The following is a 121,896-nucleotide window of genomic DNA, read 5'->3' on the forward strand; positions in this document are numbered from 1 at the left end:
GAGGGAAAAATACTGGTGTAAATCACGGTGGGTGACATGAAGGTCTGGGCTTTCTGCTATTGAAATTTATTTTTGCACTCTCGCGTTGCTTGGACAACAGATATATCAGTTCATGTATTGTTGCTTGATCTGTTTTACTCAAAAAAGTATTTTTGTATGCTGTATGGTGGGGGGGGTCACATTTTATTCTTTTTTCATGTGACTATCCTATTGTTGCAGCACCATTCGTTGAATTTTTTTTGGAGAGGGGAGGGAAAGTGACAGGTCAGGAATTGAACCTGTGTCTCCCACATGGCAGCCTAGAATTCTACCATTAACTACACTTTCAGCCCCAATCTGTTTGACTTTATGACTTGATGGCTACAAAATACAATCCACCTCATAATGGGTAGTTCTTAGTATTTGGTGTCCTGTGGGCAGGCATTCCATGTCCACAAGGGCCAAGTAATACATCAAGAGCTATTTCTCAAAAGGATATAATATTTAGCAACAGATGACATGGCCATGCTCCAGAATTTAGGGGTCTACATTGTGATTCTCCCACTGGGACCTACTATACTATAAACTCCAATTTTATACCACTGATACCCCCAATAATATAAGATCTACTGGATCTTATGGCCAAAGCCAGCAGGGCTGCTTGCATTGCAGCCTGGACTTACTGCAGAGCCCTTTTTGCTCTGGGCACCACTCAAAACTGGCAGCTTTCCATGACACTGGTATTAGGACTAAAGCAAAATTCCTAGGTTTGGAATGTGTTGCTTTCAGATTGCAAAGGCCTTTAAGGCATTGTGCTTCTTTCTTTGTGGTAGGAGATCCAGAAAGTTGCCTTTTACTTTATATGCTTACTTTGGCACACCTCTGATCACTGGACCTCTAAAACTTTATTGATGTGGGAGATCCCTGAATCTTCATAGGATTTATTTATCACCCTCTGAAGTGCATGTATCTTACTTAGGTCTCAGCATGCTGACTCCATCATTTTTTTTGGCCTGATCAGCATGATGTTGTCAATGTAATGGATCAAAATGATACTCTTGGGGAAGTAGAGATGGTCCAGCTCTCATTTTTGGACTATATTAAGACAAAGGGTGAGAAAGTTAATATAGCTCTGGGATAAACATGTAGTACTGTTGTCTATCCACTTGGCTTTCCCCAACTTCTATACATGTCAAATCTTGGTTATGCATTTGAGGACAAGGAAAATGAGCACTAAATGGGTCGCTGGGCCCTGCAGACCCACTGTGGGTCAATTATGAGCTCATGCAGCATCTATTACTTATCCATCAGTTTACTTTCTGTTTTCCCCAACTAGAAAATAAGCTCTTGGTCAGTAATGACTTTATTTTAAGCCCTGCGATATCCCCAGCACAGAGAATAGTGCCTAGCACACCGTAGGTTCTCAATTTTTGACTAAATTTATTGCTCTATTATTTTAATTTGCATTACTTTAATTATGAGTAAGATTGTATTTTTGTTCTGTAAACTGTTTTTTCCTTACCATCACCATTATCATTAAAAATATAACAATAATACTAACTGTTGCTTACTATATTCAACTGGTCTAAGTAATTGCCATCTCAGCACAGGCAGCAGGGTTGGTCCAATCCATAAAATTTGCTTGTCTAAGGGTAAACTTGGCAGTCATCTGGATTACTTAGAATATCATGAAGGTATTCTAAACTCTTGTGTTCCTATAGTATTTTGTTCTCAGTAATAATGAGGCACTTATACTGCATAATAATCGCCTTTTACTTGTCTGATATTTTTCCTAGACTAGATTCCTTAAAAGGAGGAACTATGCCCTTTCATCACTTATATAGCCAGACCTTAGTACAGTGCCTGACAAAGAGTGGGAAATTAATACATTACTTAAATAATGTTCACGATAAATGAACCAAGTCAGCCTGACAGGGCTAGGTAGCAACTCATATGTTTAATTTAGAAAAACAGATTCCCTCTGAGCTCACTCTAAATAATGCCTAGATGCAAGCACCAACATGGAAAATAATTCAGTCATCTATTGGGTCTTGGCCAGAACTGGACTCAACTCTGGGAATTTTGAAGAGAACTTTTTCTGGACTTTCACCCCAGGGTATTCACTGCTCTGTGGGATATGCAATGAAATACCTATTTCTTTAGAAATAAACGTTGCCTCAAAATAGAAAAAAGGTAAAAAGATTATACTCTGTTAAGAGACTTAAAAGTTATTGCACCCTGAAAAAATAGAATCTTCTTACATATGTCATATATGTACATGTATGTATATACTATATATAATGTGTACATTTGTGTACACACATACATATATAAATAATAGTTACTAAAGTCTAGTTTAATATCTGCAGTAGGAAAGACAAACTAGAAAATAGACAAAAAGAAGTTAATAGCTTGGAAATTTGTCTCTATTTCTATGATGGAAGATAATCATTGGTAGTTTAAGTAGATCTACTTTAATTAAATTAATTAAAATTTATTCAACAAACATTAACCAATATTTATTGAACACATTAAGTTCCAGGCACTATTCTAGGCACTCAAGATTTATTAACTAAAAAAAAAAAGGAAAAACAGAGAGTGGGGGAATTGAAAACTTCTCCCTGTGTGGGAACTTGCAATAAACATAATAAAATCTTGCATGTGTTAGAAGGTGATAAGTGCTATGAGAAAAAAATTGAACAAGATAAGATGGTTCAGGAGTAACTGTGTGGGGGTGGGGGTGGGGTCAAAAGGGAAACTGAGAGGTACGGGAGAGGGTAGAAGCTTGTGGGATTAAACCAGGTGGTCAGAATAAGCCCTATTGAGAAGGTAATATGTAAACAAAAACGAGTAAGGGGGAGATGTTAGTAAAGTGGATACCTTTGAAATCAACATATCAAATATTGTCTATGGGTCCTTTCAATGAAATACACATATTTTAATTTAACTAAGAATTCCAATGGTTATATTAAAAATGAATATCTAAATTAAAGCAAGCATAATTAATTAAAAAATCAAAGTATTAAACAGAACTATAATTAATGAAATTTACTAATCATTCTTTTCTGTTTAAGTCAGAAGAAGTGCATGTTTAGCTGCAGCATATGCTGTGTAAATATAATTAAGAGAGCTAAAAGGGGGGGGAAAGGGTAACAGAACAAATTATTAGCACTGCCAATATGCCAAAGAAATGCACCTATTTCATGTAGCAACCTGAGCAATAAAAGTCTCCTACTGTATAGTAAAGACTGATATCTCAATCAAAGGAATGCAATAATATTAAAATCATTATTGGGGAGATTTGTGTTTGGCCAGACCCATGTTAACTTTTTTCATGGATTATTGCACAAAATTATTTTAAATAATACCCCTTTCATGAATAAGAAAAATAAGTCTTGGAGAGATTATGTAATCTACCTGAGCTCACACAGTTAACAAGTGGCCAAGTTAGACGACTAGACCAGATTTGGCTTTCAGAACCCTTTATGCTACACTCTTCTTCCATTGCATTTTATTATTTACATTCATGTTCTGATGGCATATAAAATGTAGGTAAGTTAAATCTTCAGAATGGGGATAGGAAAAATGTATATAAGATTTGAAAATGATATTGCATTCTTAGATCCTCCCAGAACTTAAGGATGGCTCACTCACGGACAGTTATGGCTGTAATTCATATTCAAGCCTTGTAATACTGTAGCCTTTGGAAACCAAAGCTTTGGAACTACATCTTAAACAAGAACACACCAACCACATTCTTTCTAGGATTTGGGATTTTAAATTCACTTATTAATGCTCTAAGATAGCCCTATGATGCCTCAATTCTACTTTCTTTTTTTTTGAGGATCCATTTTAGAAAGCCAGAAAGAAAATGCTAACCACATAACTGGCCTATTTCCAAGTTATAGAAGTAATTCCTACTCAAGATAAAGTGTTGTATAAGCAAAAGATGAATAGAACCCTGAGGAAGGCATAACAGGGTAAGGCAAAGATCCCTGGATAGAGGGTAGAATAACTGAGTTCCTGCACCAGTTCTAGCACATACTCATTCTGTGTCCTTAGACCAGTCACTTCACTTCTATGAGCCTCGATTTTCTCATGTATATGATGCCCAGAGCTGTAAGCTTAAAGAATGCCAGTGAGTGTGCTTCCTCCAAGAGCTAAAGATTGTCCCAAATAACCGGTTTGCATATGTGTTTCCAGAACCTGAGGGCAACCAGAAAGTTTGATTCAGGAAGCTTGGGATGGGACACTCCAATGCTGAAGAGGCTATAAATACTCAAGAAGTAAGTTATCATGAATGTAATAGGGATAGGCTAATAGTGCTCCATCGACACCAAAGAGTCCTCTTAGAACCAGAGGACTGGTACTATGGGAATGAGTTGGTTCTCCTAGCTTCCCTCTATGTTTCACACCAGAGCCCCACCACAACCCAGGTTAAAAGAAGCAAAGGCCATAGCACTAAGGTGGCCAGAACATCAGGTGGGGAAGAAAGTAATGTGGAGGGGAAAAAGGCAAGGAGATAGTATTAGCTCTAAGCTCAGCATGGTGAGCACAATATTTAGGAAAAGATAGCCCCTCTCTCTCAGAAGGAGAGAGACTCAGAAGCCCATTCACATCTCTGAAAACTTCCCAACATAGTTGGGGGAGAGAATATTGACTATGTTAAGAGCAATTTGGAGTAGCATGGACTTCAGATTTATAGTCTTTTATAACCAGGAAGAAGGTCAGTAACAAGCATGCTACAGAAGAAGCAGGATGACAGTGGCCTGTGTCAATTTAGTGCCTGGCCTTTGAACCCAGCTGACCCACTGTCCTGGACATGTCAATAAATTTGCCTGTCACTCCTCACATTCCTGCTATATTTTCCTTAAAAGGGCCAGTCCCTCCCTTCCTACCAATTGCCGGAACTGATTAGGTTTCTGTCTCTGGTAATCGAAAGCAACTTGACCAGAAAACACGCTACCATGTGCCTTGCCCTGCTGGCTCATAAAATAGACCAGAAACAAGAGCAGCGTTCTTCCCAGTTTCCACGCGTTCTGGTTCTGTATCAAATCTTAAACAGCTGCTATGGTGCAGAGGTACCAGACTCTTCTGTATTTCTAGACTTCAGCTTCCACAAATTAAGGGACATCTCACTCTCTTGGTTTTGGAATCCCCCGTTACACTGGTGAAACAACTCCTGGCCCTGTAGAATTCACTAAGGGAACCAGGCAGCCCCACACTTGACACAGAGGGATTCAGATGGCCAGCAGCAGGTCTAAGGAAAAATCACTACATCTTGGGGAGCAGGCAGCAGTAGCAAGCAGGAGATGTACAATGAAAGCAACTTGGCAGCTCCTAATAAGTTGATGACATACATCTGGGTGAAAGCACCCCATAGAGAGAAGATCATGGCATTTTCAGCAATGTTCTATGGTTTGTTTCTTGGAGTTTCTTCAGATCTGAATGACAGCTGCTATTCTCCACATTCCTTCCAGGGCATGTCCCTGAAAAGGGTTGCTGTAAAAGCAGTGAGGCAAGGCGATGGTTTTGAGACTGAGTTGTTCATGTTTAAACATTAGGCTCTGACTTCTCAGGAGAAAACTAAAGTTGGAGGGGTTAAATTGTCCTGTATACATAGCTTCTGGAGCAGAGCCAGAACCAGAGCCAGGAAAGAAGCAGAGCCCAGGAATGCCAGGTCAGCCCTGCCAAGGCAGCTTATGGATACAGCTCACAGGGAAGTCAGACCAAGCCAGCAAGGCCATGCCGGGAGGAGACTGCCAAGAGGAGAAGTGGGGTATCATACGGGGTACCATATGGTGGAACAGAAGACAGAGGGCAGGTCAACCAAGGTCTGAAGCCAGACATGGAACCTGTACAAATGGGAGGCAGGGAGGACCAAATGGAAGTTGGGCAGGAACAGACTGGGTCTGGGGAGTGGAATAGGGTTTATTAGGATGCAACTGGCAAATTTAGTATACTCTCTTAATATCCTGAAGCAAGGCCTTGAAGGGTTAACTTCTCACTGGATTTGCAGCACATGGGCCAAAGCATCATGGGAACAGAGAAGAAGCCTGGAGACAAAGTGAGAGGAAGTGGCCAAAGTCAGGGGCAAAGCCATGGCAGAAATGGCAACCAAAGAGAGGGTGTGGCAATAAGAAACCAAACCCAAATAAAGACATAGGAAATATATCCTCATTTCGTAGATATTAAGTCAAGGGGACAAAACACAGGACGGTAGGATGAGTATTAGCCTCAGTGGCCTCTGGCAGAGACCAGCAGCAGGGGAGAGTGCAGAATTGTCATATATAAAGTTACATCTTCCAGGGAAGTCTCTCTAATAGGAGGTGAAAATGAACAAAGGATGGCACACCCCAGAAAATGATCCAGGAAAATCAGGTACCAGCTTGATGGTGGAATACCGGACAGGTTTCGTTAGGGTAAACGCAAGAGACCATGAGAAGCAAGTAGAAGGGAACTAAAGAAGGGCATCAGTGGCATTCAGGAAGAACCTCTGCCCAATGACACTGCAAACTAGGGTCTTAGGTTTCAGCCTTTGAATCAAAGACTATTTCTGGATCTCCACTGACAAGCAGGCCAAGGGCTATTGATGTTCTTCTTGGTCCAGAGATGGAAGGGGTAGGCTCTGGATGGCTGGGTTCAGTTATGAACAGAAGAAATGTGGTGAGCATCAATACAGAACTTGACAAAGAAGGACTCAAGAGCCTATAAGAACTACTGAGGCTCAATAGGGCTTATGCTAAATCATGGAGGAAAGAAATCAAGAGCTACTACGAGAAGACCATTCTTACATGCTGCTGTCAGGATTAGGAGATAAATTCTTTTTGGGAGACCAATTTGCAATATGTAGGAAAAACCATAAAAATATTCCTAGGTTTTGATTCAGAACTTCTACTTCAAGGAATCTAATCTAAGGAAATTGATGCAAACCCAGTTTTAAGTACAAGGAAGCCCACCATAGTGTTATTTTACCCAAAGGAAAATGGAAATAATACAAACATTTAATGGTAGAAAACTGAGCTGTCTAAAGCAAGGAACTTTCAGAAAATGACCTATTATGTGGCCACATGAAATTATCCTTTTGAAGAATACTAAATGGCATGGGGAAAAATGCTTGTGTTGTAAAATGATAAGTGGAAAAAGGAAAATAAATAAACAAATAAATAAAAAGTGGTATATATAGAAAAAGTTCTATTTTATGAAAGAATTTATATATATCCATTCAGGGGAAAAGAAAAAGAGTGATAAAAAGGTATTAATACCCACCAACTGGGATTGTGAGATTACAGATTGTTACATTTTTCATCAATTTTCTAAAATAAGCCTGGAATATTATAACAGAAAACATAAACATATCTTGTAAAACTGAAGGGGAATTCAGGAGGATGGTGTGTTGAACACATTAAACTGCCTCCTAAGTAATGCTTTATATTTGTACCTCAAAATTACACATGTGTAAATGGTCTAGATGACCTCTAATATCTTTAGAGCATTGCCATTTCTGATTGCCAAATAAACCAGACACAGACCCTAAATACTTTACTTTCAAATTACTGAAATATTCTAAAATTCCAATTTCTTTAATTCTGTTGAGATGTAACTATACTTGGCCTGTGCACAGAACACAGTAAAGCCAAATACAACCCAATTTTGTTGTATTAGAATACTTAATTATGGAGGCATTAAGTGATATTAATGTCATAACCCATGTACTTTGATTTATAAGGCATGCCAGAGTTTATGTAGTAAGTGAATTGGGAATGGGGAAGCAGAAAGCTGGGGATAAGAAGGAAAAGCTAAACTGTAGAATATAACAGTCCCAGTGTTATAGTCCAATAGTGGAGTGGATACTCTGGAGCACCCTGTGAGGGTATACAAGAAGTCTAATCTATGAAATTCAGCAGTGGCAGATGGTGGTTTCATAGACTGGTTTTTATGTCTCAAGAAAAGAAGCACATTTACCATTTAATGGGGTGAGGAGAGTAGGAAGGTGGTGTTGCAGGGATACATGAGAATGTAAGGAAACCAGGGAATGCTCTTAACAGCTGTACAACTATGCCTTACAGAAACCAGAATATCACTTAAGACCCAAAAGCTGCTTTAGAATTCACTACAGTTTGGGTTATCCTATGGCCCCTTAGCACCGACATCAGCTTCCTTACTGTCATGGTCAAGTTCATGTGTCAACTTGGCCAAGTGGTGGTACCTGTTTGTCTGGTTGGGCAAGTGCTGGCCTGTCTGTTGCAATCAGGATATTTCGTAGAATTGAATCATGATCACGTCAGCTCCATCCACAGCTGATTTCATTTGTAATCAGCCAAGGGGAATGTCTTATGCAATGAGTGATGCTTAATCTAATCACTGCATGCCTTTTAGGGAGGATTCAGAAGAGACAGGCTCTCTTCCTGCTTCAGCTGGCAAGCCTCTCCTGTGGAGTTCGACCAGACCCTCCACTGGAATCGTCGGCTCCACAGACTGCCCTGCGGATTTTGGATTCTGCATTCCTGCAGTCACATGAGACACTTTTATGAATTTTATATTTGTGAGTGTTCCCTCTCACAAGTTACATCTTCCAGGGAAGTCTCTCTAATAGGAGGTGAAAATGAACAAAGGATAGCACACCCCAGAAAATGATCCAGGAAAATCAGGTACTAGCTTGATAGTGGAATACCAGACAGGTTTCATTAGGGTAAACTCAAGAGACCAAGAAAAGCAAGTAGAAGGGAACTAAAGAAGGGCATCAGTGGCATTCAGGAAGAACCTCTGCCCAATGACACCGAGAACTAGGGTCTTAGGTTTCAGCCTTTGAATCAAAGACTATTTCTGGATCTCTGACTCTGTTTCTCTAGAGAACTCTAACTAATACACTTACTCTAATGCTGTGCCACTTTATGATGATGCAGCTTTTCTTGCTGTTTGTTTCCACTGCTGGCCAACTTTCTGTATTCTTCTTTCTACCTTATGACTTCTACTCACTTATAATGTCTGCCATCTCCTGGTTTCTGCTTTCTGTGAGTCTTTTTCTGGTGTCTTTCCAACTTCTACCCCTACTACCAACAGCAGGGGCTCTCCAAAGCCCTCCCATTTAAACTCTCCAAGACTGAAGGTCTTATTGGTGCTATTGGTTGCCCTTTGTGTTAGAGCTACCTTCCTTCATTTCATTTTGTTAGGTAGAGCCTCCTTGTCAGATTATTTCATAGAACACTGGCATGCCTATACATGGGAGGCCCTTGGATCAGAGACCCAAATTTGGTTGAATCAACCGAGGCCAGCATGTAAAATTTTATGGTGAGTTGTCTTCAGAAGGTTTTGTGGATATTCCTGAGATTGAGCATATGAGAGATTTTTCTCTGATGCACAATCCATCCAATTTGACGCAGAGCCCCAGTCAGAGGTTAGAGTAGGCAGGGATCTGCTCTTAGGAAAATGAAAACTGGTGACATTCTCAAATCATAGCTCTAGGAGGAAAACTGTGCCAGAAGCCAGTCATAAGGCAAAGATTGGGAAAAGGTTATTCCATAACATGCACTCTAATGTCACCTGACTCACCCCAGAGACTGCATGACAGATGGTGGTCGACAGGGTAGATGGGCTTCCTGACTTACGCAGGTCTTGGTCAGGATGGGTTCAGAACTGATTCATCCTGAATGAACAACTGGATGCCTCTTCCTGTGTAGATATTCTGCAGAAGCTTTTGCATTATATAGGGAGGAAGGTTTTCCTCTCTGATGAGTTTATTCTTTAGCTAATAGTAGGTCAGGAAATTCTTTCTGAACTTCTGACTTGGGAACTCTGAATTTAAACATCTGACACAGATTCCTCCATTCCATTCTGAAAGGCCATTATAATGTTTACTCTTTTTTCTTTAACATGCTAACATTAATTTTGGTCAAATTAATAATGGAAAGAAAGTCTTATGTCTTTCTTATTCTCCATCAAAGTATACTTGTTACTTGTGTCTCTAAAATGGATATAGGTTACAGAGATGGCTGGGATTATAAAATCCTGAATCTTTGACCAGCTGCCTATCACCACCACAGAATCCCAAGGGGTCTGAGCAGAAGGGACACCCAGTAAATGTCCACTGCTATGAATTCTTGGAGTTCACTCTAAACTCCCATGGGGCCACCCCATTCCTAGAGATTTGGGAGGAATCACTGGGCCTCTGATCTAGTGAATGAAAGCCTTGAATGAAAGCAAGAGAATATCTTCTTATGGACTCAGTCATGACTTTATAATTTTCCATAGTAACAAAAGATCGAAAGAAAGTCAATCAAATGAAAAACTACACCAAAGGTAAGAGAAAGTTGATCTTTTTACTGTGGAAGCAGCAGAGCACAGGGGATAGGGCATAGGCTTTGGAATCAAATCTGACATGAATTCAGATCTTTGCTTGCCCCTTACTTACTTGTTCAAACTAATTAGCCTTTTTGACCTCAAGTTCTTTATTGGAAAAATGGAAATAGGGACTTCCGGGCCAAGATGGTGGCTTAGCACTGTGCGCATTTTAGTTCGTCCTCCAGAACAATTAGTAAATAACCAGAAACAATACAGAACAGCTCCTGGGGCCACGTCAGTGACCAGACACACAGTGTACCTGACTCTGGACCAGCTGAACCAGCTGCGAGCCCTCCCAGAACCGTGAGTTCTCCAAGCTGCGGTGGCTGGCTCCCCCCGCCCCCAACGGCTGCTTCCCAGAGGGGAAAGGAAAGAGACTTTACCAGCAGCAGGGACTGAGCCCAACCAAATGCCAATTGTGGAATTAATTAACAAATTCTGACTACTAAAAATAGGCCCTCAGCTCTGGTGAACCTGTTCAAAGCGGTGATTGCTCATTTTTGCCCAGCGCCAAGGGGTTGGGCTGATGGAAAAAGAAGGAAACAGAGGTTTCTGTGGCTGTGTTTCTACAAAGGTACAAAGGCTTGACTGCGTTCGGATATGGCAGCAGGGCTCCTCAGGCTGCAACTGCCCCAGGCATAGGCAGAAACAAACTCATTTTGAGGGCTTGTCTGGAACCTGTGCCTTCCCCAGGGGAGGGGTGAAGCCCAACTCAGGTGGAATCCCTCTCTCAAGGAATTCAGACACCATGGCTTGGTAATTTGAAGCCATTCAAACCAGCATACAACCTCTCCTCTGTCTCCACCACGCCCCCAGCCAAAGTTAAAGGTACAGCATCATCTTATTCTGGTGGGAACTGCAGGCAGACAAGCACCACATACTGGGTAGGGTAAGAAAAACAGAGCCCAGAGACTTCACAGGAAAGTCTGTCTTCACAGGAAAGACCTGCTGGGTCTCACCCTCAGGGAAAACCAACACAGGTGACTCTTTCCTCCTGATAGGAGGCAAGTTTGGGCTGGGAAAATCCAGCTGGGGTCTATAATACCTACATAGACCCTCCTCAGGGTGGGGGGAAAAGGTGCCATACAAGCAGGGCAAGAAACAAGAAAACAAGAACTGAAAAATTCTCCTCTGTTAAACAAAACCTAAGCTAGAGGTCCAAAAAAAGCTGAACTGAGTGTCAAAGAACAGATAGACAATAAATTCATCCAGCAAGAAAACCCTAGGTAAAAGAAGTGAAAGCAATCTCCAAAATAAATAATTAAGGTAATTAAATACCTAGACGCCAGCAAAAATAACAGATCACACTAGGAAAATTGAAGATATGGCCCAGTCAAAGGAACAAACCAGCAATTCAAATGAGATACAGGAGCTGAAACATTTAATTCAGAATATACGAACAGACATGGAAAACCTCATCAAAAACCAAATCAATGAGTTGAGGGAGGATATAAAGAAGGCAAGGAATGAACAAAAAGAAGAAATCAAAAGTCTGAAGAAACAAATCACAGAACTTATGGGAATGAAAGGCACAGTAGAAGAGATGAAAAAAACAATGGAAACCTACAATGGTAGATTTCGAGAGGCCGAACATAGGATTGGTGAACTGGAGGATGAAACATCTGAAATCTGACAAGAAAAAGAAAATGTAGGCAAAAAAATGTGCAGGGACTCAGGGAATTGAAGGACAATATGAAGCACATGAATATACGTGTTGTGGGTACCCCAGAAGGAGAAGAGAAGGGAAAAGGAGGAGAAAAACTAATGGAGGAAATTATCACTGAAAATTTCCCAACTCTTATGAAGGACTTAAAATTATAGATCCAAGAAGTGCAGCATACCCCAAAGAGAATAGATCCAAATAGACATACTCCAAGACATTTACTAATCAGAATGGCAGATGTCAAAGAGAAAGAGAGAATCTTGAAAGCAGCAAGAGAAAAGCAATCCATCACATACAAGGGAAGCCCAATAAGACTATGCATAGATTTCTCAACAGAAACCATGGAGGCAAGAAGACAGTGGGATGATACATTTAAATTATTAAAAGAGAAAAACTGCCAACCAAGAATTCTATATCCAGCAAAACTGTCCTTCAAAAATGAGGGAGAAATTAAAACATTTTCAGAAAAAAATCACTGAGAGAATTCGTGACCAAGAGACCAGCTCTGCAAGAAATACTAAAGGGATTACTAGAGACAGATACAAAGGCAGAAGAGAGAGGTGTGGAGAAGAGTGTAAAAAGGAAGACCATGAGTAAAGGTAAAAGAAGGAAAATTAGAAGGACATAAAAGAGCCGAAATGCAAAATGGTAGAGGAGGATACTGCCTGGGCAGTAATAACACTGATGTTGATAGATTAAGCTTCCCAATCAGGAGACATGGACTGGCAGAATGGATTAGGGAACAGGACCCATCTATATGCTGTCTCTACTCAAAGGACATGAGGGCAAGGACACAAATGGACATTTGCACACCAGTGTTTATACCTGCATTATTTACAATTACCAAGAGATGAAAACAGCCAAAATGTCCATCAACAGACGAGTGGCTAAACAAACTGTGGTATATACATATGATGGAATATTATGCAGCTGTAAGACAGAATAAAGTTATGAAGTATGTAACAACATGGATGGACCTTAAGGACATTATGCTAAGTGAGATTAGCCAGAAACAAAAGGACAAATACTGTATGGTCTCACTGATATGAACCGACATTAGTGAATAAACTTGGAGAATTTTGTTGGTTATGGAGACCATCAGGAGATAGAAATAGGGTAAGATATTGGGTAATTGGAGCTGAAGGGATACAGATTGTGCAACAGGACTGAATGTAAAAACTAAGAAATGGACAGCACAATACGCCTAACTGTGATACAATTATGTTAAAACACTGAATGAAGCTGAATGTGAGAATGATAGAGGGAGGAGGACTGAGGGCGCAAATGAAATCAGAAAGAAAGATAGACGATAAAGATTGAGATGGTATAATCTAGGATTGCCTAGAGTGTATAATGACAGTGACTAAATGTATAAATTTTAAAAATGTTTTTTCATGAGTGAGAAAGAATAAAGGAATGTCATTACTGCAGGCTGTTGAAAATAGATGGTAAATAATATTTTAAAATTTCAACTTATGCGTGAGACTAAAGCAAAAAATGTTTATTTGGTACAAAATTTATATTTTGACTAGTGCATTTCCTAATATAACTTATGTAGATAGCTTGGATAGGATATGAGATTTTGTTGGTTTGTCCAGAGTGATGCCCCGATGAGTCCCAGAGTGATTTGATCAGTGAGCAGAAAAGTATTTGCAAAGTCCCCTTTGGGGAATGGTGAGAAAGGGGGAAAATTCAACTTCCCCAAATTGAATTCTTAATATTCTCACAAGCAGTGCAGACAACCAAAGCTTTAGGCTGAGTCCCCAATCTTGAGGTTTGTTCATATGAAACTTAAGCCACAAAGGATAGACCAAGTCTACTTAAAATAAGGCCTAAGAGTCACCCCCAAGAGAACCTCTTGTGTTGCTCAGATGTGGCCTCTCTCTCCAGCCAACACAGCAAGCAAACTCACCACCCTCCCCCTGTCTACGTGGGACATGACTCCCAGGGGTGTGGACCTTCCTGGCAACATGGGACAGAAATCCGAGAATGAGCTGAGACCCAGCATCAAGGAATTGAGAAAATCCTCTCAACCAAAAGGGGGAAGAGTGAAATGAGACAAAGTGTCAATGGCTGAGAGATTCCAAACAGAGTCGAGAGGTTATCCTGGAGGTTATTCTTATGCATTAAGTTGATATCACCTTGTTATCCAAGATGAAATGGAAAATCTGGAGGGAACTGCCTGAAAATGTAGAGCTGTGTTCCAGTAGCCATGTTTCTTGATGATGGTGTAGCTTTCACAGTGTGAGTGTGTGATTGTGAAAACTTTGTGTCTTATGCTCCTTTTATCTACCTTGTCAACAGATGAGTAAAACATATGGAATAAAAATATATATTAGGGGGAACAAATGTTAAAATAAATTTAGTTTGAAATGCTAGTGATCAATGAAAGGGAGGAGTGAGGAATATGGTCTATATGTTTTTTTTTCTGCTTTTGTTTTATTTTTCTGTTGTCTTTTTATTTCTTTTTCTGAATTGATGCAAATGTTCTAAGAAATGATCATGATGATGAATATGCAACTATGCGATGATATTGTGAATTACTGATTATATATGTAGAATGGAATGATCACATATTAAGAATGTTTGTCTTTCTTTCCTGTAATTCTTTTTTAAATTAATAAAAAAAAATTTAATAAATGGAAATAGTAATTCCTCATAGGACCATTATGAAGAATAAATGAGATAATCCATTAAATGTACTTAGTACCAGGTAACGTGCTGACTATAAACGTTATTAAGGCCTAGAACAACTAGCCTAAGATGCCATGCTAGGCCTTTTATTGCCTATACCTCTCCCTGATTTACACTGGAATTTGCTAAAGCAGAGAGCCCTTCCATGTGGAAGGCAACCTGAGACCCTGTCTTACCAGCTACATGAAAGACAAGTCCTCCAAAAAGGCAAACGAAAGAGCACTCCAAATAGCCAGGGTTTAAAACCCAGGCTATTGGGAGTACACAGGTAGCTCAGTGGTAGAGTTCTCACTTGCCATGCTGGAGACCTGAGCTCAATTCTCAGTCCATGCACCACACTTGCCCCACCGAAGAAAAAAAAAAAAAAAAGACAACCCAGGCCAAACCCTGCCCCAATGAATCCTCCTTGGCCTAGACAAAATTTTTTAAAATGTGGATGTTTGCACACATTAAAAAATCCAAAGACATTCTATAAAATGCAAATTTCCAGTTTGAGAAAAGGCTAAGCTTGGATTCTTCTATGACTAGAGTGTCCATGTAATAGCACACTTTTGAGATTGAAGGGAGACTCTAATGATAATTACACTGAACAACATGCATTAACTGAGACTACCCAGGGCAAATTGGGATGTTTGGTCAGTAACTCTACCCATGATCTCAGTGGGCTAAAGTGAAGTAGTAGCAGATTTCTTCCGTTGGGGTCTGGCTCTCTGTTTGCCCCAACTTCTAATGTTTTGAGTTTTCAAAATCTGTTTTAACACTTCCTTATAGCACATCTAATAATTAACTCTCTATCATTTGATTTGGGCTTCTATCATCTTCTTCTTTCTCTAAGAAGGAAGGGGAGTGGGTTAGTCATGAAATCATTGTATCTACTAGGCTTCATTCAGAGGCTCTGATACAATTTCCCTTGGGAGAGCATCATCTGTGCAATGTAGTCAACATTCAGTTGTCATCCAACACTTTATTAACTAACATTTCTCTGCTTCCTTCGGACATACGTCACTGGGCTATGTCATTATGTCGTGATGGTCATCTAGAGACACTGCAAGATTCTTGAAGTGCCTTCCGAATTATAAATGGATTGGTTTGAGAGGAGCACAAAACTTTCTTAATTTTCAAGGTGTCCCCTTCTAACACATGGATTATTTTTTAAAATTTTGCTTTTAAGTCTAGCATAAAGAATCCATCAGGTATATCCCCATAGAAACAATGTTGTTGCCTCCCCACCACCCCCACAACCACATACACATACACACCCAAAATAAAAATTTCAAAACCCAGAAAATATCTGAAGTTTAATGCTGTTAAACCTATTCCTGGGTATTAATAAGTTGGAGCTCTGTATTTATATAAGAGAAAGTACCTTCTAAGTACTCCCTTTATTTTAGGAATTTTGAACCACGGGAGTGATGGGACAAGTAATCTATGAGAGAGTTCTGGGTTTAATCATGTAGTATTTGTAGGACAGGCATAATCTGTATAATATAATTCAAAGCTCTTTATTAGCTAGAATATTTGATGAATACAGAAAATGCCATTCCTTGATCAAAGTGGATTATTTGAAACTTTTAGCATGGAATAGAACTAACTATCTAGATCTGGTAGATGTAATTGACAGAGTCCTGATTGAGGAGGCAGGTGACCTTGCTTTGAGTTCAATCTCTACTGTTCACTTGTGTGACTTTAGGTAAATTTAGTTCACACTCCTCAAAATACAGTTTTCTTATATGCTGAACAGGGAAAGCAACCATTCATATTTCACAGACTTGTTTTGAAGATTAATTGAGGTAATGTATGTACTAAAGCTTGGTACACTGTGAAATGCTGCAGAACCAAGAGAATAAAAAAGAAAATTAATGTTTATTGAGCTCTTATTATGAACCAAGCACTGTGAGAGAATTGCTATTAGTAACTAGACACCAGTAGCAATTGCAGTGGCAGCAATAGAAACCTTAAAACTGCCACACTAAAAGCTCCTCTGTTGGACCAAATAAAAAGAACAGGGACTCCCTTCTACTCTAAGCAACGACTAACCAGTCTCCTCCCTCTGAAAATACACCCAGAACACAGTCTTGTAAACATCCTGCCTTCTGATTTTAATGACAATGATATTGCAGTGGATATGAAGCTGCATCCTGGCCCACACCCTAGAGTAGGAGTCTATTATTGACTCACTGTGACTTGTGAATATTAGGAAGAAAGAAATGTTCCACTACCAGAGTTGGACAATGGTAACACGCAGCCACGGTCTTAATTTTTCTATGGTGGGGGGTGGGGGGCAGCGGGGGAGGGAGTCTTAGGTCTAAATGTAACTCATGAATAGTGTTATTATTATTATTTTTTTTTGAGTCCTCGAATTTAAATGGTGTTGCCTTGTCACAAAGATCAGTGGCCTACTTTGTTCTCAAGTAATTTTCCGCAAGCTGTGATCTCTGTCTCCTTTATCTTTTTTCTCCTCCTCACAGTCCCACCCTGACCCCACTACCAAACCCACTTAGCCCCTTCAGTTTTCATAACATTTCAGACATTGATTCGTGACTACAACATTGCTATTGGCATCCACAGTTCCATTTCACTGACTTTTTGGTGTCACAAAAAGCTTGTATAAATTAAAATACCAGTTCTCTGTTAAATATCTTCAAAGGCTCCTTCTTGGATCCTTTTTGGAATCCGCTGTCCCTGACTCACCCCTATGCTTCCCTTGCTGTTTTGGAGTCTCTAACCAATTCAAAGGTCTATGTCAAGGCCTCTTGTCTCCTGTTCTATTCATTTCCTTAATTCTGGTTTCTTTGTAGGCTTGTTTTAGCTTTTAGTCACTTTTCCTGAATAGGGCTTTTTTTTGGTAAAAAACAAAACAAAAAAACCTCTTGGTTCTTATTCATTACACAAAAAGAAGAAAGAAGTCATTGAAAGTTTGCTGTCAGTTGGCTTGTCCTCATCCATTGCAAACCAAGCAGTATTGTCATAAGAGGGATCTAAAGCGTGTTACCTTGCAGCCCAAGTCTGGCTAACTCCTAAGTCAAGCAAACTTACTGTTCTGATGCCTTGTTTGACATTCTACCTATTGTCCACTCCAACTACACTAAGCTGATGGTTTCAGAGATATTACATAAGAAGTGTTTCATCAATTTTGCTGGCACGTTGGACATATGACTATATCTGTGACCTCATGTTTTAGTATCGTGTAGCTCTCAGACAAAATTTGATGACATTGATGAGCATCCTAAACTTTGTCATCAAGCATTTTAAGGTAAAGGATGTCAAACATCAGTGACAATTAATCTTCAAAGCAAAAGTATTTGTAAACAATTCTAGTACCAGTAGTGTAGCATTATTAACTCAGTACTGTTTATCCCCTCTGTGTTTTCTCTAGTTTAAGCCCTACCTTGTCAGCTATTAAGATAATTTCAGAAAAGAATCTTTAGAATCTAGGTATATAAATGGTTGGATAATAATAGTTCGTCTTATGCAATGAAACATAATACCTCTTGAATGAATTTAAAAGAGACTTTACTGAAACAGGTTGGTAAAACTAAATATTTTTCAACTTTTACAAGCAGTTAGTTCCCAATCCTCTGACAAGCATGCCACAGGCAGCTACCCCTCTGTAGTCAGAAAGATAAGCACTCATTAAAGTCACTAGTGGTACATTGTTTCTCAGAGGTTTCAGCAATATTTGTTCAGTGAGTAGATAAAGAAAGAGATTAGTAATGTTTCCACTGGGCTCTACTTCCTAAAGCCAGCCAGCCAGCCTTCCACTTAGGAAAAAGGCAGTAATATGCAAATGTGCTCCAGAATGAATGTCTTAGGAATACTTTCTACTTCAAGAGCAAACCAAGCTCTTCATTGGGTTCCATGCTAACCCATCCATTTTTTAAGGCCATTCTTCTTTTGTAACAACAATTCAGACCACCAAAATAATAGGAGTCAATTCTGAAGACCAAATTTCAGATTTAAACATATTAGCATATCTTAAATATTTATTCCATAAACCAAGAATGATTTAAGTAGGTCTACTCTACGAATTGCATACACTCACAGAGATTTTTAAATCTTAATGTAGAAAGAGTCCTGGCTCAAGTCCAGTCTAGTTAGGCCAGGGACTGTGTGATCTCTAGAAAGTTGGGCTGGACTTTTAAAATAAAAGAAAATGAGATAGATGAATTCTAACATCCCTTCTGACTGAAAAATTATTAAATCTCATGGGGAAAAAAAGGTCTCATCTTACCATTTCATTGGGTTATTGTGAGGATCAAATAACATTCCAAAACCTAACGTCATCCACAGAACAGAACACATATGTTTACAGCTACAGGTGTAGCCGTATTTGCTTTCTTATCTTGTCGGCATTTGGAATAGATGAAAGCAAATAGCAGAAAATATTTACCTCTTCACTTTAAAGAAGGAAGGAAGTAATTTAAGCTTCTGTAATTATTTATGGTTCTTTCAGATAAAGATTTGGTGAAGCACTTAGACTTGGCATGAATTATAGCACATTAGTTACAAGCGGCTAATGTGAAATCTTGGTCAAACAAAAGGATATGGTTCTCTTATCTAATTAAAACTTTCAAATGTTAACAAACAAATCTTTTCAAAAGGTAAATGGTAAATACAGTGTTTGGGTATATGTACTATTATTTTCTTTAACAAAAGAATTATTGATTACTTCTAATTACTTTTCCAATGATTGGGTAAAAGTAGTAAACAAAACAGGCAGAGCCCATTCCATCATGGTGCTTACATTCTAGTGGGGGGGGGGGAATAGAAACTATACAAATAAACAAATAACTCTATACCATATCAGTAAAGGGATAAGTACTATGGAAAAAAATTAAAGCCAGGAAGGAAGATGGAAGCATCAAAGAGGGGGAGTGATCAGGGGTGGTCAGGGGGTGCCTCAATGGTACGGACCATTTGAGGAGAGACAGAAGGAAGCAAGGGAGCAGGTCCTGTAGATAAATGGGAGGAGCCCTTTACAGGCAGAGGAAGCTGCATGGGCAAAGGTCCTGAGGCAAGAGAGTTTATGGGGTATCTGGAGAACAGCAAGAAGGCGAGAGTGGCACCAGTAGAATAAAGGGGGTGATCCCGTCCCCTCACCCCACTACATTTTTCTGAGAAAAGAATGATCAAACATCTTAATTTTAACGCCAATTTTCATAAGGTCCAGCAGAAAGCTGTTTATTAAGCTTCTTTAATTCTGTACCTCAGTTTTTTCATGTGTAAAATGGAGACAATAGTCCCTCCCAGGGTTGTTGTGAAGACTAAATGACTTGCTAAATATAAAGAATTGTTGAAACAGTGTCTAACACAGAGTAAACCATGAAGGTTAGTTATTATTATGATCAACATCATCATTATCATTTCTTTATTCATATCAGTATCAATAATTTCATTTCTTAACGTGAATAGTATTTTTTTACACACACCACTAAAAAAGAGTTTCCGTATACATGTTGTGAAGGCATTAAGTAGGTTCGTGGTATGTGGTGGCTCAAGCATAGAGGTTTATGTTGTCAAATGTTTTACAGAAAGGTTAAAATATCAAAATTGTGGAATTTGAAATGTGATAACTTAGTCTAGATATAAAACTCAAATGATATACCCATACACTCCTTTATGACTTTTCCACTTCAGTTTTTCTTTTTTTTTTTTTTTTCAGACAGTCTTGCTCAGTTTCCTCTCCTCACGACAACCCAGAATTCTTGGATGTTGACAATGTCTTTCACATTCATTTCCAGCATGTGGTCTGAATTGATTCCTTGTTTCTCAATTACAACCATCGTGGAATCAAGATTAATAACCTGCTTGGTGAGTTTTGTGCACCTCGGAATCTGCAGCCTTTTATTCACTGTGGCCCACCAGGCTCCCCAGTGTTCTTTCTGAATGCTCCAGCCATAGGCCAAGGACAGCAGCAGTGACAGGGTGTGAGCCTGCCTTTCGGCCACCCGTGCCGGCTTCCGTCATGGCTTCCCCTCCCCCAGGCTGAAAGTGGATTTAAAGTTTGCTAACATATCCCCAGAACAATGCCTGACACAGTGGAGGTATTCAATAAATGTTTATGGAATGAATTAAAATAGGATAAGCCTAGGTGGACCACGTTGCCTGCCATTGAAGAGCGGCTAAGAGGAGAAAGTACCTGTCTACTGTGCACTCCTGTGGGCTGAACTTCCACCCCACTGCTAGAGGAAGCTATACCTTCATTTTCAGCCCCTTTACATCATGGCACATGACAGCTGGGACAGATTTTGCTCTAATCGGGTAGTTTTGAAGCCACTGCACTTAGTTCCAATAGTTAAGACCAAGCTGAGCAAAACTTAAGCTTTAAAAAAAAGCACCCTGGAAGGATTTTTATTCCTGGACCCACTGGTCATTCCTTCAACATTCCTCGAGAAAATACTTCGTAAGGACCCATCTGTACTAGATAATGCAGAATTTTGCAAACTAATTAGTTTGAAATAAAATAAACACTACCCAATAAACATGGCATGAGAACCACCAGTGCCACAAGGATAATATCCCATGTACCATATAATATCACATGGGATTATTGATTTTCAGTGCAGAGAACAGAGGCTTCAGAGCAGAGGTGATATTCTCCATCATGGAAGGAATGACGAACATTTCATCAGGCATATTGGTTATGTGCTATTAATATATACTATAATTACAAAATAGCAATGCAATACTATCTGCCATATGTTTCATTATTATTCCAACAACCAGCTATGTCTCCGAGTTTTTATCTGTTTTTCTGCGATTCCTCTTCATTTCCCCACCACAGTGTTCATGAGCCACTTTTACTGGTAAAAAACTAAACAAAGATAAAAATAGAAAGAAGACAAAATAATAAAAATAAGTTGGCTTATACTGATGGTTGAGGGATGTACTAGAACACTGTTACAGGATTTGGTGGTGGTGTTGCCCATTCTTCCTTTGCTTCTTTGCCAAACACATTAGCCACCTTCCCAGACAGTAGATTTTTTATTTCCATTCTTTCTCAGCTAATTATTTATTTTATTGTGAAAATGAACTATCATCTTTCTCTAAGAATGTTTTCAAATATTACTTTTTTTCCCCCTACAAATGAAGAGCAGTGGAGAATATGGCAGATATTTATTTTGAAAAAGATTTAAGGGGAGGATAAGATTGAGAAACTTTTCAAAATAGTCTGACCCATTTATCCCAATACTTATGGAGTGCCTGCTGTGTATCAGCATAGACTACGGGAAAGCTATTCTTGGTAGATCTGTTATGTACAGCTAATATGTATTCTAACTATTCTAAAGTGAAGCTGTGTTTCTTTTCGTATATGATGTATTACTGATCCAACATCCAGATAAGTGTTTTAATTTTTTCCCCTTCACTGTGTGATGAAGCCACATAACTCCAGGAGCACTTAATGGTAAGAAGCAAGCAGCGTGAATGGAAGGTTAGGGGGACATGCGTTCGAGCACTTAGTGAGCAGCTCCTGTGTGCCAGATACTGTCCATGATAGTTGATGTTTGAGTATTTCAGTTTTCTGAAAATGACGGTCCGAGACAAAACAAGCGAGAGCAGTTTTAAAGCTACACACAAAATGTATTTTTGTGTCGACAGGGAGAAAGGGAGAAGGGAAGAAGGCTTATAAGGCAAGTTGAAAACCAGATTCCTGGCTGGAAGGAATTCCTACTAGAGGAATGTTCACTTAAACAGGGTTGAGGACCTGATCCCTGCTGGAGGGTGCAAAAGGTGACTTGTTACTAAGGTTCGCTCCACCTGCCCTGCTGCAGGCCGCACAGGCGGCTAACATCTTGGATGTTGGGGGGCAATGTGCAGGATGGGGCACAGCTGACAGCCAGCGCAGCGCCGGGCTAACTAGAGCTGGAGAGCGGGCAGCCACCGCCTCCTGTGGGTGCTCCGAGCCCCGCCTCCCCGGAAGCGCGAGCCAATGGACTGGACCGTAGGGGGCGGGGCTCGAGTGGGCGGGGGGCGGAGCGAGGCCTGGGGGGCGGGGCGGGCTGCAGTTGGCGCGGTCATGGCGGTTGCTGCTGCGACGTCGGCTGCGGCTTGGCGGGTTGTCCCTGGGTCTTCGGGGATGGGGTCGGCGAGCTTTAGCCTTCAGAGGCGACGACGACCGTAAGCGTTCGGCGGGCAGTGGCGCCCGGGACACGGATGGAGCGCCGCGGTGAGTGTGGACCTGAGGCTGCGGCTCGAGCAGGGGTCGCCTTCGGCGGCGGCTGGCGAGTTGCGGTCCAGGGTCGGGGCGCCCCCCGCGGTGGCCCGGAGCCTACAAGCTGTGCTGGGGCTGGAGCCGGATGGCCGGGGCCAGGCACTGAGAAAATTCTGGTCTTTGGGCGGGGTCCGACCCCAGGTGAGGGGTGAGCGCGGAGAGGCTGGAGCGGAGGAGCGGGCGTGTGCGTATGCCGCCGACACACGGGACACACGGGACACCGGGTGCACGGCCAGAGTCGGGGCGACGCCACCCCGGCGGCGAAGAGGCTGCCGGGTCAGACTTTCCTTCTTTGCCAGGTCCTCCCAGGGCGTCCCGCAGCCGCTCTGCCTTTTTTGGCCTCCCGACGCCCCCGCCCCCATCTGGCATTCAAGGGCTCCTTTACAACCTCTTTCCCCCTTTCTCTCCCAGTGCTCCCCTCTCTTACACCCCATCCCGATCTCTCTCCTCTTCTTGCTGTCCCTTCTCCAGCCCCATCCACCTCTTTCCAGCTGTGACCCTAAGGCGAATTGTGTGCCTTGAAAAATAGGAACTGACAGGCGAGGCACTGCAGCTACTGCAAGAAGACATGCCCCTCTAAGTTTGTTTTCCTCGATGTCCCAGGACCCTATTAACAAAACCCTATGTTCGCAGCGAAGGCCTTGCTTTAGGCAGAACAAAGTAGCTAAGGACTCTGCCTTTTGTCTTTGAGCCCTTAAGTCCAGAGTCTATCTAGCTTTAGAGACCAAGAGCAGGATTCCTTTACCACCCCTTCCATACTGGGTTTCTTGAATCCTTGACATCCTCTGTCTTCTAAAGGTAGATCTTCGAGGTTTAGGGAATGTTTTTGAAAGTTCCAAGACTCCAGAATAGCCAAGGAGCCTTCTATTCCACATTTACCTTTTCCTTTCCTTCCCTCTTCTTCTTTGGGAATTAGCTTCTAGCTTCACCTCCTTATTAGCTCTTTTTTTTTTTTTCTTTTGTGTGTGTGGGAGGGAAGGTAGTTCCTTCTGTAAGAAAATTAACTCAAAATTAGATATGAAAGTGAATGTTTAGAATGAGCAAATAAATTACAAGAAATTATGGGAGTCTTAGACTTTTTAAGTTCCTTTGTTTTGAAATTTCCTTAGGCAGTTTGCCAGAAATGCATTCTTAGAAATGCATCCTGAATGTAGAAACTGTGCAAGTGACGAATCCTGAAGTTTAAACTTCTTTAACTGTATCAGATATTTGGTTTCAGGGTGCTAAGAAAGTTTGGTTCTGGTCTCTTGGTTCTGAGAGAGTTTGAGTGAATTTGAAGAAAGTAATATAGATCCAGGTAGTCACCAAATTGACACTGTCCAACTAATCTATGGTATTTGGTCATTCCTGTCTCCCCTCACCTCCCTAGAAGAGAAGATCCAACTTAATTGTCAGCACCTTCACTTCGCCATCTGATGCAAAAGGTCACCACCTCACGCAGAAGTCTGCTGTAAAACTCTTGACCTAGGAATGCGGGCTTCCGCAGCCACTGCTGTTGGTGCCAGGGGTTAGTGCCACTGAAAAGCTCATGCGGGGAAGGCACCCTGGAAGGGTTTTCATTCCTGTGCCCAGTGGTGGTTCATTCAGTATTTGTTCAGAAAAGTTAGTGTGATCCCACTGTTTGCTAGAAAAGTTTCTGTAAAACCTTTCAGTTCACTGGGATAGACAATATCTAATAAATGGGGCCCAAGGGATAGTAATAACATGAGCTCTCCAGAAGTATATTGGCTATCTTATGGGAAAGTAGAGGCATGATATTTTTTCACTGGAGAGGGCAGGAAGGCTTTCTTGGAGAAAGTGTTGTGTGTGTGCTTGAAGGAAAGAGAGTGACTTTAATAATCAGAAAACTTGGGCCCTCTGGGCAGAATTACTGGTTATGTCTAATACATACCAGTATGTTACTGCTCCAGCTTCAGTGTTTTTGTTTTGAAGCTTTGAAGGCTGTTTTTGTTGTAAATGGTCCATTTCATCTCCTGTGTGATGATCCTAGATATGATGAGGATTTTTTTGAGGAGAGTTTACACTTTCTTCTTTGACTTTATTATTACCCTGATAAACGAGCCACTTGTTTCAGAGAGCAGGCATTTGATGATACTGCCTCCCTAGATAAGAATTTTTTTTCCTTTAAAAAATGTTCCAGTATATGTCTTTGAAAAAGTTTTCAGATACTGTAATCCCCCTTTGTAAGGAAGGGAATGGAAAAGGTGAGAGATATTTAATGTATTTTGAAAAGTATTAGGGAAAGAGGTTGAGTTGAATTAGAGACTCTTCAAACATAAACTTCTATAATTTTACTTATAATTTACTTATTTAATAATCATTGAGCACCAGAATGATGTCAGATTTGTGCATAATGTGCTGCATTTGTGTGTAGCCAGTTGGCTTTCAAATGATTCTGTTTTTTGAAAATGGTATTTAGAGGAATATAAGATTTGATTAACACTGAAACACGTATGACATGTATGCTATGCTAGGAAGAAATGGGGAGTAAAGGGTGGGGAAAATGATAAGTCTGATGGGGAGAATCTTGAGATCAACTATAGTAAATTGGAGGGGGGTATGTTCTTTAAACAAACAGCTTTTTATTTTGGAAAATTTCAAAATCTGTAAAAGTAGACAGGGTAGTATAAAGAACCCCCATTTACCCAATCTCAGTTTCAAAAATTATCAACTCATGACCAATCTTGTCTTTTCTATACCCCCACTCATTTTGTTGTCCATGTTATATTTAATCAAATCCTGGGTATTATATAACTTCCTTCACAAATGTTTCAGGGTGTATTTCCAAAAAGATAAGATTACTTTTTTAAATATGATGCTATTACCATTATCAAATATCCAGTCAGTGTTCAATCACATTTATTTATTGGTCATACTGTTTTGTTTTGTTTTACAGTTCGTTTGAATCAGGATCCAGATAAGGGCCACACAATGAAATTGATATGATAAACACATACCCACGTAGTTTATGGAGATATAATTCAAATATAATAAAATGCATTGCTTTCAAGCATGTGATTTGAATGAGTTTTCAGAAACATTTATACCCGTGTAATCACCACCACAATCAAGATATAAAACCGTTCCATCACTCCAAAAAGTGACCTCATGCTCATTTGCAATCCTTCTCTCAGTTCCCCAACACACACACACACACACAAACACACACTACCACCAACATCACTACCACCCTTTTCCTAAGCAATAGCTGACATGCCTTTTGTCACTAAAGATTGGATTCATCTTTTCTAGAATTTCATGTAAATAGGATTGCATAGTATGTTTTCTTTGTTCGTTTAGCGTAATTCATTTAGCTTAATTCATTTAGCATAATGCTTTTGGGATTCATTCATGATTTTGCTATGTCATGGAGACTTGTTAAGCAGTGTTCCATTCTACCACTATTTGTTTACCCATTTATCTATTGGACATTTGAGTTGCTTCTTGTTTTGGGCCATCATGAAAAAGTTCTGTGAATATATGTGTACAAGTTTTTAGGTGAACATGTGTTTTCATTTCTTTGGGGTACATAAAACAGAATTGCGGGGTTGTATTTGCTGTAAATGTATGTTTGTGTAAGAAACTGCCAGGATATTTTCCAAATATTTTCTGGACCTTGTGTAGCAGCAGTATATGAGAATTACAGTTGCTGTATTTCCTCAGCAATTTAGTATTTCTGAAAAGCTAAATTTTAAAATTCTAGTGGGTATTTAGTAGTATCGCATTGTAGTTTAAATTTGCATTTCCCTGATCTTAATGGTGTTGAGCACTCTTTCATGTGCTTATTGCCTGGTTGTGTATGTTCTTTTTTTTTTTTTTTTTTTTATTAATTAAAAAAATTAACTAACACAACAATAGAAATCAATCCATTCTACATATGCAATCAGTAATTCTTAATATCATCACATAGGTGTATGATCATCATTTCTCAGTACATATGCATCGATTTAGAGAAAGAAATAGCACTACAACAGAAAAAGAAATAAAGTGATAACACAGAGAGAAAACACAAATAAAAATAAAAAGTACAAAAATATATAAGAGAAAAAAAACAAACAAAAAAAAACTATAGATCAGATGCAGCTTCGTTCAGCTGTGTATGTTCTTTTGTCAAGTGTCTGTTCATATCTTTTACTCATTATTTAATTGAGTTGATTGTTTTCTTATTATTGAGTTGTAAGAATTCTTGATATAATTTGGGTACAAGTCCTTTGTCAGATATTTTCTCCTAATTTATGGCTTGCATTTCATTTTTTTTTTTTTTTTTTTAAGAAAGAAAGACAGAGAAGGAAGGAAGGATGGAAGAAAGGGAAACATCTTTAAACATTTTCGTTTTTTTTTTTTTTATTATATTTTGTTTGTTTGTTTGTTTTTTACATGGGCTGGGGCCGGGAATCGAACCGGGGTCCTCCGGCATGGCAGGCAAGCACTCCTGCCCGCTGAGCCACCGCGGCCCGCCCGCATTTCATTTTTTAAGTGTCTTTCAAAGAGCAGGAGTTTGAAATTTTGCTGAAGTCCAATTTACCAGATTTTTTTTTATGGTTCCTGCTTTTTTGTGTCCTGAGAAATTGTTCTCTCGATTTTCTTTTAGAAAATATGCTTTTTTAGAACAAAGATCCTGAAAATTTTTCTTAAAGGAGCAGGTAGTAAGTATTTAGTTAGCAGACCATACCATCTCAACTACTTTAACTCTACTGTTATAGCTCAAAAGCAGCTGTAGACAGTGCCTAAATGATCGGTCATGGCTGTGTTCCAAAAACAAACAAACAAACAAAAAAACAACTCTATTTACCCAAACAGGCAGCTGACTTGTCTTATTCTTGAATCTAAAACATTGATAATTTTAGTTTGTATGTTTAGGTCTGTGATACAAGTTGAGTTAATCTGGAGTTACGCTGTGAACTAAAAAAGCAAGGTTAATTTTTTTCCCACATGGATATCAAGTTCTTTCAGCACCATTTATTGAAAAGACGACCTTTTCCTCCACTGAATTATTCTGGCACTTATGTTGAAAGTCAGTTAACCTTATATATTCAGAACCTATTTCTGAACTCCATTCTATTCTGTTGATCTGTATATATCTCTTTATACCAATATCATACTGTCTTGACTATTTTAGCCTTATAGTTAGCCTTGAAGTCAGGCAGTTTAAGTCTTCTATTTGATTCTTTACATAATAGTTTTGTCTATTCTAGACCTTCTACAATTTCATATTACATTTTAGACTCAGTCTGTGAGCTTCTACAAAAAAACCTGTGAGAATTTTGGGGGAGATTGCCTGAAGCTGTAGTTCAGTTTGGAAAAAATTGATGTCTTAGCATTGAGTCTTCCAGTCCATGAACATGGTATGCCTGTCCGGTTATACAGTTCTTTAATTTCTTGCAGTAGTGTTCTTTAGTTTTCAGTTTATGATTTTACACACATTTTGTTAAATTTATCCCTAAGAATTTCTCATTTTTTGATGCTAATATAAATGGTATTGATTTTTTTTTTTTTTTTTTTTTTAAAGGAAAGACAGAGAGAAGGAAGGAAGGATAGAAGGAAGGAAGAGAGGAAGAAAGGGAAACATCTTTTAAACATTTTCTTGTTTTATTGTATTTTGTTTCTCCGTTTTTCGTTACATGGGCTGGGGCCGGGAATCGAACCGAGGTCCTCCGGCATAGCAGGCAAGCACTTTGCCCGCTGAGCCACCGCGGCCCGCCCTGATTTTTTAAATGTCATTTTCCTATTGTTGACTGCTAGCATGTAGAAGTAAAATTGAATATAGTGTATTGATCTTGTGTTATGTGACCTTCCTGTATTCATTTACTAATTTTGGTAACTTATTTATAGGTTTCTTAAGATTTTTCTAGGTATGCATATGTGTTGTCCCTAATAAAGTTTTACTTCTGTTTTTTACAATCTGGATGTCTTTTATTTTTTTGTTTTATCTTCTTACACCAGCTAAGACCTCCAATAATGCTGTTAAGTAGAAATGGTGATATTGGGCGTTCTTGCCTCTTCCTGATCTTAAGGGAAAAAAAAACATTGTCTTTCAACATTAACTGTGATGTTCACAGTAGATTTTTTTATAGATGTCTTTTATCAGATTGAATTCAATCTAGATAAATGTTTCTAGATTGTTTCTAGATTGCTAACTGTTTTAATCTGAATGGACATGGAATTTTGTCAGAGGCTGTTTCTGTGTCTATTGAGATCACATTTCTCCACTGAATGTTAACTTATATTGTTGGAACAAATCCCACTTGGTCATGATGTACTATCCTTATATATTGTTGGATTTTAATTCTAATACTTAATTCTTAAGAAATTTGTTCTGTAGTTTTCTTGTAATGTCTTTGTCTGATTTTGATATTAGGATCATTCTAGCTTCATAAAATTGAGTTGGGAAGTGTTCCTGCCTCCTGTGTTTTCGGAGACTTTTTCTAGGAATGGTATTATTTTATCTGGTTTGATAGATTTTACCAGAGGAGCTATGTATTTAGATTTGCTCTTTGTTTTCTAGCTTCTTAGAATGGAAGATTAAATGATCGATTTTAATGGACCCTTCTCTTTTTTAATAAAGTATCCAAAGCTGTATATTTCTCTATAAGCATGGCTTTAAGTTTGTAACCCACACACTTTGATATGTTCTGTTTTCATTTTCATTCAGTTCAAAATATTTTCAAATGTCCTTTTTGGTTTCACTTAACACATGGGTTATTTAAAAGTATGTTTTATAATTTCCATATATTGGGAATTTCCAGATATCTTTCTGTTACTGATTTCTAATTTAATTTTGTTTTGGTCAGAGAGCATACTCTGTATAATTTTACTCCTCTTAGATTTATTGGAACATGTTTTATGGTTCCACAAATAGTCTTAGTGACTGTTCTGTGTGCATTTCAAAAGAATGTGTATCCTGCTGTTGTTGGGTGGAGCTCTCTGTGTCAGTCAGGTCAAGTTGGTTGAGAGTGTTGTTCAGTGTGTCCTTACTGATTTTCTCTGTCCTTACTGATTACCTGTCATTCGTCCTGTCAATTAGTGAGAGAAAATTGTTGAAATCTCAACTATCATTGGGGATTTGTCTGTTTTTCCTTTCAGTTTGTATATATATAAAAATATATATTTTTAACGTGGGTAGGCACTGGGAACCAAACCTGAGTCTCCGGCATGGCAGGCGAGAACTCTGCCTGCTGAACCACCGTGCCCTGCTTCAGATATTTTTAAGCTGTATTTTTAGGTGCATGTACTTTTAGGGTTGTTGTATCTTTTTGATTAATTAACGCAGTTGCCATTATAAAATACTCTCTTTCCTTGGTAAAAAATTCCTTGTCTGATTTCATGGAGCCACTTCAGCTTTCTTATGATTAGTATTTGCATGGTGTACCTTTTTCTCTCCTTTTGCTTATGTCTTCTGTGTCTATCTGTGTCTTTATGTTTCAAGTTTGTTTATTATAGGCAGCATATATTTGGTTCTCACTTTTTTTTATGCAGTCTTACAATGTCTGTCTTTTCATTGGGGTGCTTAGAGTATTTGTATTAAATGTAATTATTGATATGATGTTAACGAACAATTTTTTAATTTTTTTTTTGTTTGTTTTGTTTGTCGCATCTGTTAATTGTCTTTTTTTCTTTTTGCCTTGCCTTCTTTGCAATTAATTGTTTGAAATTTCATTTATGTCCACTATTGGTTTGTTAACTATAATTCTGAAGATTTTAATATGCATCTGTAATTCATCATGGTCAACTTTCAAATAATATTATGGTGTGTCACAAATAATATAAGAACCTTACTGTTCTTCTTCCATCACTTTGTGTTATTGTCATACATTTTACGTTTATATATCTTATAAATGACACAATATATTGTTACTTTTGCTTTTTAAACATTATTTTTGTTTTAAAGAAATTTCTAAATTGAGACTTAAAGCTTCATCGGGGCAAACGTTTCTTTAGAGCTAGTTTAGATATACTAATAAGGCAAAGCCTTTCTGGGACCTCTTTTTGGGTGTTCAGGAGGTTTTTCCTCTTTGGCTGGTGGGAACTCATGGGTTTCACAGCCCTCTGGGAATTTTGGAAATTGTCAGCTGTGGCTCCGTGAAAGCTCTTTGCCCATACTTGTGATGTTTCACCCTATATTTGTGCAGCTTAGTATTCCACAACAGAAATAAGGAATTGCCTATGCAAATTTCTTGAGATCTTCTCTTCCTTCTTCTCTTGTTTTATGTTCCACAAATTCCAGCTGTCCTCCTCTCCCTCATCCGTGATGCCTGTCTTCTAAACCTGGCTAGAGTTAATGCTCTGGACAGCTTCCCCCTTCCTGTACCAAAGTCCAGAAAGTGCCTCTAGGCAGAAAATTAGGGCAGTGGTAGAGCTCAGCTTTATTTGTTTGTTATCCCATCTAGCAGGAATGACAGTCTAATGCTGTCTGTAGTCTAATGTTTGAAAACATTTTGTACATTTTGCTCAGTTTTATAGTGTTTACAGTAGAAGAGCAGTCCAATACCATTTGTTCTTGCACTTGGTATTTGTTTTGAGGATTTCTTATCTAGAAATTTTTGACCTTTATTCTTGAAATTTTGTTGTTTGTTGTATAAAATATCCCACAGTCTAGTTTTAGCTAGATCATTTAACATTCCTCTGACCTCTATATTGTTTACAAAGTGGTAATTGCATCCGGGACAGGATTTTTTCGACCTTGGCATTATTGGCCATTTTTGGCCTCATAGTTCTTCACTGGTGTGGGGGGACGGGGTGGGCTCTCCTGTGCGTATCTGGTATTAACCAGCATCCCTGGTGTCTACTCCACTAGATGTCAGTAGAAGCCCCTCCATGGTTGCAATGAAAAATGTCTCCAGACATTGTCAAATGCCCTTGAAAGGGCAAAATCACCTTGGTGAAGAACCCTGATCTATAGGCATGATCAACTTTAGTTTTCATTTTTTTTTTTGACAAGACAGCTTCATAAGTGGTGGCGTGTTCTTCAGTTTCAAGCAAATAGCATTTAGTTGTCTTTTTTGTGATGTTACCAGCCACTGATGCTCAGTGACTAGATTCATCATTTCCATTAGAGGTTGCAAAGTAGTGATTTTCTCATTCCATTATGCTTTCTTCATTTACACACTGCAGTTCTTCTGTAGAGAGGAACTGCCTGAGAGGCGAACTCCAAGAGGCCTCTATTGCCTGCCTGCTGTTTGATGGTGCAAATACACTGTGATTTTGAAGGGCTTGTTGTGTTATGTATAAGTTTCATGCAAGAAATCTTACAGCAGAACAGAAGAGGAGTTTTTGTTCCCATATTTACTTCCTTAATTCCTCCATGGTGGAAGTGTCCTCACCTTCTCACAGGCTTGACCTTCTGGAACAAACAAAAACTGATGTCCACTTCCTTTACTTTGGGTCAATATGTAGGTTTTTCTTCTTTCTGACTCCTTCTGGGTCAAAGCCTCCTCCTCAGGTTAGGAACTGCTTTAGCAACCTTGAATGATAGTGTTTGGGCTTTGGGCCTCCCCTTTCTGTTTCCATTTTTTTCTTCTTCCTATTTGTGTATTTTTTTTATATCTCAGAGGATGGTTTGAGAGTGGAGTTGAAGAATATGGGGTAGGCATGGTTGGCAGATATTTCACTCTCTCCAAGAGGCCTGAAATACAACTGTGGCTGAGTGTAAGAGCCCCGTCCGCTCTGCTCTCCCATGGGGTTGTGCTCCCCCTTGGAGATCCACTTGCACCCTCTGCACCTCCTCCCACCCCCCACCTTGGGGGACTGGGCAGCTGGGACAGCTTTGACTCTATTTATGTGGTTTCTGCAGCCACAGCTTTGCATCCTAGGGGTTAGTGCTAAGTGAGCAAGGAAAATTAATGTACCCTGGAAGTATTTTCAGTCCTGTGCTACTTGTCAATCCTCGCTGCAGTTTTTTAAAAAACTTTTTGTATTGCATAATATAACATATTCAAAGCAAAAATAGAAAAAAGGAATAGTTTTCAAAGCAGTCTTCAACAAGTAGTTACAGGACAGATCCCAGAGTTTGTCATGGGCTACCGTATGATCCTCTCAGATTTTTCCTTCTACCTGCACCAGAATATAGGAGGCTAGAAAGAATAAATATGTTTTTATCGTCACAACTGACTTTTTTTTCCTTTTTTTGTGAAAAATAACATATATACAAAAAAGCAATAAATTTTAAAGCACAGCACCACAATTAGTTGTGGAACAGATTTCAGAGTTTGGCATGGGTTACAATTCCACAATTTTAGGTTTTTAACTGCTCTAGATGCTCTAAGATACTGGAGACTAAAAGATATATCAGTTTAATGATTCAGCAGTCATATTCATCTCTGTACAACACCATCATCACCTTTTATCTTTTTGTCCCTCTCTTTAGAGGTATTTGGGCTATGACCATTCTAACTTTTTCATGTTGGAAGGGTCTGTCAGTAATATGGGGTAGGGAGATCCAGCGATCTGATGTTCTGGAGAGGCTGGGCCCTCTGGGTTTCAGGACTCATTTGTCCCAGGGACCCATCTGGAGGTTGTAGGTTTCTAGAAGGTTACTCTAGTGTATGGAACCTTTGTAGAATCTTATATATTGCCCTGGTGTTCTTTAGGATTGTCAGGAATGGTTTTGGTTGGGGTTTGGCAGGTTATGAAAGGTAGCAATATCTAACTGAAACTTACATAAGACCAACCTCCAGAGTAGCCTCTCGCCTCAATTTGAACTCTCTGCCACTGATACTTTATTAGTTACATTTCTTTTTCCCCTTTTGGTCAGAATGGAATTGTTGATCCCACGGTACCAGGACTGGACTCATCCCTGGGGATCTTCTCCCACACTGCCAGGGGAACTTTCACCCCTGGTTATCATGTCCCACATAGAGGGAAGGGGAATGCTTTCACTTGCAGAGTTGGCCTTAGAGAGAGTGAGGCCACATCTGAGCAACAAAAGAGGTCCTCCAGAAGTAACTCTTAGGCATACCTATAGTATGTGAAGCTTATGTAGGTAGCTTCTCTGCTACCTACATAAGCTTCACAAAAGCAAGCCTCAAGACCAAGAGCTTGACCTATTTATTTGGGTGTTCCTAAAGTTTGACACAGTATCAGAGGATTCTCTGATGGTAAAGTTTAATAGTTCCATATTTTTACTCCCATCCTTCACGGGACTTTGCCAATACTTTTTGGTCATTTGCTTAATGTATTCTAGGATGTTTCCATGCACTACATTAAGCTATACAGGATTAAAGGTACTGTTTCTTATTCTGGGCTCATGTTTTGGTTGTTCAAAAGAGCTATATAGATAGGCTGAGTTAGATTATGTGCTACAGAAAATTTAGGTCCCAGACAAAATTAACCTTTTTTCCTTTGGCCTCAAATAGTATGTGTGGTTCTAAAATAAAGACAATGTGTTCATTACCTCTATGTTCTGAATTACTTTAACCCTGACCTGATTACCTTCGTTCTTATCTCTAAATACAAGATTATATATATGTATAAAACAGCCTCTCAAAATCCAGAAATAATAGTTACCACTCGGAATAAATGTGTCCGCTATAAGAGCTTACAATCAAGGCCCCTGTTTTCTTATAAGGATTTTCTAAATGAAACCATACAATAATTGTTCTTTAATTTCTGGCTTATTTTGGTTGGTTTATTCACATCATTGCATACCTCACAACTTCATTCTTTTGGAAGCGGCACAATATTCATTGATCATATGTATGACCATCATTCGCCAATCTATTTCTCCATCAGTACATGCTTCAACCACCTGCATTCATTAGGCATCATATATAATGCCTTAAGTCCACAGTCCATCAACACTCTCAATTTTAGATAATTTCATTGTTCCCAAGAGAAAGATAACCAATAAACACACCCTCACCAAAAAGGAAATCTAAACCTCCTCTTGACTCTTGTCCCTCCCCCATTCTTTACCTCTACTGTTGCTGTGATAATGCTGATGTTTTCCTGGTAAACATAGCCCATAGCATGCAATAGCAGTTTTCCCCCATATCCTGGATTTAAACACTCTTTGTACACGAATCATACCTTTGAAATAGTTCTTACAAGAACTAATTTATATTTCCGGTGTTAATCAGTGGGACACTTAGGTCTATTTAACCCTTTCAATCTTGTTTACCTTTAATATGATAGTATTACTTATAGACCTACTAGAGACTTGCTTCTATTCTATTACCTTACATTTGAGGGGTTCAACCTTATTAGCTAACTGTTCACCCATCTCTAGCTTCTATGTATCTCTAAGTCCCCTATATTCTGTATTATAAGCCTCCAATTTTTACCTTTACCGTCATCATAAAAGTGGAGTTATACAGTATCTGTCCTTTTGCACCTGGCTTATTTCACTAAGCATTATGTCCTCAAGGCTCATCTGTCTTATAACATGCTTCAGGTTATCTTTTATCTTACTGTTGCATAATATTCCATCATATGTATATACCACATTTTATTAATCTACTTGTCTGTTGATGGGCATTTGGTTTGTTTCCATCTTTTGATGGTTGTGAATAATGCTGCTATGAACATTGGTATGCAAATGTCTGTATGTGTCATTGCTTTCTGCTCTTCTGGGTATATGCCAAGTTGTGCTATTGCTGGTTCATAGGGCAATTTGATATTTAGTTTTCTAAGGAACCGCGAAACAGTCTTCCATAGTGGCTGCACCATTATACATTCCCACCAGCAGTGCATAAGTGTCCCAATTTCTCCACATTCTTTCCAACATTTATAGTTATCTATGTGTTTAATGCCAGCCATTCTTATAGGTGTGAGGTGGTATCTCATTGTAATCTTGATCGACAGTTCTCTTATAGCCAATGAAAATGAACATCTCTTCATGTGCTTTTGAGCCTTGTATTTGCTCTTCACACAAATGGCCTATTCATATCTGTAGCCCTTTTTATAATGGGGTTGTTCTTTTGTTATTGAGTTGTATGATTTCTTTATGTATACAGTATATCAAACCTTTGTACGATATGTGATTTCCAAATATTTTCTCCCATTGAGTTGGCCACCTCTTCACCTTTTTAAGAAAGTCTTTTGAGGTGCAGAAGCATTTGATTTTGAGGAGTTCCCATTTATCTATTTTTTTCTTTTGTTGTTTGTGCTTTGGGTATAAATTTAGGAAGCTGTCTCCTATTACTAGGTCTTGAAGATACTTCCCTACATTTTCGTTTAGAAGCTTTATGGTGCTAGTTCTTATATTTAGGTGCTTGATCCATTTTGAGTAAATTTTTATATGGTGTAAGATAAGGGTCCTCTTTCATTCTTTTGGCTATTGATATCCAGTTGTCCCATGCCATTTATTGAAAAGACTGTTTTGTCCCCTTTCATTGGATTTTGGGGTCTTTGTCAAAAATCAGTTGACCATAGATTTGGTGGTCTATTTCTGCACTCTCAGTTCAATTCCATGGGTCAATATTTTTTGCCAGTACCATGCTGTTTCGACCACTGTGGCATTATAATAAGTTTCAAAGTCAGGGAGTGTTAATCCTCCCATTTAGTTCTTCTTTTTTAGGATGCTTTTAGGTATTCAGGGTCTCTTTCCCTTCCAGATGAATTTGGTAACTAGCTTTTCCAAGTCTTCAAAGTAGGTTGTTGGAATTTTGATTGATACTACATTGAATCTGTAGATCAATTTGGGTAGAATTGACATCTTAACTATGTTTAACCTTCCTATCCATAAGCAGGGAATGTCTTTCCACCTATTTATATCTTCTTTGATTTCTTTTAGAAATGTTATGTAGTTTTCTGTGTACAAGTCCTTTAGGTCCCTTGTTAAGTTTGTTCCTAAGTGCTTGATTGTTTTAGTTGCTATTTTGAATGGAATTTTTTCCTTAACTGACTCCTCAGTTAGGTCATTTCTTGTGTATAGAAACATTAATGATTTTTGCCCATTAATTATATATCCTGTCACCTTGCTGAATTTGTTTATTAGCTCAAGTAACTAACTTTGTTGTAGAGTTCTCAGAATTTTCTGTGTATTGTATCATGTCATCTGCAAATAATGAAATTTTTACTTCTCCCTTTCCAGTATGGTTGCCTTTTATTTCTTTGACCTGCCTGATTGCTCTAGCTAGAACTTCTAGCACAATATTGAATAATAGTGGTGACAGTGGGCATCCTTGTCTCATTCCTTATCTTAGGGGGAATATTTCAGTTTCTCTCCATTGAATATTGTGCTCACTGTTCGTTTTTCCTATATGCCCTTTATCATATTGAGGAAGTTACCTTTGATCCCTGTCTTTTGAAATGTTTTTATCAGAAAAAGATGTAGAGTTTTATCAGATGCTTTTCCAGCATCAGTCGAGATGATCGTGTGATTTTTCCATTTCAATTTGGTATTGTGCTGTATTCCATTAATTGATTTTCCTGTGTTGAACCATCCTTGCATTCCTGGTATAAACCCTGCTTGGTTGTGGTGTATAATTCTTTTAATCTGTTGTTGGATTCAATTTGCTAATATTTTGTTGAGAATTTTTGTATCTATATTCATTAGGGAGATTGGCCCGTAGGTTTCTTTTCTTATAGTATCTTAACCTGGTTTTGGTATTAAAATGATATTAGCTTCATAAAATGAGTTATGTAGTGTTCTTTTTTCCTCAGTTTTTTGGAAAGATTTGAGCAGGATTGGTGTCAGTTCTTTTTGTAATGTTTGATAAAATTCCCCTTTGAAGCCGTCTGGCCCTGGGCTTTTCTTTGTAGTAATATATTTTTTTCCCTTTTTCTTTTTTGTTTTTATGAAAACCATGCACAAAATTTAACAAGCTAGGAAAAGGCAAATTGCAGAGACTAAGAGGTAGTTTACAGTTTGATTTTTAATCTTTTATTTGGTCCTTTGCTCTAAAAATGCATATATATCTAAGATCAACTTTTATTTACTAGTAAAATGTTGAATGTACTAAATATGCTACTAGCTTACAGTTGTTTTTTTTTTCTAATGAGAATCCACTTGCACCTAGATTTTATCATGATCATACATGGCATCTAATATATAATGTTTTTACAGGTGGCTACAGTCAGTGTTTTCATTGCGTATTATCTATCTCAGGATATTTTAAAAAGTGACAGATATGAAATTTTCCCCTTTATTTATTAGACAGTCAGATTTATCCTTGGAATTTAATCTCTGATGAGGACTAAATTAGAATAGGTTGTACCATATTTGTTACATTAAATCATTTTCAAATACATATTCTCTGATAAACTTTTGTTTAAGGCTTCCACATGCTAACTTACTCTCAAGTGGTCTTCTTCAATATGAATCTTATAATGATTAGTAAGGGATGATCTCTGGCTAAAGAGTTTCCCGCATGCATTACATTTATAGGGTTACTCTCCCATATGAATTTTTTGATGTGCAATAAGTGAGAAGCTTTCTCTAAAAGTTTTTGCACGCGCATTACACTTAAGGGTTTCTCTCCTGTATGAATTCTCTTATGTTGAATAAGTATTGCCCTTTGGCCAAAAAATATCCCATATTCCAGGCATTGATATGGTTTCTCTCCAGTATGAATTTTCTGTTGATCACTATGGGATGAATTACACCCGAATGTTTTCCCACACTTATTGCATTTATAGGGTCTTTCTCCAGTATACATTCTCTGATGTTGAATAAGAGCTGAACTTTTCAAGAAAAAGAAATACAAGGCATCAAAATTGGAAAGGAAGAAGTAAAACTATCACTGTTTGCAGACGATATGATACTATACATCAAAAACCCCGAAAAATCCACAACAAAACTACTAGAGCTAATAAATGAGTACAGCAAAGTAGCAGGTTACAAGATCAACATTCAAAAATCTGTAGCTTTTCTATACACTAGTAATGAACAAGCTGAGGGGGAAATCAAGAAACGAATCCCATTTACAATCGCAACTAAAGGAATAAAATACCTAGGAATAAATTTAACCAAAGAGACAAAAAACCTATATAAAGAAAACTACAAAAAACTGCTAAAAGAAATCACAGAAGACCTAAATAGATGGAAGGGCATACCGTGTTCATGGATTAGAAGACTAAATATAATTAAGATGTCAATCCTACCTAAACTGATCTACAGATTCAATGCAATACCAATCAAAATCCCAACAACTTATTTTTCAGAATTAGAAAAACCAATAAGCAAATTTATCTGGAAGGGCAGTGTGCCCCGAATTGCTAAAAACATCTTGAGGAAAAAAAACGAAGCTGGAGGTCTCGCGCTGCCTGACTTTAAGGCATATTATGAAGCCACAGTGGTCAAAACAGCATGGTATTGGCATAAAGATAGATATATCGACCAATGGAATCGAATAGAGTGCTCAGATATAGACCCTCTCGTCTATGGACATTTGATCTTTGATAAGGCAGTCAAGCCAACTCACCTGGGACAGAACAGTCTCTTCAATAAATGGTGCCTAGAGAACTGAATATCCATATGTAAAAGAATGAAAGAAGACCCGCATCTCACACCTTATACAAAAGTTAACTCAAAATGGATCAAAGATCTAAACATTAGGTCTAAGACCATAAAACAGTTAGAGGAAAATGTAGGGAGATATCTTATGAATCTTACAACTGGAGGTGGTTTTATGGACCTTAAACCTAAAGCAAGAGCACTGAATAAATAAATAAATAAATGGGAGCTCCTCAAAATTAAACACTTTTGTGCATCAAAGAACTTCATCAAGAAAGTAGAAAGACAGCCTACACAATGGAAGATAATATTTGGAAATGACATAGCAGATAAAGGTCTAGTGTCCAGAATATATAAAGAGATTGTTCAACTCAACAACAAAAAGACAGCCAACCCAATTACAAAATGGGAAAAAGACTTGAACAGACACCTACCAGAAGAGGAAATACGGATGGCCAAGAGGCACATGAAGAGATGCTCAGTGTCCCTGGCCATTAGAGAAATGCAAATCAAAACCACAATGAGATATCATCTCACACCCACCAGAATGGCCATTATCAACAAAACAGAAAATGACAAGTGCTGGAGAGGATGCGGAGAAAGAGGCACACTTATCCACTGTTGGTGGGAATGTCAAATGGTGCAACCACTGTGGAAGGCAGTTTGGCGGTTCCTCAAAAAGCTGAATATAGAATTGCCATACGACCCAGCAATACCATTGCTAGGTATCTACTCAAAGGACTTAAGGGCAAAGACACAAACGGACATTTGCACACCAATGTTTATAGCAGCGTTATTTACAATTGCAAAGAGATGGAAACAGCCAAAATCTCCATCAACAGAAGAGTGGCTAAACAAACTGTGGTATATACATACGATGGAATATTATGCAGCTTTAAGACAAGATAAACTTATGAAGCATGTAATAACATGGATGGACCTAGAGAATATTATGGTGAGTGAGTCCAGCCAAAAACTAAAGGACAAATACTGTATGGTCCCACTGATGTGAACGGACATTCGAGAATAAACTTGGAATATGTTATTGGTAACAGAGTCCAGCAGGAGTTAGAAACAGGGTAAGATAATGGGTAATTGGAGTGGAAGGGATACAGACTGTGCAACAGGACTAGATACAAAAACTCAAAAATGGACAGCACAATAATACCTAATTGTAAAGTAATCATGTTAAAACACTGAATGAAGCTGCATCTGAGCTATAGGGTTTTTTTTTGTTTTTGTTTTTTACTATTATTACTACTTTTATTTCTTTTCTCTATATTAACATTTTATATCTTTTTCTGTTGTGTTGCTAGTTCCTCTAAACCGATGCAAATGTACTAAGAAACGATGATCATGCATCTATGTGATGATGTTAAGAATTACTGAGTGCATATGTAGAACGGTATGATTTCTAAATGTTGTGTTAATTTCTTTTTCTTTCTTTCTTTCTTTCCATTAATAATATAAAAAAAAAAAGAGAACTTTTTCTGAAGTCTTTTTCACACACTTTGTATTTACATGCTTTCTCTCATGGATAGGAAGTGTTGAGTGGGAACTTAAGGCTTTACTAAATTCGTTACAATTATACACTTTCTTACCAGTATGTATGTATTGTTCAATGTCTATTTAGTCGTGAAATAGAAGTGAAACCTTTTCCACATTCATTACATCTACAGGGCTTTTCTCCAGAGTGAATTCTTTCATGTTGAATGAGAGATGTTCTCTGACTGAAGGCTCTCCCACTTTCACTACATTTAAAAGGTTTCTCTCCAGTGTGAATTCTCTGATGATAATGAAGGCATGAGTTAGACTTAAAGGTGTTGTCACATTTATTACATAAATAAGACTACTTTCTAAGATGAATTCTCTGACATCCAGGAAGGGATGTACAACTAGATGGCTTCTAACCAGGTTATAGGAATTTTCTCAAACATGGATCTTTTATTTATTTATTTATTTTTTATGATCTTTCCATTCTACATATATAATCAATAATTCACAATATCATCACATAGTTGCATATTCATCATCATGATCATTTCTTAGAACATTTGCATCAATTCAGAAAAAGAAATAAAAAGACAACAGAAAAATAAAATGAAAACAAAAAACAAATTATACATACCATACCCCTTACCCCTCCCTTTCATTGATCACTAACATTTCACACTAAATTTATTTTAACATTTGTTCCCCCATTATTTATTTTTATTCCATATGTTCTACTCGTCTGTTGACAAGGTAGATAAAAGGAGCATCAGACACAAGGTTTTCACAATCACACAGTCACAATGTGAAAGCTATATCATTATATAATCATCTTCAAGAAACATGGCTAATTGGAACACAGCTCTACATTTTCAGGCAGCTCCCTCCAGCCTCTCCATTACATCTTTACAAACAAGGTGTTATCTACTTAATGCATAAGAATAACCTCCAGGGTAACTTCTCAACTCTGTTTGGAATCTCTCAGCCACTGACACTTTGTCTCATTTCACTCTTTCCCCCTTTTGATCAAGAAGGTTTTGATGCTGAGTCTCAGCTCATTCTAGGATTTTTCTCAATCCCTTGATGCTGAGTCTCAGCTTATTCTAGGATTTCTGTCCCACATTGCCAGGAAGGTCCACACCCGGGAGTCATGTCCCACATAGAAAGGGGAAGTCTTTCTCTTTCAGGATCTCGAATATATCATACCACTGCCTTCTTGCCTCCAGGGTGCTAGTTGATTAGTCTGAACTCAGTCTCCTGTGGTTTCCCTTGTATGTAGTAGGTTGTTTTTCTCTTGCCACTTTCAGAATTTTCTGCTTCTGTTCAACATTTGACACACTGATTAGTATGTGTCTTGCGGAAGGCCTGTTTGGATTTATTCTCTTTGGAGTTCATTGAGCTTCTTTGATTTGCTTATTTATGCCCTTTGTAAGGGTTAGTTACATCCTCAACTAAAACACCAGAGACACAGACATTGAACCAACTAATCAAAGATGTTCATACAATTCTACTAAATAAAATAAATGGGATGGCTAATGACATAAAGGAGATCAAGAAGACACTAGAATAGCATAAGGAGGAATTTGAAAGAATAAATAGAAAATAGCAGGTATCACGGAGATTAAAGATTCTATAGATCAAATAAAAAACATACTAGAGACATGCAACAGCAGATTTGAAAAGGCAGAAGAAAGAATAAGTGAACTAGAGTATAGGACAACTGATCTTAACACTTAAAACAGCAAATGACAACAAAGATGGAAAATTTTAAAGTGGATCTCAGGGAAATAATGGACAAAACAAAGTGCACCATTATAAGAATCATTGGTGTCCCAGAGGGAGAAGACCAAAGGGCTAGGAAGATGAGTTGAGGATGTAACTAACCCTTACAAAGGCACCTCTCTTCTCTATCAGTGGATATTTTTTCTCTTTCACCATCTCACTCATTGGCTCCATCATGGTGGCTTTTTCCTTCTGTATAAGTGGATAGCCTATCCCTTTTTCTTTTATTCCTGGTTCTCATTTTCCCTTTCTGCTTTCATGGTCTCTGCCTTCCTGAGTTTTTGTTTTTCTCCCTATATCTCTGCGCCCATTTTCATTCCACAACTCTTCTGAACACTCATCTGTGTCTGTTTCTGCCTTTTCCTATGTGTGCGAACTTTTCTCTCAGCCCTCACCACTGCCCACAGCCACCCTCCCCGCGGCCCACATTCTTTCTGGGCTTTGGGCGCTGAGATAAATGCTGGTTCCAGTAAATAGTAAGATGTGGACGCTTATGTGCTTTCAGTACCCTGCTGCTCTCTTTAATTGTTCCATTTTTTCTCAGACTTTTTTCCCCCACACTAAGTGGATTGGAGAGTGCAGTTGAAGAAAGTTAAGAGAGGCCTAAGTGGAAAATATTGCCCGCTCCAGAGGGCCAAGTACTTGGCTGGTTTTGAGGTAGTTCATTCTTCAGAAAAGGCGTTGAACCAGGCTTGTGTTAGGCTTTAGGTGTCTGGGGTCTTTTTTAAAAAAGGGGTTTGGAGAGAGAGGAAGAAGGTGGTTGAAAGAAATAATTTATAGGAAATGCAGATTGTTCATCTGAGAAACGCCATCAGTCAGCTCTAACCACCAGGTCACCCGTTACTTAGGTTCGCTCCACCTGCCCTGCTGCAGGCCTCACAGGCGGCAACATGTCTTGCCGTGTTGGGGGACAACGTGCAGCCTGGGGCGCAGCTGACAGCCAAGGCTGCCCCAAGCTAAGCCCAGTTTCAGAGTGGGCAGCCGTCCCCTCCTGTAGGTGGGCTCTGAGCCCCGCCCCCTGGAGGAGCGCGGACCAATAGGCTGGGCGCCAGGGGGCGGGGCGCTGTCCGGGAGGCGGGGCGGGCCGCGGCTGCCCTGGTCGTGGCGGTGGCTGCAGGGGCGGCGGCGGCGGCTGGTCTGGGCGTCCGCGGCCCGTGGGGGTGGGGTCGGCGAGTTCTCGCCCTTGGTGGCGGCGGCGGCTGCCCGGGACCGGAATGGAGCGCCGCGGTGAGTGTGGCGCGGGGCTGCGGCGGCGGCTGCGGGCTGCCCTCAGTGGCCGCCGGGGAGTTGCGGTCCCGCGTCCGCGCCGCCCGAGGGGAGGAAGCTGTGGGCTGTGCTGGGGCGGGAACCCGAAAACCGGGGCCGGACGGAGGAAAGTTACGGGTCTCGGGAGGGGTCCGACCCTGGTGAGGAGAGAGGCTGGAGTCGAGGGACGAGGGACGGGAGCAGAAGCTGCAGGTCTTAGGAAAAGCCAACACTTAGCTCTTAGCACTGACCAGGCACCTTTCCACGAGCTTTACGTGTATTAATGAACTTTGGTTCTCACGGTAGGTCCATGATCGTCTTCCCCATTTTTTCACAAGGGAAATAAGAACCTGCCCAAGCAGAGCGACCAGCAATTTGTAGGGTCGGCAGAGAAATTCGGGCAGTTTTGCTCCCGAATCCGCGTTCCTGACTGGGGTGTGCGGCTTTGCTTCTGACCAGCCTCTCCCACCTGCGCTGACTGCGCTTCTCACCCCCACAGGGCTCGCGGTCTGCAGGGACGTTCGGGTTTCCTTGGTGCTTTCTTTTCGCCTGCGTTTTTGGGTCGACAAAGGGTGTTTCGTTCTGAGGTCTCCTCAGTCTCAATAGTTTGTCCCAGATCTGTTAGGTATGTGTTTGGGGTTTGACAGTTTTTATTTTCTCTTTTTGATGAGTGAGTTCGGTCTGAGACGTTTCTAGTGACTGAGGAGACGGAAACTCCATATTGGAGGTTGGAATTGGCGTCAGTACCTTATTGAAGGGCAGGACTGTTACCTGCTAAAGGTGTGAGCTGGGCGCCCCTTCCTCTCCCTTTGTCCCGGTGACTCTGACCCATCGCTGTTGTCGGCTGCGGTCCTGTTGTGGTTGCTTCATTCTCTTCTCTGCATTTAAATCCTGGAATAGGGAACGTGCTGTTTGGCATTGGGTGATTTGGGCTGTCACGGGAGAGCCCTGCCTGCCAGGAATGCTAGACATTCTGGAGACGTGGGAGGCTGTGCAGCGTCTTCGGTTTTAAGTGTGCTGTGTTCAAACTGCACAGGAATGAAGTGTATGTGTATTGCGTGCCTTCTTTAGATATTACACTTATTTTGCATGTTCTTGATAAAAGTATTTCTGATGTCTCCCTATTCTATTATTATTATTTTTTTTAGTGCTTTAAAGAATATGGTCAAAGACTTCCAGAACTCTTCTGATTTTTTTTTAGCATCAAGTAGATTCTTATTAATCAGAAATTGTGCTGAAATAGCAGATTTCTGAAATATCAGACAGTTTTTCCTAGGTCTAAATAATGAGATGGAAATTGAGAAATATAGATATTTGAAGGCAGTTTACATTTTGGTTAGACAGCTCAATACCTAAATGAAAATCTAGGGGAGATGTGTGTGTGGGGTGTGTGTGTGTGTGTGTGACTGGAGGAGGAATGCATTTGATTGAGATACACAGTGTACCTGTGTCCTGGAGGAAAGTCATGTTTCAGCATACTGGGAAGTTAGTGTTCACGTTTTTAATGCACATTCTACTTAGAAGTTGGAATATACTGAAAAGTGGTTTTGCTCAGTAAGTTTCTGTTTGATACAGAGTTTGAGAAATGGATGATACATGTTTTTAACGTTGAAGGTGCGAGTTGTACAAAAATTAGGGTTTCACAAATAATTTGCTCAAGGATCTGTTTGCTAAGTTCAGATTTTACTTTTATTTCAAGACTTTTAGTAGGTTTCCATGAGGTAAAGTACGTTTCTGGAATTGTTTCTGGTCCTGTATTTCTTGCTCACAACCTACAAATAGCAATAAAGTCACATCTTGTTCCTTAATGATGCTAAATACAATTGCCCACAATAAAGAACTTCTAGTAATAATGGCTAACAGTTACCGAGTCTTCATGATACACAGCCATTGGGATAAGCATTTTTCATGCATTGTTACCTAATTTAATTAAATTGCCAGTTTAGATTTGCCAATAGCTGCATTTTATGTTAACAACAGCTAAAGAATATCCGCCTTAGCACATAGGACAGTAAGTAGTGTATATGATCTTGGAAAGAGTATATATTATCCAAATTTTCTCATTATTGTAGTTCAGTTTTATGAAAACTTGTATTAAGTTTATGCTACTTTAAAATATTTATTTTTGATAAAACTACATACAAACAAAATATTCTTAACATATAAACATTCCATACATGGTATACAGTCAGCACTCACAATATCATCACATAGTTGTGCATTCATCACCATGATCATTTTTAACAACATTTGCATCACACTAGAACTCAAAATAGAAAGATAAAAGAAAAAAACTCTTACATACCATACCCCTTACCCCTCTCTCTCATTGACCACTAGTATTTCCATGTACCCAATTTATTTTAACTTTTGTCACCCCTATTATTTATTTTTTATCCATATTTGTTACTTAGCTGTCCATACCCTAACTGCAAGAAGTATCAGACTCAAGGTTTTCACAATCACACTGTCACATTGTAAAAGCTATATTGTTATCCAGTCGTCTTCAAGAACCAAGGTTACTACTGGACACAGCTCAACAGTTTCAGGTACTTCCCTCTAGCCACTCCAATACACCAGAAACTAAAAAGGGTATATCTATATTATGTGTAAGAATAACCTCCAGGAAAACCTGTCTATTTGAAATCTCTCAGCCACTGAAATCTAATTTTGTCTCAATTCACTCTTCCCTCTTTTGGTCAAAAGGCTTTCTCAGTCCCTTGATGCTGGGTCCCAGCTCATCCCAGGATTTCTGTCCACATTGCCAGGGAGAGTTACACCCCTGGGAGTCATGTCCCACATGGGGCGGGGAGGGGGGGGTTAGGCAGTCTCCTTTGCCCTGTCAGCTTAGAAGAAGAGGCCCCATCTGAGCAACAAAAGAGGTCCTCTGGGAGTGACTCTTAGGCTTAGTATATCCTTTGCAGGAATAAGTTTCATAGGGGCATACCCCAAGATCGAGGGCTTGGCCTATTGATTTGGCTGTCTCCACTGCTTGTAAGAACATCAGGAATTCCCCAGATGGGGAAGTTGAATATTTCCTCCTTTCTCCCCAGTGCCTCAAGGGTACCTTGCAAATACTTTCTTTGTTCACTGCCCAGATTACTCTGCGATAAGTCGGGGCGTCGTACTAACCTGGATAAACCAACAGAATCTCATGCCCTATTCAAGATTACATGTACTTATGGTATTCAGTGAAATTGACCATACAAGTTGAGGAAGAGATTTTTGAGCTGAGATTTGAGTAACTAAATTGAGGGTTAGGAGTATTACAGGCAAAGGGAAATACATATAAACATGGCCCATGAGCTGAAAAATTGATGTTTTTTTCAAGCTGTATGGTCATGATCCATTATGGATATGAAACCAATTGGGTGTGTTGCAATCAGCATTTAAAAAAATATCAAATGGGATAGAATAGAAAACACATGAATATATCACATGGATCCTTAGAATCTGTGTTGAGAGCCAGGAATTATGAATCCAAAATGATACTGCAATGAACGTCAGCATTACCCCATTCAGCAACTGTTAAGAAAGCTGAAAAAGTGATTAGACTTCATCCAGAGATATGAATGAAGCTGCTCTGGATAGGGCTAAGGTAAGTCAGAATACTGGGTAAAGAATGATATGGCCCATATTTTCAGACTTCAACCCTTGTGCAAGTCAAATGGGAGAGAGGTTTATTTAGTGCAAAATTTACATTCAGAGTAGGACATTATCTATTTTAACTTGTATGGTCAGTTTATTTGAACACCATAATTACATGGAATCTTGAATAGAGTGTGAAATCTTGTTGGTTTGTACAGGGCTTGTGTGATGCCCCAATATTTCCCAGAGTAATTTGGGCAGAGAATAAAGAAGTATTTGCAAAGTCCTCTTGGGGGGATGGGGAAAAAGGAGGAAATATTAAACTTACCCATCTGGGGAATTCCTGATATTCTCACAAGCACTGGAGACTACTAATTCAATAGGTTGAGCCCTCAATCGTGAATCTAACCCATATGAAGCATATTCCTGCAAAGAAGCTAAGCTTAATCGTAATTATGCATAAGAGTCACCCCCAGGTAACGTCTTTTATTGCTCAAATGTGGCCTCTCTAAGCCAACTCTGCAGGTAAACTTACTGCCCTATCCAATACATGGGACCTGACTCCCAGGGGTCTAAGTCTCCCTGGCAACGTGGAACCTGAATCCTGGGGATGAGCCAGGACTTGGCATCAGGGTTGAGAGGTTTTCCTGGAGGTTAATCTTATGCATTACGTAGATATTCCTTTTTAGTTTATTGTGTATTTGAGTGGCCAGAAGAAAGTACCTGAAGCTGTTGAACTGTATTCAGTAGCCTTGATTCTTGAAAACAGTTGTATAAATATATAATGTTTACAGTGTGATTGTGAAAATCTTGTGTCTGATGCTCCTTTTATCCAAGGTATGGATAGATGAGTAAAAAAAAATAAGGATAAAAATTAAATAATCGGGGAATAAAGGGTAAAAAACTGAGTAGATTGAAATAATCGTGGTCAAAGAGAAAGAGGGGTAAGGGATATGGCATGTATGAGTTTCTTCTTTTCTTTTTCTTCTTTTTCTGGAGTGATGCAAATGTTCTAAAAGTGATCACGGTGATAAATACACAACTATGTGATGATATTGTGAACCATTAATTGTGTAATATGGTTGAAATATATGTGTGTGAAGAGTTCTCAATAAAAATATTTTTTTAAAAAAGATAATACTGCAGAGGGAGTTATAAGGAGCCATATCTCATGTTGAGCTTTATAGTTAGTGCATTACAGCTTCTTATTTGTCTTATGGAAGGGTTTTGAGCAGAGAAGTGGCATGACTACATTTGAAATGGGACAGGAATGGCTATGGGGGGGATCTTAGGAAGTTATTACAGTGGCTAGCTCAGAAAAGGAATGATGGTAGTTCACAGTAGCATAGTGATAGTGGAGAAAAAAGTGGATGGATCAGATAACTAGAAATAAAAACTAAGAATCTATGGAACGGGATGAGGTAGATAAAGAGTATATGATGTAATAATATATCTTACATGTGACTGGAAAAGAATATTGAATAAAATTTTTACTGTAAATTTCACGAGTCCTTACTTATTCTTATCATTTTTAAAAGTATCCAGATATCCAATGCAAAATATTTGAAAAACATTTTAATGATAATTCTTGAGCTAATTTAATTCCCTCAGCCATTTCATTTTTTATTTCAGGAGATAACAGACAAAATTAGGACTCAAATCTGGAAAGATAAAATGTGAGAATGAAAAAGAAACTAACTCTGTTTTCAGAGATGAGATCCTTTAATTTTGTGCTCCTTTTTAATCCTCATACAAGCCTGTAGTAAACTGTGCAGAAAATACATCTAGAAAATATTAAAGCCAGGATTCAAATCCGGATCTTTGTCCAAAAGATTGTCTTTTTTTAGAATACCATTCTGAAATTACCCAAAATATGCCCTGATAATCAAATATTTATGTGTTCACCAGATGAGTTTATCATGTGAGTGGACATCCTTAAAACATGTTTTAAACAAAGAAATACTCTTGATGAGACTTGATAACCCAAGATATGGAGTGTGATCATGTATATGTGTGTTTATGTACAATTAGAGAGAACTAAATTTAATTGCTCTTTTACATGCTGGACACTTATATGCCACTGTCTTAATTGAATCCTTATAGTAACCTCATGAGAATAGGTGTCAGGATGTTATTTCCATTTTGTAATGAGCATGCCAGAGTGAACAGATGATTAACAGCTTTGCAGGTCATTCAGTAAATAATAAATGATGAGGAAGGATTTTGAAAAAAAAGGTCTTTATTTTTACAAAGCCCATATTTCATGTTTATTTTTGAAGGTAATATGATGGAGGGAGATACATGCCCTTCCATTAAGTGACATTTTCAGGGCAACTTTAAAATTAAAACACGCATGTACACACACACACACACTAAGAGTAAGAGGAAGTGATTAAGAAAGAGCATGGGTTATGGAGTCAAGGCAGATCTTGGTTTATCATTTGTCAGCTGAGAGCTTGGACAAGTTACTTGACTTCTAAACCCCAGGTTTCTCACTTGTGAAAAGAAGAAATAGAAGTTTGGATATCATAGATTTATCTTGATTACTGGCACTGAATAATAAATGGGAAGATGCTATTAGTGGCTTTATTTTTTTTTAATAAAAGTATTTTAAAGAAAATACTAAAGTGGGCTATGGACTACTGATTCAAAATGTAATGTAATGTTTCCCGTGGTTGATGTAATATTTGTGCTTCTCATTTTTTTTTTCCATTTCTCCCCCTTTTCAGGATTTCAGTTTTTCTGACTTACTGAAGGATGATTAAGCATACACAGAAAAGGACAAAGAAAAAACGTGTTTTGGCATCAAGCCAGCAGTTTACTGATGTCATCACTTCTGAAATGGGGCTCAAAACCATAAGTTCCAACTCCATTTTTGACCCGGATTACATCAGGGAGTTGGTGAATGATATCAGGAAGTTCTCCCACATGTTATTGTATTTGAAAGAAGCTATTCTGTCAGGTTTGTCAACAATTTTCTCTTAACATTTTTACAGGATAGTTAAAAATGCCAACTGGGCAGGCCACGGTGGCTCAGCAGGTGGAGTTCTTGCCTGCCAAGCCAGAGACCCAGGTTCGATTCCCGGTGCCTGCCCATGTAAAAAATATATAAATAAAAAATAAATGCCAACCTAGCTGCAAATATGTGTGTATACAGGGGTAAGAACAGAATTTTCTGCTTTAATTGATCATATGGCTATCTTTTTTTGGCCAAATGTCTGATGTTTACATTGTAAACTTTTTTTTTTTGTATGGGCAGGCACAGGGAATCGAACCTGCGTCTCCAGCATGGCAGGTGAGAACTCTGCCTGCTGAACCACCATGGCCCACCCTACATTGTCAACTATTTTATAATCATATGTGGAACAATAAATGATAGTAACTTTGTAAGTGTTATTTACAATATGAAATTGTAAGTGTTGCAGTATGAAAAATGAAGAGCAATCTTTGGTTCCTAGCATTTGGTCCCATTTAACATAGGAAACTTTGAATTCATTGGAATTTTTTCCCCTGGGTAACATTCATTAAGTGGCACGAATTACACACCAGCTGTAAGGTAACTAACGTGAAACCACGGAAGAACTGCACCTGCCGCAGCGGCATGGACTTGGGCCTTTCTGACTGAGCACATTTAAAAAAACCTAAATGTCCACCCCAGTCACTGGCATGTTAACCTTCTTGTTAATGGTAGCACGGTGCATGGATTGGCCGTTAGTAAGCAGACTAATGTTTATACTTCACATTGTTGGTACTTTTACCTAGATTCAGTGTTGCATATTCTTGTTAAAATTTATGACTGTGAGTGAACATTTTTCTCTCAAAAATCAAACTGAAAGAGGTTCTGCAACCTCTTTGTGAATTAAGGGCTAATCACAAAATTTATTCTTTCTAGTTAGAAATTGTTGTGGAACAAAAGACTTGATTCTCCTGAAGCAAAGGACTATATATACATCTGTGCTTCCTGATTTTAGTACCTGTCTTCTGATTTTTAGGGTCCTTTTACATCCAAATTTGATGGTAATGATATTTGATAGTTAAAAATAAAGCTGCTATTCCTTTTTGAAAAGTTGAAGTTCATTTCCATATTCATAAAGTATGTCTAGATATAGAAAATGAAGATTACCAGTGTTTTCTTATTTATGTGAGATCTCTGGGACTTTATAGAAATTTATAAGATTTTAGTAAGTATATTTCTATGTATATAAGTTAATTATTTGTTTCTGGCATATGTTTTGAAAAATGGAAACCAAAAACACATCTTGTACTTATACTAAATGCTGCTTTTAAGAGTTTATTTCTAATCTAACTATAACTTTCAGGTTAAAAATACATGAATTGTAGCCTCTATTTGTAAAACAGAAATCACATGTCTTTTGAAACTATATAGATATTACTAATAAGTTGTTCCCATTCTCATTCATTTTAATAGCTTGATTTTGAAGTCTAATTATGGATGATTAAATGGTAATAAAGTTATCTTGCTAGTGTGGAAAGATATCCTAAATACGTTAAATATGATGCTGATAATATATTTCTTACTAAAGTAACACACCTGCCTTTTATTTAAAGAAGCATAGCTTTGTAATAAAGTTTTATTCTTAACTGGGTTAATTTTTAAAAATTATATTTTAATTTATGTACAGTAAAATTTATTCTTTATTTTCTTTAGAAGATTTCAAATGTTTAAAATCCTCATCTCTCATATTTATCCTTAGTGTCACATATTTAAAATGATGGTAATTTAAAACCAGTTGATCTACTTCTTATCTCCAAAATTTTTTACAAGAGTTTTAATTTGTGAGTAAACAATTCAGAGTATAAGAATTGGTTTGAAAACTGCCCCTAAATGAGAATGAAAAATAGTGTTAAAGGAAGTAGCAGGAGACTATCCCTTGAGATAAAATAATGTGTATGGAAATATGTCACTGAAATTTAATTTTTAAAGTCTATAAGGGCATTATCCTTTTGATAAGAAAGCTAGTACTTCAAAACTTTAATACTAGATTCTGTTGCTAGTAATCAGAAAGCTCTTACGCTTAATTTGCAATTTATGTCTGGTTAATTAATGATAAAGGGTAAAACCATTTGTTGGATAAACCAGTTACCATTGAAAAATAGTATTCAATGGCCAGAGAATTTTCATTTACTTAACTTTAGATTGATTTTAATGCATGGTTCTTCAGTCAGAGCTAAAAGGATATATGCATGCCATCCAAGAGATATCCTGGATTTAACAAGAATTTTTTTTCTTTATCTCTGGGAGTACATTTAGACCATTGTAATAAAGTTCTGGAAGTATGCTACGTAGTTGATTTGAGTTGTTAGGAGCTTCTTTTGATTTCCTTAAACAAGGAAGTATGTATAAACATATAAATTAGTCCCGTTTGAAAGCTGGGGAAAATACCCATGATAATATGCTTGTGTTTAATTTTGTTCATGATTTTTCAGCTTCATAGAATATCAGACTAATCCATATTTACTTTGTAGAGTTATTACAAGGATCACATAAGATATCATTTTAAGGATAATTGATAAAAGGTTTTTAATACTGTGTCTATTTAAGATCATATTCTGTGTTTCTGTAGACTTAGACCATCTTTTGTCTTCAGATATTGAGAAATATCCTGGTCTTCTGTTTTTCTTTAGTTACCACCACAGCTATAAACTGTGACCATACAACAAAGAGCTGTTTCACTGTTTTTGTTTTGGAGCAAAGGAGACATCAGTTCTTTGTTGTGGCCTTACCAATATTTTGTCTTTTGCCCCTTTAACAGGGAAAATGCCAAATTTTGTGTATTGTTTATTACCTTTTTACACATGTATGTTAGTATTAAAATGCTAACAAAATAGCTTTTAAGGATATAAAATGTAGATATACAGTTAAATTACCTTTTGGTCTAATCAGAATATCATTTTCTTTATACTTTTATTACCTCATGAGCTAGTGATACACAGTTATTTTGATTCTTATCTCAGTTGTTCAACCATATTGTTGAGGCTAGACTTAAGTAGCTTTTTGATTGGGTTATAGCTATATTTTCCTTCCCCAAACTGGAGTTATAATTATATATAGTAAGTTTTACTTTTACCATGTTGTGGTACCATCATCACCTTCCATTACTACAACTTTTCATCACCCAAACATAAACTCTTTATCCATTAAGCATTGACTCTCTTTCCCCTTCTCCAAAGGGCAGTTATTTTTACCCCCTTTTTGCAGATGAAATATATGTATAACTTAGACTACGTGATTTTGTCAACCTTTTATTGCCAATAAATATTGGCCTGGGGATTTGGAACCCATAGGCTATAAATGCACAAAGGTATGTTCTTTCTATACTGAGCTGCTTCACATGGCAGGTACTTAGTGAAAACTGCTCAGTTTTCATTATTTCATTAATCAAGTCTCCATTCTGTCAGAATTAGCTAGACCTGCACTGTTCAAGACAGTAACCATGAGACATATGTGGCTATTTAAATTTAATTAAATATAATTATAGAAAACTCAGCCTTTCAGTTTCAGTAGTCACATTAAAGTGCTCAAGTCACATATACCTAGTATGTGTCGTGTTGGACAGCATAGACAGAAGGTTCAACACAGAAAGTTCCATAGGACAGTGCTGATACAGACATTTGGCATTCATCAGTATCAAGAATATTGAGATGAGTTCTTCAGTCATATGTATATTTCAGCTTTCTGTAGCATTTAAAGTAAATCTGGAAAGAGCTGTTACTAAGGCACATTTAAAACAATTATACATTGAAATAGAAACACTTAGCTGGGGACCATCTGGAATCTCTTTCCTTAAGTTACCTTTGTACTTAGCTTTCATCCCCTTCTTTGATTGAACCAGTAGATCAGTGTCAACCAAGTTGCAGAGTTTAGTTAAATTGGTTGTTTAAGGGATGGCAGAGAAAGCTCTCGCAAGAGAATGACATAATCTAGGTTCTTGGCCATTTCTGCTCTTGACTAACTTTGGGCTTAAGTCATTTCATCTTTTAAAATTGAAGTGCTTGTACCAGATGCTATCAGTTTTGTGATTCTGTGATTCAAATTTTAAATGTAGTTGAAATCAAAGATTGAGAGTTCAGAGCTAAGAAACTAACTAAATATTTATTTTGAAACTATATGATGCAGTTTAGAGCCCCTGATGTCCCTAAGATTTTTTTAATATCAGTTTTATGATAACTATCTTAAAGTGTGGTGTTTTTTGTTTGTTGATTTGTTTTTGTTTTGCTTGGGCAGGCATTAGGAGTCAAACCCGGGTCTCCGGCATGGTAGATGAGAACTCTGCCACTGAGCCACCATTGCCTGCCTTTAAGGAGAGGTGTTTATAAAAGTTTCCAAGTGAGAATATGAGAATATGTAACTTGTGTTACAGTGGTTGTGGAGGATAAAATAAGTGCCGTGAAGCTCTGTGCCCCCTAAAGGAGTGAAGATGTTTGTAGTTTGTCCCTAATTCTTCAATGTACAGTAAAAATGGAGAGCCTAATGTAGAAGATAAGAGAACTGTGAAACATTTATCCTTTCTTTTTTTTTTTTTTACATGGGCAGGCACCGGGAATCAAACCCAGGTCCTCTGGCTTCGCAGGCAAGCATTCCTGCCTGCTGAGCCACCGTGGCCTGCCCATTTATCCTTTCTTTGATAGAGTACATGATAATTCTCCTATCAGACTGATTTTCAATAAGAGATTACTCAGTAAGTAATCTTATACTAGTAACAAATGTGGAATTTGAAGTTTTAGATCTCTATCTAGCATCACTAAGGGCATTATGAATAATTACAGGGGTAATTATTTTGCCTCATATTAAAATGCTGAAGCACTCAGTTATACGTATGTATTCTGTGTTTAATTATAGCACTAGATTAATGAACTTGCTGTATAAGTGTCAGTTCAGGCATATGATTGCCCCTCTGTGGGGAATAATAGGTTCTGAATTCCAAAGAACAGATTCATAAATGTTCTTCTAGTTATACAGTAATTTTAAGGTGTTTCTTTGTGGTATGCTTCCTATTGGGGATTGAATCCTGTCCCCCACAAAAGGGATTTCAGATACCAACCCCTGGTCCTGTGGGTGTGAACCCATTTGTAAGTAAGACCTTTGAAAATGTTGTTAGTTAAGATGTGCCCAAGCTGAATGAGGGTGGATCTTAATCCAGTATGGCTGAAGTCCTTATAAGCAAAGGAAATTGAACTCAGAGAGGAAGCCATGGGCAGCAGCCAGAAGTGGAAGTCAGCGATACCTGGAAGAGAAAAGAGATGATGCCACTGCATGTATTTCCATGTGACTGAAAAGCCGAGAAATACCAAAGAATGCTGGCCAGCCAGAAGATACCGACCCCAGGAGAAAGCAAGTCTTCTGGTCTCTAGCACTGTGAGCCAATAAATTCCTGGTATTGAACCACCTGCTTTATTTTGTTTGAGCAACCCAAGAACTAAAACACCTTCCCATTCCTGGTTGAAATACCATTCAAGGAAGCTCAAATTCTGGGAATTTTTCAATTCCCATTTTCAATTTTCCATTGAAAAATGGAAGGCTTGTAATTAGGCTAGAATAATTGTGCACAGCATTTCATTTTTCTGATACTCAGTGTTTTGAGGTATCCATTGCTGTTGTGACAGATATTTGAAGGGAAATCAGTAGCCTCATACTTCAACTTTTTGATTATATAACTAATTCTGTTTTAAAATGGATTTTAATAAAAGTTTATCTTCGAGATTGGTGACTTGCTTTTCTATTTTGTTTTTAAAGTAGGCTACAGAGGAAGATAAAAATTTTCACCAGTTTCATTTAAACAAGTTGTACAATTTTTTAAGAAAAGCTTTTTAATTCACTTTTATTTTGTAACCAGGTAACTCCAATCTCATAAAGTGGTAGCTTCTGATGAATTCTAGTTCCTTCTAGATTTGACAGAACTGTAATAAGAAGGGGTATGGTAACTTTCTGAAGCAAATTTTATTGAACGAAAGAATCAGAAGTTTAATTCATTAAATATTGTGTTCTGTTGTGAGAGGCAAGTTCTGCATAAATTTTCTTGTAAAGTCCTAATTAAAATCCTGTCTTGGGGATTAACCCATTTTTTCCTTAGGGTAATGTATAGGAGAATATGTAAATTTCTTTCAGACAAGTTTTATTTAGTAAATTTTACCTTTAATAACTATTGCTTAATTTTCAGGCTTCTCATTGTTCCAGATATTTTGTGAGATATTAGAAATATTAAATTGCTAGCCTCAAATGAATCCTAGAAATAAATGGCTTAAAGTGATTTCTAATGGATTATCACTTACAGGTTATTGTGTAATATTAACAGGTTATGGCTTAGTAGCTGGTATGTGTGAAGTGAATCTTTGAGGACTGATATGTGAAATACAGGTTGTTCCTTTATTGCTTGTATACTAGTTCTTGAATTCCTTTCCTCCTGTGCATTTGCCTAGAGTTGTTTACATAATTTAACATCATGTATAATAGTAACTGGCATCTTTGATTGTAAGATGAAGCTTTTTAAATCACAGATCACATATTATTAGTCATTAAGCCATAACTGCTTTAACCTTTGCAAGATAACATGGTGATGAAGAACATAGGATCTGGAGTCAGAGTTCTTGAAGTGAAATCCTTATTCTACCACCTACTAGTTGTATAATCCTGGGCAAGTTACTTCTCTGCTCTGTGCCTCAGTTTCCATACCTGTGAAAGGGAGATATTACCTGTATCACTGGTTTGTTGTCAAGATCAAATGAGTTATTATGTAAAGTTTTTAAAATAAGTATTTAAAAACATCACCTAATATTACTTTCACAGCCCCCAGATAGCTAGATAAAGAAAGGTACTGTTTCTGAGAACTATTTCTTTTATTATGTAAATTCAGAAGTCATTATGGCAAAAAAAAAAGGGGGGGGAGGGGGGGAGTTTCCTAATAATGGTTGATAAGTTCTGAAAAATTTTTTCCTCCTGATTATTTTCATTGAGTTCTAGGGCATAGGTAGCTTGATTTTGCAAGCCAAGATCTCCTTTTTTAAAAATATCAATAATTATTGTAGTTTATATAAATGTACAATATTTTGCTTTTCAAAGAGAGATAAATTGAATTAAGACTGATGTTAAAAGTTATCTTTTTTTTTTTTTTTTTTATCAAGAAATACCCCATGGGGCGGGCCATGGTGGCTCAGCAGGCAGGAATGCTTGCCTGCGATGCCAGAGGACCCGAGTTGGATTCCCGGGGCCTTCCCATGTAAAAAAAAAAAAAAAGAAAGAAAGAAATATCCCATGGCTTTCTCACTTATTTACTTAAGCATTTCCATGAAGTCTTTGCAGTATAAACACTGCAGCATTGTGTAACGCTGCAGTATTGTGTTAATGCTAGAGAGCCAAATAGTGGAACTGTCTAATCTGTTTTCACTTGATAAATTGAAGGATGGGGGTGGAATAAATGGCACAAATAGGTGAAACAATAAATTAAAATTCAGATGACCATATAATAGGGATGTTAGAATAACAAACAAACATGGGGATAAAATAGTTTTACTGCTCTAAATGAGTAGTGTTAACACTTTGGTTGAATTTCATTATATTCACATACATAATATACTTGCAGTATAAATGAAATTTCATTACATTTACAATGAATATGGCCACTATAAAATTTAAAAATTATCTTGCATTTAAATTAAATACAAGAAGATTTTTTTATCTAAATTCTCTAACTTGTCAGGTATAGAAATAATTTAATAAAATGTCTTTAATTACCATTTTATTTCCAAATAATTTAGATTTTATGTATAAAATCAGATTGAAGCTTGTCAGTGACTTTTTTTCATAAGCCAAATATTGTGGGAGCTGACTATAAGTATATTTGTTATTGAATGTAATTCTATAGAGGCATATTTGTTGTTAAAGGTATTTAGGTGGAATGGCTTAAAGATGTAATAGTAATAACTATTTCTCTATGTAAAAACTTTTAAAAGCAGTTTTATTTCTGTTAATTTAATATTTGCGACAATCTTATAAGATAGAATAAGATGCTCTTATCAATTGCATTTTACTGATGATGAATCTGAGATCAGAAAGTGTAAGAATATTTACTTATGGTCATTTCAAGGAACTGGTAGATCGTGCAGCCATTTATCTGTTTTTAGTGTTGGAGAAGAACAGTTACTACCTGGTTTGCTTTGCTCATTGCTGCTAATGTTTGGGGGGGAAAGAATATTTAGTGTTTATGAAGAAGCTGCTTAATTTGCTACTATTTCTAAGCTTTTTTTTAAAGGAATATTTTCAATTTAAGAGGCTTTTGCTTCGTAAAAAGAATTTAAGGTAGCTTTATGCTCTTATAAGGGAAAAGGATATTTGATAAAAATGGAACTTTTTTTTCCATTTATGAAACAAATAACTTAGGGCTTGTTAATTATGAAGTCACAGCTGAAATATTATCAGGATATACTGATACCCTAGAAGATGTTCTTCTGCCCAAATATATATATATATGAAAATTTATCAATCTTTGTAATTAGCATTTTCTTTATTTAGTGTTCATGTTTATTTCTGTTGATTTGTAGGCTTCAATAGTGTTCAATCAAGGAAACTGGATTTATTATAGGGCAATTTGAGTTATTTTTAAAACTTCTAACTAAATAAATCAATCAGTGTTTTTCAGTTGGTTAATTTGGAACAACTTCATTATCTGTTTATAAGGACTTCTTTGTAGGAAAAAAGAAATTTCATGCTGGTAAAACATTTATGCCAGCAGTTATTGGATTGTTTTACAGTGATTAAAAAAAACCCACAAGTATATAGCAGGGATTTTTAGGAACCCTTTACACACTTAAAAAATTTCGGGTCCCCCCAAATTTTTTTTACATGGATTGTATTTATACTATATACTATAGTAGAAATTAAAACTGAGGACATTTAAAAGTATTTACTAATTTTAAAATATGTTTATTTCAACATGTTTAATTTCTTTGACCCTGAGCAGACCAGAACTTATTGCCTTGGTTTATTTAGGCATTTATTCCATTAGTGTTTTGTATTCTTGATTGATACGATGCCCAACACTAGTTTTTTAATATTGATGGTTATGGTTGACACGCTCTGAAAATCAAGCTGTATATGTCTGAGACTATAAAATAAGACAGAGTTTCTTGCAATATTCCTAAATATTAATATCTGTGGATTTTATTATGTAACAAGAGAATGAGGAATAGAAATGACTGGATTTCCTTTCTCTTTTAAGTCTAACATAGTTTATGTGTGAAAAAAAGTTCAGTAAAGCTCTTTGGTGATATTAGATAGTCATGCAAACTTGGCTTTGGTGAGTTGGCAGAAGTATTAGCATAAACTAGCTTTATTTGGTTATATATAGGACAAACAAGATACTTTTCTGTGCAAAACTGGAAAAAAATATAGAAAATTGGGAATGTTTTGTAATTATATTCTTTCTTACAACCACTCAAATTAATTGTTTTCCCAGGAATTTATTTTGTTTCAAAGCTGGTAGGCTCCATTTCAGACCTAACCTATGTTGTTATATTAGCCTATTTCTACTGCTTCATAAACTAATCATAAAATAGCCACAAGCATTATGGAAGGCTCACTATGTTCAAGCCACATTATAAGTGCTTTATGTGCTTTTACTCATGTAATCCCATCAACTCTGTGGAGTAGCTACCATTATCCTCTTTTTACAGGCAAGGAAACTGAGGCACAGAGAAATTAAGCAACTCATCCAGTCTCCGAACTGTGGAGTTGGAATTCACCCACAGGCTATCTGGTTCCAGAGGCTGTGCTTTTAAATACCTCTATATTATCTCAACTAAGTAAACCTACCGTACTAACATTCAAAATTATAAAACAGACAACATAGGTAGTGATCATTTATGTAATCCAGATAATTTTGAACCACACACCTACATTTCCCTCAGAATTAAAAAATTAATAAAGGTTTTTTTATTATGAATGTTATATATATTTATGGGGAAAAAAATTCTAACACATAAAATCCCTACAGTCTTTTGGTCTACCTGTACTTAATTTTTTCAATAGCCTTTGTTTTTTTAGAACAGTTTTAGATTTACAGAAAAATTGAAAAGTTTTTTCCCGGGCTCCTTACTGTTAACATTTTACATTAGTATGGTACTTTTCTTACAATTAATGAGCTAATATTGCTACATTATTATTATTAACTAAAATCCATAGTTTATTCAGATTTCCATAGTTTTCCCCTATTGTCCTTTGTCTGTTCCACAATGCTACATTACGTTTAGTTGTCATGTCTCAGGCCTTCCTTGGCCACATCAGGTTCTCAGACACTCTTGTTTTTGATGACCTTGATAGTTTTGAGGAGTGCTGGTCAAGTGCTTTGTAGGATGTCCCTCTGTTGGTATTTATCTGATGTTTTTCTCATGATTAGACTAGGAGTGTGGGCTTTAGGGAGGTAGATCACAGAGGTAAAGTGCCATCCATTACCATTACATTTTATTAGAGGTACATTATTACCAACAGATTTTATCAGTATTGCTATTGATTTTGATCACCCAGCTGTAGTACTATTTGTCAGGTTTTTCCGCTGTAAAGTTACCACCCACCCCATGGATACATACTGTATTCTTTGGAAGGTAGTCACTATGCGCAGCCTGCGCCTAAGCAGTGGGGACTTATGCTCCCTCTCCTCTAGGAAGGCCAAACTACATACATTACTTAGAATTCTTTTGCAGAGGAGATGTCTCTTCCCCATTTGTTAATTCATTCAATCATTTATGTCAGTATGGACCCATGGGTATTTTATATTTTGGTTTATATTCCAGTGCTATGTATGATGTATTTTTTTGCTTGGTTCTTCCAGCTTTGGTCATTGGTAGCATGTTCAGTGGACTCCTTTGTCCCTTTGACATAGTGCCATCATAGTGTTTTGTTTTGTTTTGCTTGAGTACTCCCTTACTTTCTGGCACTTTGAGATCCTCTCATCTTGTATATTTCCTACCCCACTCCTAGAATGAGCCGTTTCTCCAAGAAGCCCTTTTCCTTTTATTGGCGAATGATATTAGAAACTAAAATATGGGTATTAGGTTTGCTTGTTGATACCAGGGTATCACTTCTTTTAGACCCTATCAGTTGACAGAGCAAATAAATATGTATGTGTATACTGACCTGTGTATATACATATATTATAAATGTATATATGTGTAGCCATCTGTATCTATAGTAAAGAAAACATTAGTTCTACTGAAGTATCTGTCACCACATGGGCCTCCTCCCCTTGCATTTGTATAACGTCACTGACAGAAACCTGGTTCCTACCATCTGCCTGCCATCCATTTACTTAATTGTTCAATTCTGCTATACATGATTAGCAGTAGCAGGATTGTAAACCCATAGACCCATGGAAAACAACCTTATCAACTGTAGTACAGTGCAAATGTGCATTTGCTTTTGCCTTTAGTTTCATCAACTTCACTCATTCCCAGAGTTACTTGGGCCAGCACCTTTTCCCCTGTATTTCTTTTGCTTTTAAAAACATTTGTTGGATGAATAAGTTAGTTTATTTTTCATCCTGGAGGGCACTGTGTTCATTCTGTTTCCAGCACTACCTTTTGTTGCTTCTACCTGGAATACTTTTCTTTGCCCTGATGTACCCAAGTCTCCATTTTTACTGTTGTGCACATTTCTTGCCTTGATAAAATACTATTACTGAATAAAATGTTTGATGGTAGAATATTTTGATTTTATGTTTTTAATCTATGGACGGTTTTCCTTGTGATTGTCTTTTAACATTTCTGAAAAATATCTATTAAATTATGTAATTATAAAATGATGCTAATTTAAAAAGTATCTTCTTAAAATTTTTAAAACTACTTCAACAAGGAGGCAGTATAACCTTAAGAGCATGGACTCTGGAATTATACTTCCTGGGTTCAAATTCTGGCCTCACAGTTTAACTTGGTGAACTTAGGTATGCCTCATTTTTCTCACCGGTACAATGAAGACATTATTACCTACTTAATATGTTTGATATAAAAATTGTGAGATAATATCATTTAGGTTCTTTTAACAGTGCTTGCACATAGAAAGTACTCAATAAATATTAACTATTATTAAACATTAGTGCTCTATAAGGTTACAGAAGGAAAATTACACCAGAGTAATGCACTTAGGTGTCTTTTCAAAACTGAGGAAGATTAATTCATGGGGCTTTAAGAGTAGGGTGACTATGATTTCTGGTCAACCTGGGTAGTCTTGGAATATGTCTGTTGTCCTGGCATCCCCTTTTCACTTGCAAAAGTATCTTGGTTTGGATGATAAATTATACTGTTGCCTTATTTATAAGGATTGTAAAACTCTGTCTGCAGGAACCCACGATGAAGCAAATGAGTAGAGTAGGCTGGGGCTAGACAAGTGAGTGCTGGGTAAAAATGCATACCTAAGAGAACAGCCACTACTTGGTTCCAGCTACTTGTGGCCAAGGAGGAGTATGGGCTTGGTATTACCAGATCCGGATTTTTCAAGGATAGGCAGAAATCTGGAATTTTCATAAAGAACCCCCAAATTTTCATGATTGGCAACTAATTTAATTTTTATATGCAAAAATTCATTAAAGTATATAAAGATCTGTATATATTGTCATGTATAAATTATAACACAATTTTAAAAATGTACAGGTCAAATGGAAATTGCTATATTTATGGCTTGTGAGTTATTTTTATCCGATAATTACTTACTGTAAAGAACCAATTCTAATTCGGAAGCTCAAATGTGCTTTTTATTTTTGCCTTAAGGGAAATCTGGAGAACATATTCAGAATGAGAAAACTGGATGCTTATTAAAGTGAAAAGTTCCTGAAAGTTTGCTTTGGAAACAAATTAATTTTTTTTTTCCTTTTTAAGACTGTTTTAAAGAAGTCATTCATATACGTCTGGATGAACTTCTCCGAGTTTTAAAGTCTGTAATGAATAAACATCAGAATCTGAATTCCATTGCTCTTCAGAATGCCGCAGAAATGCTTACTGCAAAAGTGAAAGGTAAGGAAAATATATTTAAAATGGTTTAAAAAAGAAAAAAAAAGGGCAGGCCACTGTGGCTCAGCAGGCAGAGTACAAGAATTCTCACCTGCCATGCTGGAGACCCAGGTTCAATTCCCAGTGCCTGCCCATACTAAAAAAAAAAAAAAAAGGTTTGATGTGGGTAAAAAGGATCAAATCATACATTTTGGTCCATAATGACTTATAGCCATCTCTTCTCATGGGATTGGTATGATATATATCAGTAAGGAATTATGTATACTTTGATATTTTAATATTTCCACTTAGGTTACACCTAAAACTTTCTTCCCTTCTAAAATTGAAACTTTATTTTTCAGAAAACAGTCTAAAAAATACTAACTTAAACCAAGTAACAACTGACATTTTAAAAATTTTGAATTTTTTGAAAGGGTACATACCCTTGGGCCAAGTTATTAATGTTTAGGAAGTCTTTGCTGTCCATGGATAATTGATGCTGGAGCACGGTCATTTATAGTGAATGCACTGCAAACCATATAGAGAAAGTAAGATTTAATTGGGACCTTATTTTTAAAATATGAAAAGTGAAATAAAAATTGTAAAAATAAGTGTGTAAATGCATCCATGCATTTATATATAATATAGTATACTTTGGGCTAAAACTTAGAATCAAGTATTAGAACATGACCCTCTGATGAAATGACTTGCCAATAAGATGTGTTAGAATTATTCTTGGCCTCAGCAGGTAAAGATTGAGGGTGAAGGGACTGTTTGACAAGAGATGAGACTGGAGGCAAGGAGATCAATTAGAGATTTTTAGGAATAATGGGCTAGGTGAAGGTTGAAGGTCTGATCTGAGACAGTAGCAAGGGTGTGGTAGTGATAGAATATTATAATTAAATAAGAGAGAGAATGGATGTTGATATGAGAAAATATAAAGACAGATCAGATGTTAGGGGTTAAGGAGAAATCTGGAGTTGAAAATGTGGATTTGGAAGCTGTTGGTGAGTAGGTGGTAATGTACTAGGAAGATGCCAGTGCAGGTGCACAGGAGTTTGAGATCTCGGGGACATGGAGGAGAAGATAGAGGAAAGAAACACATAAGATGATCTGGAGAGAGGGCATGGGATTTTTAGAAGTGGTCATCAGTGTCAAATACCACTCATAAGGTAATATAAATTCAAGTAATCTAAGGTTAAAAAGTGACCCATTGGGTGGTACAATGATGACTCAATGACAGCATTCTCACCTGCCATACCAAGACCCAGGTTCGGTTCCCAGTGCCTGCCCATGCCAAAAAAAAAAAAAAAAAAGTATGAGTTATACAGAGCAGGTAGGATTTAACAAATGAATATGATTACTGAATCATTAAATTGATATCTCTTTTAGTCTCCAATATCTTAGAGCAGCTAAAAGTCGAAGCCTGAAGTTGTATTGTAACCCATGTCAAACTTAGAAATATGTTCTACAACTACTTGTAGTGCTGTGCTTTGAAATTTATTACTTTTTTGTATGTATGTTATTTTTCACAAAAAAGAATAAAGTTGATTGTGATGATAAAAAAAAAATTCATGCCTTCTAGCCTCCTATATTCTGGAGCAGCTAGAAGGAAAAATCTGAGAATCGTATGATAGCCCATGACAGACACTGGAATCTGTCCTGAAACTACTTGTTGAAGAGTGCTTTGAAAACTATTGTCTTTTTATTTGTTTGCTTTGTATGTATGTTATATTATACAATAAAATAGTTAAAAAATTTTTTTTTAAAAACTATATATATAATATTTTCTAAGCAACCTCCTTTACAATTTCTGTCATTAATTATTCCAATATATTGTTTGAGATTTTCTTTTGTATGTTTATACACCTGTCATGTAGCAGAATCGCACAATAAATATTGTATGAAAAAAAAAGTGACCCACTGGGTAGTAGTGGCATAGTGGAGTTGGGGTAAAGTGACAGCATCCTGTGATCAGTTCTGTGACAGAGGTACAATGGAGCACAGAGGAAGGAGCCCATCCCAAGTTGAGTGAATAAAGAAGGATTTCTTTGGGGAGAGATGTTGTCTCATCTTAATCTTGAAGTTTTAATAGGCATTAACTAGGCTTGAGGTGACAGTAGGAACTGAGATATAGGCAGCTTGTGCAGACTCTGGATGTGAATATGATAAGAATGGTTAACAGCTCATATCTATGCCAACGGATGAGGCAGGAAGAGATATAAAATCCTTATCAATAGAACATAGACCATATGTAAGTATCTCCCCCTCTCCCTGGCTTTTAAACCTAGATTTATTGTGTTTGTGCAGTTCTCTTTCTTCTGTATTTCAAGCCTTGAAAAAAAATATAAATGGCTTGAAATGGGAAGCATGGGTAGTGTCTTTTTAAAATATGCTTAGTAACAAAATCTGTTTTTAGATAGATTGCTTACAAGTGCCATTTAACTTTACTTAGATAGGGAAATTTGCGTCTTTAGATAGTAAAATTTCCATGCTTGGAAATAGCAACCTTGTTCAATTGTTGGTAGCTATTGTGCGCAGTCAGGATGTCCTGGGGAAGGAGTGTGCCTGTGTGTGGTTGGTGTCCACATTCCAGAAACAGACATGAAGAAAGTGGTCTCTCAGCTGCCTTGAAGATCTTTTTATCTTTGAGGTAAAGCAGTCTTTTGGATATTATTTCGCTATGACTGCCTTGGGATTATTGTTAATATTTTACTTTTGTGCTTGGATAAGATTTAAAAAGGGAAAATTTATTTGTTGTTGGGAAACTGTTCTGTTTCAGTAGGTTCCTAAGAGACTGTGAAACTTTAAACATGAGCAGTTTTCTTTGGGATAGTTTTTATGTTCTTAAATAAGACCTCCCCCTGCCCCACCCCAGCCTTAATTTTGAAACCATCTAAAAATATTATGTGTATGCGAAATGAAAAATATTAAGTTACTTGAACGTTTTAAAGTTAAATCAGAGCATTTAATTCTTTCCCTTGATGGTAATTTAGTTCTCAGATGCAGGAAAGGCAAGGGGGAGAGTAGAAACCATTTTTGAATGTCTAATTTTGTATCAACCAGTCAGTACTTTGTATGTGCTTTCTACGTTAATCTTTGCCAAAAAAGACTATAAAAATAAAGTTTTATTATCCTTATTTAAAATAAGAATATTTAAAGAAAAATTATTGTATGGTAGGATCAAAAAGCAATCAGGAATATGGAAATTGTTTGGTTTCAGTGCTCTTATTGCATTAAAAAAACGTAATCTGAGCAAATTGACTTTCTATGGAAGTCTTAACTGTCAATTCATTTAGCAAATATACCAAATTATTCTAAAAAAAAAAATAACATACAGAATAACTTAGGAAACTAGAATGTACAATTTTGTTTGTGCTACTATTGGTTGGATTGCATGAAAATCATCTACTTCCTATGTATAATAAGTGAGAAGTTGGAATCTTTAACGCCACTTATTTCTTATTTTAAAAGTAGAATTGACCTTTTAATATCTTTAGGAGAAAAATCCTTAGCTTTTTCCCATTCATTCTAGTAGTGATTTGTATTTCCTGTGTGTCCTCCTGTTTCCAAGCAGGAAGTTCAGTCTGACAAAATGTTTGCAATATGGTAAGAGAGATATAGCCTATTTTTGAAGCAGATAAAGACATCTTTGGCATTGATTAATTTATTCTGTACTTGTATATTTGTGTTTTATTTTTCAATTATTTTGTTTAATATGTAATATAAATGAAAACACCCATTTATTTAGGTTTTCATGATCTATTTTTGTCCTATGTTTAAAAATTGGCAAACAAAAAAGAAAAAGTATGCCTTAATTATGTATTCACAATTGTGGAAACTTCATCTTTTCTTTGTTTTGAAAACTTGATTTTTTAATAGCCAATACTTTTATACAGAGTTCAAAATGAAATGGTGCGAAATGGTAAGTCTCTTTCCTACCTTTCCCTAGGTAAGCAACAATTATTATTGGTTTTTTAGTTATCTTTTCAGAGGTATATTATACATATACAAGCAATTGCATGTATGTTCTCTATTTTACTCTCCCTTTTACTCAAGTGATAACTTTCTGTTCCTTGCTTATTCCCTATCTGTATAAAAAAGGCTTCCTTATTCTTTTGTTTTGTTGTTTTCAAAAGTGCATTTTAATCTCTTTTATTTATGTATTATAACTTATTTAAGCTGTGCACTAATAATAGGCATTGGATTGTTTGCAGTCTTTTTCTATTACAAATGGTGATTCAGTGAATAACCATGTAAATTCCTAGATAGCCAATTGCTGGATCAGAGGGTGTGTGCATATTTTGTGATATTGCCAAATTGCTTTCTGTAGAGTTTGTGGCCTTCTCCCAGCAGTGCTGATCCCCTGCACCTTACGGTCCTCCAGGTTTTTTTCCTTCTAATGTTTCATGGTATTATTAATTCAGTTTAAATCTTTGCTGCATTCTAAAGTATCTAGATATCTAGCTAAATGATTGAATTGAATAATTGGTCTTTCTTCCACTGATTTGAAATACTTACCTTTGTCATATACTAAATAGTCACATAAAGATTTGTATCTATTTCTTGATCTTATTTTGTTCTGTTGATTTGTCATGAGCCAATACAGGCTGTTTGTTTTTTGTTGTTGTTAATTGATAAAACAACAAACAGAAACAATCATTCTAAACATACTAACATTCCATACATGTTGTACAGTGTCCCACAGCATTGTCACATAGTTGTGTACTCATCACACACATGATAGTTTTTAGAACATTTGCATCATTCCAGAGAAAGAATTAAAAAGAAAAAAGAAAAAACTTGTATGTACCATATCCCTTACTCCCCCCTCTCATTGATCACTAGTATTTCCATGTACTCAATTTCTTTTACCCTTTGTTCCCCCTATTATTTAATTTTTTAATCCATTTTTTTACTCATCTGTCCGTACCCTAGATAAAGGGAGCATCAGACACAAGGTTTCACAATCACACAGTCACATTATAAAAGTTATATCATTATACAATCATCTTCAAGGAACAAGCCTACTGGAACACAGCTCAGCAGTTTCAGGTACTTGCTTTAGCTACTCCAATGTGCCATAAACTGAAAAGGGATATCCATTTAATGCATAAGAATAACCTCCAGGATAATCTCTCGACTCTTTTTGAAATCTCTCAGCCACTTTTTCTCATTTCTCTCTTCCCCCTTTTGCTCAAGAAGATTTTCTCAATCCCTTGATGCTGGGTCCCAGCTCATCCCATGATTTCCTTCAGCTTACAGAGAGCGGCCACGTATAGATATATCGGGGCATCACACTAACTAACCTGGAGAAACCAATAAAATTTCATGCCCTATTCAAGATTCCCTGTACTTATGGTGTTCAACTAAACTGGTCATACAAGTTAAATTAGGAAATGCACTACCCAAAATATAAATTTTGCACCAAATAAAACTCTCTCCCTTTAGTCTCACACAGAAGTTGAAGTTTTAACATATGGATGATATCATCCTTTAGCCAGTCTTCTGATATACCTTAGTCCTATCCAGATCAGCTTCACTCATATTATATGCTGTTTTTATTGCAGTTTTATAGTATTGTTGGGGTAGCTCCTCTTATTATACTCTCTGTTCCAAATGTTGTTTTCTGTCAGGATTTTTGAATTGGCTTATCTAGTTCCAAAAAATATCTATTAGTATTATGAAAGTGATTTGAGTCAAATTTATAGATAAAATTAAGGAGAATCCATATAGTGTTTCTATCCAAGAATACAGTATGTATTTCATTTTCATTACCTTTTGTGTGTGTTCCTCCTTTGATTATATAACAGGTATTTATTATATCGCTCTTATAGCTTGTTGTTTTTTCCCCTAGATAGGTTATTCTTCCCCCGCACCCTCCCCGTGCAAATAATAGCTTTTCTTCCATTTACTTGCTTTCAAACTTTGGACCCTGACTCAGGGTCATATCAAGTTTGTAGGTTGTTGCTAGTATTTTTTTAATATAGAAAAAAATTTTAATTGGAGTGCAGTATTCTTTGAATAAGACATAGGTATGTTTCACAAATATTATAGGTGTTATATAACTGATAACTATTATGTGGGTATAATAACTTGGTCATGATATAATGTGTATTTCCTACTGAAAGTTGAGGTTAAAAAAGTTAGAAATCTGATCTGATAGGATGAATATATGAAAGCTCTTCCTGTGATTTCTTAAAGCAGTTGTAAATGTGTCTCTTTTACAGTGCTGTGACTTAGCAGGGAACCCAAGGAAGACAATTACTTAAACCTTTAACTCAATTATGATGCACTTGTGAAGAATGGCTTATAGAGGGATGAGACCCGCAGTCAGAGAGACCAATAAGCAGGCTGTAGATAGGCTTAGACTCTAGGTAAAATGTGGGCTTTCAAACCAGGTCAGTGACAATAGCAATGGAAAGGAAGAAAAATATGTTAAAGGCATTTTGTAAGTGAAGTTAACTAACTAAAGAATGTGTAAAAAAGAGTAGGTTTGGAGGGGCAAAGAAGAAGGGAAAATAAGAGTTAAGTTTAGCTTATACTAAGGTTGTGATGCTGGTGGGTAAAGACCAGTTAGTAGGGAAAGGAGGGTATCAATTTATTTAATATGTGGGTTAAAATTGCACAGAAATTTAGGGCTTCATTCCCTTAAAAATATGGAAGTGGAAGAGGTTCTGATAGGATAATATATAGAGAAGAGAAGAGAACCAAGATGAGAACTACAGGCCGAATTGGGAAAACATTATGAAGACCAAATTGTCTGCAGACAGATGTAGAACTGAAGAGGGGAGCTCTCATAGTTTACTGAATACCAAGCACTGTAATCTAGGTGCTTGTTTCTTCCATCATACCTCTTAATAACATCGCATTTTACATAATGAAATTGAGGTTAGGGAATGTATCCAGAGTAATACAGAAAGTGGTAAGAGGCCAAACTGAAACTCATGTCTAGGTAACTCTGAAGCCTTAACTCCTTCCAATTACTATAACATATTGCTTCAGAGAGCAGAGAACTTCAAGAAGAAAGGAAGTAGTTAGTATTTGTAGTGATAATAACTGATATTATTGAGTACATACTTACTGTATGCTAGATACTGTTTAATTCTCACAACAACATTTTTAGATCAGTTCTGTTCTCATATTGTCCATTTTGCAGATAAGGAAGCTGGGGCAAAGAAAGAGGTTTGCTCAGAATCACGTCTATTAAGTAGTAGAGTTACTGAAAGTTACAGAAAGATCAAGTAGTGTGAAGACTTAGAAGAGAAAAATGCTCCAATTTTCCCTGATAGGAAGTTATTGTTGAGAGATGTTTCAGTAGTGTTGTGAAGAAAAAATACCTAATTTTAATTGGAACATTTCCTATGTATCAGGCTCTGTTGTAAGTTTAACCATCACAATAATTTTTTAAGTACTTATTATTATTCCCATTTCATAAATGATGAAATAGCACAGAGGAATTACGTTTTTAACCTAATAAGAGACAGAGTCAGAATTTAACCTCAGTAGACTGGCTTCAAAACCCATCTTCTTAACCAGAGATGTACAAACTATGGCTACGAATCTAGCCTGCTACCTGTTTTTGTAAATAACTTTTTCTTGGAACACAGCCACTCATTCATTTATTTGTTTTGGGCTGCTTTTGTGCTGCAACAGCAGAGTTGAGTTGTGTGACAGAGTGTGTATGGTTTTAAAAGCCTAAAATATTTACCATCTGACTCTTTTCAGAAAAAATTTATCAACCCCTGCTATCCATTACATTAAGCTGAGTAAAAAGCTCAATCCTGATGAATTCAGAATTGATTTGGGAGGTAAAACAACAGGGTACAGTCCTGACCTATTCTTAGAAGTTTGGGAATGAAGAAATGATTAATTAGATTGGATGATAGCTTGAAGAAGAAATATGGAAAAATTAAAATTTCTGTTTAGTATAGGAAAGATCTAAGTATTAGGGGCCTAAGAAAAAATGCTATTTGACTGTAAGATAGTGAAAGTATGAAAGAAGAATAGTGGTAATACAGGGTTTTGGAGAATGCAGGAGAGAGGTGGGTGGAGGATTTATTATTGGAAGGAAGCCAAAGGCTTTTCTAACAAACACTGAACAGGAACAAAATGGAGAAAGAATGTTAGAAATATAGGGCTGTTTTGAGGTTGAGACAAGAACAATAATAGAAATTTTGATCGGATGGCTATAACTTCTTACAAAGAGTGGGGAAATATGGAAGAGAGATGGTTTGAATAATTATTTTCACTACTCACAGTTACTAAAATTATTATATTTTAAAATCCCCAGTCATATTTAGTACAAAAAAGTATATTTATAGGAAAGAAAGAATAATGATAGCATTTTTATAGTGTCATATCATAAAGATTTTTTTAAAGTCTTTTAGAGTAAAGTTAGGTAATTTGAGTATGCTTTACACATTTGCTTGATGTATTACATTATAAATTACTATATTTTGAAAGTTTACTTTCCAACGAGATTTTTAAACCAGCTTTATTAAGATATAATTAACATACAATAAATTGTACATTTAAAATGTGCAATTTGATAAATTTGGACTTAGGTAAACGCCTGTGAAACCATTAGTACAATCAAGATAATGCATGCTCCTTTGTAATCCCTCTCTTCTGTGCCTCCCCGACCCTCATTCTTCACAAGTTTTGGTATGTTGTGCTGTCATTTCCATTCAGGTCAAACCTTTTCTTATTTCCCTTTTGATTTCTGCTTTGATCCATGGGTTCTTCAGAAGTGTATTGGTTTCTAAATATTGTCATATTCCAAAGACCTTTCTGTTAGATTAATTTCTAGTTTAAATCCCATGTAATTACAGAATATGTTTTTCCTGATTTGCATCCTTTAAATTCATTGAGACTGGTTTTGTGACACTTAATGTGTTTTATTTTTGGTAACCATTCAGTGTGCATGTGAAAAGAATATGTATTTTTGCTCTTGTTGGTTGAAGTAATCTGTAAATGTCAGTCTGGTCCAAGTGATTGAGAGTGTTGTTCAAGGCTCCATATCCTTACTGATTTCCTGTCTGCTTATTTTGTTAGTACTTGAGAGAGGATTATTGAACTCTCCAACTGTAGCTATGAGTGTGGCTATTTATTGTTGCAGTTCTATCAGCTTTTGCCTTATACATTTTGGAGCACTGTTCATTGGATGCATAAGTGTATGGGACTTTTATGTCCTTTTGATGAGTTGACCCCTTCGTTATTAAGAAATGATCTTCTGTATTCCTGGAATAGCCTTTGCTCAGAAATCTATTTTGTGTGCTATTCGGCAGTACGCATCTATTTCTTATCTGTCAGGGATAATTCTCCTTGGTCACCTGATGCCCAATGTCTTGAAGACGTGTTCTGTATAGGATTTTTCAGTTATTTCAGATCAGAGTGTAAGCTATGTTCTAGTTTGCAAGCTGCCAGAATGTAATATACCAGAAACAGAATGGCTTTTAAAAAGGGGGGGGGGGGGATATTGATTAAGTTGCAAGTTTATAGTCCTAAGGATGTGAAATTGTCCCAATTAAAGCAAGTCTATAAAAAATGTCCAAATTAAGGCACCAAGAAAATATTACCTTCAATCAAGAAAGGTCGATGACATTCAGAGTTCTCTCTCAATTGGAAAGTCAGATGGCAAACATGAAAATGTCTGCTTGCTTTCTCTCCAGCCTTCGTGTTTCATGAAGCACTCCCCCCACCCCCCACCGCCCCAGGGGCATTTTCCTTCTTCATGTCCAAAGCTCTCTTGCTGCATGGGCTCTGCAGTTGTCCTGGCTTTCTCTCTCGAAACTCTGCTCGGAATCTCAAGCCTTTTCCAAAATGCTTCTTCTTTTAAAGGATTCCAGTAAACTAATAAAGGCCCACCTGGAATGGGTGAAGGCATATCTCCCTCCTATCCAAGGTTAATACCCACAATTGGGCGAGTCACATGGAGATAGTTTTATCAAGTTTCCCACCTATAGTGCTGAATGGGGTTTAAAAGAAATGGCTGCCTCCACCTGGTGGATTAGGATTAGAACATGGCTTTTCTAGGGCACATAATCCTTCAGCCTGGCATAGCCTGTGTCTGTTTCTCTTCGCCAGAGAAGTCCAAGATTTTTTAAAATAGTACTTGCAGTGGTGCTTACGTTTTTCTTTTTGTTTGTATCAGGAATACTTTTGAGAATGTGGTGAAAGGTATGGACTGTAGACTCTCTCTTTGTAGATTTCTGTCAAGGCTTATACTTGTAAAATTTTGGTGTAATTTCATGGGATTCATAGGCTTAAGGTTTCATTCACTCCCTTTTAGGAATGCTTGCTTCCTAGCTGAATTGCACATTAGAATCACCTGGAGAGCTTTTGAAACCTTACCTGTCCTTCACTACAGACTAATGGAATCTGAATCATTGGTGGTGGGGCCAAGACTTTCTTTGCTTATAAAATTCCCCAAATATTTCTGATATGCAGCCAAGTTTATTAAAAAGAACTCTTCATTTTAGAGCAAAGGACGGTTTCTTCTTCACTTGGTTTCTCTACCTTCCCTTTATAGACAAGGATTTTAGGATGGGTGGGATAGAGGGAACCAACCAGAGCAACATGGGTTTCTTAGAAGGGTGCAGTTCCACCTCCAGATTTTGTCTTGGTGAATTGTATTAGAGCTTTTAGCAAGGGTGAATACAGAAGTTATGATAAACTTGTTTCAGTATTGTTGTACCATTCATTTTATAAAAGTATAAAATATTAGAATATCCCTGTTGTGAACAAAAAGACATCTATAACATGAACCTTGAAGCCTAAGAGTCTGCAAAACAAAACAACCCCCCCCCAAATAAATAGGAATTTAATCTCACTAAAGCGTCTGATGTGTTCTAAGTGATTTAGTTTATATATAAATTTTATGCCATGGCAAAATATGTATGACTTCAATTATTGAATTCATTGTAAGTAATTCATTGTAAGAAAAAAAAAGTACTTCATATTGACTTTAGTGAGCCCACAGTATGTTTAGCTGTTTTAGAAAAAAAAAAAATCAGAAAGCCGTAAGCAAGAGAAAAGAGCACAAAACACTCTTAATTAGAGAGGTCTGGGGTAACATGTACTCCATGACTCTAAGACTGATTTCACACTGAGCTACTTTTCAGATGTTCAAATTAAGTAATACATAGAGTAGTCAGATATGCATTGCTGCCAGCTGATTTCTTCTGTATAATTTCCTTAATGAAGAACTTGTATGTGCTATCCATTTTGTAGATTAGGCTTTAAGTTTCTGAATCTTCTAATATTTCTTGAAGTAATGATAGATTTTAATTAATTAAAGGATGTTGTCAAAATCTAGTTTAAAGTATGTCCTGCTTCATTTATTTTAACCAATCTTTCCTTATAGCTGTGAACTTCACAGAAGTTAATGAAGAAAACAAAAACGATCTCTTCCAAGAAGTGCTTTCTTCTATTGAAACATTGGCATTTACATTTGGCAATATGTAAGTACAGTACTGCCATTTAAAGTAATCTGGGCACAGGTGTCCAGAGTATTATTCATGTATATATTATGTAGTAAAATACTTGGAAAACGAAGTACTAAACAGTATGAAACATTATCACAACTTTAGGAAAGTTACATTCTGTATTGCTGTATCTTTAGCTGTATTAGAGGTGTCTTTTTAGCTGTATAGAAAGCAACATTCATTTGCAATTGACTACATTATGGTTTATGTGAATAGATTTTTATATTTATGTAAATATTTATATAAAATATATAAATATATTTATAAATAAATATATTTATTTAAATATATTTAAAGGTAAATATTTATATTTACCTTTTAAGGATCTTAAAAAAATTATTCTAGGTGGTATATTAAATGTAAAGTCTGTGAAGAGAAATGTAATGACTTTTATTTTGTCTCTATTTCTTTTTTTTTTTTTTTTTAACCTCCTGGATAGCCTTACAAACTTCCTTATGGGAGATGTAGGCATTGATTCATTGTTGCGACTGCCTGTGTCTCGGGAAAGTAAGGTAGGTTAAGTTGGTATGAAAGCAAAGACTTTATGTTTCTAACTTAATATTAAAGTTCTTCCTAATCTTAATTTAGCATTACTCTTTGATAGTTTTTGAATTTGAAAATTATATTATAGCAAGAATAACAGATCAAGTCATTTTAAATATGATTTATAGTCAATTTCTAGAGCAATGATTTATGCCAGATTTTATTGTACTTTATAAATGAGACTATCATTTTATTTTTTTTAATTTTTATTAATAAACAATTAATATACAATATGAACATTCTTTTTTTATCACATAGTTGTACATTCATCATCATAACCATTTCTTAGAACATTTGCATCGATTCAGAAAAAGAAATAAAAAGAAAACAGAAAAAAATTTCATACATACCATACCCTTTACCCCTCCCTTTCATTGATCACTAGCATTTCAATCTACTAAATGTCTTTTAACATTTGTTCCCCCTATTATTTATTTATTTTTAATCCATATGTTTTACTCATCTGTCCATAAGGCAGATAAAAGAAGCATCAGACACAAGGTTTTCACAATCACACAGTCACATTGTGAAAGCTATATCATTACACAATCATCTTCAAGAAACATGGCTACTGTTTCTTGAAGAAACATTTTCAGGCAGTTCCCTCCAGCCTCTCTGGAGACTATCATTTTAAAAGAACATATATGATCATTTAATAATGTCTTATATAGTCAATCTATGTCATGTAGTTCATGCTTTTAGTAAGTAATTATTGAGCATTTTTCCCTCCTGAGATTGCTGAGATCTTAAACATTGGTGGAAACTTAGAAAAATAATGTAAAAAGGAAAGAGGGTGTTAATCTTCTCACACTTCCTGCACCTTGTGTTTGTTCATATGACACACTTGTTCAGAGCACTGTAGGTCTTAATTCTCCCTAGGCTGCTCCCATAAGCATGTCACAGGATTGCATTTTGGTTCTCATTTGAAAGAAAAATTGCTGTGGAAAAATAGAACATGAGGGATGTATGTAGAAGGTCCCTTTAAGATTCAGAGTAGGATTAATATCACAATTGACTTTTTTTATCAGTGAATGCAAGGAATTTAAACAAACTGCTATAGGGACATATTGATCATTTCCTGTTAAGAGAGGTCACAAATCCAAGGAGAATTTCAAGAAATATTTGAAATGTTCCAGGCATTTATATTGTATCAAGATAATATAACTACTTTAGCTCTTTCTTAAAATGATACAAAATGATTTACTAATTAAGGCATTTGTTTATTGTAATATTTTAGAAAAAATATGACTATTTCTGAAGCCATCAATTGATGAGTTAAGGAGGATATTGTTTAAACCATAGGGCAGAATGATCAAGCATTTATGATCTTTAAACATTTTGCTATTATCCAGGATTTTTCCTCAATTTTATCTTTTCAAACTGTTGCTACTACTTCAGAAAATATAATAAAACATTTTATCTGTGTGGCAAGGCAATTTTAATTTTAGAACTGAATCGTATCTCCTGTATCGGTTCTTCCTGTGCATCTATAGTACACATATATTCCTAATAAAAAAGTGTTTCTTTCTTTTTTTCCTTTGTACCTTGCTTTCCCTTTTCGCAGTTTTAAATTTATCCTATGGGATTATAATTAAAAAGCCTATCCTGATATAATGCTAATAATAAAATAAAGTTACTTCATTTGATGAAGTTTTTAAAAATATCCTTTAAAAAATAATACCTGCCATATATTTAGTAGTGCTCACTGTGTACCATGCTCTGTATGACACCTACATCATCTTACTCCTTATGAAACTCCTAATGAAGGTGGTGTTCATAATCCCCGTTTTACGTTAGAGTAAGCCAGGGTTAACTGAGTTTAAATCAGTAGCCCGTAGAGCTTGTAACTGAAAATTCTGGATTTCAGGCTCAAATTTCTTTGATCCTTTTTGCATCAAATCCTTGCATAATCAACATTGTTCAACTAAATAGACAAATTTAAGATCTCACATTCTCGGTAGATGGTGTTTTCCTGCATTGCCCAATAAGAAGTTAGCCCTTAACCACATGTGACTCTTAAATTTAAATTAATTAAAACCGAATAAAATTTTAAAAATTTCATTCACACTGGCCACTTTATAGCTACCACAGTGAACAGTGGAGCTATAGAACATTTCCATCATTGCAGAAAGTTTTGTGCTAATAGACTTTCAGAGAAATGCTTGTCATATACTAAAATGGTAATAGATGTCTTGAAGAGACAATTTTGTGTCTTTTATTTAGATAGCAATCTACTAAGATTGCTTCTCTTATTTCCTGAATAATATTTTTGGGAACTGCCAACTTAAGGCTTGGAATGGATTCCTTAATCTTAACTAATGCTGATAGCTACTTAGTAAGGTTATTCATTATTGGACCTTAAGAACTGTTATTGTAAAAAGCTATATAATTCTGATAAAGTGCCCTGGCATTTAAACAGACTTCTTGGGTCCTTTGAGTTTTAAATACTTGAAATTTTTTAGCAGGGATTATATCAGACTGAAATTGGGGGAGAAACTTCTAAAGCAAAGATTTGTTATCTTCTGCTCTAATCTTACATTTATTTTCTTCCATGTTGTAAGTCCTTTGAAAACATTTCTGTGGAATCAGTGGACTCACCCAATGAAAGAGGTAATGCTAGAGGTTCATATAACTTTTGTCAAACTTTTGCAATTATCAAAAATTTTACTTTTGATCATTTGTTTTTGAATTCTTGATCTCATCATGCTTAGTAACCTAATGCATTCATCTCTTCCTGCTTAGTAAACTAATACATTCATTTAAACATAAAATGACATAAGTTTTATATATGAAACTTAAGGAAGAAAACTTGCTACAGTAGAGAGATAATTTCATAATATAAACTGATTAAGAATAGTATAAGGCTTATAAGTAGATTAATAATAGAAATACATACTGACATAAAAAATCCGTAATAATTTGAAACCATTTTAAAGTTAAACTGTGATCCTTTTATGATAAATTTCTGTCATTTGTATTTTTTTACCACAGTATCTTAGAATCTGAATGATTCTTTGTTTAGAATTATGAAGTGATTATATTTAACATTTACTTTGACATTTTTATTTTTAGGAAATTTTTCTCCTATAGAACTAGACAACATGCTACTAAACAACACTGCCTGTGTGGAATTGGCTTTGTCATATGCCAAAACATGGTCAAAATATACCAAGAACATAGTTTCATGGGTTGAGAAAAAGCTTAATTTGGGTGAGTTGCTGTTTGAGGCATCTGATTAACTTTAAAGTGTAAGTCCTAAGTTGTTTTGTATAGACTGTGAGTAATGTGATTTTAAATTAGTAGCTGTTTTATTGTAATGAATAAAATCATTGTCCATTTTCTCTTCTGGAAATAGGAAAGATTCTTCTCACATTAAATGCTCTTATTGAACATTTACTGTGAGCCAGCTACTAGCTCTGGGGAAACAGAGACAAATAGAAATGTCTCTGCCTTTTAGGAGGTTATATTCTAGTGGGTAAAAATTAATGACGTTGAATACCATAAAAGGAGATAAAAGCAACAATAGATGTATAAGCAGTGGAAGCACAGAAAGACATCTTAAAACCAGTATTTTCCCAGTGCTTTACAGTTGACAGAATGCTTTCACATTCATTAAGATTTGATCCTTTTAAAATCCCTGGGAAGGAGCCAGGACAAGAATTATCCTCATTTTAAAGCTGAGCTGAAAAAGATAGGTGATTTTCCAAAGATCATGTAACATATAGCTGGAAAAGTATAGACTAAACCAAAGCCTATGCTCTTTCTACTACATTATTTGCTTTGAATAGGGAATGCTTATCAGAATCACATGAATAGCATTAGAAAAGTAAATACACAGGTGTAGATCCCATTCCCAAGTATATTTTGAAAAAGTTTTCCAGTTGATTCTAATGGCCATCTAGAATTAAGAATCACTGCATTATATCATGACGCAGACTAGTGTCCATGATTAAATTTGGGGATTGCAATAACTTTATCAAGGGGAAAAATAAAGTAATTTTACTTTCTGATACCGTCTTTAACCTTTTCAGAATTGGAGTCCACTCGAAATATTGTAAAGTTGGCAGAGGCAACCAGAGCTAACATTGGACTACAGGTAAGTGTTCTGTGAACCTCTGCTGTTCTATAACAAGATCCAGATGAGCTCACAGTAGTGCCCTCCAAAATCAGAAAATTACATAGTTGATGCACGGAAGAACTTAAATGCTGATCTTTTTATTGACGGAACAAAATCCTTTCAAATTTAAATAAATATGCATTATGAAGACAAACTTGGAGGTTCAAATTCTATGCTGACATTGATTATCCTAATAATTCTAATTTTTCTAAGTAGTTTTATAATTAATTTTAATAAATTTTCTTTAGTATTTTTCTTATATAGTCATGTGTGACTAGTCATTTTTCTGATAAAAATAGTCTAAACTTAAAGAAAATTCCTCTTTGTGAAGAAGATTAGTGGCAGGCCTGGAACTCTTAACACCATTTCTATTGTGAAAGTCATTTTTCAATTTTAACTTCTAGGAGTTTATGCCGCTGCAGACTCTATTTACCAACGCTCTTCTTAGTGATATAGAGAGCAGTCATCTTTTACAACAAACAATTGCTGCTCTCCAAGCCAACAAATTTGTGCAGGTAAAAAGTAATTTGTATGTAGAAATACATATTTTTTTTTTGTAAAAGCATACTTTTAGAAAATAGCTCTTTTTTTTTAATATCCTTATAGCCTTTACTTGGAAGAAAAAACGAAATGGAAAAACAAAGGAAAGAAATAAAAGAAATTTGGAAACAGGAGCAAAACAAAATGGTAAGTGTTATAATGGGGATTCATATACCAATTGTGAACTTGTGAAATCATCTGTAGTTATATAAATATCTCTCTTACTCTATAGTTTTTCTAAAATATCCTAACCATCTTCCTGAATATGGTAAAGGCACTTGTATATTAGGGTTTCCTTATCGTATTTTGTATCAATACTTTTTTTTCCTGCATAGCTTGAAACAGAAACTGCTCTTAAAAAGGCAAAATTGTTATGCATGCAACGTCAAGATGAGTATGAAAAGGCAAAATCTTCCATGTTTCGTGCAGAAGAGGAGCATCTATTTTCAAGTGGAGGAGTAGTAAAAAATCTTAAACAACTAGAAAAAAAGCGAAAGTTGGAAGAGGAGGCGCTTCAAAAAGTAATGATGTTTTTTCTCTTACTTGCAATTTTATTATTGAGTTAGCAGTAATCTGTTGGAGCTTTTGTTCTCAAACTTTCACATGCATCAGGATCACTTGAAAGGCTTGTGAAAGCAGATTGCTGTACTCCAGACCCAGAGTTTCTTGATAAGTAGGGTGGGCACCCAACAACTTGCATTTCTAATTCCCCGATGATGCAGCTGCTGCTGGAGGGGGTCCACTTTGAGAACCACTTTGTTGAGAGACTTTTGCTTATCTTTTGAATCTTTGGTTTTGTTGTGAGAGAAATATCTTAAAGTAAACAGTAGTTTAATATTTTCAGTCTTTCCCCGTTCAGAAAGTTCACCTTTTAGATAATTAAATGTTCGTGCTAATTCTAGCACCTAATAGAAGGATAGGCTAAAGCTTTGTATTATTTAAGAAAATATAATTTGATAAGCAAGTAAAATTTTATAGAAGATTATATGGACAATATACTAACTATAAATCATTCTTTATAGTTAAGTGATGGATACAAATCTGCTTGATCTATTAAAAGGTCAAGTAATGGATACTAAAATGAATCGCTGACCAAGATAGATTGTTATCTTCAAAAATATTCTTATTAAAACTATAGACTATTTTAGAATTTTAAGTAAAGCTTTTCATTTATTTAATTTAGGTTTACTACAATAGGTTTTTTTAAAATATAGATTCTAATGACCATTGCTATTTTAATATTTTCTTTGATACCCCTGAAGGTAGAAGAAGCAAATGACCTCTACAAAGTATGTGTGACAAATGTTGAAGAAAGACGAAATGATCTAGAAAATACCAAAAGAGAAATTTTAACCCAACTCCGGAAACTTGTTTTCCAGTGTGATCTTACCCTTAAAGCTGTAAGTAATTGCCTTGGCTTTCTTGGAGGCAAGAAGAGGGGAAAAAGAAAAAAAAAGTCTATATGCTATAGCCTGATGGGCCATGATTATGGCAGTATTTAATTTCTGAGATTAATGGGACAAGTTGAGTTTAAAATTGGCTTTCAGAAAGATTTTGAATAGTGTTATGAGGTTCAGATTATGTTTTGATGTGTTTCTCCCTTTTCCTCACATTTTCATAGTTTCCAGTTGAGAGTGAAAATGAATAGAACTGCTTTAAATATTCATTTGCAGGTATTTGTGTTAACATAAATTTTCATATTTCTAGGGTAAATCCCTAGGAGTGGGATTCGTGGGTGATATGGTAAATACTTTTAAACTGTATGAGAAACTCAGACTGTTTCCCAGAATGGTTGACATGTTTTTTTCCTTCTAACCAGCAATGTGTAAGAGTTCCATTTGTTCTGCCTTCTTGACAGCACTTGTTATTGTCAGTTATTTTTTTAAATTTAAGTTCTAATAACGTATGTAATGATATCTAATTGTGGCTTTAATTTGCATGTCTAAAACGGGTAATTATGTTGAGTACCTTTTCACAGGTTTATTTGCCATCTGTATATCTTTGATGAAGTATCTGTTCAGATCTTTTGCCTATTTTTAATTGGGTTATTTTTTTTTCTTGTTGAGAATGCATGTATTTTCTTAGTCTGAAGCTTGTCTTTTTATTCTCATAAGATTGTCTTTCAGAGGACAAAATTTTTTAATTTTGATGAGTACAGTTTATTTCCTCTTTTATGGATTGTGTTTTTGATGTCACATATCACAGGATGCATTTCCTAACCCAAAGTCACAAAGATTTTCTCCTGTGTTTTCTACTGTGCTGGTTTGAAAGGATGTATGTCCCCTAGAAAAGCCATGTTTTAATCTAAATCCCATTTCATAAAGGCAGAATAATCCCTATTCAGTACTGTATGTTTGAATCTGTAATAGGTCATCTCCCTGGAGGTGTGATTTAATCCAGAGGGGTTGTTAAACTGGAGTAGGTGATGACGTGTCTCCATCCATTTGGGTAGGTCTTGATAAGTTTCTGGAGTCCTATAAAAGAGAAAAAAATTTGGAGAATAAAGGAGATTCAGCGAGAGCAGAGCAGAACAACATAGCCACGAGAAGCAGAGTCCACCAGCTAGCGACCTTTGGAGATGAAGAAGGAACATGCCTCCCGGGAGCTTCATGAAACAGGAAGCCAGGAGAAGCTAGCAGATGACACCATGTTCCCCATGTGCCCTTCCAGATGAGAGAGGAACCCTGACTGTGTTCACCATGTGCCTTTCCAGATGAGAGAGAAATTCTGACCATGTTTGCCATGTGCCCTTCCACTTGAGAGAGAAACCCTGAGCTTCATCAGCCTTCTTGAATCCTGGTATCTTTCCTTGGATACCTTAGATTGGACATTTCTATAGACTTGCTTTAACTGGGACGTTTTGTCAGCCTTAGAACTGTAAACTAGCAACCTATTAAATTCACCTTTTTAAAAGCCATTCTGTTTATGATATATTGTATTCTGGTAGCTAGCAAACTAGAACCTCTACTAAAAGTTTTTTAGGTCTGCATTTGAGTCTATGATTCCTTTGAGTTAAATTTTGCAAAAAGTGTGAGCTATAGGGCAAAGTTTATGTATTGTGTATGAATGTCCAGTTGTTCCAACAGTAAAAATACTATATTATCTGTTTCAATTAGCTAATGTTCCCGAAATGCAAAATACCTAAAGTGGATTGGCTTTTAAAAAGGGAATTCATTAAGTTACAAGTTTGCAGTTCAAAGGCTATAAAATGTCCAAATTAAGGCTTTAACAAGAGAATACCTTCACTATAGAAAATCCGTTCATGTCCAGGGTTTCTTTATCAGCTGGAAAGCCCATAACTGGCGTCTCTTGGTCCTTTGCTCCCAAGTTGCATTGCTTTCAGCTTCCAATGCAAGTGGCTTTCCATATCGGCTCTCTAAGCATCTCCAGATGTCTATGTCTCTCTGCTCTCTGTTTAGGCTCAGTGGTTAGGAAAGAGATAAAAACAAAAGAGACCCCCAGTTTCCCCCACTCTGTCAGTCACATGTCCCCACTCCCTTCCCACTTTAAAGACCAGAAAGAGGAGGCTCCTTGGAGCGCTTTCTATCCACACCCAGTTTGAAGTTCTGCGAATTGGACTATCTTTGAATATGAACTGAGGTTCTGCCTGGGAAATATGGTAGCCCAAAACAAAACAGCACCAGGAAATGTAACACTGGATCAATCACACCTTGAAATCTAGTTTTCTTCACATTCCACCACCTACCATTTACATTTCAGTTCTCAGAGAGCTGATAAATGCATCCTTTTGTAGCATTTTTGGTGAATTCAGTGGGAGACTGGATAGAGTAAGCTTATTTCATCAGAGTCCAAGCCCTTCCTTAAAATATTTTTGAGTGTTCAAAATTTTATCTCATTCATTTATCAAATTTTTAATATGTGATTGATTTGTAATATCAATTTTAATAAAATGATTTCAAAGAATTATAAAACCTCAAGATTCAAACTTACATTAAAATCAGTTAACAACTGTTTGCCTTTGACATAAATCCTTTTACCTCAAACAGCTGATGGTAGCTCAGATTGAGTATGTGTTCCTGCTATTGCATTAAGCTCTTTGCCTACATTACCTCATTTAATTCTCACAAAATCCATTCAAGAAAGTATAATTGTCTTTAGTTAAGTTTATTAATGAGGGAACTGAAATCTAGAAAGTCTTTCTTCTCAAAATGTGGTCCTTCGACCACTCATATTCGCAGTATTTTGGGAACTTGTTAGAAATGCAGAACACTGGGTTACAACCCAGACCTACAGAATCAGGATCTGTAAGGTAATTCATTTGCACTTTAATCTTTGAAAACCACTAGCTTTAGAGAAGTTATAAATAAGTTGATGGGGGTCACCTTATGGAACTTGTAAACTTGGATAGAACGTCATCAAATGTCTTCAGATCCTATGCTCTTAAGTATTCTATCTCATTGAATAAGTTATTCAGCCTGGGTTTATGTTTTTTATTGAGCTAAAAATTTTGTTTTCTTGTATGTCTTTCATTCATGCTAGATTGATATAATCCCTCTTCTATGAGAAAACACCTATAAGTATTTTAAAGATAATTATTATTTTCTTCCTCTGGATCTATTTTCTCAGACTAGACATCCCTAAATATGATTACTTTTTTCATGTGATATAATTTTAAGTTCTCTCACCAGCCTGCAATTTTGTTTTTCTATATCCCTCTTAAAAAATGATATAATTTGATCCAACAATTAGGATTTTCTTTTCTTTGATGTTACAGAAATAAGTAGTTTCCAAATTTTGTTGATAAATTCTTTTTGATTCCTACTAATTATATAAAATAAATATAAGGAATACACCTCTTCTCAAAGAGTGGGCCATCTATCTGGGGAGAGAGAATTAACACCTCTGAAAGTCTGGTGAACAATACCTGTCGGTTTATATCATACACCTTGAAGTTAAAGTTCCTCAGACTTGGCAGTCCCCAAAGTCATGGGAATCACTGCAGAAATAAGATATTAAGACAATTTATAGAGAAGTTATATATATATATTTTATTGGCTAGAGTTATTTTTTAAACCAGTTTAATGAATTAATTTACTTGTTTTCATATGGATCATGTGGCATTATGTACATGGAAATTTGAGAAATACCAAATTCAAAACTCAATTATTGACTATAGATACTATTTTCTATTTTTGAACTATGACTTTATTAGCCTTTTTTTTTTTTTTAATTTCTTCCCCACCATCAAAATCAGAAGAATTTGGGATTATGGTGACTTATTTTTCAGTATCATCCCTCAAATAGTTTTTTATTTTTATTTGTTTTCACTGTAAGATGCAGCATTGTATATGCAATCAGAGAAAACAAAACATTTTGTGATATAAAGATGCAAGGCAGCTTGCCCCAGTCAAGATGGCTGAGGGAGATGCCTCAGATCTCTGTCCCCCTGCAGAAGCTTTGAACAGCTAGCAACAACGGGCAAAAACATCTTTCTCAAAGCTCCAGAGAACATTTAAAGAACTGCAATAATAGGGAGAGTGCTGAATCCAAAAAAAGGCTACTTAGAAACAGTAAGATTTCCTGGCACCCTGGCTGGTACCTCCCCTACTCTTCATTGGCTTGGCATGGAGCTGGCCCATGCTTCCAGTGTGGATTCCTGGTTCCAGTACCAGAGGGGATAGAATAACCCACAGGCACACCAGAGGCTTGTTTGTCTGGCTCAATCTACCATTTCAGAATTCACCATGCATGGGTTGTGAGGGTGTGGGCTGTGGAGGGACTCACAGCTCTCTTGCAAAACACTGTAGGAAGCAGGTCATGCTTCCTGGGACAAGGGATTCCTAGCTGTAGGACCTATAGTGCAGTGCCCAGAATCATGAGGAAACTGTTTACTAGGGAAGAGGAAACATTCATATCTGTGTAAATGGGGGTGGAGGGGTGGGGTGAGTTCTTAGGGCCACATATACATGCCTAAGACCCATGGACAGAAAGGATCAAGGAGGCCCTTACATTTTGACTTGGGAACTGCTCTCCAAAATCATTATATGGCTAAGTCCTGAAGGAGAACACACATACAGATCAATAATCTGCAAAGACTAAGAGAGGTATTGTTTCCTTTTCCTTCTATTTTTGTTTTGTTTTGTTAGCTCCTGGAATTCAAGGAAAGCTCTGTCATATCACTAGCTGGATACAAGCTTAACAAAAAGATGTTAGTTAACATACTAAAATATCAAAATGTCCAGGTTTTTAAAAAAGTTTACAAAATATGCAAAGGTATAGGGTGCAATGACCCAGGCAAAGAAGAGGATTAAAGCACCAATACTGACATACCAGACAAAGACATTTTTGAAAATGGTTTTAAATATGTTCAAAGAACTAAAGTAAAACATGAACAGAAGGACTAAATGAAATCAGGAAAATGATAGATTAATGCAAAGAGAATATAAATAGATGTAAATTATGGAAAAGAACCAAACAGAACTGAAGACCACAGTAACAGAAGTTGGAACTTCCCTAGAAGGGTTCAACAGCAGACTGAAGCTGGGAGAAGAAAGAATCAGAGCATTTAATATAATAATTAAAATCGTCCAGTTTGAGGAACAGAATGAAGAAAAGTGAACAGAACCTGAGGAATCTGTGGGACACCCTCAAGCTTACCAATATAAGACCCAGAAGAGGAGAAAGAGTAAGAAAGAAGAAGAGTCAAAGAAATAATGGCTGAAAACTCCCAAAATTTAGTGAAAGATATGAATATACACACATCCAAGATGTTCAACAAAGTCTAAACAAGTTATACTCAAATAGAGCCTAACCATGGCATATTATAATCATACTGTCAAATGCCAAAAATAAATGCAGAATTCTGAAATCTGCAAGTGAGAATCTACTAGTAGGATGACATATTTAAAGCACAGAAAGCAAAAAAAAAATTGTCTACCAAGAATTCTGTATCTGACAAAACTGTCTTTCAAAAATGAGGGAGAGGGCAGGCTACAGTGCCTCTGCAGGCAGAATTCCTGCCTGTCATGCCTGAGACCTGGGTTCAATTCCTGGTGCCTGCCCATGCAAAAAAAAAAAAAAAAAAAAAAAAAAATGAGGAAGAGATTAAGATATTCCCAGTTTAACAGAAACTGAGTGAGTTCATCACCACCACATTGGCCCCAGAAGAGATGCTGAAGAGAGTTCTGCGTGTTGCAAGGAAAGCTTAATAATAGATGGAAACCACATGTAGGAATGAGCTCCAGTGAGGGTGATGACGTGGGTAAATATAAAACATCCATACCATTGTATTTTTGGTTTGTAACTCCACTGTTTACTATGAGATCTAAGAGACATACATAAAATGTAACAGTAAATCGGTGGGTTTGGACTCATGTGTAAATGTGTAATTTGTTACAAGAATTACATAAAAGTGGGAGGATAGAGTGCTTATAGGAACATAGTTCATGTATACTACTGAAATTAAGTTGGTACCAAAACAATGAGATTGTTACAGATTTATCTATACAGGATTTAGATTTAAGCCCATGGTACCTAAACAGACAAATCGGAGTATATGTAAGTAAGCTCATGGATACATGAATGCTGAAATTAGAAATTAGAATGCTGGTTACCAGGGACAAGGGGCAGGGGAATGAGAACTTAAGGCATAATAGGTATAGGGTTTTTGTTTGTGGAAATGGAGACATTTTAGTAGAGGAAGGTGGTGAATGCACTGCAACACTGTGAATGCGATTAATCCCATTGAATGTTATACTTGGGAGTAGTTGAGCCTGGAAAGTTATGTTGTATATATGTTACTACAGTTAAAAAAAAAAAAAAAAAGAACTAAAGAAATAATGACAGTTAAATGCAAAACACAGTCCTGGATGGTATCTAACAAGGGAGGAGAAAAGGCTCAAACAGTCATTATTGGCTATATGCAAAAACTGGAATACAGAATGTAAGCTATACATCAATGTTAAATTTCTTCAACTTGATAAATGTACTTAAGATGGTTATATAAGTAAATATCCCTGTTTGTAGGAAATGGCAATAGTAAGTGTTCTAAGAGCATGATGTGTACAGTCTATATTCATTTGTTCAGAATATGTATTGGTAAATAGATGGATGGGTGGATAGGTAGTATATGATATGCTTAATGTGGAAAAATGTTGCAGTTGGTGCATCTGAGTATCTGGAGGAATTGGACTATGTTGGTGTTCTCTTTATGGGGTATTATTTTTATAACTGTCCTGTAAGTTTGAAAGTCTTCCAAAATAAAAAGTTTGTATATAGATACACACACACACACACACACACACAAACACAAGGCAATCATTTAAATTCACATACCATCTTAAGGAAGATATACAAATAAGATTCAAAGCTCAGCAAACTACTAAATTATATCATGGGTTTCAGGGATTACTCATGACATCAAAATGGTCTTTTGAACTGTGAAATATTGAGGGGTGTGGTATATAAATCATAATTACTTTACCAAATGAAATAAAGGAAAAATGGCCAAAGGTCAGTGGCTAAGGACCTAATCAAATCAAAGAAATTAGGTTTGTTTTAGGCTTTGAAGAATGGGAAAAATTAGAACAAGAGAAAATAAATGGTTAGTAAAACAGAAAAAAAATAATGAAGAGCATTTGAGAAAAATTAATCTTTTTTTTTAAATAGGATAGAAAATAATATTGAACAAAAATTGTTTTAGATTATTAATTTTATGAGATAAACTATTCCCATTGATTTGATAACTATGGAAAATTCTATTTCAATGAATGTCTGAAAACTTTAATCCATGAGTCCAGGAAATAACTAAAAATTAGATGTAGGAAATGAAAAATTGGGCGAATGGTTGGAAATCCTGTGTGCTTGAGTGAACAAAAATACCAAAAAATATGCAAAGTTACAGTGAGATTTTGAGAAATGACACCTCCGCTATTCATTTGTCATTGACCATTTATAAAGCACTTAATGCACTGCTGCAAATTGGAGATGTAGTAGGAAAGGATTAAGTCCCTACCTCAGGGAGTAGATTGAGGTACAAAAAGATGTGGAGGCATGATGAGTTTTGAGGTACTTCACCCCAGTGAAGATTTCCAGCAGGCAGTCCTGCAGGCTCTTCAATATGGGATGCCTGCTCTTTAGTGTTTCTGCTAAGGTCAGGGAAAATGCTGAATAATATAGAGAAGAATTTTAAGATTGGGATACTACTGTATGTCATTGTTGAAGTCATTAGTATTAATAAATATCCAGAAATAGACATATTCATCAGATGAGTAGATTATTCCATTTTATTCATTGGCTTCTTAAAAATATGGGCATTTTTAATTGGGATTAGAAAGCTTATGAAATGTACAGTTACCTTTAGGATCAAGTGAGAATTTCAGTTTACCATTAACCAGAGAATTCTCTGATCATAAATGAATTTATTTATGTTGCCTGACTTAAACTGTACCATAGGTAATTTGAACTTCCTTTGTTTCTTGAAAGAGGACATAAATAAGTTATTTTATTGTATGCTTATTTTATTGTATGTTTTTTTAAAAACTGGCTCCTTTATTTTACAGAAATTATTTTATATCTGTTATTTGGAAATATTAACAACTTTCTAGTCAAAATTCTTAATATTTTCCTTTATGGATCCTTGATTGAGTGCCCATCTGTTCTAGTTTGAGAGCTGCTGGAATGTGATATACCAGAAATGGAACAGCTTTTTTAAAAAGGGGAATTTATTAAGTTGCAAATTTACAGTTCTAAGACCATGAAAATGTCCAAATTAAAGCAAGGCTATAAAAATGTCCAATCTAAGGCATCCAGGAAAAGATAACTTGGTTCAAGAAAACCAGTGAAGTTCAGGGTTTCTCTCTCAGTTGGAAAAGTACATGGTGACATGTGCTTGTTTCTCTCCAGGTTTCTTGCCCAGGGCTCTGTCCAATCTGTTGGGTCTGTCCATTCTGGTGGCTCTAAATCTTTTTCCAAAGTGGTTCCCTCTTAAAGGACTCTAGTAAGCAACCCCACCTTGAATGGGTAGAGACACATCTCCATGGAAACCATCTAATCAAAAGTTACCACCCACAATTCAGTGGATGTTTACATCTCTATGGAAACAGTCAAAAAGCTCCCACCCAGCAATATTGAAAGGGGATTAAAGAACTTGGCTTTTCTGGGATACACAACAGATTCAAACCAGCACACCATCTAAGGCATGTCTTCTACATTCTAAGAATGTAGACCTACATCCATGGGTCTGTCATTTTATAAACACTGATAATATCAGCTATTATTGTTGTTGGTATTCTAAGTAGTAGTTGTGGTAGTATTTAAGCATTTATAGAAACAGAATGGAATAATGTATTTTTAATGCTTTCTAGAAAATACTTCACTATAAAAGTAGTACTGCATGATACATTGATTAAATAATAAAACATTTCTATTTTTATAGAATTGATGAAGGTACTGCTTTAACTGGAATTTTCCCCCCATATTTTTCACTTATAAAGAGTTTAGATAATTGTGATCAGGCCATCAGAATAGAGTGCTGTGGCTCCCCGAAAGTAAACCCATTTCCTAAAATTATGAACCAGTAGGGAAATATGGTTGTATTTTTGAACTTTTCAGTTTAAAGCCAGCTTTGCTAGAAATGACTTTTCGTGCATATTACATTAAAACTTTTTTCCTCATCTAGACCCTTCACAATGTAAGGCAACATAAATAGGAACACAGTGATGTTCAATATTGTATGCTTTACCATATGGCCTTTTATTGGGGCTGTTGCTTGAAATTAATTGTATACTTACCTAGCATTCTGAACATTACAGGTAATTTTGCCTTTTGTTCTGTTTGTGACCATAGGTAACAGTTAACCTTTTCCAGATGCAGCACCTACAGGCTGCCTCCCGCGCAAGTAATTTACTGTCTCTGTATGACAGCGCCAAACTGTATGACCCAGGCCAAGAATACAGTGAATTTGTCAAGGCCACAAATTCAACTGAAGAAGACAAAGTTGACGAGTAAGGGTTAATAATTATTATTATTATTAATAATAAAGGCTTTATTTACATTTTCTATAAGCTATTAAACTGTATAGAATTATGTGTACCTGATAATTTATATGTGTTCATTAAACTAACAGATTTTTGTGAAAATAGAACAAAATAGACTTCATGGATAGTCAATTTTCTGAGTGCTGACTTCTACTTGGGTCTTTTCTTAGGACTATAAATAGACAGTTGAAAAATAGTCCCCAAACTTCTGGATTTGGACATTCGGACTCTTTAGAAGATGTTATATGCCTTCCTAACACTTCAAATAAAATTGAAGAGGATAGATGTTCTAACAGTGCAGATATAACAGGTAACTTTTCACATTAAAGAAAACACTAATTTATGAAAGATAAAATTATTTAAATGTGATTATTTAATTAGTTGCCCTATGGAGTTTTTAAAAAATCAGTCCTTAAAATACGGCTTTATAAGGCTGTGTTTACACTATAACAAGCACATTGCCTATCAAATGGTAGATAATAGGTAACTGTTAAAAGAAATTTGACTGTCATTTTATGTAATTTCAGCATTTTACTGTATGAAATCCACTGTAGTGAAGTTTTGACATTAAATATTGTCTTCTTCTAAAGGTCCTTCCTTTTTAAGAACCTGGACATTTGGGATGTTTAGTGACTCTGAGAGCACTGGAGGGAGCAGTGAATCTAGATCTTTGGATTCGGAATCCGTAAGTCCAGGTACATAAGTATATAAGTCTAACTGAAAATTCAGTGAAAGATGAAAATATCTTTGCCTTATTTTTATCTGGAAATGTTTCACATGTACAGAAGAGTATATTCACATATATGTACAGGTTAAAGAAAAATAATAAAATAGTCTCTCAAATATTCACTACCCAACTTAAGAAATGCAACATTATCAATATCTCAGGAGCTCCCTCTGTGCACTTCCCTGATCACATTGCCCTATGTCCCATCAGAAGAAAATACCATCCTAAACTTTTATTAATGTTCCCTAGCTTTTCTTTATGTTTTGACTACATGTATATAGTTAAACTTTGACCTCCTTTGCACATTATATAAATGGAATCATTCTAGTCTTTTGCGACTTCTTTCATACGTCTTTTTAATGGATATTTTTAGCTGTTTATAGTTAATTTGCTGTGAAAAAACAATGCAGTTATGAAGTTCTGATGCTGTCATTACTTAACTCTTGTTAATTTGTTAAAACTTTCTTTAAGGTACTTTGATATAGACTGGCTCATGATGTTGACAAAGGCAGAATGGGTGCTGCTATTGTCTGACAAGGTTGCTCATAAAATAATGTGGCCAGAGCTACTCAGGTTTTCCCCAGTACTATTAGACTCCCTGGTAACCACACTGAAGTCATCATTGGTTAGACCACATTTGAAATATAATGTGTACTAATTCAATGTATAATTTTAAAAATATATAGACATATAATGTGTTGGTGTTGAGGATGGGGCACTAAGGACCTGCTTAAGAACTGTTAAAGAACTTCAACTGACCATTTTTCAGTGGCCTATTGTGAATGTGGCATTAAGAAAGGTACAGCTGGAGCTGCACAGGGTAGAGGACGGCCAGAATCTAGAAACAGGGTCACATGATAAATGGGTGAAAACCTGGGTATGCCTAGCCTGGAAAGAGAAAACTGGGGGACATGACAGCTTTCTACATATAATGGAACTCTGCTAGTAGAGTTAGAACACTTGCTTTCTCCTTTGGGGAGAAAGATGACCAAAAGCTGGGATTTATAGGGTGGCAGATTTCTGTTCAATTTAAGGAAGCTATTTTATAACTAGAATAGTTCAAAAATGAAACGTTACCTCATAATTTCTCTGTCATTGGGAACACAAAACCTAGATGAACACCTTTTAAACCCCTTATGAACACCTTTTAGGGAAAGGATATTGGTTTAAATCATTTGTAGAACATTTTCTAACCCTGAACCTAGGATTGTTAAGACCCTGAGTTAAAGTGAAGTGAATTCTTCCACTTCATAGCCATTTTGGCTAATATCAGCAGGGAGCACATGGACCTCATAACCTCATCTGTCTGTCTCCTCACATGCTTTGCTATATGCAGCAGTGTCATTTGTTGTCTTACCTCTTTGCCTGGGATCATTGGGCTGTTGTTCCTGATTCGAAGTCTCCTATCTTAACCAATAACATAAATGTGATGTTACTATTGTACTGCAGTGTTCTAATGATTTTTTATATATTTTAGAAAACTTTAGGTTGTACTGTATGCATTTATTTATAATTTAACTCATCAAAATTTAATAACATCTTTACCATTGTGCCAACCGTACTATCAGATAATAGAGATGAAACATATATAGGAAATACTCCCTGTTCCTATAGAGCTTATCACCTAGTGCTTACCACCAGAAGTTGGCGGTAAGATCTCATTCAGATATATGATATTCCGTTTTTAAAATTCTTTGGAAAAGTCAGATTTGGTTAAATACCCTTTTGTTCCCAGGAATAGATGTCAGAATTCCCTGTATCCAAAGTCTGAGAATGGAAACAAATTTTTACATTGAAACTAATAAAATCGTATGACCTGTATTATAACAAAAATATTGTCATTACCCATTTCTAGAATTGTACAAGTAATCAGCCCATTGTATCCGTGATTTCCCTTTAGGAGACTTTCATCGAAAACTACCACGAACTCCATCTAGTGGAACCATGTCTTCCACAGATGATCTAGATGAAAGAGAACCACCTTTTCCTTCAGAAGCTGGTATTGTAGTTACATGAATCGAGTTTCTACTAAACCACATGATATTAGGAAAATAGTGTAATTTGAAGAATCATTACTTTGTTGTATACTATACAAAAAGCACCATAATGACTTCAATATATCCCAACAATTATACGCAAGTATGAGTTGACAGTGTATTAGTAAAATGCTACAAATTAAAATATAAAAAGCAGCAGCACAAGTACTGGATCTAAAAGGTATTGGCATGATACTAAAATAGCCGGCTAGATAGTTTCTTCTTTCATAAACTTAATGCAGTGACTTACTGTTAAAAGGATCGTAATGCAGGAGAAATTCTGGAAAAGCCTCTTCAAGAGAACTTAGGCAGGAAAAGTAAACAGGTTTACTTCTTGAGGACAAAGAAAGTTATGAATGTTGAAGGAAATAAAAGTACTTTAATGGCTAGAATTAAGCTCGTAATGTTAGTTTTGAACATTTGAGACCTCCAGACACCTATTTTGGCATCATTTTGTAAAATAATGGAATATCTGACCTCCTTTAGAATATTGGCATGTAACTAGCTGGTATTACCTTTAATTATTTTATAATGAATTAAGAATAGTTTTACCTTTAATGCAAACAATATACTAAACTAATCTCCTACAGCTTTTTTCTTTAAAGCATTTATAGAGCTTTTTGTGTAGAATGTAATACCACCGATATAACTCCCTTCCCAAACTTTTGAAGGGCATGTTAGTAACAGTGTAAATTTGTGGATTCTGAAAACATTATGCCATACTATTTTAGAAGTATCTTATTAGTTAGCTGATGAATTTTCACACATAGCTAAAATATTTGATAAGTGTGTGTTTTGTAATAATCGGTATATTACTTTTTTTTTTAACTAGAGAAGTTGGGGGCTTCTAGAAAAAGCATGTATAAAACACAGAATTTTCATTTATCACCCTATTATAAACACCTTGCTTTTGTGTGGTACATGTCTTATAATTGATAAAAATACATTTTTATGATTATGCTCTTCATTATAGTCCTGGTTTAACTTAGGGTTGTGCAATGAAGTTCCATAGATTTTTTTTTTATTGAATTACCATATACACAACCTAAAGTTTCCCTCAATCACATTCATATATATGTATATTTCAGGGCAGTTCACTATGTTCACGATGTTGTGCTACTATCACTTTATTTTTGACATTACAAAGTAACATTAATAACTTTGTGTAATATATGAATGATTGGAAAGTCTAAAAATTATTCAGAATACACTCTTCAGGGTGTAATTTTCCCATCATCTTACAATTCCTCTATACTAACATGTATCTGTTTTCAGTTCCCAGTTCTCTTGGAACATTTAAGAAAACGTTGATGTCAAAGGCAGCTCTTACTCACAAGTTTCGTAAATTGAGATCCCCCACAAAGTGTAGGGATTGTGAGAGCATTGTCGTATTCCATGGCGCTGAATGTGAAGAGGTAAGACCCTGGAGAAATTGTAATAGCCCCTCCATGTTTTAACTTTATACTCTTTTGTTATTAGCTTTACTGATTAGAATCTTCGGCAGGCATGTATTTAATTGTTCCACAGTGTATCCTCTATGATTTTATATTAATTTTGCTATTAACAAATATATTGAAAACACCCCAAATAATACCTTCCAAACTCATTTTTGTTATGTTACCAGTTTACCTATAGTTTGCCCAGTTGTAAACGGGTGTTGTAATTAAGGTGAATTAACCAATTTTAAACCTATCATTTTCTTGCAGTGTCTCATGGTATGTCACCGCAAGTGTTTGGAAAATTTAGTCATCATTTGTGGTCATCAAAAACTACCAGGGAAAATACACTTGTTTGGAGCAGAATTCACACAAGTTGCAAAGAAGGAGCCTGATAGAATCCCTTTTATACTCAAAATTTGTGCCTCTGAGATTGAAAATAGAGCCTTGGGGCAGCAGGTACATTTTAATTCTTAAAATTAAAACTTTAAAAATGTAATTGCTTGTGTGATATGTTAATGCTTTTGATTTTTATAACTAACTGGATTTATTTAGATTTGGAAAATATTGCTTCATTTGGCCTTGACTAGGTGCATTTCCATAAAATATTAATAAAAATTAAATTAGGCATATCAAATACATTTCAGTATCTACATTTAGTTATTTGTACTGAAGCAGAATTTTGCTAACTTTTCCCCCTTTACTCCAGGGAATTTATCGTGTATGTGGCAATAAAATAAAAACTGAAAAACTGTGTCAAGCTTTGGAGAATGGAATGCACTTGGTAGACATTTCAGAATTTAGTTCACATGACATCTGTGACGTCTTGAAATTATACCTTCGACAGGTAAAGTTTTGCTCCTTGAGATCTAGCATTAAATAGAAAAGAGTAAAAATACAATTTGTATTTTGCTGATAAAATTAGGACATATTTTTATTGGCATAAACTATTGATACCTTTCTAATTATTCATATACATATCAAAGAGTATATAAATATATACTATTTTTAAAGGAAGAGTAATAAAAAAAAAATAGTCACTTTTCTTTCACCCAGCTTAAGAAAACATAACATCTTATTATACTTTTAGAAAAGAGGTGCCCTTCCCTATTTGCAGGCCCCAGGGCCAGTCCAGAGTTCTTTCTAACTGAGTTAGTCACTCCATCTCTTTTCCTAAGAGAGTTTAATACTTGTTTATTCCTAAACAATATATCCTTATGTTTTGGAAAACGAAAGAAAAAACGTGACTCTAGCTTTGCCAGGAAAGGCCTTATTGATGCCGTTAGATGAAGGATTTGGTAAGTTGAACAGTGTCTGGATCATAGTCTGGCTTTGTCTTCATTGCGATTTTAAGATACTTTTCATGGAAGGTCAGTAGGCAAGGTAAGCTGCATGCTGGAAGTCCAGCAGAAATATATTCAGGGGAGTAGGCTGTTCTATAAATTCTCTTTCTATGCTCATATTTTACCTGCAGTTTACAGAGGTGGATCCAAAGAAAACATTTCTAAAACAGGGTGAAATAAAATCTTAGTGACTTCATTGGGGGGTTGCCAAGTACAAAAAGATTCTGGGCCAAGCTCAGCTGGCATTCTGTTCTTGTGTGAAACTGAAATATATAATGGCAGAGAGCATCTTAGTGATAAATCTTCCACATATCCATCTCTCGAAACCTATTGCTCTCACAATAGGTCATCTTTTATCTTCCCTAGGTAATCAGGGAAAAGAAATTAATTGGCATTGAGACTATTCGTTTTCATTCTGTCTTAAGAATATTGTCTTAGCGTGGGAAGTCATGCTCAATTCTCAGTTACCTTCATTTTTCTCATTTACCATGTGAGAAACCTGAAGCTCCACGAAATTAATGCCTTGCTTCAGATTCCAGAGTGGTGGAGGTGGAAGTGACTTTCGGGGCTTCCCCTCTCTAGGACCAGCATGATACAATTGGTAATGGAGAAAAATGGAAAGGGGGCTTACTCTCACTGCAAGTAATACAGGACATCAGCTAACCAGAGGAACATTTAATTTTTCTATGATTTAAGCAGTGGAAACATTGAAATCAGTTATGCCAGTGGTCAGTGGACATGTTCTTTGATATGCTGAGAGGGGAGCATTTTCTTTTGAACTACTTATGAATATTTAAGTTATATTTTTAAATTAGATAAAGTTTTGATAGCCTCTTGCTTATAGGCCATATTTTCCAATGCTTATCTTCATTCTGGCCCAGTAAAACACAAAAACCAGGTAGCATTTTGTTCTTTCTGTTTCCCCAGTACTCATAAAATTCAAAAGATAAGCTTTTTCTAGCTAACTTGACTTATTTTATGCCTTATCCTGGGCTTATATCAATAAAACAGTTGCTAGTCATGCTAACCTGGAGCAGTCATAAATGTAATCAGTTTAGGATACATATTGTAATTTTTAAGTGCAATCATCCAGCTTTAGATCTAGAGTTTTGCTCATTATCAGTTAATTAATTTTTAATATAGATAAAAGTAATGGCACTGTTTCAGATTCACTTTATAGGTCACATCTTCAGCAACCATATCTACATTTATAAACTTGGATTGACCTTAAAATCTTGTAATCTAAATGGTTATGCTAAACCATTCAGCAGCTGTCAATAATCGTTGGCTATTATCAGAAATTTTTTTTATTATTACCAGGAATTTTTAATGGATAAAATAATATTCCTACTGTAATTTTATTTCTTTAGCTTCCAGAGCCATTTATTTTATTCCGTCTATACAAGGAATTTATAGACCTTGCTAAAGAAATCCAACATATAAATGAAGACCAAGAGACAAAAAGCAATGGCCCTGAGGACAAAAAACGGACAAGTGTGTGTATAGAAATAAAACGTATTATTTTAAAAAGCAAGGACCTTCTCAGGCAATTGCCAGCATCAAATTTTAACAGCCTTCATTACCTCATAGTACATCTTAAGCGGTAAGAACTTTGTATAAGGAATCCATTAGTGGTTGGAAAATTGATTTGTGTTTTGTTTTTGTTGTTTTTAAAGTGAATGTTTCATTTCCAGTTTGTGTTAAGGCAAGGGAGACATTGAATACGTGTTAATGAAGACAGAGTTTTCCCTCAGATGCCTCCTAGGTGCCAGTCTCTGGCTGGGAAAACAAGGACAAAAACATAAGGTTTCTGTTATCTCTTGTGCGCATTGGCTGGAGAGACAGACAAGCTCAGTGCAACGTCATTCTTGTTCTAATGGAGTTATGTCCAACATGCAGAGGAACAGAGAGAGATTAGTGGTAAAAGGGCAGCAGGGAGAGGGGCAGTTCAGACGAGGTGACCTTTGAGCTAGACTTGAAGAAGTGAGTAATGGTTTAGTGGAAAAAGGATGCGCAGAAGATCCCTCCACACAGAGGGAAATGGAACGCACGACACAAGAGAGCAATTTTGCATTTGGAAACTTTAAATACTTTGGTTTGCCTAGAGTTTACACAAGCATTAGAAAGAAATGAGTTAACCTGGTCATGAAACAACAAAGCCTTATATACATGGCCCCAGCAAAGAATTTTTTTTAATACTTTTATTGATAAAACAACATATAAAAACAGACATTCTTAACATACAAATATTCCATACATGGTGTACAATCAGTGGCTCACAATATTATCACATAGTTGTGTATTCATCACCATGGTCATTTTTTAAAACATTTGCATCACTCCAGAAAAAGAAAAGAATAAAGAAAAAACTCATACATTCTATATCCCTTACTCTCATTGACATATTGGGTATTTCCATCGACCCCATGTGGTATTTTTTGTTTTTTTTACATTTTTTAATTCTTTTTAAACATAACAGCATACAAAAATGAACATTCTTACCATATGATCATTCCATCCTTGGCATATAATCAAAAACTCACAATATCATCACATAGTTGTATATTCATCACCTTGATCACCTCTGAACATTTGCATTAATCCAGAAAAAGAAATAAAAAGAAAAAAGAAAAACATTCATACATACCATACCCCCTTACCCCTTCCCCTCAACCAATCACCAGCATTTCAGTCTACTAAATTTATTTTAACAATGTTCCCCCTATTATTTATTTATTTTTAATCCATATGTTTTACTCATCTGTCGATAAGGTAGATAAAAGGAGTATCAGACACAAGGTTTTCACAATCACACAGTCACATTGTGAAAGCTATATCATTATACATTCATCTTCAAGAAACATCTACATTTTCAGGCACTTCCCTCCAGCCTTTCCTTTGCACCTTAACTGAAAATGTGATATCCATATAATGCGTAAGAATAACCTCCAGGATAACCTCTTGACTCTGTTTGGAATCTCAGCCATTGACACTTTATTTTGCCCATTTCACTCTTCCCCCTTTTGGTCGAGAAGGTTTTCTCAGTCCCTTGATGCCCAACAAAGAATTTTGAGCCTGAAATTTATGTATTCAGCTTTGCCTTTAGATTTTTCTGGTAGCAAAAGAAAGAATGAGTGAAGGGGAGGCCTTTTCTACAATTCAGATCTCCTTGAATGCAGTCATGGAAGTAAAAGCTGATGAGGGTCTGAAGGAAGGCCAGAGCAGTGGGGGTGAGACAAGGACAGGAAGATCTTTGAGAGAAGCAGCTAGGCTTGAAGACTAGCTGTGCATGATGCAAGAGAAATTTACAATAATCTGTAGGTTTTCAGTATATGGACAGGGATGACGTGCCCTATACTGAGAAAGTAGTAGTTTTCAGGTATTTTTTTCCTGCAGTAGTTCCTTCTATCTACCTAAATTTTATTCTAATTAAAATTATGAAACATAGTTTTGTGTGTGGTAAATATTTTAAAAAACAGATTAAATGCATCTTTTCCCAGATTTCTGTGAGCCTTTTTTCCTTCAATCTTCCCAACCTATTTAGTGAGCCTATAATTGAGGAAGTCTAATAGGCAGATCCCATACAGCTTTATATGTTTTACTTTGTAGGGTAGTAGATCATGCCGAAGAAAACAAGATGAATTCCAAAAACTTGGGGGTGATATTTGGACCGAGCCTCCTCAGGCCAAGGCAAACCACTGCTCCTGTCAGCATCTCCTCCCTGGCGGAATATTCAAATCAAGCACGATTGGTGGAATTCCTCATTACCCACTCACATGAGATCTTTGATGGGTCCCTACAGCCACAGGATGGAGTGGTGTGTAGTACAGCTGGGGTTGTACCTCAGCTTGATCAAGGCTGTCTTGCAAAGACTCTTTCATCACCGGAAGAGAAAGACTCAGAACAGTCCTTGAAGGCCTTGGTTTTTGATTCAAAGGACGTAAGTTTTGACCTTCACAGAATTGTGCTGCAACTTTGTGAACTTTTCATCATAAGTTAAAAGCTATTTCCATTATTTCTTTTGGAGGTATGTTTTTGCTTCTGCAAGTTAAAAAAAATTCTCTTTCATTAACAGGATATCCATACTGTGGGTAATGAAAGCAAAATTTTTGAACAAGCCCCATCATTTGAGGAATCAGAGCATAAAAATAATGCATTGGAAAAATGTGATGATTGTCTTATTGGTGAGTGGCCATGTAAAAAATCAAGTTTTCTGCCTTAAAACTGCCAATATGATTAAAAGCCTAGAGAATTGGAGTTAAGGGAAGTCAGAGAAAGAAGCTTCATTAATAAATGGATCTTGCTACCCATTTCCAAAATTACATTTCAGTGCATTTAAATGAAGGCTATTCTTCATTATGAGTTTTCTTATAAAAGACATCTTGAAGTTCAAATTTGATTTTGTGTTCCTTCTGAAAAATATACTTTGATTTTGTTTTTTATTTTGGCCATCGATTTCATCTGGGTTGACAGTGTATAAATTCATGAGCATCTTCTATTACTATAGTTCAGTATATTGACCTAACTGCTCATAAGGAATCAAACTAGACTCCTAAAATTGATGGCTTTTCTGAAATGCTTTTTCCCATCACCTGTTTTTAACACATTAAGTACACATTTATGTATGTTTAGTTCCTTGACAGCTTTTCTCTATATGATAATTTCAGCTGCAGTGATTGGTAACTGTTAAGCTTATGGGAAAGTTTCCACTTGTTACTGTAATTCTTTGTATTACTAGAGCTAAATTCCAATTTTTCAAAATCTAGCCATATATGTTAAATTTGATATGTAATTGAATATCAATGGTCATAGTGTTACAGACAAAGTATAGAAAATGAAGGCATTCAACATTCATGAAGTACTGCCCTGCTATTTACTAAGCACTGCGCTTAGTGCTTGATTCCATTTATCTGACTTGATCTTAATAATAGTCTATACTGTAAAATAGATAACATTAGCCCCATTCTGCCCATAGTCTGACAGTCTGCAACAGGTTAAATAATGCCCAAGGTCATGCTTCTAATACATTGCTCAGTCAGGATTTGAAGCCATCCTGTCTGATTCCTAAACCTGTGATTAACTCACTAGCTTCTCATACAGGGTTCCCAATTAGGATTAGTAATTATCATAAATTAAACTTCCTTTTCAATTACTTATTATATACTAAACATATTCCTAAGCACTTTTTATGATCAGATCAGTTAGACCACACAACAACATAATTATAATTAAGATTGTCTTATTATAGATGAGGTTGCTTAGGGACAGTGAAATGCCTTGCCCACGACAAAAGTGGCAGAGCTGAGATTGGAACCCAGTCACCTGGGCTTCAGAGTCTGTACTTTTCTCCATTATGTGATAAGTTTTTCCTTCAGAACTTTAAGGATATACTTTGATGCTTATAGACCAGCTGCAGTGGGTCAAGTTCCTTAGATTGGTCTATCGTAAAATGAGAGAGAGGACCCTGGGAAAGCAGAACAAGAGAGTTGCCCTGGAAGCCCAGGGAAGAAAGATTTGCAGTATCAGATAATGAAGAAGGTCAAATGAGATGATGACTGACAAGTGATTCTAATGGCTACCCTTGTGTGCAAACCACTGCCCAAGAAATATGGTAAAAGGTCATGACTATAAGAGAACAGTATTGCACAGCTGAACTCCAGGATAGTTGAAGTTTAAAGCATAATGGTGCCAACGTACAGGGCTATTTCATGTTTTCTTGGCAGCAAAGAGGAGAGTGAGCAGAGGTTGGAATTTTCCCAGAACAGGAATTTTACAGGGAGATGCAGCAGAAAATGACAAGGTTTGAAGGAGCTGAGAGTTCTAGTTTGAGATAAACATGGGCCATGGTTCCAGACTAGATTGGAGGGAAAGAGAAGGAAGTAAATCTTGAAGCACACAGTAAATGGGGAGAATGATGTGTGTTCGCAGTTGGGAATTTTAACTTCAAGTAAAACTATCAGTTAATTTCACAGAATTGGGGTATGTTGTATGTGTTAGCTGATAAGATAGAAAGAGCATCTAAGGCAGTTAATATGATATGCTTTCACTGTAATTGAGTGTAAGTGGAAGACAGATTAAATGAGCTGGCAAAATCCTTTGGATTCAGAACATCGCCACATTTGGTTAGCACATAAACTGTTATAACTTTTCTGAGGTTAATTTACCAATGCCTGACAATTTGAAACTGTCATAATCATTTCACCAGCATATACTTGTGCATGAAAAGAAGTTACATTGATTTAAAATAAATGTAAAATTCTAACATTTTTATTCAAAATGTACTGGTAATACCTTATAAATTTAATTTCTCTGCATAAATAATTATAACTTGTTAAAAGAAAATGTAAGGCCCCTGATGTTTTTAAAAGAGGGCCATCTGTGACTCATTTAGCCTCTCTTTTTAAACATGTGCAAGAAAATTTGTTTTTAAATAAATATTTTCCTTTTGCAGATGACAAAGTACATTTGCTTCTAGATCGAGAGCTTGTTTCAGCATCTCAAAAAATAGAAGATGTTTGTAAAATCCCGAAGCCGCTTACTCTGAAATCCGTTAGGGAAGCAGGCAGTGTTGAGAGCCATACTCGAAGGACCAAGGTAATGATTAGACCTGTAAGTTTACCTGTAGAGAGGCTACTCCTTGCAAGCCCTTCTAATGAGAGAAATGGCAGAAATATGGAAAATGTAAATTCATACAAGTTTTGCAAGTATCATGCCATCGAAGGAGTTAGTAGAAAAGACACCTCAGCTATTGTCTATTCGAAATTTAATGTCTATGACCCAGAAACTCTACAAAAAACTTGGGACAAACAGTGTGAATCAAACGACAGAACTGTAAAGACTGCTCTGATTATACCCAACGCACTCCAGGAAAAAGGAGTGACAAGCATCAGGACTAATGGTGACCATTCAGTCAACGCCACCCATCCTAGTAAGCCATGCATAGAACCTGTCAGGTCTGCAAGAGAGGTATCAGAGAGACGGTCCTCTGATTCAAATACTCTTGCTCCTGTCAGAGCACCGAGAACACTGCAGCCGCAACACTGGACAACATTTTATAAACCACGTACTCCCAGTAGCAGTGTAAGCGGGAGCGAAGAGAAGCCTGCTCAGTCCTGTGCAGCGGAGCCTTCTGGCACAGCTCGTGCTCCCCTGGCTGATGTGGTGAAATCAGTTTCAAACTCAGAAAATCCATCAGCTTGTCCTGGACACTGTGTTAGTAAGCTTACAGTTAGCTCCAGGGAACAGGGCCTGCCTGAGGCAAGTGCAACATGTCAGAGACCAAGGCTAAAACGAATGCAACAGTTTGAAGACCTTGAAGATGAAATCCCACAATTTGTATAGGATTGCCAAAATTTGGATCTCCTTTTGTTCTGGTTCTGTGTATTGTGTTTGTTTTGTGAAAGAAATTTTTGACATGACCGTTTTGTATAGGATTGCCAAATTGTGGATTTTTCTTTTTGTCATTGCATTGTGTTATCCTAGGTTGGTTACATTAAATGGTAGAATGTTTTGATATGGCCACATTTGTGCCTCAGTGGAATTATGCTTAAATTCTGTATTTTCAATGTGAATAAAATACGTGGACTCGTATATATTTTTTAAATTGATTTTCCCCATAAAATGGCTCATTTCAATGCATCCCTAATGCATAATATAGTTCTCAAGTAATAGGTGTAACTGAAGAAAATCAGCTTTTGGTTTTTTTTAAGTGAAAATGAGTGCTTATTTATAAAAGGAATATCTCTGGACACAAGTGCCTAAGAGCTCTTCATTTGATTATGTTTTTATCAAACTTTTATTTTTAATATTTCACCATTTATGCTTTGATGTATATAAGTTTTTATAATTTCAATTGGCAATTCACTTATTAGATTTTTAATATTTACATAATGATCAAAGATTTGGCTTCCAAATCTGTTCTTAATAGCATTTTAATAAATTTTCAGTTTTTACTTGTGGTAGTCATTTTAACTATACAAAGAAAATGCACTTAAGTTTTTTCTAAATTTCATGTGGGTCCATTATGTCTTACTCGGCTTTAGATGGCTTTAAAACATTTGATAGTTTTTTCACCATTTGGGCTTTGTTTTCCATTAGCTTTTGTTTTCTATCAGTTTAGAACTTTTTGGCGTTATATATAATGGTCAGAAAAAATGCCACTTTCAAAAGTTTTAAATTCAGTGTGCTTCCTCTTGATATGTCTGGGTTTTGTTTTAACCATTCCTTTTGTATTAAATGTTTTTCACTTTCAAATCACTTTATGTAGTTTTTCTACCTGAGTTTTCAATTATTGACAGTATATATCAAACAAAGATTTATATAAATGGATTCTGAGTGTACTATTCAATAAGCCTCATTGTTTGAAATTTGAGAAAAAGTTTAAATGATAGAATTCCCAGGTATTAAAACTTGTGCATTCCTGTTATTTTCTGCATTTCATCATTGTATCTAAAATAGGATATGAAAGGGAAGAAAAATAAAACGGCCTGTTTTCGTATTGTGAATTATTTTTGTAGGAAACACTTTTGTATGGCCATGCTACACTTGGTATCTATATATATATATATATGAATTTGTTAAATTATTTCAGTGTCTCATGGCTTCTCTAAAATTGTTGCCTCTTAGGGTCTGAGGTTTTAAAAGTTTTTGGTTGTTTGTTTAGTGGTCAACACTTAGATTCATATATCCCTTGATATGAACTGAAATACATCTGGGGGGAAGATGTTTATACTTCTGTGTGATATCAAGGACTAGAAAGAAATGAACAGCCAGGCTTTTTATGGTGAATCTGTCTTTTTTAGTCCTCTTTGTTCAAAATGTAATCATAGTTCCCATGAAAACCTAAAAAGGAATAAGAACTAACATTTATTAAGCTTTTACCCTGTGTTAAGAAGTGTACTGGTTACTGCATGCCTTACATTACATTATTCCTGTGTTACAGATAAAAAAAAAAACAAAACCTGAGGCTTAGTTAAATAATTGCCCAGAGTTCCACAGGAGTAACAGGCAGATTCAAGTCCTAAATATAGGACTGTCAGGTTCATATTCATAATGCCTATGTAATTATATCAGTATTTAGCAATAGAAAATGCAATTTTAAACTCCTTTAAGTTTTCTTTCAATATGTTATGACAACCCAGTCAAAGAATATCATACATAAACTGGCATCTCAGTTCCCCCTCATTGTTACACCTCACAAATGAGAGTTCATTCTTGCTTGCTTCTCTACCAAGCTTCTGTCTCCCCACCCCTAAACCGTCTCCTGAAAGATCCTTTCTACCTTCCCAGGGACATTAGATAATTATCTCCAGAGAAGATGTTGCTATCTCTAGAACAGCCCACAATGTGCACTGTACCCTGCTACCCAATAACATGGAAATCTGTCATCTGGGAGTTGTTTTATGCCATGTGAGAAGATATGTGAGCATAGGGAAAGGGCAGTAGTGCTGAACCCTTTAAGAACTGGTGGACCACCAGAAAGCTTTAAGGAAAGCATGTGATTGTTCAAGTTTCGGAGAAGTCATTTGTGAAGGGTGGATTCATGACTTCCCTAGATTAGGTTTGTGTTATGTACTGAGAACTAAGAATTTATGAATATTTAAAATTACTTTTAGTTCACCTTAGGCAATGTATGATCTTTTGAAATTGATTCCTCTGAGGGACTTGTTGCTTAGAGAACTCACAAGCAAGTAGCATAATACCTCCATCCTTGGATTATTTGATTCCAATGTGTACTATGGCTTTACTATTCCAGTCTATCATTGTGTTACTTCCAGTGTCTGTACAACTCTAAAATCACTTTCAAGTGGCAACCATTCAGTAGTTCTATGACAAGTTGTAGTCAATGTAATTATCTGGGTTTTTCTTTTCCTAGAGGCAGGAAAGTATTTTGATGTATTGGTACTGATTACATAACCTTAGACAATTCAGCAACATCTAGAGTTTAGCAAGACTGTTACAATTAGTATGCAGAAGTCAGTTGTATTCCTGTATACCAACAACTGGGAGAAAATGAAAGTTTTTAGAAGGATCTCTTCAGAAATAGCATTAAAGGGTGGTACGACAATGGTTCAGTGGCAGAATTCTCGCCTACTTCTCAACTGCCATGTTGGAGACCCAGGTTCGATTCCTGGTGCCTGCCCATGTGAAAAACAATTGAAATATCTCAGAATAAATCTAAGAAATGATGTGCAAGATCTTCATGAAGAGAATTTAAACCAAATCCAAGAGGCAATTAAGAATATTTTAAATAAGTGGAGCAGTCTATGATATACATGGCTTGGAAGCCTAAATGTTGCAAAGCTGTCCATTTCCCTCACATTTACTTATTATTCAATGTAGTCCCTATCACAATATGTTTGGAACCATTTGAAAGAACCAAAGATGCACTAAATATTTTAGTGTGTATTTACTGAAAGCAAGGAGACTCCTACATAACAGTACAGTTGGTGTCCATCAAAATAAGATTAACATTGATATAATGCCATCTAACACACAGACTCCAAACAAACTTAGCTGATCACCCCAGTAATGGTCCTGCCTTTTTTAGGGTCCCAGTCCAGGATCCCATTTTGCATTCGTTTATCTCTTTTTGTCTCTTTCAATCTGGAATAGTTCAGTTTTCCCTCTTTCTTTGATGACCTTAACAATTTTGAAGACTACACACTACTTGGTATTGCCTTCAATTTGTGTTTATCTAATGTTTGCTCCTGATTAGGTTCAGGATATACATTTTGTCAGAAATGATGCTATTATGTTCAGTATGTCAAGAAGCATGCATTGTCAATTTGGCCCACTACTGGTGATGTTAACTTTGGTTAGAATAGTATCTGCCAAGTTTCTCCATTATAAGGTTATCGTTAAAAGGTACTTTGTAAGGAAATTTCTTTGAAAATATGTAAATATCCTTTCCTCATCTTATTGTCTGAATCAATTATTACTATGATAGTTGCCAAATGGTAAGTTCATCGTTTCTTCTACTTGGTTGGCATTCTACTGTAAAGAAGAGCTTTTCATTCTCCATTTGTTCATTCATTAATATCAGTATGTATTCATGAATTCTTGCTTTATCCAGTAGGTTACAATATGTTACTCTCATTTACTTTTAGGCTGAAATTTTCCCAGATTTGGGATTATCTTCAAGCTGACTTCTGTGTCCTTTTGGCATGCTCTTTTGAGGTCTTCCTTATCTTAGCACATCAAGATGTTCCAAGTTTGTCTTGTCCTTTTTCTTGCCCTAGCTCTAGAATTAGCCATTTTTCCAAGAAACTTTGGTTCGTTTGAGTGGAGAGTAATATGTGGAAACCAAGATCTGCCAAGTGCTCATTTCTACTGGGAAGTCATTGGTCTTTAGCATTATTGGTGGGCAGAGCTAAGAAATACGTGAATGTGTATATACACACAGATACACAATTATATATAGATATAAACTTGAGTTCACCTTAAATTCTGAATCAGTACTTTAAGGTTTAATCTAGTCATTCCCTTTCCATATTTGTAACTCTCACAGTGAGAAACCTGGCTCCCCTAATCCTAAATAAATTATTTACTCATTCTCCCTATATATAACCAACCTCCCAACAATGCCAACTGGTGTCTTGGCCTGCCCAGCCTTAATAACGCCAAGAAATCCACAGCCAGAGCCTCCCCAGTCCTGACCACGTGGTTTCCAAACATGCCAGTCAAATCCCTGGACTTGACTACCTTGACGCCAGTAGTTCTAACTGAAACTTGACCCTATTTCCAATGATGGTGATTAAGTGCTGCCACCTGGCTTCTGCCAACTCGGAATCCAGTCATCCCCATTGTGTTTAAGGATTCCAGCTCAGTGACGGTAGTTCCTATAAAAATATCTGACCTACAGAGAAGTGCAGCCACAGAGCTCTTTAGGGATGAAGACACTAGTCTCACATATTTATTTCTCACTATTCTGGTAAAAGGTGCATCCTCCAGACATTCCTGGGGTATGAGAGCAGGCTTTCCATGATAAATCCACTCTAACATTCCAATCTCTCTAAGCCCCTGGATCCCCTCATCTACATTATACCAGGGCAGTTCTGGCATTTCAACCTCAGGTATGTCGGCCGCCTTTTTATCCATGTTTCAGTCAACCATCCAAACAAACTGTTCATGCCTTTTCTAACCCCTTGAGGAATAACATTGAATGCAGAATCTCTGCTTAGTGGGCCCCTATCAATAAATTCAGCCTATTCCTCCCCCCATTTATATTCCTCCCACCATTATCCCACACCCTTAAAATCCGTTACCACACATATTCCCTGATTTCTGTCTATATAAATTGGAAAACTCACACAGTTCTTCTAGAGTATACCGTACCTCCTCATGGGTGATTCTCTGTACCTCACCTTTTGGGGCCTGTTGGGACTTTACTCTGGTTATAGGTCTGGAAGAAATGAGGGGTGGTGGGGGTGGATCATGAAAAAGAAGTATCTTCCAAGCCGTTTGCTTCAGGGCATTCATTTGCAGTTTCATCTGGTGAAACAGGATTAATCACTCTAGGGCTAATCCCTTCAGGTGTAGGTTGGGTGGCCAACTCCTCAGGGCAGGCTGGAGGTGGGGCAGCTATGTCCTCAGGCCATACCATTACAGGGTTCTCTAGAGAAGACTCAGAATGACCTGGGGTTTCAACCTCATCCCCAAGATCATTATCAATTCATATGTCACCATCCCATTTTTCAGGGTCCCACTCCTTTCCAATCAATGCCCTCACTTTAAAACACCATGCACAATTGAGATTTCGGTTTATGTTGTAAAGTTGCTACTCTAACAAGATTCTGAGTCTGATTTTCAGAGATCTCAAGTCTATGGCTACAGGAAATAAGATTTTCCTTCAGGACACTCATAGAAACATTTACATCTGTCAGACTATACCTCCCATTGCCACAAAACTCCATAAAGGTGTCAAAAACATTATCCCCCAGAGCCTGGCTTCATACAAGCAAAGCATTAGAAGAATCCAATGGTGATATTTTGACTATTTCTTTTGCCAACTCACCCCATGGACTGACAGTATCATTCTGATTATGGTAATCAGAGTCCCTAGTGCCTTTGAGTCCAGTCAGAGTAGAAAACCAATCGTAAAAAAAAAACATTTTTAAGATTCTGTTTCTTAAGAACCATTCCTGGTACCAAGATGTACTAGCTAGGGTTCTCTGGAGAAACAGAATCAGCAGGAAATATCCATAGATACACAATTTACAAAAGTGTCCCGTGTAACCATGAGAACGTAGAGTCCAAAATGCATAGGGCAGGCTGTAAAGCTGAGGACTCCAATGAATGTTCTGGACGAACTCCAAAAGCAGATACTGTTTAATTCTCACAACAAATTTTTTAGATCAGTTCTGTTGTTACATTGTCCATTTTGCAGATAAGGAAGCTGGGGCAAAGAAAGATTTGTCCAGGATCACATGTCTCTTAAGTGGTACAGTTACTGAAAGTTGCAGAAAGATCAAGTAAAGTGAAAGCTTAGAAGGAAAAAATGCTCCAATTTTGACTGATAGGAAGTTGTTGTTCAGAGATGTTTCAGTAGTGTTGTGAAGAAAAAATAGCTAACATTAATTGGAACATTTCCTATGTATCAGGCTCTGTTGTAAGATTTAACTGTCACAACAATTTTTTAAGTACTTATCATTATTATTCCCATTTTATAAATGAGGAAATAGAAGCACAGAGGGATTAAGTTTTTTTAACCTAAAAGAGAGTCAGAATTTAACCTCAGCAGACTGGCTTCAAAACACATCTTAACCAGAGGTGGGCAAAGTATGGCTGGTGCTACGAATCTGGCCTGCTGCCTGCTTTTGTAAATAAAGTTTTCTTGGAATACAGCCATCCATTCATTTATATGTTTTTGGCTGCTTTTGTGCGACAACAGCAGAGTTGAGCCATGTGACAGAGTGTGTATGGTTTTAAAAGCCTAAAATATTTACCATGTGACTCTTTTCAGAAAAAGTTTATCAACCCCCGCTATCCATTACACTAAGTTGAGTAAAAAAAAGCTCAATCCTGATGAATTCAGAATTAATTTGGGAGGTAAGACAACAAGGGTACAGTCCTGACCTATTCTTAGAAGTTTGGGAATGAAGAAATGATTAATTAGATTGGATGATAGCTTGAAGAAATATAGAAAAGTAAAAATTTCTCTTCAGTGTAGAAAAGATTCGAATACTAGGGGCCTAAGAAAAGAAGCTATTTGACTGTAAGATAGTGAAAGTATGAAAGAAGAATAGCGGTAATACAGGGTTTTGGAGAATGCAGGAGAGGGGTGGGTGGAGGATTTATTATTGGAAGGAAGCCAAAGGCTTTTCAAACGAACACTGAACAGGAACAGAAATGGAGAAAGGATATTAGAAAAATAGGGCTGTTTTGAGGTTGAGATAAGAACAATAATAGGAATTTTAATTGGATGGCTGTAACTCTTTCAAAGAGAGAGGAAAATATGGAAGAGAGATGGTTTTAATAATTATTTTCACAACTCATAGTTACTAAAATTATTATATTTTAAAATCCCCAGTCATATTTAGTACAAAAAAAGTATTTTTATAGGAAAGAAAGAATAATTATAGCATTTTCTATAGTGTTATGTCATAAAGATTTTTTTAAGTCAGGTTAAAATTAGGAAAATTGAGTAGGCTTTACATTTTTGCTTCATATTACATTATAAATTACTATATGCAGAAGGTTTACTTTCCAATGAGATTTTTAAACCAGTTTTATTAAGATATAATTAACATACAGTAAATTGTACATTTAAAATGCGCAATTTAATAAATTTGGACTTAGGTAAACGCCTGTGAAACCATTAGTACAATCAAGATAATGCATGCTCCTTTGTAATCCCTCTCTTCTGTGCCTCCCCGACCCTCATTCTTCACAAGTTTTGGTATGTTGTGCTGTCGTTTTCATTCAGGTCAAACCTTTTCTTATTTCCCTTTTGATTTCTGCTTTGACCCATGGGTTATTCAGAAGTGTGTTGTTTCTAAATATTGTCATATTCCAAAGACCTTTCTGTTAGATTAATTTCTAGTTTTAATTCCATGTGGTTACAGAATATGTTTTCCCTGATTTGAATCCTTTAAATTCATAGAGGCTTGTTTTGTGACACTTAATATGTTCTATTTTGGTAACTATTCAGTGTGCATGGGAGAAGAATATGTATTTTTGCTCTTGTTGGTTGAAGTGGTTTGTAAATATCAGTCTGGTCCAAGTAACTGAGAGTGTTGTTCAAAGCTCTATGTCCCTACTGATTTCCTGTCTGCTTGTTTTGCTAGTTCTTGAGAGAGAGTTATTGAACTCTCCAACTGTAGCTATAAGTGTGGCTATTTCTTGTTGCAGTCCTGTTTTGCCTCATACATTTTGGAGCTCTGTTCATTAGATGCATAAATGTATGGATTGGTATGTCCTTTTGATGAATTGACCCTTTCCCTATAATCGAAACGATCTTCTGTATTCCTGGAATAACCTTTGCTCAGAAATCTATTTTGTGTGCTATTCGGCAATAAGCATCTATTTCTTGTCTGTCAGGGATAATTCTCCTTGGTTGCCTCATGCCCATGTCTTGAAGACTAGTTTTGTATGGGATTTTTCAATTGTTTCAGATAGGAGAGTAAACCTAGTTTTAGTTTGCAAGCTGCTGGAATACGATACACCAGAAATAAAATGGCTTTTAAAAGGGGGTATTAAGTTGCAAGTTTACAGTCCTAAGGACACGGAATTGTCCCAATTAAAGCAAGTCTATAAAAAATGTCCAAATTAAAGCACCAAGAAGAGGTTACCCTCACTCAAGAAAGGCCGATGATGTTTAGTTTCTCAATAGGAAAGGTACATGGTGAACAAGGTGATATCTGCTTGCTTTCTCTCCAGGCTTCTTATTTCATGAAGCTCCCCCAGGGGTATTTCCCTTCTTCATTTCCAAAGGTCTCTGGCTGCATGGGCTCTGCAGTTGTCATGGCTTTCTCTCTGGACACTCTGCTCAGGGAATCCCAAAACTTCTCCAAAATGCTTCCTCTTTTAGAGGATTCCAGGAAAGTAATCAAGACCCACCTGGAATGGGTGGTGTCACATCTCCCTCTAATCTAAAGTTAATACCCACAATTGGGCAAGTCACATGGAGATAGTTTTATCAAGTTTCCCACCTATAGTGCTGAATGGGGTTTAAAAGAAATGGCTGCCTCCACCTGGTGGATTAGGATTAGAACATGGCTTTTCTAGGGCACATAATCCTTCAACCTGGCATAGCCTGTGTCTGTTTCTCTTCGCCAGAGAAGTCCAAGATTTTTTAAAATAGTATTTGCAGTGGTGCTTACGTTTTTCTTTTTGTTTGTATCAGGAATACTTTCGAGAATGTGGTGAAAGGTATGGACCGTAGACTCTCTCTCTTTGTAGATTTCTGTCAAGGCTTATACTTGTAAAATTTTGGTGTAATTTCATGGGATTCATAGGCTTAAGGTTTCATTCACTCCCTTTTAGGAATCCTTGCTTCCTAGCTGAATTGCACATTAGAATCACCTGGAGAGCTTTTGAAACCTTACCTGTCCTTCACTACAGACTAATGGAATCTGAATCATTGGTGGTGGGGCCAAGGCTTTCTTTGCTTATAAAATTCCCCAAATATTTCTGATATGCAGCCAAGTTTATTAAAAAGAACTCTTCATTTTAGAGCGAAGGACGGTTTCTTCTTCACTTGGTTTCTCTACCTTCCCTTTATAGACAAGGATTCTAGGATGGGTGGGATAGAGGGAACCAACCAGAGCAACATGGGTTTCTTAGAAGGGTGCCGTTCCACCTCCAGGCTCTGTCCTGGTGAATTGTATAAGGGCTTTTAGCCAGGGCGCCAGGGGGCGGGGCGCTGTCCGGGAGGCGGGGCGGGCCGCGGCTGCCCTGGTCGTGGCGGTGGCTGCAGGGGCGGCGGCGGCTGGTCTGGGCGTCCGCGGCCCGTGGGGGTGGGGTCGGCGAGTTCTCGCCCTTGGTGGCGGCGGCGGCTGCCCGGGACCGGAATGGAGCGCCGCGGTGAGTGTGGCGCGGGGCTGCGGCGGCGGCTGCGGGCTGCCCTCAGTGGCCGCCGGGGAGTTGCGGTCCCGCGTCCGCCCGCCCGAGGGGAGGAAGCTGTGGGCTGTGCTGGGGCGGGAACCCGAAGACCGGGGCCGAGCTAATTTAATTCCCCCAGTAATTTCATTTTTTATTTCAGGAGATACAAAAGTAGGACCCTTAATTCTAGAAAGATAAAATGTGAGAATGAAGAAGAAGCAAACTCAGGTGTTTTCAGAGATGAGATCCTTTAATTTTGTGGTCCTTTTTAATCCTCACACAAGCCTGTAGTAAACTGTGCAGGAAATACATCTAGAAGATATTGAAGTCAGGATTCAAATCCAGAGCTTTCTTAGTCCAAAAGATTGTCTTTTTTAAAATACCATTCCGAAATTACCCCAAATAGTGCCCTAATAATCAAACATTTTGTGTTCACCATATCAGTTTATCATGTGAGTGGACACCCTTAAAACGTGTTTTAAACAAAGATATACTCTTAATGAGACTTGATAACCCAAGATATGGAGTGTGGGTGGGTGTTTATGTACAATTAGAACTAAATTTAATTGATCTTTTACGTCCTGGACACTTATACGCCACTGTCTTAATTGAATCCTTATACATTCTCATGTAACCTCATGAGAATGGGTGTCAGGATGTTATTTCCATTTTGTAATGAGCATGCCAGAGTGAACGATGATTAACAGCTTTGCAGGTCATTCAGTAAATAATAAATGATGAGGAAGGATTTTGAAAAAAAGGTCTTTATTTTTACAACCCCCATATTTCATGTTTTTTTGAAGGTGATATGATGGAGGGAGATACATGCCCTTCCATTAAATGACATTTCCAGGGCAACTTTAAAAGTAAAACACACATGTACACACACATACACATTAAGAGTAAGAGGAAGTGATTAAGAACATGGATTTTGGAGTCAAGGCAGATCTTGGTTTATCATTTGTCAGCTGAGAGCTTGGACAAGTTACTTGACTTCTAAACCCCAGGTGTCTCACTTGTGAAAAGAAGAAATAGAAGTTTGCTATCACAGATTTATCATGATTACTGGCACTGAATAATAAATGGGAAGATGCTATTAGTGACTTCTGTTTCTTTTAAAAATAAAAGCATTTTAAAGAAAATACTAAGGTGGGCTGTGGACTATTGATTGAAAACCTAATGTGTTTCCCGTGGTTAATGTAGTATTTGTGTTTCTCATTTTTTTTTCAGTTTTTCTGACTTATTGAAGGATGATTGCGCATAAAGAGAAAAGGAAAAGGAAAAAAATGTTTTGCATCAGGCCAACACTCTACTGATGTCACCACTTCTGAAATGAGGTTCAAATCCACAAATTCCAACTCCACTTTTGACCCGGATTACATCAGGGAGTTGGTGAATGATATCAGGAAGTTCTCCCACATGTTACTCTATTTGAAAGAAGCTATTGTGTCAGGTTTGTCAACAGTTTTCTTTTAGCATTTTTACAGGGTAGTTTGTAAAATTTAAAATGCCAGCCTAGCTACAAATATATGTGTATACAGGAGTAAAAAAAGAATATTCTGCTTTAATTAATTATATGGCTTTCTATTTTTTTTGGCCAAATGTCTGATATTTACATTGTAAACTATTTTATAATCATATGTGGTACAATAAATAATAGTAACTTTGGTAAGTGTGAGAAGGAAAAAAAACAAGAAAAATGAAAATCAGTCTTTCGTTTGTAGCAGTTGGTCCCATTTAACATAGGAAACTTTGAATTCATTGGAATTTTTTCCCCTGGGTAACATGCATTAAGTGGCACGAATTACACACCAGCTGTAAGGTAACTAACGTGAAACCACGGAAGAACTGCACCTGCCGCAGCGGCGTGGACTTGGGCCTTTCTGACTGAGCACATTTAAAAAAACCTAAATGTCCACCCCAGTCACTGGCATGTTAACCTTCTTGTTAATGGTAACACGGTGCATGGATTGGCCGTCAGTAAGCAGACTAATGTTTATACTTCACATTGTTGGTACTTTTACCTAGATTCAGTTTTGCATATTCTTGTTAATATTTATGACTGAAAATGCACATTTTTCTCTCAAAAGTCGAATTGAAATTGGTCCTGAAACCTCTTTGTGAATTAAGGGCTAATCATAAAATTTATTCTCTGTCTCATTTCAAATTGTTAAGGAACATAAGACTTGATTCTCCTGAAGCAAAGGACCATATATACATCTGTCCTCCCTGATTTTAATACCTGTCTTCCAACTTTTAGTGCCTTTTCATATCCAAATTTGATTATAATGATATTTGATAAAGATAAACCTCCTATTCCTTTTTGATAAGTTGAAGTTCATTTCCATATTCATAATAGTATGTCTAGATATAGAAAATGAAGATTACCAGTGTTTTCTTATTTATGTGAGATCTCCTGGTACTTTGTAGAAATTTATAAGATTTCAGTAAGTATACTTCTATGTATATAAGTTAATTATTTATTTCTGGCATATGTTTTGAGAAACAGAAACCAAAAACACATCTTACGCTTGTACTCAGTGCTGCTTTAAGAGCTTTTTTTTCCCCCCAGTTTTCAAGAACATTTATTTGTTTTGAGATGGGTGCATGGTCAAGTATGCTTCTGGGTTTTTTTATATTTAGGAGATCCTACTTAATTGTTGGCCAACTTTCAGAACAGTAAAAATCAGTGCAGTTTGTAAGTATTCTAAGTTTACAAAGAAATGCTTGGTCCCTTCCTTTTTTTTTTTACCTTTTTTATTGTATTTTATGACATATATACAAAGCAAAGAAATAAAAAAGCAGCAGTTTTAAAAGCACTCTTCAACAAGTAGTTCCAGGATAGATCCCAGAGTTTGTCATGGGCTACCATATCATCTTCTCAGATATTTCCTTCTAGCTGCTCTAGAATATAGGAGGCTAGAAGGCTTAAATATTTTTTTATCACCACAATCGACTTTTTCTTTCTTTTTTGTGAAAAATAACATATATACAAAAAAGCAATGAATTTCAAAGCACAGCACCACAATTAGTTGTAGAACAGATTTCAGAGTGTGGCATGGGTTACAATTCCACAATTTTAGGTTTTTACTTCTAGCTGTTCTAAGATACTGGAGACTAAAAGAGATACAAATTTAATGATTCAGCAGTCATATTCATTTGTTAAATCCTATCTTCTCTGTATAACTCCACCATCACTATATGAAACTATATAAATATTACAAATACAATACTATATTTGTAATTGTATTATAATATACAATATTAAATTTGTAATATTACTAATAAGTTGTTCCCATTCCCATTCATTTTAATAGCTTGATTTTGAAGTCTAAAAATGGATGATTAAATGGTAATGAAGTTATCTTGCTATTGTGGAAAGGTATCCAAAATACGTTAAGTGTGAAACTGGTAATGCATTTCTTACCAGAGTAACACACCTGCCGTTTATTTAAAGAAGCATAGCTTTGCCATAAAGTTTTATTCTTAACTGGGTTAACTTTTTAAAAAATTATATGTTAATTTATGTACAGTAAAATTTACTCTTTAGTTTCCTTAGAAGATAAGTATTAAAATCCTCATCTCTCATATTTATCCTTAGTGTCACAGATTTAAAATGATGGTAATTTAAAACCAGTTGGTCCACATCTTAGCTCCAAAATTTTTTATATGAGTTTTAAGTTGTGAGTAGACAATTCAGAGAATAAGAAATAGTTTGAAAGCTGATCCTAAATGAGAAAGAAAAATAGTGATAAAGGAAGTAGCAGAACAAAGAAAGAGCTGTTTCACTGTTTTTGTTTTGGAGCGGAGACATCAGTTTTTTTGTTGGTGGCCTTGCCAATATTTTGTCTTTTGCCCCTTTAAAAGGGAAGATGCCAAATTTTGTGTATTGTTTATTACCTTTTTATACATGTATGTTAGTGTTGAAATGCTAAAAAAAATAGCTTTAAGGATATAAAATGTAAATATACAATTAAATTACCTTTTGATCTAATCAGAATATAATTTTCTTTATGTACTTTTATCTACCTGCCATGAACTAGTGATGCACAGTCATTTTGACTCTTACCTCACATGTTTAAGCATATTGTTGAGGCTAGACTTAAATAGCTTTGTGACTGGGTTATAGCTACATTTTCCTTTCCCCAAACTAGAGTTGTAGAAATATATAATTTATACAGTAAGTTTTACATTTTACCAATACCTTCACATATAAACAATATTTAATTACCTAGTCATCATAAGCACAGGTACTTTTTAAAAATTGCAGTAGCATATGTAACATAAAACTCACCATTTTAACCATTCTTAAGTGGACAATTCAGTGAAATTATTTACTTTTACCATGCTGTGCTATCATCATCACCTTCCATCACTACACCTGTTCATCACCCAAAACAGAAACTGTACCCATGAAGCATTGACTCTCTTTCCCCTCCTCCAAAGGGCAGATAATTTTACCCCCTTTTTCACAGATGAAATATATGTGTATCACTTAGATTACGTGATTCTGTCAACCTTTTACTGCCAATAAATGATGGCCTGGGGATTTGGAGCCCAAATGTTGTGAATGCAGAAAGGTATGTTCTTTCTATACTGAGCTGCTTCACATGGCAGGTACTTACTGAAAACACTGCTCACTTTTCATTAACCAAATCTCCATTCGATGGGAATTATCTAGACCTGCACTGTTCAGTATTGTAGCCATGAGACATATGTGGCTATTTAAATGTAATTAAAATTAAAAACCCAGCCCTTCAGTTTCAGTAGTCACATTAAAGTGCTCGAGCCACGTGTGCCTAGTATGTGTCATGTTGGACAGCATAGAGAACATTTCCATCATCACAGAAAGTTCCACTGGACAGTGCTGGTGTAGACAGTTGTTTGGCATTTGTCAGTATCAGGAATATTGAGGTGAGTTCTTCAGTCATAAATAGTTCAGCTCTCTATGGCATTTAAAGGAAATCTAGAAGAAGCTATTACTGAGGCAAATTTAAAACAATTATACATTGGAATAGAAACTGGATTCTCCTTCTTAAGTTACCTTGTAGTGTTTAGCTTTCATGCCCTTCTGTGAACTGACCCAATAGATCAGTATCAACCAAGTTACAGGATTTGGTTAAATTGGTTGTTTAAGGGATGGCAGAGAATGTTCTGGCAAGAGAATGACATAATCTAGGTTCTTGGCCTACCTCTGCTGTTGACTAGCTTTGCGCTTAAGTCATTTCATCTTTTAAAATTGAGGTGCTTGCACCAGATGCTATCAATTTTATGATTCAAATTTCAATTGGAGTTCAAGTTAAAGATTGACAGTTCAGAGCTTAATAAGTTAACTAAATATTTATTTTGAAACTATATTATGCAATTTAGAGCCCCGAAGTCCCTAAGATTTTTTAAATGTCAGTTTTGTGATAACTATCTTATAGTGGTGTTTATGAAAAGTTTCCACGTGAGAATATGAGGCTTGTGTTACAATAGCTGTGGTGGATAAAATACGTGCCATAAAGCTCTGTGCCCCTAAAGGAGTGAAGATGTTGCAGTTTGTCCCTAATTCTTTAATTTACAATAAAAATGGAGAGCCTAATGTGGGAGTCAGAGAACTGTGAAAACATTTATTCTTTCTTTGATAGAGTATGTGATAAGAGTTTGGTAATTCTCCTACAAGACTTATTTTCAGTAAGAGGTTACCCAGTAGTCTTACACAAGTAGCAAATGTGGAATTTGAAGTTTTAGATCTCTATCCAGCATTTATAAGGACCTTATAAATAATTACAGGGGTAAATTTTGCCACATGTTAAAATGCTGAAGCACAGTATGTGTTCTGTGTTTAATTATAGCACTAGATTAATGAACTTGCTGTGTAACTGTCAGTTCAGGTATATGGTTGCCCCTCTGTGGAAAAACGTGTTCTGAATTCCAAAGGACAGATTCATAAATATTCTTCTAGTTATATAGTAATTTAAAAGTCTTTGTGGTATGCTTCCTGTTGGGGGTTGAATCCTGTCCCCCACAAAAGACATGTTCAGGTTCCAATCCCGAGTCCTGTGGGTGTGAACCCATTTGTAAGTAAGACCTTTGAAAATGTTATTAGTTACGATGTGCCCAAACAGAATGGCGGTGGGTCTTAACCCAGTATGGCTGAAGTCCTTATAAGCAAAGGAAATTGAACAGAGAGGGGTGATGCCATGGGGAGCAGCCAGAAACTGGAGGTCATCGATACCTGGAAGAGAAAGGAGATGATGCCTCCACGTGCATTGCCATGACTGAAAAGCCGATGAACCCCCAAAGAATGCTGGCCAGCCAGAAGATACTGACCCCAGGCGGAAGCAAGTCTTCTGGTCTCTGACACTGTGAACCAATAAATTCCTGGTGTTGAGCCAACCTGCTTTATTTTGTTTGAGCAACCCAAGAACTAAAACACCTCATTCCTGGTTGAAATACCATTCAAGGAAGCTCAAAATTTGAAAAATGGAAGGTTTCTAATTGGGCTAGAATAATCGTGCACAATATTTCGTTTTTCTGGTACTCAGTGTTTTGAGGTATCCATTGCTGTTGTAAAAGATATTTGAAGGGAAATCTGTAGTCTAATACTTCCATTTGTTGATTATATGACTAACTATTTTAAAATGGATTTTAATGAAAGTTTATCTTCAGGATTAGTGCCTTGCTTTTCTACTGTTTTTAAAGTAGGCTTAGAAAGGAAGCTAAAAATATTCACCAGTTTCAGATAAACAAGTTGTACAATTTTTTTTAAAAAGCTCTTTAATTCACTTTTATTTAGTAACCATATAACTCCGATCTCATAAAGTGGTAGCTTCTGATGAATTCTAGATTCTTCTAGATTTGACAGAACTGGAGTAAGAAGAGGTATGGTAACTTTCTAAAGCAAATTTTATTGAACAAAAGAATCAAGTGTAATGTCATTAAATATTATGTTCTGTTGGGAGAGGGAAGTTCTGCATAAATTTTCTTACAAATCTTAATTGAAATCCTACCTTGGGGATTAACCCATTTTTTCCCTAGGGTAATGTACAGGAGGATATATAAATTTCTTTCAGACTAGTTTTATTTAGTAAATTTTACCTTTGGTAAGTGTTGCTTAATTTTCAGCCTTCGCATTGTGCCAGATATTTTGTGAGATATTAGAAATATTAAATTGCTAGTCTCAGATGGACCCTGAAAGTAAACAGCTAGAAGTGATTTTTAGCGGATGTCACTTATATGTTATTGTGAATATTAACAGGATATGGCTTAGTGGCTGGTATCTGTGAAGTGAATCTTTGAGGACTGATGTGTGAAATACAGGTTGTTCATTTAGTACTTGTATACTAGTTCTTGGATTCGTTTCCTCCTCTGCATTGCCTAGATCTGTTTACATAATTTAGCATCAGGTATAATAATAACTGGCATATTTGATTGCAAGGTAAAGGCTTTTAAGTCACAGGTCACATATTACTAGTCATTAGGCCATAACTTCTTTAACCTTGGCAAGATAACACAGTGATGGAGAACTAAACAAGTTCTGGAGCCAGAGTTCCTGAAGTGGAGTCCTTATTCTACCTCCTACTAGTTGTATAACCCTGGGCAAGTTACTTCTCTGCTCTGTGCCTCAGTTTCCATACCTGTGAAAGGGAGATAATTACCTGTATCATTGGATATTGTCAAGATCAAATGAGTTATTATGTAAAGTTTTTAAAATACGTATTTCAAAATGTCACCTAATATTATTTTTACAGCTCCTAGATAGCTAGATAAAAATAGGTACTGTTCCTGAGGCTTTTTCTTTTATTCTGTAAATTCAGAAGTCATTTTGGCAAAAGAAAAAAAAGAAGGGGAGGGTGGGAGTTTCCTAATGATCGGTTGATAAGTTCTGAACAATTTTTTCCTCCTAATTGTTTTCATTGAGTTCCAGGGCTTTCTTGCTTCGTCTTGCAAGCCAAGAATCTCCTTTCTTTTAAAAATATCAATAATTATTGTAGTTTAAATGTACAGTACTTTGCTTTTCAGGGAGAGGTAAACTGAATTAACAAGATTGATGTTAAAAGTTGTCCTTTTTTTTTTTCATCCAGAAAAACATCATGGGTTTGTCACTCATTAAGCATTTCTGGGAAGAGTCTGCAATACACACACTGCTGTATTGTGGTAATGCTTGAGAACCAAAAAGTGGAGCTGGCTAATCTGTTTTCACTTGATAAAACTGAACGGGGGTGGAATAAATGGCAAAAATAGGTGAAACAATAAATTAAA

At 36.5% G+C, this 121,896-nt stretch overlaps 1 protein-coding gene across 4 annotated transcripts; it reads left to right on the forward strand.

Annotated features, from left to right (window-relative positions):
* Positions 1-22,672: 22,672 nt before the first annotated feature.
* ARHGAP29 (Rho GTPase activating protein 29) lies at positions 22,673-115,952 on the forward strand. 4 transcript variants are annotated; one of them, XM_077120208.1, is made up of 24 exons: positions 22,673-22,844; positions 50,118-50,350; positions 63,268-63,402; positions 74,747-74,843; positions 75,307-75,379; positions 77,972-78,020; positions 78,483-78,620; positions 79,442-79,506; positions 79,932-80,042; positions 80,134-80,214; positions 80,403-80,588; positions 81,330-81,467; positions 90,874-91,031; positions 91,235-91,374; positions 91,655-91,759; positions 93,692-93,790; positions 95,103-95,242; positions 95,534-95,722; positions 95,973-96,110; positions 97,977-98,209; positions 100,216-100,546; positions 100,682-100,790; positions 103,058-103,200; positions 114,880-115,952. In XM_077120208.1, exons 2-24 carry the CDS (start codon positions 50,146-50,148, stop codon positions 114,886-114,888), a joined length of 3,072 nt encoding a protein of 1,023 aa, XP_076976323.1. In that variant the 5' UTR covers positions 22,673-22,844; positions 50,118-50,145; the 3' UTR covers positions 114,889-115,952. The 4 variants fall into 4 exon arrangements, with proteins under 4 accessions (XP_076976323.1, XP_076976320.1, XP_076976321.1 ...); XM_077120205.1 differs by lacking the exon at positions 114,880-115,952 and having other exon boundaries at positions 103,058-104,196; XM_077120206.1 differs by lacking the exons at positions 22,673-22,844; positions 114,880-115,952 and adding an exon at positions 43,672-43,782 and having other exon boundaries at positions 103,058-104,196.
* The last annotated feature ends 5,944 nt before the right edge of the window (positions 115,953-121,896 follow it).

This window comes from Tamandua tetradactyla, chromosome 11 (assembly GCF_023851605.1).
Source record: "Tamandua tetradactyla isolate mTamTet1 chromosome 11, mTamTet1.pri, whole genome shotgun sequence".
NCBI lineage: Eukaryota > Metazoa > Chordata > Mammalia > Pilosa > Myrmecophagidae > Tamandua > Tamandua tetradactyla.

Coding starts and splice junctions, on each gene's coding strand:
- ARHGAP29 (XM_077120205.1), top strand. CDS start 50,146: ATGATTAAGCATACACAGAAAAGGACAAAGAAAAAACGTGTTTTGGCA. Junction 74,844..75,306: donor GCATTTACATTTGGCAATAT/GTAAGTACAGTA, acceptor CCTCCTGGATAG/CCTTACAAACTTCCTTATGG. Junction 75,380..77,971: donor CTGTGTCTCGGGAAAGTAAG/GTAGGTTAAGTT, acceptor CCATGTTGTAAG/TCCTTTGAAAACATTTCTGT.